Genomic DNA, 144,179 nt, shown 5'->3' on the forward strand with positions numbered 1-144,179 from the left:
TTTTGAGTTATGCTTTGGAAATAGTCATCATTTGTTAAAAAAAAAAAATAACAGTGAAAAAGGAGAGCTGAGGGCTTCCCTGGTGGTGCAGTGGTTGGGAATCCGCCTGCCAATGCAGGGAACACGGGTTCGAGCCCTGGTCCGGGAAGATCCCACATGCCGTGGAGCAACAAAGCCCGTGCGCCACAACTGAGCCTGCGCTCTAGGGGCTGCGAGCCACAACTACTGAGCCCGCGCGCCACAACTACTGAAGCCTGCACACCTAGAGCCCGTGCTCCGCAACAAGCCACCGCAATAAGCTGCCCTCAGACCACAAGGAAGAGTAGCCCCCGCTCGCCGCAACTAGAGAAAGCCCGCGTGCAGCAACAAAGACCCAATGCAACCAAAAATAAATAATAATAAGGAAAAATATTAAACCTCACTAATAAGCAAAAACACAACTTATTTTGGGAAAGGTCGCAGTCCATAAAAATGCTCATTGAAAAAGAAAAAAAAAAGGGAGCTGAAAGCTGCCACCATCTAATATAGAAAGCACACTTTTAAGTGTTGCACACTTCACTCTCTTGCACATTTCTTACAGAAGCATATTTTGTGATGCATAATTATTCTTTCAGTGGGGAATTATTTTTTCTCCCCAAATTCATGGATTTCTTTTTCCCACTGAGACTAGATTGAAAGAAGGGAAGGGATGAAGAATGGTAGATTTGTCTACCAAAAATCTAAACAATGGCTTTGAGTTAATTGCTGGCCTCTGTATTGTTTTTTTAAAAAATTTTTTACTGTGAAATATACCACCATATAACAAAGTGCATAAAGAGTAGAGTTTATTATGTAACAACTGCCCAGGTCAAGTAGACCTTGGTAGTCCCCCCTCCTTCCCAGGCGTTTGTCCCATCTCAGTCACAGCCTCCTCCCTCCCCCATATCAGTGACCACTATCCTGATTTTGAAGGCAGTCACTCCCTTTAAAGGTTTTTTGGTTTTATCACTCTTCCTCGCACCTTATTCCCCCAAGCAAAGTCAGTTCTGTGCTCCCACTATACTTTATTTCAGCCATTACTCCCACATGTGATGTTAGTTTACATCTGTGAGCTCAACACCCCAAGTCAAGCAGACTTTGGCGTCTACCGATCCTAGGTCTGAATCCTAGGTCTGAATCCTGGCTCTATCACTAAGTAGCTGTGTAACTAGGTAACTCAGTTAAAGCTTTATGCATCTCAATTTTCTCATCAGTAGAACAAAGATAATTACTAGAATTAGTTTTATAGATAAAATAAGGTAAATATGTCTGACAGAATGCCTATCACATAGTACAAGCTTAATATGCTACTATTGTACCATTCTTTTAGAAAACTGTGGTATGATTAAACCCGGTAAGATGTGAAGAATCCAAGAATTCCTGACACACAGTAGGTGTGCACTGATAAAATGAATGTTAAGACCCTAAAAACAAGAGCAACCTTACATGCTGTCACAATATCAAAGTTGGAACTAAGAGTAAACTATAAGCTCAGACACTGTGGAGGAACTATAAATTAGGATTTGTAACCTTGTACACAAAAAGATTGGCAGAGGTAAGTCACACAGGGTGTTAGTCAAAACATTGTTTCTAGTAACCAAAACCTGTACATAACTTAAAATGTCCATCAACAGAGGAACACGATATAGCCCCTATAAAATAGAACATGGACATGACTATATCTTCAAGTTATTAAGGGAACTAGAAATGCACAAGTTTACAGGATATAATTCACGTGCTGGGGAAAAAGATCTGTGAAAACTATTTTCCGGGAGCCTTAAAAAGCATCTTATAAATGCATTGAAGCATTTGGGAAAAATAACTTTCTGATGGTTCTTTTGCAGAGACAAATCAGCTTAGGAAAACAATGGAGTTTTAAACTAAATATATTGTTTTAAACTGAATTTAAAAAATTACACTTCAAGTGTATGTATATAATTACATCTTAAAAAATTTTAGGGGGAAATAAAAACTGATCAAGATATTCTACTTACAGCAATCAAATCCCAGAAAATAATCTGAAATGGGTACAATTTATGTATAAAGATGTTTACATCAGTCATTTATATTAGTACAATTTATATTTTACTAATTTTAATATTTATATTAGTAAAAATAGCTTAATATCCAACAGTGGAGGACTGTTTTAAGTAATGGTATATCCGTGTAATAGAATACTATTATAGCTATTAAAAGTCATGCTGCAGAATTATTAAAATGGAAACTTCTCAATACATTAAGTGAAAATGTTATAACACAGTTACGTGCAGTTTGATCAGTGTTAATAGTTGTTACCTTTAAGTGGTAGGATTACAGGCTATTTTTCTCCTTTTGTTTTTAGGTTTCTTCCCTCTTTTACAGATTTTTAAATTTACTAAATAAGCTGTTCTAATTTCCTACAATGATATGTAATTAGGAAAAAATGCTATTAAAATACATGCTTATAGCTAACTCCGCTTGCTTTACAACTTGGACATGTACGTTAAGTATGATGCTAAGCCTAACTACTTTGGTACAAATCCAAGAAATGCTGCAACACATGTTTGGAAAGAGTTTATGTGGTGAAAGTCACCATTTCCCAGGAATCTTAATAATAAAACGTTAAAGACACTACTTTGTTTATCAAAAGAATTTATTAGAAAATATTACATACTACATATCTGTTTAATAAGAGTATTGTTTCAGTAGACAGCACTCCATCCTCATACTACAAACAATGTCTCATGGACCGTGGAGCAAGCACTGTGCTTGTGAAGCTACATCTTTTGGATGGAACATTCAAGCAGTACACACTGTGGCCATTTAAAGGAAAATAATGGAAAAAATATAATTACCAGAGGAGAAAAATTTAAAAATTTGGAATGTTAAAATAACTAATTTTAGTCTCAAAATTCTAGGCATCACTATAGCCTGAAACATCAGTCAATGTGACTAGAAAGTTAAAGAGACCAAGGTTTCAAAGGTTAATACTCAATCTTCATAAATAACAAGAGGAATCTGTAACCCCACAAAATGTTTTTAAGTTTGTGCACATGCAAAATTAATGTAAATTTCTGATAAAAGCAAGAATGGGAAATGTTAAAAAGCAATGTATTTTTTTTAACATAAAGCATGCACTTTCTAATACATTCTTAAATATTTCAAAGTTGATTCTAGTCCAGTAATATTCTTCATTAGCTATTTCAATTGCAGGCCAACCAGTACCCCAACCAGATAGAGTACACTCTTGTTATTCAAGAAAGGTGGAATTAAATTCTTGGCACTGCTACCAAAGATGCGAGACTTTTAACTCTTGACCACACCACCTATTTTTCTTCAAAACTTTTAAACATGTTTGCACAAGCTAAACGGTATAAAGCAAATTTTAAACTGTCATCCAACTCCCAAATGTCACTGAAAGAAAATGTCGGAAAAATATGTTGTGTGATTAAATCAATTTAGGCAACTTGCTACAAAATTTTCTAAATGTGAACCAGCTTTAACCCAAAATAGATTAAAAATTCACACAATTGTTTCTAGAGTTCAAAACTGAAACAAATGAGGTGTGCATTGATATTTAAAACACTGTCTTAATATTTTATTAGAAGAAATATACTTCCAAAACTCTTTCCCCATCATAATCTAAACACAAACCTTAATTAAAAATATATATAAATCAGTAGAATACCATATTACAAATGCCCAGAAATGCAGAATAAAGATCAGAAACTGCTTGGAAATATTTCTACCACTTTTGGGATTATACTCATAATCTAATAAAGATTATGAACTAGCACAATCATTACTGGGGCCAATATTTCAAAATTCACCTATCAAAGCTAGCACCAGGAAAGTATTATACACATCAAATTGAGAAACAGATAATCTTTACTTCAGAAAAGCACAGTCCTGAAGAGTATTGCTTTCACTATTTAGCTAGTACGAGGGTCAGTCTGACTCACTGAGGCACAGATCCATCTTTGTGCCATTAACATCTTATCTGAAGTGCTTTCCAGTTATTTGGTATCTATTGAAAACTGTTACTGGAATGAAACAGTTTATCATGGAAATAATCCATTTTTTCTTCCAAGATGCCAAATAAAATAATAAGGCTAGAACATTTTAAACTTACCTTTAATAAAAACAGTACTAAAAAAAAACCAATCTCTAGTCCCTGAAAGCCTAACCAAGACTCCATTATTTAATTCCTCTCCTTTTTCCGAAACACCGGTTTTAATGTCTAGAATTTTGCAACATGGTTAATGGCCACCATATGGTCACCAAATTAACATTTTATTCACTGTAAAGCATTTGGAGATTTCTAAAATGTGAGAAGAATTTCATTAGTGATTAGTCAGATGAGCAAGAACCTGAAAGCCACTGAAGCAATGTCATGATTCTACCGTAGCCACAGGGAAGGGAGGATCACTACTTAAAAGCAATTCTCCAATTGGCTCAAACAATTTACCATCTCTGATAAGTAGAAGATATTATGGAAGAACATAATTTTTACAAAGTCAACATTTTCTCCAAACAGGTCTTCTAAATTCAACAGAGCTTAAGACTGCCAAAGTTGTAAATCTAGCAAATCAAATTGCTTCATCTCAACTGGGGGAAAAAAAGGCACAAAAGAAAAACAAGCAGCATAACCTTTATTTGGTGATACAATAGGTGAACAGTGTTCTAAAGTTTTGAACACTGAATTTTACTCGTGTGAGATAATTTGTTTTCTATCTAAGCAATTTACTCAGATGTGTGCTTTAAAAATACACAGTAGGAACCCTGCAATTGGTATGTTCTGTTACTAGAAATATTTTTCATGGTAATACATTATTTATCTTTGTATAATTAGAGAGAAAAATCATAAAGATCATACTTTATTTTTAGCCTGACAGAATAAATGTATTATATATATCTCTTCCAAAACCAGTGCACTCAGAAGTTCATCATTTATGCACTCCATTGTTCAAATCAAAAAGCTGTACATCTTCCAGTATCCACAATATAACACAGTCCTAGTAAAAATGCACATTCCTTTACCCCTTTACTTTCCCTTGAATTTGTTTTTATTTGGGGGGGGGAAGGGAGGAAAAGATATAGAAGTTGCGGTGCAGAACTATATTTATTTAGAGCAAAACATTATATCCTACATTAAAAAAAATAATTTTATCAAAACCAAATTTCAATCACAGTTATGTATGATTTTCCATTAAAGGTACATGTTGAAATTGCACTTTGCAGGTATCTTGATAGTGTCCTTTATAGTGCTCCCCACTTCAGCCTGTGTTTTTATCAGCAGACACAGGTTCTTCCAGAGTTTTCTTTTGGCTTCCCTTTCGTGAATATTTGTATTTGTCTACATAGGCTTTAACCAGATTTGCCACTTTGGTAGAATTTACTTCTCCACTCTTACTATGACAAACCTATAAAAAAAAGAAGGGGGAATATTTTTCTCATACTTAAACAGATTAAAGGAAAATGGAAAGCTTTATGAAAAACAAATATGCCAAAGATAACCAGACATTTTTTAATGTTTCATTATCTCCTGTCGGGTACGTGTTTCGTTATCTCAAAAGGTAAAAAAACAGACAAGAATTGTAGAAGCTACCTCTTACTATTTTAATTTAATTAAGCATTCCTTTATTAAAACAGGCATGTTCAAAACAATATGTACATAACTCCACTAAAGCTATAACTTACTTTATCTACCGCTTTCCGCACAATCTCTTTATATTCTTCCTTGGTGATATCTTTATTTTGATAAAATGGCTTAATGGCCAATTTTACCTCCTGTGCTGCTTTTTCTTGAATTTGCAATTTCTGGTAAGAGGAAAATGTATAATTATTATTTGCCCAATCACATACTTTCAAAAAAAATTCTTTAAAAATATAAAATTGAAAACACTGTACATTTACATTATTGCAAGGAACTATTCAAATATTAGTGTTATAAATACAAAAGTTATTTACTAACACATACCAAACATTTCTAAAAATAAATATGAAATACTACCAGTAATTCAATTGGCACCAACATATTTAGACAGAACCCTTTAAATAATATTGGAATTTAAGACTATCAACAATAAATTCCCTTCACCACTTATACAATAGAAAGCTGTTATTTTTTCATCTTTATCATATACAGAATTATGTAGGTTGCTCTCAACTTTGAACTTGCCTTGTCTGTCTTCGAGCTATCTGCGCTGGCTTCCACTGTAACACTTACTTTGCTTTCTGCCAATTTTACAGCAGCATTAGAAGCTCTGCTGTGACTTGATGACGAAGTATTACCAGAACTTGGTCCCTGAACTGTTCCCATATTTCCTGGGGCTGCTGTCGGAGCAGGCAAGACTGGTGTACTCATGTTATTACTTACATGAGAAGCACTAGGAATACCCTGTTTTAAAGAGTTATCATCAGTTAATGAATTACTTGTACTCAATAAAAGTCTTTTAGTCACCTATTAGAAATAACATAAAAAAAATCATAGCAATCCAATACTTAAGTACTTAAGGGAAATGCATATTTCAGGTCATTTATATCTAAAGGACTCTGAAGAAAAATGAGTAACATTCCTAAACAGAGCCCCATTTAAATATTTCATGATGACTTTAAAAAAATATATATGTATTGTAATGTTCTGACGGCAACACTAAAACCAACAAGAAGCAGAGCAGCATTAATAACAGTATCTTTCCTACAAGGCTCTTTAGAGTAGGTGCCCCCCCTTCGAAGACGGAGGAAAGTGAGACAGTGAAGTCAAATGACTTGCAGTGAGTTGACAGCAGAAAAAGATACAAGATCCCAAATTCCCACCCCCCTGCTCTTCCAACTCCTGCTGTCAGGATTCTAGAATTTCTGAGATGTAGACATGAAACTATAATCAACACAATGTTTACAGATTATTATTGAAATTTTTCTATATTTAAGAAGTGCCTCAGAGGCACTTTTTTCAGCATGGTAAATTCATGAAAATGAAACACAGAAGGTAATGACAATGAACAGCTTTATCTGGTGTTTGAACAAAACAGTACAAGGTTTATCACAGTACCCAATCACAACAAGTTCCCACCCCTTAAAAGTCCAATAAATCAGGGAAAGTGTCCACCACTTGATTTTAGTTTGGCTCATAATTTGGTCTTTTTAACCTGACCAAAAAACCTGTTTGGGTATCAGCAATAGCCTATATGTAGCTCAGATTTGATATTATGCATTCAGTTCATTTGCTCATTTGGGAGAGGGAGGTTTGGGGAAGGACAGTGAAAAAGGGGTTACGAAGGTTTACCATAAACCTAACCAAATAAGTCACTGTGTATGGATATCCAGCCAGGAAGCCCTTTCTTGAACATCTGTCCCTAATAGCTAAATGTTTACAATGGCTATGTTGATTAAACTTGAGTTGCTGAAAACATACCTGCAATTGCTTTCCATCTGGCTGTGAAGCAATGTAGCTGACTTGCTGGGATGGAGGGGGAGGGGGTGGTGGTGGTGGTGGTCCCTGAGATACACTGGTGGGAGCAGCTACCTGCATGAGAGGTACTCCTGTGTGCAGATGCAAGGGCAGCTGAGGATGAATGTTAAACGGATTGCGCTGGAGATTCATCAAAGGAGCATGAACACCCACTGGATATGGGAAGATATTCATAGGCTGGTGTTGTGCATTCATTTGTTGCTGCATTACATTCATTTGTGGTTGCATCATATTTATAGGTAGCTGAGAACCATCACCTTGTTGGTTTGTTTGGTCTTTTAGGTTAGAATCTATCAAAAGAAAAAAGGCTTATGAAAAAAATTCATGTTACAAATTTCTTTAGCCAGAGAAACAAAGAACCACTGGTTATAATAAAATAGCAATTAACAGAACACCTAAACCAATACCCAATTATTCAGTTTAATCCTGTCATTCCTAAATAATGTGGGCTGATTTTCTAACTGAAAGAAAACATTCAACTAAAATTATTTTAAAGCATAACTTCACACAATAACATCGGTCAACACTCACAAAGAATCAGTAGCTCAAGAAACTTCCTAGTTAAAGAAATAATCAAAGAAAATTTAATTAGATTACTAAATTAGAAGGTTAATCACTTTTTTAAAATCTGCAACAGAGTTTTTCTTGCAATGTTCCCAAGAAAAGTCAAGGAAAGATAAATCTTTTTTTAGCAGAGTGACTTATTTATAGGAAGACAATGATCAAAAAATTTCAAGTGCAGGGCTTCCCTGGTGGCGCAGTGGTTGAGAATCTGCCTGCCGATGCAGGGAACACGGGTTCGAGCCCTGGTCTGGGAAGATTCCACATGCCACGGAGCAACTAGGCCCGTGAGCCACAACTACTGAGCCTGCGCATCTGGAGCCTGTGCTCCGCAACAAGAGAGGCCACGACAGTGAGAGGCCCGCGCACCGCGATGAAGAGTGGCTCCCGCTCGTCACAACTAGAGAAAGCCCTCGCACAGAAACGAAGACCCAACACAGCCATAAATAAATAAATAAATAAATAGAATTCAAATAAAACATTAAAAAAAAAAATTTCAAGTGCACACATCTGATATAAATGAAACAGAATTTAAATCCTGCAGAGGACTATCTCAAATTCTTCTACTGTAGCAAATTATACTTAAAATATTTATGTCTTTGGCAAGGTTTGGGGCAGGCATGGGGTGAAAAAAGAAATATTGAAGTGTATATCTATTATACAATACAAAGTGACTTGTAAATAACTGGGATTCATTTTAACATAAAACTATAAATAGGGATTATTTCAATTCATATAAATAAGGTATTAAATTTATAATCTCTTTCTTCAAATAAAAGTGTTGATAAATAAACATGTTACCCTGTTCAGTTGTTTCCTCCTCTTGTCTCATCCATCCAGACTGTGGACCTGAAGAATTCCTCCCTCGTCGTGAATAATAGTTTTGTACATCTGCTGGCAGAGTCTTTCTCACAGCCCAACTAGATGCAGATGTCCACCCCGACCTATCTGCAGGTGTATCAAATGAGAACTCTTGCTCACTTTTCCGTTTATAGGGCTGCTGTTCCACAAACTTGAAAGTCTCATTCCCTGAACTATTTGAATTCCCTGAGAGGGGTTTTCGGGTTTGCCACCTGTTTTCATTTTGATCTGTGTAGGCAAAACCACCTCTGTAGGCGCCTCTGCCACGGTTACCTCTACCACGGTTCGACATCCAACCTGAACCAAAGTTTTTATTCCAAGAATTCCCTGAATTTTCATTTCTATTTTCTTCCCAATGAGAATCTTTTAACTTTTCTGGATTTCTGGTCCTCGGATCAGGCCCAGAATTTATTTTTTCTGTTACCCAACTGGGACAGTCATTTCTATGTTTGTCAGCAGAATTTGAATCATCAGCATCTGGACTGATGTCATTTTTTTCTTTTCTTGTATTTTCATTCTGTTTCTCTGAGTCATTCTTTCTGTATCGATCATTTCCTCGTGGACATCTCCAACCATCATTTGCCCAACTTTCCTTCCATCGAGGAGAATAACTGACTCTGTCATTTCTACCAAATGATGAACTCTTACTTTTTGTTCTAGATCTTGATGGTGACCTAGAACGAGATCTGGACCGAGACCACCTTCTGGTTCTCCTTTCTCTATCTCGATCTCTCTTTGGGCCATCTCTATCACTTTCTCTTTCTCTGCTCCGGGACCTGGATTTTTCTCTTGGGGAGGAATCTTTCAGTCTTGACTGAGATCTTCTGTTCTCTCTAGAAGTGTCTCTTTTTGGGGAGAGTGATTCAGATCTTTTGCCTTCCCTAGTGCTATCTCTTTTTGGAGATCGAGACTGAGATTTCCTCCTTTCTCGTGGGTCCTTTTTTGGGGAGTGAGAACGAGATTTTCTCCGTCCTCTTGAAGATTCTTTCTTGGGAGATGGTGATCGAGACTTCCTGCTTTCTTTTCCAGTTTCTCTTTTGGGAGATGGAGACTGAGACCGCTTCTTTTCTCGTGCAGTGTCTTTGTTGGGAGACCAAGTTGTAGATGGAGAATGAAATCTAGATCTTCGAGTACGAGGCTTTTTGGCTTTATCTATCGTATCTATTGGGATTTCAGATGGTTGAGATACAGTTTCAACCTTTTCATTTGAAGGACAAGAAGATGACATATTCTTTTGGGAACTGTGCTCCACAGAATTTTCATTCAATTGTTTAGCATCAGCATTTACAGATGGTTCGAGTTCAGATTCATTCTGGTCACTGCAAAATGAATCACATTCCATAGGTATCATTTCATTATTGTCCTCACTAAAATGCTTCTGAATCAGTGCAACATGTGTTTTAGGCAATTCTGTAGATCCGGGATGTTCAACCAGAGATTCAGTCTTTTCTTCGAAAGATTTGTCCAATTTGGTGTTAAGATTTTTTTTTAATAAATTGTTTTCAGAGTCTTGAATACTATTGAAATTTTCATTCCCTGAAGTATCACATGTTGCAATTATTTCTGCATCTTCATTTTCAACATGCCCAAGCAAATGAACCTCTGAGCTCTCAACAGATTTTTTGTCCACTGTTTGTATAATTCCACCCTCAGAAGATTCTAATTTGGGGCTGTCAATAAGATGTTCTGTTTTTACTGTAGAATCTTTATGATCAGTAATTTTTACTATAGGACTCTCCATAACTTTTTCTTCATTAACTGCTGACTCTGCTTTCTCAGGGATCTCACCTAGGCTTGATATAGGTTGGTATACTTCAATTTCAGATCCTGAACATGTAAGAAAATCATTTGGAAGATGATCTGTACATCCATCTGCTTTTACTTCTGATTCTGAAGGTAAAGCTATTTGGTCTTGATTTTCCAATGGGTCACCTCCTTTTTCAGAAGTATTCTTAGAAATCTCACTTTCCAGACATAAAATATTAGCCTCTATACCTGTAGTCTCAACTTTTTGAATTTCCTCCTCCTCTCCAACTAGCACAGGAGGATCTTGGGTACCAGACTCAGAATATAAAGATTCTACTCTTTCCTCTGTATCATGGGTCTCACTATGTTCCTCACTTGCTTCTATTGGCTCACTACAACTTCTCAAGCCATTAGCAGACTCATTTTCTACATTTATCTGCACAGTGTTACTACTTTCTACATCTGATTGCTGTTCTTTCTCTAACACAGGTGGTATGTCAGATTCTACTATTTCTTCATCTGCTGAATCACTGGAAGATGATTTTTCAGGGGGAGGTACAGAGCTCCGAAGTTTCTTTTTCAGTAAAGGTAGTTTTCTTCCTCTTCTTACAGACTTCCGTTTTGGAGCCTGCCTTGTTTGCTTTTCTGACTCACCTGAAGAGGAAACACTTACAGATGGATTATTACTATCTGGGGCATCACACCCAGAATTATTTGATACTGGGGACCTCTGAGACTGACTGACTGGTTCAGCTCTCGTGTTACGTGTAGATCTCCTTGTTGGAGTTGTTGCTGCTGGTTTTCGTCTTGATCCTCTGGTGTTTGAGGTACCAGAAGTTTGCTTCTTCTCTTCTCCTTCTTGAGTATGTGCTAATGCATATCCTTTGCAAGAAGTACCTAATAATACATGTTTTTTAAAAAGTAAAAAGTCAGTGTATGTTTCAAAAAATGATAATAGTTTGGCTTAAGCTTATTTTAGCATAAAATAGACATCTATAACAGAGTGAAACAAAATATACTTGTGAATCAAATTATAAATGCATAGCTACTAACACCTGAGTAATACCAATTTTTTAATGCTACTGAAATGAGTTATCCCAAGATTTGAATCCATGTGGGCAATTTTATAGGGAAAAAAACTAAAGAAAATGTTTCGTCTGATAACTGCCATTTGCTTAATGAATCACTAGGCAAAAGCAAGAGACAACAGGTATCCACAAATAGTAAAGATTCAAACTATTTGTTCATAATTAATAGGAGATATTACTTTAAAGATCTATGGTTTGAACATTGAAGCCCTAAATAGAAAGGAGACTTCTAATCAGTTCCTCAAAGACATGAAGCTGTAATTTCTTAAAAGGAATTTTCTAGTTGGGACAATTTTAAAGTCAAGTCACTACAAATATTTATAGAAATATCTAGGACTTACTATCTATACCTTATTTTACACTTTTTCTAAGTCATCAACATTCATACTTTTTATGAGACTGAAAGAGGCTAATAACTTTTTTTAAACTAGAAAGAATTTCAAAAACTTTACCAAAATTTTCTAAAGACATGGTACTTGTTGGAAAAATAGTTCTTGGCAACACAGAGGAGGTGAGAGGAAGCACTTCTGTTTCAATATTCCAGGGTATAAAACTAATTCTGAAAATTCAAAACAAAATAAAGACATTTTTGTTTAAATGGTTTAAAAATTAAACCAGCAATTTAAAGGTACTAATTTTCCAAATCAGGTTAGCAACATTAAAATACAGGGTGCTTAACTTATTTTTTGCCAAATAGCTAAAAATGTAAGCTCAAGGTTACTCATTGTTCAAAGATGGCTACCAACTGGCTGCAAAAAACAAAAACGAAACAAAAAAACTTTTAAAAGCATGTTTTTCAATAAATTAATAGCAAAGGGAGATCAAAGGCAACTTAATACATAACAGTTGTTTCTTATTTAAATAAGTTAATGCAGTACTTTGTCAAAAAAAATTTTTAGCCTTTTTTTCCCACTACTCTAAAAAATAATAAATTTGGATAATAAAATGCAGATAAATAAAATACACAAATGAAATGCACAGATTTTAAGTGCACAGTGTGATGACTTTTGACCAATGTATATACCCGTATAACCTCCACCCCAAACAAGAAATAGAACATTTCTGCCATCCCAGAAAGCTCCTTCATGCCCCTTGATCCAGCCCCCCTCCACTTTCAGGCAACCAAAGAGATAATTTAGTCAAGTTAATCAAATCAGGTTTTAAAGAAATTATCAAGGTCAAAGGGGAATCAGTCCATAAATTTAAAAAAAGTAACAAAAACAAAACTACATCACTTGAATTTTGAATGTGATAACCATCATGGATGGTTATCACATTTTTTATTAGACTTCTTTATGTTTTTACAGCATATATCAAGGCCAAAAACATCAAAATAAATACATTTTTAAAAAGGAAAAAAACACCTGATTTCTATTGTTATGTTATATTCTAAAATTCCTCAATCTGAGGATGATGGCTCTTCAAGGTTACCAGGGTCTCTATGGACCTGCTAAGACGCCAAAGTTTCTTCATTCACAACCAATCCACCCTCAGCTTCTTCCTACTCTTGACTCTTATTTTGTTCAGTCAGGTCTCCTAACAAAACACTATCTCACCCAGTCTAAGGTGAGATTCTGGAGTAGGAGGAAAGAAGCTTGAAGAACAATGTGCAACTTGCACATGTATAAAGAAAACAGCTCTAAGAAAAGGTTTCATATTATACATAACTGGACTTTCTAATTTACTTATGTTCCACTGTTATTCCTAGAGGGTGAAGGCCCTTTGCAGAACTGTATTACAATGATATATAAAAGTTACAGTATGTTACAGGAATGAATATAAAACTCTGGCAAGGAACTTGGTCTTTACATAGGAGCCTGATTTAAGTATACATCGTGTACCTACCAATGTGTTAATAGCTTCAGAATAAACTAAGAAAGAAAGAGCTAGATTATAGAAAGTCATGAATGCCAGGGCAAAGTAGGGACTTGATCAAGTAGTTATTTAGAATAACACTGTGGAAATGGGAAGTGTCATGACAAAATCAGTGCTTCAGCTAATAGCACACAGGGAAGATTGGAATGGAGGAAAAAATAGAAGAAGGATGGAAGATCTGAATGCTATTACTAATAATGAATCTTATCATTTGGGTGCTCTCCCTGTTAAAGTAATCAAATATCTACATTTATTAAACAAATAAATAAAATATTCTTTACTTTTCAAGGGGTTCTTTAAATAGGGGCTTTTCATTAGGCATCTGAAACACCGAAGTTGAATTAAACAAAACTTTCTTAGAAACATACCTATTGAATAAGATACCTCTGTGCCTTATTAATGATATCTTATGCACATGTTAGCATGTAGACACTTTAGTAAACAATTATTTTTTTACCTTCCAATTCCAGGTAATGTATCAGGAAACCATGACAATTCCAGTTCCTGTCTCTTCTGCCTAATCAATGCACTGATTTCATTGACTTCTATAAATTCTGTACTAAAAGATAAATTTTAGACCCTCATCAGAATTCCAAATATTTAAGTTCAGAATAACAACTGGGTTATACCATAAATAGCAGAAGTTTTTATACCTAGCATTATAAATCACGTTTTTTTAAAAAGAACCTTCTTCTATTTAAACACTTTCAAAATGAACTCATTCCTAAACTAAAAATTTTATATTATAAATCTAAATTGTACTAATCTGATTCATAAAAATAACGCTTGACTTTCTATCTTGAGTGACAAAATTTTTAAAAAGTCAATTCAGACTAATATCCTTATTATTGAGAGAAAAAAGCAACACTACTTCTATCCCATGAACCAAAGTTGCAGCAAGCAGTTCCAGCCAAAATTCTAGGTGCAATAGTTTGCCATCTGAAACTAAGCATAAGACAAAAGAAGAAAGTAAAGGAAGGCATGGTTATTTTTGTAATCAAAAATGGGTACAGTTCAGTTTTTCAAAAGGCTACTCGGATGTAACTGTTTTCTTTGGTACCTTGCCAACCTCTAAAATTAAATCTGTCTTGTTCATTCAACCAACTCCATGTGATTTTAAAACTCCAACTTAATCTTCAAATTCCACAAATATCTACTCAGTATCTATAATGCCAGTTACTAAGGATTCAAAGATGACTGAGTCTACTCTGAAAGTGTTCTGCTTTATTAGGTACTTCCCTCATCATTTAACAAGTAGCCTACTTCTCTATCACATAAAAACCTTGTGTAGAACAACTTAATTTATTATTAAGGAAAAGGAAGACCACTAGCATAGGCAGTCACTGAATAATAGAGGGTCACAAAGTAACAGGTTTCCCTTTGTTTATTTGCCAAAAGAAACAAAAACATAAAACAAGCTGCTTTCATAATGTTTGTTGAGTCAAGTTTAAATTTCTACCAAAAGTTAACTACAATAACTAAAATATCAAATATAAAAAGCATATATTAAAAGCAGAAAATACTAACCGGTAAGCTGTACACGTAAAAGAAGATTCTCCAGTGTGACTACCAGAAGAGAAGATATTGGAGAAAAAATTTCTGAAGCACTGATTTGTACACGGATTTGATCTTTGAGGCTAGAAAAGTAAAGAGAGGTTGGTGTTACAGCAAACAAAATCTTTCCATAATAAGTAGGTAATATTGGGTTAGCCAAAAAGTTCATTTAGGTTTTTCTGTTAAATTGTACTGAAAAACCCAAACAAACTTTTTGGCCCACCCAATAGTTATATTTAAATATTTTGATATACCTGAGGCACTAGAGTTATGTACCAAAACAATAATAAACTGTTATTATCTAAGAAAAATATTTTTCTTTATTTCAACAAACCTTATTTGTCTTTATTATTGCATTTTCTTTTCCTCCCGTTTCACTGTATTTAGAGTTTCCTGTACAAAGACACAAAAAGATCTTGCCTTAATTTTTATTTTAAAAGGTTTTAAATGAGTATTGATACTGGCATATTGACAAAAGAAGGTTAAAATGTGTAGAAAAGTTGTATTTAAAATAACAGTACTTGCATTTAAATAATTTTTTAAAATGCTAATTTTATCTTGTTAAGCCACAGACAAAAGGAAAATATAAGAGGGCACAATACAGAAAACTAGTGAAGCATGTAAAATTGCTACGCTCGGAGCTTTAAGTATTAAAATTCTAGTCCATATTTTCTGGCACCATGTGCAAACTTAAACCATCTTATAATGAAAGGCATATAAAAGAAGTCAAATTATTTAATATCAATAATGCACTTAATATATCCTTTCAAGTTATGACCTAAACAACAGGTATTGTTAACTCACCTCAAGTAGAAGCTGGCCAGCTTCTGGAACTGGGGCCATCAGCCCTTTTCAACCATAAATTACCATTTGGCCACAGTCACCAACTTCAATTAAGTACCCGCCCCCCTTCCTCCTCAAACTTTATAGAATTAGGAAAAGTAGAAGTGTTGATTAAAACAGCTTTCTGCTATACCAACGTTTTTGGTTTTATTGCTTACGACTTATTTTTTGGTTTTACCTGTCCCATCTGAAATTTCTATGGATACATACTTCCAGGTTAAGGAAGATAAAGGGCGAATAGTTTCTGCTAACCACAAAAACTGTGTTAACATCTTTATAGATTGCCGCTCCTGGTTTTTCTTTATCATCAAACCTCTGTTACGAGTCATCTCTACCTATCGATACACTTGTCTGCAATAAAGTGCTGCTGGTAATGCCACTGCTCTCTCCTCAGAACTCTGGGAAAAGTTCACAGCACAGTCAACAACTGGTCTGTCAATCTCCAGCCAAGCTTGTCTCACAAAGGCCCTACTAACTTTGTTCAAAATAAATCAACCTGGCTGACTGGGAGGCCTGTTTCCTGCCACTGTAAGATTGTAAGTATTTTGGGTTTCTTCTGTCAGTCCAGTTGGTAACAGCCTACTTTCTACTTAATAACATACTAATTTCCTTTTAAGTTACTATACAACAGCTGTATGGTTTCATGCTATTATCCATCCTTCACACATGTCCCACCCAGAACTGCTGTAACAAATGAAATTTCATGCTGGGGAGAGGGGTGCTGGCTGAGTTCCAGGAACTTATTTTCCTACCCTTTGATGTATATTTAAAAGATGATACTGATTTTTTCAAGTGGTTAAAGAAGCCAGGAATAAAAACGTGTGATAGGTACCCAGCCACATTCTTAGAAATTACAATTTCCTTCAACTATACCGAGAATTGCTGTGTTGTAGCTACACAGTATTTTTTATGCCCAAAGGGTGCTAAGCTGTTCTCATTCAGGTTTCATTCACTCAATACTGAATAAGTACGTACTGTTTACACAGCATTCCTTCACTTGGAAGCCTATGTCAAGAAGCCACCACAGATGAAATGCTCTCTGTGGGAAGAGCTGTTAGTTTTCTGGCCAATGCTAAGTATGAAAATCTCGTCCAAAAGCTATTTCACATATTTCTGGGTAATTATGAGCAGCTCCAATGGTGGATTTGTCTAAACTGTGGTTTCCTAGAGACCATTTCACAAGTTCATTCTACTAATCTATCCTTTGGGCAGCAGTAATACATCTTTTCATTTAATTTTTATCAAAGTAATGCATGTACATACTTTAAGAAGTCAAACAGCATTTCTAGACTTATTAAAAAACACAAAACTACAGCAATCCCCACTCCTGATTTCAGCTCCACCAAAGCACTCATCAAATCCTTTAGCTGTTTCCTCTCATATTTACTTCTTTATTTCTAAATAACATGCTTATACTACTCTACCTTGATTTTTTTGGTTTCAGATATTTTCCAATTTTTTTTCTATAGGAGATAAAGACTTTTGCTCCTCTAATGTTCTTTTGATATATCAACATTTGACATAAGCAATATTACATAATTATAACTATACAGACATTCTCAGCTGAACCATGTACTGAATTATGATTACTTTTCTTGCACAACTTCTTGCTTCTCCTAGGGATAATGACTGCTTTGTTTTCTTTTTTCTTTAATATATTATCTATCATTAACTTAGCTAACTCTATCACAAAAGTATAAATTTCCTCTTAATACACTCAAATACATCAATTCACCCATCAAGTTTGCTCCCCACTCTCTTGGAAATACTCTTCTTTTGTCTTGCTCCAATCTGAACTGATAACTCTCTAAAAGCTGCTGTTCTACCATCATTCTGAGACTGTCCTCTATCATCGTCACGATCTCCTTTTTTCCTGGGTCGAAACTCATTTTCTTATTTTTTTTCTCCTTTCTGTTTCTTTTAGGAACTCATTTTCTGAACCTCACATCGTTCCTTTGTTTACTTTCTCACTGTGACACGTACATATCCTCCAGTATAATTATGAGGGCAGATGTGTGAGAATGAATTTTTGAGCTCTTATGTATTTGAGAATGTCTTTATTTTGCCCTAACACTTGACTGATGGTTTGGTAGTGTACAGAATTTTCTAGGTGAGTAATTGTTTTCCCCAGAATTTTCAAGGCAGTGCTCCACTGCTCCATGTGTTGTTGCTGACAACATTCTTTTACACATGGTCTATTTTCTCTCTCTAGAAGCTCTTCAAATATGTTATATGCAGAGTTCTAGGATTTTATAAAGCAGTGTGTTTCTTTCCTCATTTACTAGGTATTAGGTTAATTATCTGGATACTCATACTCTACTATTCTGGGAAATTTTCTTTTGTTGTATTTTTCTTGATAAATTTCTCCCTTTTATTTTTCCTTTCTGGAATTTTAGTACTCAGTACTGGAACCTCATGAACTAATACCCTATCACCTCTTTGACTTTTGTCCCACTTTCTGAGGTTTCTAAGCTCATTTTCCACTTCTGTTCAATATTTTAAACTTCTACTATAATATTCTTAATTTCCAAAAGTCTTCATTTTTTAGTCTTTTCTTGTCTCACTGATGAAATATCCCTTCTCTTATCTCTGAGGATATTAATTTTCAAGTAGTTCCCTGTTTCCCAGCACTGGGTTTTTATCAGGTTCCTTTCCTTTGTCTCTTTATTGATCTCTATTATATTGGAGGTTCCCTCAAATCTCTGGTGATCCTTGATTGTTTGCGGGACACTAAAATACTGATTGAAGATGATGTGGATGGGTGGTCAGTGCCTTTCAATGGCTTTCACTGTAAGGTGATCAAGCACAGATTTGGCTATTTCATTCAGAGACACCCAAATGGCAGTATCTCCAAGTCTTTTAGGCAAGACAGTATCCTGGAAGATACCTTCTATCTCCCACTTTGGGTATAAGCAAGATAGCAAGTGCTTTGGGAAATGATCATGGGTAGGGAACTAGAGGCCTCAACATCTGACTTAATTTCCTTTTCTTTACTCTTTTGTTTCCTCTACCCCCATTTGTGCTACAGTTTAACCTGGTTCAACCACTCATTCTAGAGAGTAAGCCTCCAGTCTTTGCCTGTATAGACTCCTTCCCCTACACTGGCCAGAAATCTACAGGATAAACTGCTCCTTTAAAAAAATTTAACCAATTCTGTTTTTCAGCACAACCGCATATACCTGCTTTCATAGATAACAGAGGCCCCCAGACCCAAGACTAAGGTTCTATGGTACGTGAACTGATTTGATTCTTAACCCCACTCTCTCCATGAAAGGTTTGGGCTTCAGCTTTCTGCTAAGACAGTTTACCATTCACCTCAAACAACCATTTTCAAGCTTCTATTTTATGGACATCTCTTATCTGCTGTCCCTTCTCTCTAGTTCTCTTATCTTTTTGGTTTTAAATTTTTATTTTCTTTTCATGCCTTTATGGTCATTTCCATAGAGTTCTAGGAGGGATAAGAGAATTAAACAGGTGTTCAATCTGTTATGCTTAACTGGAAGCTTATCTTATTTTTTTGAATTCAGTATATCCCAAAAGATGTTTCATGACAACATCTTTTTCTACAATATGAACCAGTATAACAAAGGCTCTGAGCCTAGAGCCTAGTACTTGGCAGGCACTCAATTAAAGTTTGATTAATTGATTCCCAATTAATAGAGCCATAATTAAATGGATCTAGCATGTACCTAAGGAAGTACTCCATTAAGAAATGCCTTAAAAGGGGACACTTTTTTTTTTTTTTTTTTTTTTTGCGGTATGCGGGCCTCTCACTGTTGTGGCCTCTCCCGTTGCGGAGCACAGGCTCCGGACGCGCAGGCCCAGCGGCCATGGCTCACGGGCCCAGCCGCTCCGCGGCATATGGGATCCTCCCAGACCGGGGCACGAACCCGTATCCCCTGCATCGGCAGGCGGACTCCCAACCACTGCGCCACCAGGGAGGCCCAAAAGGGGACACTTTTTATAAACTACATCAATTATAAACTATTAGCCCAAACCAAAGATTATTATGTTCATTCCAAGAACAAAGTACATAAAGGAGTTTAAATTAAAAAGAAGTATGTAGGGAGGGTAGGAGGGGGACACAAGAGGGAGGAGATATGGGGATATATATATATATGTATAGCTGATTCACTGTGTTATAAAGCAGAAACTAACACACCATTGTAAACCAATTATACTCCAATAAAGATGTTAAAAAAAAAAGTATGGCAACTCAGTTATCTAGTATGACTGAAGAATGAAAGTGATATTTTCTTAACAAATTCTCCAAAAGGTATGCTGTCTAATCTTACACAATACCTCCAGTGAGGCAACACCATCTCCATTAAATGAAGACAGTAAATTAAACAGTTTATATAATTTTATTAGAGCCACAGATGATTTAACAGAAACACTAGTAAAAAACCAAAGTGGCTCAACTTCCAATAAAATTATCTATTAGGCCTGCTGAAGTTTTAACTAATGTTATACTAATAATTTCTAATCCAGATAAAAGAATTTCACAATTTCATACACTCTATACATTAGTTTGAGTTTGTATAATATAAAGATAATAACTCAAGGGAGAAAGTCACACACGAATGTTCAAAGAAGAGCCCCTTCCCACTTCGAAAAACTGGAAAAAATTAAAGACACTAAACCGCATTGCTTCTGAAATCTAGCCAAGCAATCATAAAAAGACAGATAATATTTTCTCAAGAAGTTCTTTCATAAAAATAAATTTAAATTATCCTTTGGGTACCATGGTTCCTGCTCAGTCTAACTAGGTAAATACATAAAAATGTTCTTAATTTGCACAACTTCCCACTAACTCTACCTTCACCTTAACTTTCATCTTAGTTCCTTGCTCAGTCATCAAATGCCTACATTTAAGAGTCCAAGGTTGCTTCTCTTTTGCATAATAGGTTCATTATTGCCTCTACACTTTGAGACAATTACAAGTAACTTTACAGATTCTCTTAGTCTTCTAATGAGGCAGTTTGTTAAATGATATCTAAGAAATCTCAATGTGAAAATTAAAGGTTAAAACCCTTAAAGGTTCTATTCCTATAGTTATGATTTATAAACTTTAGCCAGAAAAAAACAAAAACAAAACCTGTTCTCTATTACATTTCTAAAAGGAAACACAAAATAATCAAAGTTAATTACAAAGTTAATTGGTCTGCTAAGTAGGGAGCAGTCTGCTATTTATATTGAGCCATTAGAAAAAGATGATAATTTGAGTTATAAAAGCTTGTAGACAACCACAAAGTGAGAGGCTTAAGGTGAGTAACATTAATAATATCATACTTCAGCATTATTCTGCAGTGGGAAGAGACATTAGACATAGAGTCAGAAGACTGGATCAAATTCTGTCTGCTCCAACTGTGTGATCTCGGCCAAGATATTCAGCCTTTTAAAATTGTTTTAAAGTTTATAATTATGAACGACTTTGAACATTCCATAAAGTACAAAAAAATGACACCTACGGGGCAGATTTAACTGCTAACATTTAGTTATTTTACTTTTATATTAACCATTGTTTCAGTCTCTTTGCCTTCAAGAGAAAACTACTTGCCTAAAATTGTCTTTTATTTTCACGCATCTTTTTATTACTGAAGCTTTCTGAAGTCTGTTTGCTGTCTGTTACAGGCATAGATCAGTTACCATTTATCATCAGGTAAGCTACAGCCAAGGACAATCAAATACTAAGTACTTAATTACCATTACCACTTTGTATGATACCCTGGAAAATGCCATACAGAAAACACAACTATTCACAACTTAAAATCTTACTAGAAAAAAAAGCCGCAAAACAAGCTAATATACTTTATTACATTGAAGTTAACTATAAGAACTTGAATTATTTTATGCACCACTATCGGGGAAAATGGCCAATTAAATTCTCATGGTACATTTTTTTTAATTACAGAAAATTTCAAACAAACACAAAATAGAACAAATAGCATAATGAAACTCCATTATACCCATATCCCTGCCTCCAAAATTATTAATTCACATCCACTGTTAATTTATCTACTACCTTCTCAAGTCATTTTGAAACAAATTCTAGACATCATATCATTTTAATGCACAACTATTTCAGTAAATAACTAACTCTAAAATATAAGTGTTCTTTGGAGAAAAAAATAACATTAATACCATTATTACAAGTAAACAAACAAAAAACCTCCAATAACTCCTTAATACCAAACACCTGAAGTTCAATTTTTCCCCAACTGTCCTTAAAGTTTTATATATATATATTTTACTTTCTTTTTACAACATGTCACAATAAGGATCCAAATAATCCAACTGTGACTAGTTGAATCTTTCTTTTGTCTCTTTTAATCTACAGGTTCCCTCTCCCACTTTTAAACTCCTTGGAACTTTTTGACAGAAGAAACCAGGTCATTTGTCTATGGTCTACATTTTGTTGATTTCATCTCCTTGTCACTTAACATGCATCTCTGTCTCTTGTATGTCTTATAAATTAGTAGTTAGATTTCTTAATCAGATGCAGTTTTTTGTTTTTGGGGTTTCTTTTTTTTTTTCTTTTCTTTGGCACACTACTGCATATTTGTAGTTACGTACTTCCATAAGGAAATGTTTAATGTTTGGCTGTCCCCTGGGACACTAATAGCCATTGCTGATCACTGCCTAGAACTATTAATTCATTAAAGTTTACAAAATGCTGATATTCGAAGTCCAAAATCTTCAATTACTTGCAGAAATACTTCTATAAAAAATAACCTTTCCGGGCTTCCCTGGTGGCGCAGTAGTTGAGTGTCCGCCTGCCAATGCAGGGGACACGGGTTCGTGCCCCGGTCCGGGAAGATCCCACATGCCGCGGAGCGGCTGGGTCCGTGAGCCATGGCCGCTGAGCCTTCGTGTCCGGAGCCTGTGCTCCACAACGGGAAAGGCCACAACAGTGAGAGGCCCGCGTACCGCAAAAAAAAAATAACAAATAAAAAAAAAATTAATAAATAAATACTTTCCTTTACTACCTGTTCAATTACCCTGATGTACAAAAGGCAAGGTAGATGCTTGTATCTTTCCTTTCATATATTGGTTTTAATAATGAGTTAACTTCCTAGCATCCTCTAAAACAGACCAATTTGTGTTTGTTTACTTATAAGGTAGCATGACGAACTCATGAACTTAAACATATCTGACAGGTTTCAATAACTGTTCTTGACAGTTACTGAGGTTATTATCCTCTTCATGCTCAGACTGTTCCATTTTTGGCTAAAGGAAGCCCAATCTAGTTGATTCTTGAGACTTTTTGTTACAATCCTAGCACTGCTTTGAAAGTTTCCTTGCCTTCTGTTAAGAAAAAAATATTCTAGGCACATCTCATTTATTTACTATCTCAAACCTGGAAACAGTCATTTATTTCAAGGAGGCCTGGTTCTTTTATTAGGAAATGTTATTTGGAGAACACAATCTCTGCATCAGAGTTGGGTCACAGTGATTTCTTATCACTTAGAAATTTTATTTCGGAATTACTGAAAGAGCTGTTTTTGACCACCAAGCTGTTTTGGCCACCAAGTTTGTAATGAATTTTTTACAGCAGCCCTAGGAAACTAATATAGACCTAGGTACAGTTTTTAATTGACTAATAAAAGTGAATATATAGGCATAATAAATTGGTTAAGGCATTCATAAAACTTCTTTACAGGCAAAATCCAACTTTTTCTAATTACTTTTCAACCCAAGTTTGTTGGTGACCATTTTTCACATGGTATCCTCTATGCTATCAAGAACAGTGGTGATTTGTGGAGAATACAGTCAATAAATTATGTAATATCTTTGTATGGTGACAGATGGTAAATGGATTTATCGTGGTGATCATTTTGAGATGTATAGCAATATCATATCATTATGTGTGTACCAGGAACTAACACAGTGTTGTAGGTTAATTATACTTCAAAAACAAACAATCAAACAAACTCATAGAAAAAGAGGTCAGACCTGTGGTTACCAGAGATGAAGGGTGAGAGGAGGGGGAATTGATGAAGGTAGTCAAAAGGTGCAGACTTCCAGTTATAGGATAAATAAGTAGTAGGGATGTAACATACAACATGATAAACATAATTAACACCACTGTATGTTATACATCAAAGCTGTTGAGAGTAAATCCTAAGAGTTCTCATTATAAGGAAACAAAATTTTTCTATTTCTTTAATGTATCTATATGATGATGTTCACTAAACTTACTGTGATAATCATTTCATGATGTATGTAACTCAAAACATTATGCTGTATACCTTTAACTTACACAGTGCTGTATATATCAATTATTATCTCAGTAAAACTGGAAGAAAAAAAAAGAACAGTGGTGATTCTTCAGGAAATCCATACAAGAACTAAATCATTGGTGCTGGTCTCTTATATTGGCCTTGCAATTAAGTATGTATTTAATAGAATTAGCCAACTTATGACTTTCTCAGGAATGCTGGCACATGTGTCTGATGAATTTCCCCCAATTCTCTCTCAGTTAGAGGTCTAGGGGTTAAGAAAATTCCAGGATTATCTATGGATCTTCTCCCAAGTTTCTGCTATCTATTCTCCAGATTTCATGACAGCACTTTGTATGTTCATACAGTCACAGGCAGTGACAACTATGCAGCTGCTTGGTCAACAGTGATCATATGAGACAAATGATAAGATAGAATCCCACTTCAGAGATGTTAGAATGGGGGAAAAAAAAGGGTTCTCAGAATTGATCAAGTAAGGTGTATACTAAATGAGTCATAAAGAGAAAAAAGAAACACAACCTGAGAAAAAAGAGACAGCTCTAGAATTTTTCTAACAGGTATTTAGCTTCCTATCTTTTTGAAATAACTTTTACCAAGTTTTCCTAAAATGGTTTCACCACATTGTAATCCAGTGAAAAAAAACCCTTTAATGGTATCTTTTTGCATAACATTACTCCTTGTAAGATAATATGCAGAAATTTTAGCTTTATTGCTCAACTCTCTATGACGGCCTCAACCTTCCTTTCCAGTCTTATTTCTGATCATGGTCTTTATTAACATTTTTGCCCAAACTCGAGAGTGGGGAAAGAAATGATAACTGGAAGAAACCATCTATTTGACTTAAGCGCCAAACACTAATTCACATATCAACATGAACCAATTACCATTAAAACAATCTAAAGATGAAAAAATCTTTTGCATATGACATGCAAACATCCATATTTTTTCAGAGCATCTCTACTTGGTTGTAGAGTAAGCATCTTACATGTCCAAAAGAGAAATCTTTATTATACCATCCCAAACATTCTATTAGCCTTCCCCATCTCAGTAATTGGCAACTCCATTTTGACAGTTGTTCAGGCCAGGACTTTAGTCTCACCCGTGACTTCTTTACCTCACATCCAATCCATCAGCAAATCCTTTTAATTTCACCTCTGAAATACAACATTTACAGAATTGAGCCACTTCCACTAATATCTTCCTGGCCCAACCCACCATAATCTGTGGCCTGGAATACAGCCACCAAACTAGTCTCTCAGTCCTCCTATGAGGACCTTGCCCTCCTGTGAACTATTCTCTCCTTAACAGCCAGAGATCCTTTAATAATATGTCAGTCCATACTATCCCTGAAAATGCTTGCCATTTAAGAGGCGCTAAATGACCTCCCAGCCAATGACTTAACTCTTCCTCCTCCATCTACGTAACTCAATTGTTCTAGTCATACTGACCTCCGTGCTATTCTCTGAACATACCATGACTGCTCCTGTCTCAAGGCTTTTGCACTTGCTCGTCCCTCTCCTGCAACACTCTAGATAGATTTATGGCTTGATCCCTTACTTATTCTAGATTGCTGTTCAAATATAATCTAATCCAAGAGGCTTTCCCTGATGCCTTATATAATCACCTCCAGAATGTCATCATCCTTTGTCCCTTTACCCTACTTTATTCTTCTTTGAAGCAGGTATAACACCTGTCATATTACACATTTATCTCTTTATTGTCCACAGAAGATACTGTTAGCAAGCACTTCGTCTCTTTTGTGCATTACTACAACCCTAAGAGTCCAGAGCTGCTTCAGAGTCTGTGGAATGAATGAGTTCATCTCAATTCCCTTTTGCTCTCCTAGTACAAACTTCTCATACTGAGTATGTGGTGAGTATGGATTTAGAATTTACACCTGAATAATCTTCATTAAACATGATAATTAAATGTAAGCTACTTCATCAGGTACATAATCTATCTCAATGCTGGAAGAAAAACTGGCTAAGTAAGATGTATTAAACGCCACAAGTAAAAAGCAACATCACAGAAAGAAGTTTAAATGGGTAATCAGCAAGTACCCAATACCCTTCAACTCAATCTAGACTTGCTCAGTAAAGACATCTGCTAATAATTACACGATAGGTATTAGTACTCTTGTTCTACCCACTCATAAAGTATAAAGAATATTCTGCCTATCCTAAACCAAACAAATGACTTCAGGCATCTTAACATAAGTAGACATGGCATTAAGTTACAGGCCTTGGATAATGTTAACCTTCTGGCAGGAAATACATTTTTTAAGAACTATAATTTAAAATTACCTATTCAAAATTTTAAAACTCCTAACAAACAAAAGTCCAGGACCAGATGGCTTCCCAGGTGAATTCTACCAAACACTGAGAGAAGAGTTAACATCTACCCCTCTCAAACTATTCCAAAAAACTGCAGAGGAGGTAACGTTTCCAAGGCCAGCAACCCTAATGCCAAACCAGACAAAGATATCACAAAAAAAGAAAATTTATTAAAGGCCAATATCACTGGTGAACATACACCCAAAAATACTCAACAAAATAATGGCAAACCAAATTCAACAGTACAGTAAAATGATCATATATGCCATGATCAAGTGGGATTTATCTCAGGGATGAAAGAATGGTTCCATATCCACAAATCAATCAATGTGATACTCCTTAACAAATTAAAGAGTAAAAACCATATAATAATCTCAATAGCTGCAGAAAAGCTTTTAAAAAAAATTCAACATCCCTTTATGATAAAAACTCAATAAAGTTGGTATAGAGGGACCATACCGCAACATAATAAAGGCCATATATGACAAACCCACAGCGAACATCACACTCAACAGTGAAATGCTGAAAGCATTTTCCTCTAAGATCAGGAACAAGACAAAGATGCCCACTCTCGCTACTATTATTCAACATAATTTTGCAAGTCCTAGCCACAGCAATCAGACAAGAAAAAGAAACAAACGGCATCGAAACTGGAAAGAAAGAAGGAAAACTGTCACTGTTTGCAGATGACATGATATTATACATAGAAAATCCTAAAGGCGCCACCAAAAACCTACTGGAACTCATCAATGAATTTGGTAAAGTTGCAGGATATAAAATTAATATGCAGAAATCTGTTGCACTTCTCTACCCTAACAACAAACTATCAGAAAGACAAATTAAGAAAACAATCCCATTCAAAATCCCATCAAAAAGAATAAAATACCTAGGAATAAACCTAACTAAGGAGGTAAAAGATCTGTACTTGGAAACCTATAAGACGCTGATGAAAGAAACTGAAGACAACACAAACAGATGGAAAGATATATCATGTTCATGGATTGGAATAATTAATATTGTTAAAATGACCACACTACCCAAGGCAATCTACAGATTCAATGCAATCTCTATCAAAATACCAATGGGGGCTTCCCTGGTGGCGCAGTGGTTGAGAGTCCACCTGCCGATGCAAGGAACGCGGGTTCGTGCCCCGGTCCGGGAAGATCCCACATGCCGCAGAGTGGCTGGGCCCGTGAGCCATGGCTGCTGAGCCTGCGCGTCTGGAGCCTGTGCTCCGCAACGGGGGAGGCCACAACAGTGAGAGGCCCGCGTACCACAAAAAAAAAAAAAAAAAAACCAATGGCATTTTTCACAGAACCAGAACAAATAATTCCAAAATTTGTATGAAAACACAGAAGACACTGAATAGCCAAAACAATCTTGAGAAAGAAGATTAAAGCTAGAGGTATCATATGATCCACCAATTCCATCCCTGGGTATTTATCCGAAGAAAATGAAAACAGTCATTCAAAAAGATATATGCACCTCCATGTTTACTGCAGCATTATTTAAAATAACCAAGATATGGAAGCAACCTAAGTGCCCATCAATAGATGAATGGATAAAGAAGATGTGAGATACACACACACACACACATATTCCACACAATGGAATATTACTCAGCCATGAAAAAGAATAAAGCCCTGCCATTTGCAACAACATGCAAGGACCTACAGGGAATTATGCTAAGTGAAATAGGTCAGACAGAGAAAGACAAATACTGTATGACATCACTTATACAAACAAAATCATACAAAAAAAGGTCAGATTTGTAGTTACCAGAGGCAGGTGGTGGGGGAAGGAGGAACTGGATAAAGGAAGTAAAAAGGTACAAACTTCAAGTTATAAGAGAAATTAAGTACTAGGGACGTAATGCACAACATGATAAATACAATTAACACTGCTGTATGTTATACATGAAAGTCGTTAAGAGAGTAAATCCTAAGAGTTTTCATCACAAGGATAAAAAAATTTTTTTCTATTTCTTTAATGTTGTATCTATATGAGATGATGAATGTTCACTAAACTTACCATGGTAATCATTTTATGATGTATGTAAGTCAAATCATTATGCTGTACACTTTAAACTTAGTGTTGTATATGTCATACATAATTTATATACATAATTACATAAGTTATGCACATAATTTATATACATAGTTTATATATGTATATATATATTTATATACATAAATTGGAAGGAAAAAAATTAGCTATTCAACTGGCTTACGATGTCCCCTGAAAACTTGTTTAGTATTTCATATTCTGAATAGTAAAACAAATTCTCAAATCCAAATGAATCAGTCTTATAAATGGCCTTCACCATACTGAAGCACTATAGATTTAAGATTTGCCTATGTTTTTCTCTCTAAAAATAAGTCCAGGCAGGAGATACATATTTAAAGAAAATTACAGTAGTCTTAAAACTAAGATTATCATAGAGAGAGTGGGCCAGATTATCTAGAGAAAATCTATAACATCATTTACTCTTCCTTAGCAGTAAATTTTACATCAGATCCTAGAATTACCAAAGGCTATTCATTAAAAAGGATGCTATTCTACAGCAATGACACAGAAAAACAAAGAAGTTTTGATACCTAAAGTTCTTTAACAAAAGAAAAATGCTTATCTAACCATAAAGTCCTTTTAGTGAAATTCCACTTTAATAGTAAATTATCGAAGACAGACATTCATTAATCTATAAATATGGGGTTATCTATAACCCTGAGATCATGTTAGTTCAAATAAAAAAGCCAATAACAACAACCAAACTTCGTATTCAAACGTATAAAAAATGAAGTTGATTATCATTTAGTTTTAAGATCAATGAATTCATTAATTCTTTCTATCTATAAATAGAAATTAATTATAACCTGGCCTGGAAAATAAATGCTCACTTCTCCCTGCTTACAATTAGCCTACAGTAAGTTGTTCTTTGTAACAAGAATAAACCGCTTGAGCTCCAAAGAGGAGTCACAAAGCACTATAGTGCCATTTTTCTCAGGCCCTGCTGCAAAGCCTTCCTGTATTAAAGAACCATACACTAGACAACAACAAGAGACAGGCATATTTAACTGCTCATTTAGATAAATATGTAAGAAATACTTTATTTCCAAATAAAGTTTCAAATTAAAAGTGTGGCTCAAAGCCAAACCACAACTTCCTCTGGGAACTATGAATTAACTTCTCACTGTCACAGGCTTCTCTTGTTACTGCTTACAGTTATTGGCCCACAAGGTATTTCATCTCAGTTCCCATAAGGACTTCTGCACTAATGAGTGGAGTAGGACCACAATGTAGGTTGCTAACCAAGTAGTTGGAAAACATCCTTTTCTCCTTTTCCTTCCCAATATACATGCACGCGCGCGCACACACACACACACTCTCATTCACTCTCCCCTTCCCTCCTTACAGCTGAGCATGAAAACAAAAAAGGCTTGAAACAGTATAAATGACTCCATGAAAGCAGTTTATGTAGGACTGAATACAGTGTACAGAGCTCAGCAGAGTTCTGTGCATGACTATTTTCCAAGCCAAAATATTACTTACAAGAACTTTGGCACAAGCATTAAACAAAAAAAGGTAGAACACACAAGTAAAAAAAAGTCACTTACTGTATATCATCTTCAAGTCATAAAGTTTTGCACTTAATAGACCTTCTCTTTTGACTTTTTTTCTGTAAACACCAATAGAGATGAAATAAGAGAAAACTGTTATTTTGCTCATTTATTTTCAATCCACTGCCCACCAAATTGAAAGTATTATGCACTGAGTTTTAAATTTTAGCAAAGAAAGCATGATTAGTTGGACTCCCCACTTAGTTACCACTCCAATGACTGCAATGGAGATTCACTAACAAGAAACAAAACACTCTTGCAATCCCTTTCCCTGGAACTGGGAGAAACTATCAGAAAGAGGAGTTTTACAGCTTTAGAAGGGAGAGGCAACAATGAATGGGATATTTTGTAAGTGCAGGAAATGAGGCATATGCCTCATAAACATAAGATTGAATGAGAGGAATTCTAAAACCATCCAGAAGACTCCCAAAAAAGTGTATGGTAAAAATCTAATAGCTGACAGATTTTCCACCTTGGAAGAAATCATTAAGGGTATGACTTGGTGAGCAAAAGCAAATTATTATTTTGCATTACATCCCTATGCCATCCCTCTACCACAGTCCTTGAGAAAAAACAGTTAAGCATGTGGACCACCTCAGCTCTGTTAGACCCACTGTACGACCCCTATCACAGGTCATACAATGATGAGCGCTGCACTCTCAGCACGAGCCAAGAGAATTGGGTAATTCTGAAAAAATGCCTATCTATGACATTGTCACAGCCAAGAATAGGAGATAAATCAATAATGAAGCTAGCAAAAGGTATTTCTTCACTATGCCTGGAAAAATGTGCTATTTACTATATAACCATAAATGGAAGACTCAAAGCTGACTCAGATATAATTAAAAGAAACTGTAAATAAAATTTGCTCTACTGCAGTTATTAACTGGCTTTATGGGTGGGCTCTTGAACTGAGTGTTCCAGGAATCCCTTAAAATCTAACAACTTTTGTCTCTAAGTATGTTTTCGGATAGTAGTTGTCTATAGTTTTCTTCAGATTACCAAAGAAGTCTATAACTTCCCCAAAGTCTATAACTTCTAAAGAGCTACAGGGTTCTAAATTAGTGGCATGATTCAATAAATCTCAAGGAATATTGTTAACTGTTTTGGTAACTAATATATTTACGCTCTTAAGATATTAGTATTCTGATGAAATGTACTAATTAGAATCATAGATTTAATTATGCCTGTGACAACTTTTGGACAGCTCTAAATATACTTCAGATCAAAAAGGGCTTAATTTTAAAAGTACTGTAACAAGTTATTTTAAGTATTAATAATAAATGAATCTCTAGTACACTACTAATTCAATTTAATTCAAAAATATGTTAATACCTGTTAAACCTGCGTACTAAGTATTTCTAGGCAATTACGTTTTAACAATAGCAGTTAAAGAAACAAATCCAAACATGTTTAAAAATTTTTTTAACAATAAACATTTGTTATAGTAGTAGCAAGTGTCTGCTATAACACAGAGAAACAAAATGAGAAAGATAATAAGTAGTTTCAATTACAACTGTCTCATGAAGAATGTTGTACTGTATCTTTAGTCACCTTCTACTTTCGGTCCATAAATACTAGAGCAGTTACTCAAAATGTGTGGGCTGTGCACCAATGCTTATCCATATTGGTTTGTGATATGTACAAAAATGCGTAAGCATTCAGAAAATTTTACAGAAATTTTACACTGTTTTAACTTTTATTGTACAAAAATATAGATCTAAAACAAATTAGGAAAAAACTTAAAAAACCTAATTCATCAGATAGAGGTCAAATAAATTATATTCTCAGATTTCAGCTGGTCCTTCCTTAACTTATCAAGGGTGTGCTTTAAAATAAATAATTAAATACATTTAAACCTCACCTCAAATTAAATACAAAAAACCTCATTTTTTTAAGTACTTTTTTTCTTTTTACTAGCTATCTTCTGATTCTACACAGTTGGATTCCACTTCTGAAGTTCAGCACTAACCTCATACAGCTTTTAGAATTTTCCTGACAGGACAGCTGTTTCTTAAAAGAGCTTTCATTTTTCTTGTCATTTGTTTCTCTCAACTGTCTTTTTATGTGAACCTGTGAGAAAAAGCAAAATCACCTATTTAGACTGATAATCTGGCATCACAAATGATAACCTACACATTTCCCTTGAAAGGACAAAAAATTAAAGAAACAAAATTGTCTGAATGAACGTGCAGCCCAAATACATATGCTTATTAATTCAAGCATGCTAAACTCTAAATTTAGTATGTGTGCTAAGCTCTGGGGAAACATAACAGTAAGAGAGGGGCGTGTAAATAGATTAAGTGCTCATAACAAATATAAACACAGATCTTTGTATACATGTAGAACTGACTTTGAGGATATCAGAGAAGACTTTAATGAGTAGATGAGTTGGAATCTGCATAAGGAAAAAAATATTCTAAATGGAGGGAACACAGTTATAAGAAACAATGAGAAGCCAATGCAGATGGAGAAGAAAAAATTATCAGGATATGAAGCTGATACAATGTATTAGGACCAGATTGTAAAGGGCCCTGAATAAGAAAATAATTCTATAGGAATCAGAAGATAGAGTTTTAAAAGCATGTCAATGAGATGATCAAATTTGTTTTCTTTGGCAGTGATATGGAGAATGAACCAGTTAAGGGAAACTATAAAAGCCAGGAAACTGGCAAAAAGTTCTTATAACAGTGTAGATCTATACTGCATGAGACAACAGTCACTAGCCACATACTATTAAGCATGTGAAATGTGGCTGGTTTAAATTGAGATGTACTTGTAAGTGTAAAATATACACCGATTTCAATGAAAACAACAACAAAAGATAAAATCCTTCAATAATAATTCTTCTAAAATATTACATGTTGAAATAATACACTAGATATGTTGGATTAAATAAAATATAAAAATTCAATTTAACTGTTTCCTTTTGGTCTTTTAATGTGGCTACTAAAAATTTTATATTATAGAGTGGTTTGTAGTATATTTCTATTGGCAGAACAGGTCTAGATGACAGCATGAGGGCCTACAAAGAGGTAATGAAGTGGAAACAAATTTAAGACATTGTACAAAAGGAACAGGCAAAAATAAGACAAAGAGAAAAAATGGAAAACTCCCAGATGTTTTTGATCTGGGTGACTGGGATTATGGTACCATACAACTGGGGTTGGGTGACGGGGCAGGGAATGAGATGAGTTTGGGGTTTGTTAATATTTAGATGCCTTTGGTATTCTAGATGGAGATGTCCAACAAGTGGTTGAAAATATAAGCAACTATATATGACCCATTCGAGTTTAACTGTAAAGGGAAAAGGATAATAAAGATTCAAAAGAAGTAAAAGGGCAAAGGAAGATATTAAGAATATATGGATAATATCTCAAACAGAATTACCATATGACCCAGCAATCCCACTACTGGGCATATACCCAGACAAAACCATAATTCAAAAAGACACATGCACTCCAATGTTCACTGCAGCACTATTTACAATAGCCAGGTCATGGAAGCAACCTAAATGCCCATCGACAGACGAATGGATAAAGAAGATGTGGTACATATATACAATGGAATATTACTCAGCCATAAAAAGGAACGAAACTGGGTCACTTGTAGAGACGTGGATGCATCTAGAGACTGTCATACAGAGTGAAGTACGTCAGAAAGAGAAAAACAAATATCGTGCATTAACGCATACATGTGGAACCTAGAAAAATGGTACAGATGTACCCGTCTGCAGTACAGAAATTGAGACACAGATGCAGAGAACAAACATACGGACACCAAGGGGGAAAAGTGGCGGGGGGGAGAGGTGGGGTGTGGTGGGGTGTGGTGTGATGAATTGGGAGATTGGGATTGACAGGTATACACTGATGTGTATAAAATGGATGACTAACATGAAGCTGCTGTATAAAAAAATAAATAAAATAAAATTCAAACAAAAAGAAAGAATATATGGATAATATCACACATGATAAGAAATACCTTTTAAGTTTGACAAAATTAGATTAACACTCCCCCGAACTTTTAATTTAAGTAACACTCAAACCCTATTAAATAAAACATAAATTTTTATTCCAAGCAACAGAACAAAATTCACATGAAGCAACAGAACAAAATTTTACAGAAGAATATCTTTGGAAGCTAGTTCATGCTAAAGAATCTTCAGCAACGTAATATATATAGTCTGGAAAAACAGAACATGTCTTTCAGAGAAGTGTTGCTTTAATTTTGATTATACTATCTCACACATATATAATGTTTTATCTTTTCTCCAAGATATATAGTAATTTGCATAGATGTCCAAAGTTAACACAATTACAACATGCAGTATCTTTTACATACGTCATTTTATTTGAATTGCAATCTCATTTGTACCTTAAGTCACTGAGACTTATCTGGAAAAAATATATCAAAACAAATTATAAACACCTACACTGAGAACATCTAATGCTTAAATAGTTTTATGTTGCTTACATGCCCCTTCCTATTCACAAAGATAGCAACCAAAGTGTTGGTGCTACTTGGGAAGTTTGTTTTTCCCATCAATGGCATCATATATGTATATATTGAGTATTCTCATTTTTAACTGTATACCATTCCTGACTTACTAATGAGAACCTCAAGAAATCTTTCTTACACATTTCACTTTATGTAAATTACTACTTACTCTCTTTTCCTCTTTTCACTTTTTATTCATTAACTCAGGAATATGTTCCTATTTCTTTCTTCTTCTTTTATTTGTAAGCCAAAAATAAATGTGAATACAAATCATAATCATGGTTCTTAATCATAAGTAACATCAGCATGGAATGTGAATCTCAAGAATGTGATTAGGATTAAGCATTACAATAAAATTGTACATAACAAAAGAAGTCATCTGCCCATGACAACCCTGAAACCGTGAGAAGTCCCTCTCAAGATCTTCACAAACCCCCTTATTCTACTCCAATTAAACTCAGTTTCCTTCAAGCACCAGAATTTAAGAACAAAGACACCCTTTTATATGTAATTTTATTTGTTTAATCTTCTCAACATTATATGTTTTTCATGAAAACATAATTTTCAGGTACTCTGGACTTAAGTTTTTGTGGGGGTTTGTCTTTGAATCTAATATTCCATTCAAACATTTTTTCAATGGAAATTAAACACATTAAAGTTGAACAATTCACAAATATACTCAAACTGGAAATTTAAAGCAAAATCATCTCAATTAAGTTTAAAGAGTTTGTTTTACAAAATAAAATGTAAACCTTACCTTAACACAACCTTCCAATGCACTGAATTTAAACACCGCCTGAAAAGGTTTCCGGTCAATAGGACATGAAGCCAGTGTCTGAAAAATGAACGAATTATAACTTTATGAATGTCCCTTTAAAACAGATCAAAATTAAACTATAACAAACCCATTTACGGTAAGTTTTTCACCAGAAGAGGAAACAATAGAAAAATAATTTTTTCTTCTTTCAAAGATAAAGATGAAATACTTTCCACCTGTATCACTACACAAAGTAATAAATACCATAATTTTTAAAATTCATTCAAACATTTACTGAGCACCTACTGTATGCTAAATAAGTAGAATACAACGATGAACAGAGAGAGATAAGATCTTTTTTATCAAGATAATACCTATTAAGACTTGCTGCACAGTTGAGTACTACAGCTATAATGAAAGGAAAGCTGGGCTGAAATCACTACCTCTCTGATCCAAAGCACTTGAGTAACTCTAAATAAGCTGTAAAAGAAATGGCTTGGACAGGTCCCTTACAGATTTTAATATTTGATGACAATATTTTCCCCAAAAATAATTTTGAATAGGCAGTTGTACCAGCAATTAAAAAAAACTGTAGATATGAAGAAAAGCAAGGATTCCTCTGCTGTTCCCTCAGCCATGTAGATGCCCTCTCCGGAAGGAGTTTCTTATGTATCCTTTTGGCGATACCCAATGTTTATGCATAACATGTATCTTTTAAATATAAAATATAATTCAGATGCTGAACTGAATCTTGTTTTTCTCTTAATTACGTATTTTAAATTGGCTCATATTACTATTTCAGAGCTGTCCCATTCTTAACAGCATGGTATGTCATATAGTTTTAATTTACATTTCCTTTTATATGAGTAAGGTTGAAAATATTTCCATGTTTAAGGGCTCTTCAAAGTTCCTTTTCTTTAAACTGTCTATTCATGCCTTTTGCCTAAAATATTTTATTAGGTTGCTGGTCTTTTTCAAACTGAATTGTAGGCTTTCTTTATAAATTAAGAAAAATTGTCCTTTGTTCACTGTGTAATTCTAAATCATCTTTATCTTGACATAAGTATATTTCCTGTACTTTCAAAAATTAACATGCATCAACTATAATTGAGTTTCTCTGATAACTATTAAATGTTTGTATAGGAATAGGCTTATATTATTTAAATAATTTAAGATAAAGTATGTTGTCTACTAGGATAAAAGGGAAGATTCTGTAGCCTAAGAAGAAAATACTGAAAGGTGATATTTTAATACCTATGGTTATAAAAGTAAAACAGGATTCTAGCAATTTAATAGCAATATTCGAATAGATAAGATAATAATGAAGTTTTGATAAATTATCCTATATTCCCTAGTGGAAAAATGTGATATTTGCTTTTCTGGACTTTGGCACATATCAAGATATGCTTACACAAGCACAAGTACAACAGATTGTGTGTGGTCCTCGATCATATAATACATTTTCACAAAGCTTGTGAGTCACTTTGGAAGCAGCCAATATATAAAGAGTTACTTTTTACTACTCTGCTAAAAAGTGATTTTTCTTTTCTTAAGTAGGTAGGGCTTGATAAAATGCTCTACACCATATCTGAATTAGGAAATTTGACTTTCCTGACTATATTAAACCAACTCAGACTGGTAGAACCCAGCTCAGCTTACTTCCAAGTACTATGCATTTAGGACGCTAGTACTTTCCCTACAGAAAATTTGACCTTAAAAAGCTTTGCTACAAGTAGCAACAAAGCTGTCCACAGCTTTTTAATAATGCATTACAAATAGCAATTCTAGTTCAAAGAACTCAACATCATAGCTATGTGATTGTTGTTTATATTACCATTTACTTCATGAAATTTCTTAGACTAGAGGTTATATTAACACATTTATAATTCAAAAGAATACTTTAAAGTGGAAACTTTCAAGTATTTATTTTTACTAAAGTTTCAAAATATATTTGTATTTCTATTTTAAAGGTAAATTTAGATAAAATTCATTAAAAAGATAAAACAGGGATTTCCCTGGCAGTCCAGTGGTTAAGACTTCGCCTTCCAATACAGGGGATATGGGTTTGATCCCTGGTCAGGGAGCTAAGATCCCATATGCCTCGTGGCCATAAAACCAAAACAGGAGCAATACTGTAACAAATTCAATAAAGACTTTAAAAATGGTCCACATAAAAATAAAAAAAATCTTAAAAAAAAAGATAAAATAATAAAATTTGTTTCCTTCAATGTTTTTTAAAAAACTATTAAGACATGTGTAAGGGCTCTGGATTTACTATTTTTATATCTTGTCCTGTGTATAACCTTGAGCAAATTACATAGCCTTTCTTTGTCTCATTTGTGAAAATGGGGATAATAATAATCTGAGGTTTTCACAGTTATTAATGGCATACACTAAGTACTGTGTAAAGTCTTCTAAACATTAACTAGCTTTACAGCACTAATAATAAAAAAGCTTGGTTCACTAACAAAAAGATAACTCACAATATGATGTACATATACATGTGAGAGACTGAATTCTTAGTGATTTTTCTTGTTGGAATTTTCAAAGTTCACGACATATACGGAAATTAAACTATTCCATTTTTTAATATCTATTTCAAGTTGTAACACTTACAAAGATCCAAAGAAAGCCACTGTGTTAAAGAAATTTATTCTATATCAGATGCATTGAACCTTTCAAAAACTCTGAAATTACACAATCCCATTTTCTTCTTTATTAAATTTCCTCTGTTGACATCAGCTAAATGGCTCTCTTCCCTTTACCATGTTCAAACTGACAAGAGTTTTAACCTGAGCTGTTCCATTTTGATCTGTTACAGGTATCAGGGTTCTGAGTAAGATTTTGGTTTTGTTCTTTTTTCCTTAACTGTAATTGTCATGGATTTGTCTTAAGGTTTCATGTGGAGAAAGGGTTCCACTGCTATTTCAAAAACAAAAAGAAAGAAAACAAATAAAAAATAGTAGTCGGAAAACTACTGCTATCTATTACAATAATCTGTATATACTTACATTTCCTAAAAATAATCTAGTTAACATTGGAAAATAAGTTAATAGTTTTTCTTTGGCTCAGGTTTACCATCAGAAAAGTTTCTTAAAAGCAGGTTATCCTCCTCAGATTAAAAAAAAAAGCATAGGTCAGAAAATAAGCTACCTATATAGACAAAATATCTTTGCTATGGCTACTGAGAAATGATGATATCCATTTCTGACCTTAAAACAGTTTAGCAAAGCATTTCAAAGGGGAAACAGAAAAGAAATTCGGTTATCCTGAGTTAAGTCTTCACAGCATACCTCAATAAATTAATAGTGACTAAAGAACTTAATGAAAAAGAAATCAAAACAGATTTTTAAAAACTAAGTGGATCTTTCATTTTTTGTTAATGTATAATGTAAGAAAAATATAAGGCTACTTTACATTAGCGTATTAGCCAAAGTTCAAAGACACCATCATCAGTAGGTACTAAAGCATAAAATTATATATCACATGATGATCAAACAGCTTTAATAGGAAAGTTAAAAAAAAAAAGGTTTTAAAAAATGGTTTGCATTGGCCTAATTTTAAAGCATTCCTAAGGAATCTTCATCCTTATAATCCAGCAGATATCCATTCAGAAAATCTCAAAGATATTTTAATCTTAGTTTCCAGAGTTTGTGTCACTAAAATAACTAATTTAGTTTTTAAGTTGTGTGGTTTTAAAAATTCACATTTAAAACTAATGTTGAAAAATTTTAGCTAATATACTTAATTCTTCTTTAAAATATATTTTTAGTTTTAAATAAAATTATCCTAAATTTTATTTTCCTTGTATACAACAAAAATAAATACCCTTTCGTTATTCACCATTTTGAGTTCTTATATACAACAAAAATACCCTTCAATTATTCACCTATTTAAACTGACAATGACTTTTATTTCAATAATTTTTCAAGTATCTAATTTAATTAGTTTCATAGTCAAAGTAATCCAATATCATCATTCAACTTTGTGATACAGCTACAAAATTAACAGAATTTGATCACTACTTTACAATGTAATGTGTATTAAAAAACAGAGCATTCATTTTACTGTGAATGCTCTGTACTGAGGTTATATCAGTTAAGGAGGCAATTTCGACAGAAAAAATAATCTTCCTAATGATTTCAGTAAAACATACCCTAGTATTCTGAAGCGTTGTAAATTCCCAGCTCAGATAAACCCATATTTAAATGTAAGAACAGGAAACCTTCCTTATTTGGGAATTCAGGATTCTTGATTTCTAATATTTCTTGCTTCCTGCTGCTGCTCTATCCTCAATCACAAAGGCTGCCTACCGATAGCCCCTCCTAGAGAGAGAGAAGCAAGTGTTAAAGGTAAGTGCTTAAAGACTAAATCTCAGTACCTATGTTTTAGGTAGGTTTGTCTGTTCATGGGAATCTCTAGAACATTTATCTCTCTTACTAATAAATAGAGCACATTATATAAAACTGCAGTTCTAAATCAAATAAAGATGATTTAGGAATGCATACCATTAGAGGTTGCTGCTTATTTTAAAGCCATTCACTAGGACCTATCCTTTCTTCTTGATGGTCCCAAGATACCTAGTCTGAACCTCTAAAGAAGTGCTCACCTGTAGTCGGCCTAAATGTACACTATCACATTTAACCAGTTCTTTCCAGACAGTCCTATCACATTTAACCAGTTCTTTCAAGACAGCTTTCAGGAATGTACCCCTACAGGGCAAACGGCTGTCAGTATTAAATTAACAGCAAGAAAACTTTTTATCCAACTACTCAAAAGGAACTGTTTCATATTCTTAAAAATATATTACAACAGTTGGGTAGAATTACTTTTAACCTTTCTTTTCTTTTGACATTTACTAGTTAAGACTTTCATTTTCTAGCATAAAAACAGAAAATCCCATAAACTATCTGTGTAAATCACTTTACAAATTCTGACATTTAAAATTAGACTATACAGAAATACACATTAATTTACCCAACTGGTAAAAATAGAATATTAAATGAAAACCTATTCCATATATGCTTTAGGTAATGAGCATTCGCAATATAAAAATATTCTTTGCTCTACCAAAGGTTTTACCAAAGGATTAATACAGAGTGAAAACAACTAGAAATTTGGAATAATTAGTCACAAATTCAAGTTCTGGAGGAGTCAGAACTAGCAAACCTTTCTAATCTACTTTAAGGATGAAGATAGACAGCTCTGAATCACTTATCACACAAGTTGTAATAATTAAATGAATTAATGTATTTGACAACGCTTTACAGATTATAAAGATAAGGACTAACAGTAGTGCTCCACAGATATGCTTACATTATTGTTCACAGAGAAGTACATAACAGAGAGGTTTGGTTCAGTTCAGGAATAAAGAAAAAATTTAAATCTTAGGAAAAACTGTTGGGAAAATCCAGGCAATAAAACTTTGCTTAATTATGTTATCAAACAATAATCTAATCACTAGAATGATGTATAAGTTTCTACTCACTGCATAAGGGAACATCTGTATATAAAACATATCAGTAGTCAAGATATAAGTCAATGAGTCACATTTTGATTTTTTGGGTATGTACTATTAATCCAAAACATACTCCTCACCTGTCTGCATTGAACACTCTTGTCTGACTTCTTCAAGAACCGTACATCACCACAGTAAGACTCTCTTCATTTCTAGTCTCATGAGAGAAAACATACCTTTGCCAACTGTGCAATTTTGATTTCATTAACCTTACTTTATCAAACTGAAGCTGTCAGAATTTGATATAAAATGGAGGACTGAGAGAAATAAGTTGAGGGAGGATAATTTGCTTATAGTAGGAAAGTTAATCACATTAAAAAATTTACTTTAAAAATAAGGGAAATATTTATATTACTTAAAAGAGAAAAAAATCCCAGTGAATATCAAAAACCTCCTAATCACATATATTGCATGTTCCTTTAAACAGAGTAAAAACTCTTAACCGCTTCAAACATGAAATGTTTCCAAGTCCTCAAACTTTAACCCTTTTAAGGGTCAGAACTGTAACCACTTCTTGGCAACCTGCCAAATCATAAATCTTATTTTCTTAGTGTGTGTGTAGGTTACCCTATTGTCTATTGAGGATCATAATTATGATTGGCTATCAATGCTATGGCCATGTGTCAAACTTCCCTAGCCTTTACCTTTCTAATTATCTACTTTAAAATGTGCAAACTCAGACAATCAAGATTAAACTTATATGTAAACTAAATGCCCTCAATATGTTTAGACTGTATTTTTGCTCTCAGTATAGATAAAATAATTAACTTTCTAAGTGGCTGATAAACTTTAGTGTATTGGTTCTATACATATTTCATCAGGTTAAAGGCCTTCTTTAGTTCCAGATTCTCAGTTCTAATACTGATGCTTTAAATTAACAAGAACTTCAACTTTCCTAAGTGTCAATTACTGTGTCTTTGTTTAGATCAGTATTTTATTTCTACATCATCACTTTTATTTTATAAACCAACAGGCTTACCATCTGTGAATTTCTTGAAACTAAACACAGAATGGACATGTTTAATTTCAATTTGTTCTAGTGTCCCTAATGGGAGGCAATTAGGCTATGGGCCATGAAGACCACCAGCTTCCATTATTCTGAATCTTTCTGCCCTAGGTAAGTAGATTCTATGAAATATCTAGAGACTAAATTCAGTTACTTAATTAGTCCTTACATGGCTTTTGTTTTAAATAACCAAAGAACCAAAATTTTAGAACTTGAAGAGATTGAAACTGATTGTGACTCTGGATATAGATATTTTAAGAACATGAGAAATTTCCAGGAATGTGTCCAAACTAGACTATTATATACTTTAACTTTGTTTCTTATGGAGAATTTCTTCAATGCCTAAAATATTAAGGTGAAAGTAAATAAATGAGTCCTTCTTGGTTCTTGATACCTATTTTGAATCAAATTTTAATAAACCTTGAGAATAAATTTCAGATAGCTCAGCAGAATTTCTGAAAGACACGTAAGACTAGGAAGGTGATCCTGAATACATTTTGTACTTTTTTCTTATTATGTAGATTTCCAACCACTGTAAATTTCACTTTTGATTTCTAACTCCCTACTAAAAGTGAGCATTAGTAAAATTTAAAACTATGGATCAATTTTTAAAAATGATTTTAATTTCAGGCTCTTGAAGTATTTAGAAACAACTTAAGAGTTCAGGATCGCTGCCTTGAATTTCAAATAAACATTAACATAGTAATTTAAATGAAAGAATATAAAAGAAAGCCTTAGCACAAGGCCAGGCCAGTTAGCAGAGTCTGAATACAGCCGCTCATTCCTAATCCTGAAATCCAAAGTAAACTACATGCCCCTTTTTCAAAACAGAAGGAGGTTAAGGAAAATGAGAAGAGAGATCTTAATAACTAATGGCCATGAATAAAAACACTAGTGAATATGAAATCTGCTTCTATTTGTCAAAGCACTTATACACTTCAAAACATATCTAATTTTTATCATACCAATAAAAGATTCAAACTGAAAATTTAGTTCAAAGCCTAAGTGACTTTGTTAACCAGTAATCATTTATTATTTATAATGAACATTTTATTAGTAGATTGTGCTCTTGTTACTGTTCAACTTAATGGTTTATTTAACTGATGTCTGTTATCCCCACTAGGGACAATGAAATAATTCAGAATATTCCGTTTATTCTCTGCTTTCAAGGTTAACTAGTTTTGTTTAAACAATACCTCAACTCCCCCACTGCCCATCACAATTTATGGTAGTACAGCCCATAAGTATTTTCTTTTAGAAGCAATTTGGCTTCAACAAAATGTTTATTTTATATCCAAAGGAGTAACACAAAAGAAAAATATTACATGCAAGAAAAGTGCTGACTGCAACACTATGTATGTTATCAAGTATTTTTAACTTAAAAATATTCAACAATAGTTAAAAACATAGACCTAGGTTTAGCACTATCTAGTGGAGTCGAATATGTACCTAGTCTACAATCACTTCTAGATACTTACCCTAGAGACACCTGAACTTGTACACCATGATAAAGCTAATGGTTGTATCAAAGATGCATGTAGTGTAATGAAGGATGACGAATCAAGCCTATTTTACACATTCTAATCCTCAGAGAAAAACACATACTCAAATCATGGTTGTTGAACCTCCCAATTATGTGGTCACTGAATGCAATCTTACAAAAAGCACTGAATTGAAACCTTCTAGCCATCCAGTAATTCTCTACTGGAAGCAAAATCTCCTCTATTTTTAAGATATCTAATCACAAAGCAAACCACGGTGCACTAAATTCAACACAGATGAAATCATTAGTTGGGTGGCAGAGAAAAATATGCATTCGTATTTCATTAGTCAATGCTCCTGCAAACACACAGAGATTTACAATTATATTAAATAATTTTATCTAATTTTATCTAATTTTATCTAATTAGAACTGTTTCCAAGTATACTATTATGAACTCAATTAGTATAACAAATCTTTTTCTTCCCCCTCCCAGAACTTGGCCATAGAGTCAGTACACAGTTATGTTCTCTTTTTCATACTATTGATGAAATATAAGTAAGACACGGAACTTTGAAAACCCCAGTTATGTAATAGACAATTAATTCCAATGTGCATAAGGACAACAAAGAATTTGAATGCAGCTAATGTTAAAAACATTTTTAAGATTTATCTCCTTTACTAATTTTTACACACTGACAAATTACTAACTCAGAAAATAGCATGAGCAGTATAAATTTTTATTTCACAATTTCTAACAATGGGGTTCATAATGAATATTCAATATACAGTACCGTGATCTACTTGACCCAAATTGAATCAACATAATACATTAAAAGTACCAAATTTTCCTGTTTCTTAATCATTAACTATCTATGAAGAACCTCAATAATATCTCTAACTTTGAAATTAGTTCAAAATAAATGAAACACAGGAACTAGAAAATGCAGTTGTAAATTTATTTCTGTCTCTTAAGCTATGAGACCTTGGCCAAGTTACAGAACACAAAATCCAAGTTTCCACATCTGTAAAATGGAAAGACACTGTTATATCTGTTCTGGTTATCCCACAGGCTAATATAAGGAAGAAATTTAATAATCTATGTAAAAATTATCTGAAAAATATAAAACACAAAGCAGAGAGAAGGTGTTATTATTAGTAGTAAATAGATATAATCACAAGAGGGTCAAGTACACTGAAGATGAATCACTGCATTTCTACCAGAAAAAAAAATACTTAATCAGTTATTCCCATGTTTTTTTTAATGGTATGCATTTAAAATTTTTTAATCATAAAAGAACAAAAAGCTGAATATAAAAAATTTAGAAGGGAATATACTAACAAAATTTGAGCAACACAGAGATGTTTGTCCTAAGGGGAGGAAAACACATTACTGTGAAATAATTTATGAAAGGCAGTATCAAGTTTTTAGACTAGGTGGAATGAAATCATGCTAGGGAACTAAAATACAATAACATTTAATACTTAGACTCACCTCTGCCCATTTAAGAATACAGGTCAAGCAGAAGACATGATTACAGCTTTCTGGAAAACCAATTTCCTTCTCTAACAGGCAACTGAGACATATTGGACATCTATCAGCTTCACTGTACAACAGACCAGTGGTAGCAGTATTATCTTTGTTTTCTTCACCTATAAAGTAAAGCAACGATATATGCTTTCAATTTCTCCAGACCAAATGACTTATGTTTGTGGTAGTATGATGGACTAGATACTCTAAAAGGCCCTCCTTCTACAAAGTAATTAGATCTTAGATACACTATAAGAAACAAACTCCTTGAGCACAATAACCCCAACATTTACTGATTTATAATTTAAGGGAGGAGTGAAAAGAATTTTTCATGAATTAATTTAAAAATAGGTAATAATCACATAGTTCAAATATTTAAAAGTAAAAAAAGGTTACAGTGACAAATCTCCCAAGCAAATCTACTCCCATCCATCTAGTTCCACCCAATGCAACAATTAACAACTGGTGTTTGTTTTGTGTTCTTCCAGAGACAAGATAGAATGCACAGACAAGCAAATCCTAATATATATTCTTTCAAACCTCCTTCTTCACACAAATGCTAGAACACTATACACAGCAGTCTGTGTTTTCTGTTGTTTCAACCTATGGATGGGACATTCACCTGTTTTCAACCTTGGGCTATTACAAACAATGCTGCAATGAAAACCTTTTCATTTCCCATTTTTAATAGTGTACCTACAGGATAAATTCTTAAAAATGGAATTGTTAGACCAACGTGTACATACATTTGTATTATGAATAGATACTGCCAAATTATACCCCTTAGGGTTTGTACTAATTTAAGTACCTACCAGCAATGTAACCAACACACAAGAAGTAAGCAGAGCTGGCTCAAAAGTAAAAGAAACTCCAAGATTCAACATAAAACAAAACAAAAATAGAGAAATGGTCAGCTGAAATGTGACCACTATATGCCAAGCAAATGGAAAAGCTGACATTGCCCTGGAAACACATGTCCATACTAGTGTTCAGATCTGGAGACTAACCCTTAGGACCAATCCAGGTAGGGAAACTGATCCTAGGAGATTCCAGTCTTAAGCCAAGACCCTCAAATGGGGCTAAAGTGGTCCCAGAATGGGTTCAGAAAAAAGCAAATACATACAAATCCTCTGAAGGAAAGCATACCTAATTTAGGCCCTCAGGATTCCACAGATTAAACAGATCAAATATGAGCTCATAATCAAACTTTACCAAACAGAAGAAAATACGTTGCCTTGAGTAAGAATCAGCAGAAACATGAATGTGTTTAGATTTATTTTTATATTTATGTATTATATTTATTTATTATAAATTTATTTAGATGCCACTGGCTTCAAATATCAGAACTTTTAAATACTACATAGAATAACTGAACAGCAATTAGACCCAGAAAAAAAGAATATTTGTGAACTGGAAGAACTCAAGGAAACTACCTAGACTGTAAGAGACAGACAAGGAGATAAAAAAACAGAGGTTGGGAAATGAGGTCAGAACAAAGTCTAACATGTTAATTGAAGTTCAGAAGAAGAGACTAAAGGGCAGGCAATAGTTGAAGCAGTAATGGCTGGGAAATGATAAAACAAAAACATGATCCAACAGATAAAGGACACACAAGGTATACTAAACAGGAGTAATACAAATAATCCATGTTTAAAAACAAAGTAGCAAAACTGTACAATATCAAAGATGAAAGCAAGATCTTAAAAGCAAAAAGAGGGAAAAGACAGATCATCTACAAGGGAATGACAATTAGGTTGAAAAGAAATTCCTTGACAGCTAGTAGGAAAACCAGGGGCTTCCCTGGTGGCACAGTGGTTGAGAATCTGCCTGGTAATGCAGGGGACATGGGTTCAAGCCCTGGTCTGGGAGGATCCCACATGCCACGGAGCAACTAGGCCCGTGAGCCACAACTACTGAGTCTGCGGGTCTGGAGCCTGTGCTCCGCAACAGGAGAGGTCGCGACAGTGAGAGGCCCGCACAGCGCGATGAAGAGCGGCCCCTGCTCGCCACAACTAGAGAAAGCCCTCGCACAGAAACAAAGACCCAACACAGCCAAAAAGAAATAAATTAATTAATAAACTCCTACCCCCAACATCTTCTTTAAAAAAAAGAAAAAAGAAAAGAAAACCAGAAAACAGCTAAATAATATCTTCAAAGTGCTAAGAGACAAAAAAAAAAAAATTATCAATCCAGAATTGTATATCTTTCAACAGTTTTGAAGAGGATAAAATAAATACAAAAGCTTAAGTTTACCACCAACAGACTTTCACTAAAGGAACTTGAGACTTTTTTCAGGAAGAAGGGAATGGAGAAAAAACCAAGGACGGTAACAATAAAAACAAACAGAAAAATGTCATTCCTAAATCAGTAGGGAGCAAAACTTAAGAAGAAAAAGAGCAGAGCTCAATGAACTAAAAACTGACTGATCGAAATTAAGACATGAGAAGAGGGAAAAAAAAAGGTGTGCACTTCTTATTTAGGCAACTTATTTCAGAGTTTAAGAACAACAAAAATAAATACAAAAAACTCCTTGTTAACAAACAGTATGGAAACACTAACTTTTGCTTTCAACACACAAGCTTTATAAAAATTAAGTTACCTTCCATATCTTCATAGTCCTGATCTCCCACATTTAGGGTATATAGAGTTTTCTTCTTCATTTCTCCTTGAAAAAGGGTTTCCTATAGGATGAATTATAAGAGAATTTTTATGTTTGCCTTGTCCCAATAATATATATATTTAAAAAAAACCAAACTGTAAGAAATTATTTTACACATAAAAGAACACAGTACAAACCAAGCCGGTAAATTTTTTGGATAATCCAGTACACTTTTATACTCCTTGCCACCAAGCACTGTCTTACTGAAAGGGGAAGCCTTATATAAGTATTAAGCAAAAAAGACTAATGATAAATTTTTTGGTACAGAGATAAATACAATTGGAGCTTAGAGAAAAGAGATCCATTTGGACTGAAGTTTTCATTGAAGTTGATAGGTTATATATGTTAAGGAGCTTAACACATTTAAGGAGCAAAACAGTATGAAGGAATAAAAGGCATTTAGCTAGGCCAATGTGACAAATAAGAGTCAGTGGGTGTAACAACCGACACTACAGAAATACAAAGGATCATAAGAGATTACTACAAGAAACTATATGCCAATAAAATGGACACATTCTTAGAAATGCACAACCTTACGAGACTGAACCAGGAAAAAACACAAAATATGAACAGACCAATCACAAGCACTGAAATTGAAACTGTGATTAAAAATCTTCCAACAAACAAAAGCCCAGGACCAGATGGCTGCACAGGCAAATTCTATCAAACATTTAGAGAAGAGCTAACACCTTTCCTTCTCAAACTCTTCCAAAATATAGCAGAGGGAGGAACACTCCCAAACTCAATTCTACAAGGCCACCATCACCCTGATACCAAAACCAGACAAAGATGTCACAAAGAAAGAAAACTACAGGCCAATATCACTGATGAACACAGATGCAAAAATCCTCAACAAAATACTAGCAAACAGAATCCAACAGCACATTAAAAGGATCATACACCACGATCAAGTGGGGTTTATCCCAGGAATGCAAGGATTCTTCAAGATACGCAAATCAATGTGATACACCATATTAACAAACTGAAGGAGAAAAACCATACGATCATCTCAACAGATGCAGAGCAAGTTTTTGACAAAATTCAACACCCGTTTACGATAAAAACTCTCCAGCAAGGAGGCATGGAGGGAACTTACCTCAATATAATAAAGGCCATATATGACAAACCCACAGCCAACATCATCCTCAGTGGTGAAAAACTGAAACCATTTCCACTAAGATCAGGAACAAGACAAGGTTGCCCACTCTCACCTCTATTAATCAACATAGTTTTGGAAGTTTTAGCCACAGAAATCAAGAAGAAAAAGAAATAAAAGAAATCCAAATCGGAAAAGAAGAAGTAAAACTGTCAACTGTTTGCAGATGACATAATACTATACATAGAGAATCCTAAATATGCTACCAGAAAACTACTAGAGCTTATCAATGAATTTGGTAAAGTAGCAAGATACAAAATTAATGCACGGAAATCTGTTGCATTCCTATACACTAATGATGAAAAATCTGAAAGTGAAATTAAGAAAACACTCTCATTTACCACTACAACAAAAAGAATAAAATATCTAGGAATAAACCTACCTAAGGAGACAAAATACCTATATGCAGAAAATTATAAGAGACTGATGAAAGAAATTAAAGATGATACAAACAGATGAAGAGACATACCATGTTCTTGGATTGGAAGAATCAACATTGTAAAAATGACTATACTACCCAAAGCAATCTACAGATTCAATGCAATCCCTATCAAACTACCACTGGCATTTTTCACAGAACTAGAACAAAAATTTCACAATTTGTATGGAAACACAAAAGACCCTGAATAGCCAAAGCAATCTTGTGAAAGAAAAACAGAGCTGGAGGAATCAGGCTCCCTGACTTCAGACTACACTACAAAGCTACAGTAATCAAGACAGTATGATACTGGCACAAAAACAGAAATATAGATCAGTGGAACAGGATAGAAAGCCCAGAGATAAACCCACACACATATGGTCACCTTATCTTTGATAAAGGAGGCAAGAATATACAATGGAGAAAAAACAGCCTCTTCAATAAGTGGTGCTGTGAAAATTGGACAGCTACATGTAACAGAATGAAACTAAAACACTCCTTAATGCCATACACAAAAATAAACTCAAAATGGATTAAAGACCTAAATGTAAGGCCAGACACTATCAAACTCTTAGACGAAAACATAGGCAGAACACTCTATGACACATAAATCACAGCAAGATCTTTCTTGACCCACCTCCTAGAGAAATAGAAATAAAAACAAAAATAAACAAATGGGACCTAATGAAACTTAAAAGCTTTTGCACAGCAAAGGAAAACATAAACAAGATGAAAAGACAGCCCTCAGAATGGGAGAAGATATTTGCAAATGAAGCAACAGACAAAGGATTAATCTCCAAAATTTACAAGCAGCTCAATATCAAAAAACAAACAACCCAATCCAAAAATGGGCAGAAGACCTAAATAGACATTTCTCCAGAGAAGATATACCAATTGCCAAAAAACCCATGAAAGAATGCTCAACATCATTAATCATTAGAGAAATGCAAATCAAAACCCCAAGATATCATCTCACACCGGTCAGAATGGCCATCAAAAAATCTACAAACAATAAATGCTGGAGAGGGTGTGGAGAAAAGGGAACCCTTTTGCACTGTTGGTGGGAATGTAAGTTGATATAGCCACTATGGAGAACAGTATGGAGGTTCCTTAAAAAACTGCAAATAGAACTACCATATGACCCAGCAATCCCACTACTGGGCATATACCCTGAGAAAACCATAATTCAAAAAGAGTCACGTACCACAATGTTCACTGCAGCTACATTTACAGTAGCCAGGACATGGAAGCAACCTAAGTGTCCATAAACAAATGAATGGATAAAGAAGATGTGGCACATATACACAATGAAATATTACTCAGCCATAAAAAGAAACAAAATTGAGTTATTTGTAGTGAGGTGGATGGACCTAGAGTCTGTCATACAGAGTAAAGTAAGTCAGAAAGAGAAAAACAAATACCGTATGCTAACACATATATATGGAATCTAAAAAACAAACAAAAAAATGGTCATGAAGAACCTAGGGGCAAGATGGGAATAAAGACGCAGACCTACTAGAGAATGGACTTGAGGATACGGGGAGAGGGAAGGGTAAGCTGGGACAAAGTGAGAGAGTGGCATAGACATATATACACTACCAAATGTAAAACAGATAGCTAGTGGGAAACAGCTGCATAGCACAGGGAGATCAGCTGGGTGCTTTGTGACCACCTAGAGGGGTGGGATAGGGAGGGTGGGAGGGAGGGAGACGCAAGAGGCAAGAGATATGGGGAATATATGTATATGTATAACTGATTCACTTTGTTATAAAGCAGAAACTAACACGCCACTGTAAAGCAATTATATTCCAATAAAGATGTTAAAAAGTCAGTGGGTGAAAGAGCAACTGTGTGTATATACTGAGAAGGAATGGGCATGTAAGCCAAAAAGTTCATCTGAAAGATTACAGTGAGGGTAACGAGAGTAATAAGCAGAGCAATATAAATGAAGTAGGGCTAGATTATGGACAGATCTCTAATGATTGACTGAGAGGTTTAGAGTCAATCCTATAGATTCTTCTGAGGAAGACTGACATGATATAAGCAATGTAAATGAATCTTTTAAAAGAATGATCTGCCTGCAAAACACAGAATGGATTATAGAAGGGAGAGATTGGAAGCAGAGATGTTTGCATAGTTAGAGTAATTGGCTATGTAGTGAATAAAAAAGAAAGAAATTTTGAAGAGCTGAAGAATTTCTGACATTTGGCAACTAAATAAATACAAAGGAAGGAGTAAAAGATCATTTTGGCCTAGGGGACTAGGAAAATGGTGATTACAAGAGACAAAATGAGAAACAGAGGAAAGGAAATTAATTTGTTAGTCAAGGGGAACAAATTTATGAGGTAAAATTATTTTTTAAATCAACTCTTAGAATTCTTTCTTGAATTGATGCAAGACAAGTGATTGCAATGAAGTATTCAAATATATTTTGTAATATCTAGGCACAAGAAATCCCCAATTTCATCCGTTATGATTCTTCCATGTGTACATGAAGTAGTTTTTCTATTAGTTTGTTAAATAACGTACACATGCGAGTTTCTACATTAAAGGTATGTACTGCCTAGGAAAGTTCTGTATTAGATTAAATAAGGAGAAATGCAAAGGCCCATACTTTGATTCAAAACCCAAGCAGAAAATAAGAAACTAACACATACAAGAATAATTTAAAGGTTTTAGTAGGTTAAAAATTGGAAATTTGAGTCAGGACTAGAGTTACTTTTAAAAGGTTAATTCAATCACAGTCTACCTCAATAAAAGTAGACAGAATGTCAAGAACAAAAGGAAAACTTCCCACTCAGCCTACATTAACATTTGTTTTAGTTCTGGTGCTATTCTTCAGGTATCAGGTAACAGCTTATAGGCTAAGGTAAATACATTGGCTTCTTTGAGTGTGATAAGCCAGTAAGGGGTTTAAGGCAGAGGAGGCAGCAAAGGGAAAAGCAGAGGCCAGCAAGCAGACTACTGCAATAATCTAGAGGGGGAGATGACAGTGGTTTGTACTAAAGTAGTAGCAAGGTTACTGAAAAGTGCTCAGATTCCAGCAGTTTTCAAACACAGCCATCAGGATTTGCTCACAGACTAAATGCGGCATATGTGTTAGAGCAAAATTCCAGGATTATTCCACATTATTTTGATCTGAGTAACTAGAATGATGGAATTGCTGAGATAGAAGAATACTTTTAAAAATATTCCGATAGTCACAGGTTACTATTCCACTTGATATTTATTCAGGACAGTATCAATATCACTTGGGAACTTGCCACAAAGATACCTCAGGCACCACCCTAGACTAGTGAATAAGAATCTGCACTTTATCAAGATTTGTGCAAGATTCATATGTACAGTAAAGCCAGCTCCCAAACTTAGCTGATTTTAGAATCATAGTATGCTCCTGTATGATCTACAATTGAGTGTAATTCTTCATTTGGGGAAATTCATACCACACCATCTTACCCCATTATCCTAACTAGCTGAGAATTAAAAAAAAAAAAAAAGTTGTAATTTTTGTCATAAGCAAACCTGTGCTAATGACACTGTCTAGCAATAAAAAGCATTCAAATGTTAACCATTACTATTAATGCACATCTTCCATCCCAATCCCAGTCTTAAAACCATTAAGTGCCTGCCAATTAACTACTCAAAAATTTGATACTCCCTCTAAGAATGTTATTTTTATTTTCCCTTGAAAAAACCATAAGCAAGGCTATTTGTTAGTGATGTCGGGGCGGCAGTGGGGGTGGGGGTTGGAATTAGATCCATTATTATAGGCCAGTGGTCAAAAAACTGGCTGTTTCTGTAAATAAAGTTTTGTTGAAGAACAGCCATGCTCATTCCTTTATATATTGCCTATGGCTGCTTTTGCACTACAATGGCAAAGCTGAATAATTACTACAGAAACTGTATACTTGGCAAAGCCTAAAATAATTACGATCTGGCCCTTTTCAGAAAACGTTTGCCAACCCTATTAAAGACTATAGAAGGCTGCCTAGTTTGGAGATGTGGCTCAGTCTTTCACTGCAGAGGGCCCCTCAAGCTTTCCTAAGTATAGGCATCTATTTACATTTTTATTCAACCTGTAGTATGGCACAACAGCTTCTCATTACACGTCTGAGTCGATGGTTCTGCAATGGTGTCCTTGAGTTTCTTCAAAAATTCCCTGAAGGCTATGTGATTTTGTTGATTTATCTACATTTATTTTATCAATCTGGCTTAAACTATCATGGATATTTGCCCTAGTGCTTTCAACTTGTTCGCTTCAGAGTAAGGTTAAGGCAATTACCTCCTTCAGCTTCATAGTTATTTCCTTTCCAACTTCTTTGCTACATAATCAACTGCCTCCTGCTTCTAATATGTCACTGTTAATTTTTAAATCCCTTGCAGAATGGTCCCTCTAATTTTTTTTCCTACCTGATTTCCACCATATAACACTCTTACCACACTTTGCAAGTAGACTTGTTTGCTTCAAGTGGGCTATTTTGACAAGCTTTTGTTTACAATATCCTTCGCCTGCAAGTTTGGTGCTGCAGCTTTAATACCAGCACTCTTCAGTACAGAAAGGAATGTCCCTTTAGCACTGGTTTTAGAAAAAAACTGCCTGGGTTCAAACATTAACTAGTCTGACACTTACTAGTAGTGTGACTTCTTTAAGCCTGTTTCCTCATCTATAAAATGGAGATAAAACAGTAACCATTTCAGTCATTATGAAAATCAAATTACATAATCTCATAATCCATTTAAAGTGTTCAGACTAGCACAAAGTACTCAACAACTAGCACACATGCACAAACACGTGAATACCTCCCCACCCCAAACGGATTTTACGTATATCACAGGATTAAAACTGATAAACCTGTATGACTCTCAGATTTTCATTATTAACAAGAGAACAAATTTTAAAAACTCCTGTAACTCAAAGAATATCCACATATAGAAAGAATATGAGTAAAATGTTTACAAAATTTAAATTGTCAAATAGTTCTTCAAACGGAACTTACACAAAGATAAATAAGTTCTTTATTCTACATTGATAATATTTATCAAGATTCCTGTTTATCTGGAAATAAAAATGTTGAAGCAAGACACAACATCTAGGACTCACAAAGTAAATAGCCCTAGAATTTTTGTATCCTATTTTCTGCTTTATACAGATATAGGAAATACAACACTAAATGCCGTAACATATGGCAACTCCAGCAAAAAAGAAGAGGTCATGTTTAAGTGAAGCTCCAACCACAATTATCTAGGTGGTACCTAAGAGTGTCATTTAGTTTTTAATAAGTATACAAATATTTACAAGGCTTCTTACCCTTAAGATTCTTCAGGTCGAGCAGTCAGGTAATTGGTTTTCCATCAAACTTTTCTGGAGAGGGAATTATGAAAATTAGTCCTATTTCATTTCATTTTCACCTAGCTGCTCCCTTATTTAACTTGGGTACAGAAAAAAGGAGACTAGGAAAGTATAAAGAAGTACTTATTACAGAGGGCCCCAGATGTGAGTATAATTTATCTAGAACATAAAACATTTCGACAGAGTGACTATATGCCTGCAGATAAGAAGACACACATATGTACTGGAAGCAAACAATAATGAAAACATTTTGTTCAGGGAGGGAGAAGCACAAGAAAACACATTTCAGCATATAGGAGAAAACTGACTGAAAACAGAGAAATGGAGAATTAGAAGAAAATCTACCCCAACAAATACACTTAGGCTTACCACCTAAGAAAGCAATTTAGAAAAAGATATACAAAAAGATATTTAAAGAGCCCAGAAATTCAACTACTAGTATTTAAATTACTTCCTGAACTCCAGATTTTAGTATCCTTAGCCAGTAATCACTTTTCTCTTTTTTTCCTCTTCTTTTTCAACCGGTCCCACACCGGACTCCCCACATTTCTACAGCCTGCCTCTTTCCCTCCTTCTCTTTTTCTCTCTTTTTCTCTCTCTCCCTCCCTCCCTCTCTATTTATTTATTAAATATTTAGTCAGTGCTCCATATTTTCTAGGTACCACTAGGCCTTAAGCACTGACACACCTGATAAAAACAAAAATCAATAACAAGAGTATAGCAGATGCTGTAATGGTGGTAAGCACAGGATATTAGAGAAGCACACAATGAGCACCAATGTATCCTTGCAACATATGCCTTTGTAAAAAAAGGCTTCCCAATGAAGACCAAATAGATTTAAAATGTATTTTTCTACCCCCACCCAACTATTCTGTACCATTATAGCATTTCCATCTTTAAAGGACTCAAAAATGGAACTGTCAATTTAAACATGATAGTGAGGATTTTAATTTTTAAAACAAATGAAGGATATATGCAAACAGGTAAGGTGATTCTCTGACTATTTTACACTTCCTCTATGGGAGTGACCATTAGGCAAACATGAAACACACATTGTACCTGATCCCACACAATAAAGTTTTATCCCCAGAAAAAGCTTTTCAGACTAATGTTTAGACATATAGATAGAGAAAAGTATCTTTTCTCTTTCTTCAAATTTTATAACGTAGTACATTTTCATACAATGATCTGAATATGTTAATATCTAACTGAATGTAATGAATTAAAGAAAGTAATTTACAGGTCTTTAATAAAGTGTTTGCCCTTCAACACACCAATTTCTCTCTATTCATGATCACAAGTTACATATTTTTTCAACATCAAATTTTTTTAGTTAAAAATAAAATTCCTGGGCTTCCTTGGTGGCGCAGTGGTTGAGAGTCAGCCTGCCGATGCAGGGGACACGGGTTCGTGCCCTGGTCCGGGAAGATCCCACATGCCGCGGAGTGGCTGGGCCCGTGAGCCATGGCCGCTGAGCCTGCGCATCCGGAGCCTGTGCTCCGCAACGGGAGAGGCCATAGCAGTGAGAGGCCCGCGTGCCGGAAAAATAAATAAATAAATAAATAAAATAAAATAAAATAAAATTCCTGGGCTTCCCTGGTGGCGCAGTGGTTGAGAATCTGCCTGCTAATGCAGGGGACACGGGTTTGAGCCCTGGTCTGGGAGGATCCCACATGCCACGGAGCAACTAGGCCCATGAGCCACAACTACTGAGCCTGCGTGTCTGGAACCTGTGCTCCGCAACGAGAGGCCGTGATAGTGAGAGGCCCACGCACCGCGATGAAGAGTGGCCCCCGCTTGCCACAACTAGAGAAAGCCCTCGCACAGAAACGAAGACCCAACACAGCAAAAATAAATAAATTAATTAATAAACTCCTACCTCCAACATCTTCTTAAATAAATAAAAAATAAAAAAATAAAACTCTTAATCAGAAAATAATTCAATGGAGAACCAACAAATTAGGATATCTCTTTACAAAAACAGCAACAAAATTTTCATTCCTGCCAATACTTTCAATTTCACCCCAACTTTATAAATACCAACCAACAGTGAAACTGAAGTGGATATAAAACTCAATCAATTTTTGTTTTATTGGATTCATTTACACACTGCTATGGTCTTAATGTTTATATCCCCGCAAAATTCATGGTGAAATCCTTATCCCTAAAGGTGATGGTATTATTGGTAAGGGAGGCCTTTGGGATATACTTAAGAGGGTGGAACCCTCATGAAAGGGATTAGTGCCTTATAAAAGAGGCTCCAAAAAGATCCCTAATCCCTTCCACCATGTGAGGATTCAAGGGAAAGTCTGAGACCTGGAAGAGGGCCCTCACCCAACCAAGCTAGCACCCTGATCCTGAACTTTTAGCCTCTAGAAATAATTTCATTCTTTTTTTTTTTAATTTATTCATTTTTGGCTGTGTTGGGTCTTCGTTGTTGTGTGCAGACTTTCTCTAGTTGCAGTGAGCAGGGGCTACTCTTTGTTGCAGTGCACATGCTTCTCACTGTAGTGGCTTCTCTTGTTGCGGAGCACGGGCTCTAGGCACGCAGGCTCAGTAGTTGTGGCTCGCAGGCTCTAGAGTGCAGGCTCAGTAGTTGTGGCACACAGGCTTAGTTGCTCCGTGGCATGTGGGATCTTCCCAGAACAGGGCTCGAACACGTGTCCCCTGCATTGGGAGGTGGATTCTTAACCACCGCGCCACCAGGGAAGTCCCAATTTCGTTCTTTACAAGCCATGCAGTTTTGGTATTTTGTTATAGCAACCCAAACAGACTAAGACACATGCTCTGCTTTCAGTTACTATTGCATATCAGGTCCTGGAAATACTTTCTATCTAGTTCAGTTTTTGACAGGGTTATCAGTGATTTGGTTGCTTGTCAGCAGTTGATCAACAGTAACAATTTCGAGGAATCTTTTCATACTCAACTCCTTCATTCTGGACCTATATCCAATAAAAGGCTTGTTTTCTCAGCACCATTCACTGATGAACAGATAACCCTATGTCTTGTAGTTTACCAGGTAAACTGAAAATAAAGAACCTGAAGTCACCCACATTTATAGGTCTTATAATAAAACCAGCTTCACATATCAATCCAGGAAGTAAAGACATGCCTTCAGAACGTCTCTAACATTCTTACAGTGTCTGCAACAGGAAGTGAGTGCCGAAAGACTCCACTAATAAGAAGGATGTGACCTCATACTATGCTCTATGATGAGCAATAACCTAATTATTGAAACGAATCATTTTTTAAAAAGGTTAAAATGAATAAAAACTAAAACATTTCCAAGGTGAAAGGCAAGCCAGAAATCCTCAGGCAGAGAACATAGATTAAACTGAAAATAGGAAAACAGTTTTTCAAATGTAATATAATTTTGGTAAGAGTTCATGAAAACTATGCTATTACTCTAAAAGAAAAATTAATGTTCCCATTTCCTTCTACACTTAATGTAGCATCATCTCCTTGACAAAACTTGCACTGTTATACATGGCAGGATCATATATATGTTGAAAAAATAAGGTATCATTGACAAACCATATTTAACTACAAAATAAGGAGATCCAAGTTGCCATGACATTCTAAAACAGATAATAAGTGAGACTGGGAAGCTTCCATTCTGTGTAAAATGGAATAAGCACATTCTACCTTGTTAATCTCACTGAATGAAACTATAAAACCTAGACAGAATAAATGGAGCAGCTAACTGAAAATTAAAAGGTAAGCAATAACAGGTAGATTGGGGAAGAGCTCAAAATCTGATATATTATCAAACTGGTAGTGTGTTTATAATTTCTTCCCCATCCAATTTTCCCTCCAGCCTCGGCTTCATGAAGCCTGAAACCTATAAAGTGACCACTAGTGAGAGAGCGAGAAAGCGAGAGAGAGAGAGAGCGAGAGCGCGCAGGCTAGCACTCTAAGAAAAGCCATCTAGCTCTGCCCAACGAGTAGGAAAGGGGCCTCCCAATACTCAAGAGTGAAGGAAATCTTTTTTTTTCTTTCTGTTCTTCATTCCCCATGCCCCAGTTCCCAAGCAATCCTGTGGTGGCGATGGCTGCAACAGTGACAGCAGCTGGGTCAGGAGAAGCCTAAAACTCTAAGGGAAAGGTACCATACTCGCTGACTGAAGAAACTCTGGGCTAATCTCATTGATTTTTCTCCTGTCTTCCTATTATTTGGCTCCAGATGCAACTGTGGAAAGTATACAGCACAGTGGAGTAAACAAAGACTGAGCTTTCTAGCCAGAAGACAGAAAAGTGTGTGGGGGGTGGGGGTGGGGGTGTGTTCCAGGGATCTAGAAAATACCATGGATATAACAGAGAGGAAAGAGCTTGAGACAGTAACCTGTTAAGTTGTTCAAAACGTCCAAAATTACTTGGCATACAGAGAACCAGGAAAATCTCAAAGACTCATGGGAAAAGACAACCCACAGAACCCAACACCATGAAGACACAGATATTACAGCATTGGGTGAATTGTCTGACAAAGATTTAAAGCAGGTAATAAAAATGTTCCAACAAGCAAAATCAAATACTCTTGAAACAAATGGAAAGCTAGAAAATCACAGCAAAGAAATAAAGTGCCGCCAAATGGAAATTTTAGAACTGAAAAACGCAATAACTGAAATAGAAAGTATACTGCACAGACTCAATAGCAGAATGGAAAGTCAGTGAACTTGGAAGACAGAGCAACGGAAATTACCCAATCTAAACGACAGAGAGAAAAACATAGGAAAAAAAAATCATTAGTGCCTCAGAAAACTGTGGAACAATGCCAAAACCCTAACATTCTTGTCAAGAGCTCAAGAAGGGGAGGAAAGGAGAGTAATAATAAGAAATAGGGCTTCCCTGGTGGCGCAGTGGTTGAGAGTCTGCCTGCCGATGCAGGGGACATGGGTTCGAGCCCCGGTCCGGGAGGATCCCACATGCCGCAGAGCGGCTGGGCCCGTGAGCCATGGCCGCTGAGCCTGCGCGTCCAGAGCCTGTGCTCCCCAATGGGAGAGGCCACAACAGTGACAGGCCCACACACCGCAAAAAAAAAAAAAAAAAGAAAAGAAATAATGGCTGGAAACTCCCCAAATTTGTTGAAAGACATAAACCTCTACATTCAAGGAGCTCATAAACCTCACACAGGATAGTTCCAATTTAATTCATTCCTGGACACATTCACAGACAAACTGCCGAAAATTACAAAGGAAAAAAATCTTACAAGTAGATTGAAATAAGAATACATTACTATGTGGGGAAGATAGGTTAATGATTTGAATAACTACTGATTTCTCATCAGAAATGACACAGGCCAGAAGGAAGTGAAACAACATTCTTAGTTTAAAATGGAAAAGAACTTTAAAAACCTAAAATCTTCAAGCTAGTGAAATTATCCTTAAAGAATAAATGTGAAATCAATGAAACTGAAAACAAAAACAGAAAAAAAAAATCAATAAAACCAAAAGCTCATCCTTTGAAAAGATCAATAAAACTGAAACCTCTAGCAAGACTAATTAAGTAGAATAGCACTGAATAGCCCGGTACTATTTAAAGAACCTGAATTTGTAGTTAAAAGTCTTCCAAAAAAGAAACCTCTAGCCCCAGACAATTTCCCTGGTGAATTTTACTAAACATTTCAATAACACAATCTCTTCCAGAGTTTGGAAGATAAATACTTCCCAATTCATTTTATGAATCCAGCATTACCATGATACCAAAACCAGACAAAAACAGTACAAGAAAAGAACAAACTGATATACTAGATTTCATCAAAATAAACAATCTATGATACGTTCACCCATACAGTGTAATACTACTCAGCCAGGAAAAGAAATGAACTGGTGTTTTACTCAACAACTTACATGAATCTTAAAGGCAATATACTGAGTGAAAGAAGCCAGTCTCAAAAGATTACCTACTACTGATACATAACTGCATTTATAGGACATTCTCAAAAAGTCAAAACTGTAGTAATGAAGAACCATTATCAGTGGCTGCCTGGGTCAGGGGAAGGTTAGACTACAAAGATAGCACAAGGGAGTTTTCTGGGAACCATTCTGAATCCTGACTCTGGTGGTAGTAATAAAAATCTAGGGCTTCCCTGGTGGCGCAGTGGTTGAGAATCTGCCTGCTAATGCAGGGGACACGGGTTCGAGCCCTGGTCTGGGAAGATCCCACATGCTGCGGGGCAACTAGGCCCGTGAGCCACAACTACTGAGCCTGCGCGTCTGGAGCCTGTGCTCTGCAACAAGAGAGGCCGCGATAGTGAGAGGCCCGCGTACCGCAATGAAGAGTGGCCCCCGCTTGCCACAACTAGAGAAAGCCCTCATACAGAAATTAAGACCCAACACAGACATAAATAAATAAATAAATAAATAAAAAAGCCAAGCATTTGTAGCCCTTTAAAAAAAAAAAAATCTATATATGTATTAAAGTTCACAGAACTACATACTCCAAAAAGGTCAATTTTACTATACGTTAATAAATGTTAAAATGTTTTTAAAAATAAAGACTAACATGAGAGAGCAATCACGGGCTAGAATATAAATCAACTTTCTCAACAAAGGTACTTTTTCACTGACGACTTCACTCATACTCTCAGTCTTTATCACCAACACAGAGACCACCCAAAATACATCACCACATTTGAGCTTGAGAGGAGGTATCTGAGGGTTCCTGTATTTCTGTAGCACTGAAAGGTCTCACAGACAACACATACCTATTGCTTGGGGAGACACAGAGATTAAAAGCAACAGACACAACTTCACAACCCCACTAAATTCTAAGACAGAACTATAAAAAGAGATCCGTTCTAAGACCCTACTGATGGTATAGATCTAGCAGGTTTTTCATTGTATGGGGGAAGACAGGCACTATAGATGGCTCCCAGTTGGGTTACTCTTATGTGATAGTTGTCCACTCTATAAGAAGATTATTCCTACAATACAGTACTTTAATTAAAAAAGAAAAATGAGTGTCTTCTACATGCTTGGATAGTTTAACCATAAAGAGTTTGATAAAGATACCATAATAGGGGGCTTCCCTGGTGGTGCAGTGGTTGAGAGTCCGCCTGCCAATGCAGGGCACACGGGTTCGAGCCCTGGTCTGGGAAGATCCCACATGCCACGGAGCAGCTGGCTCCGTGAGCCACAATTACTGAGCCTGCGCGTCTGGAGCCTGTGCTCCGCAACGAGAGGCCGCGATAGTGAGAGACCCGCACACCGCGATGAGGAGTGGCCCCCACTTGCCACAATTAGAGAAAGCCCTCGCACAGAAACGAAGACCCAACACAACCCTAAATAAATAAATAAATTTAAAAAAAAAAGATACCATAATAATATGACAGGCTTCCACTATTTCTCCAAATGAGAAACAATTATAGAACAGCAGCATGTTATATGTACTCTAATAATTTCAATATATATTTATGCAATTCTTCTCTAATAAATCCCACCCCTGCCTAAGGTATGGAGGGAATAGAAGAAGGAAGTGATTATGTAATCTTCATTTGTCCTTGAGATTCTCACCTCCATTTTCTCAACCCCATTTACTAAAGCACTAATTTAAATGATAAAGGCAAACCTAAAGCTCTTACATTTTTGTTTCTTTCCATCACCCATTCCTCAACATTTATTACAGGTCTGCTGAAGGCAAGAGTTACAAGTCTGGAAAAGTAGAGTTTACATTTAGAAGATTAAACCTTATGCCTACTAGAGACAAAAAAGCAAAAAGAACAATGAGGTGTTAAAAGACTCACCTCACAACAAACCTCCCCAGAGGACTACAGGAGCCCTTAGGATCAAGAGCAATGTACCCTCATATGTGGGCAGAATAACCAAGAGGAAAGGGGATCCTGGAAGGAAACAAGGAAGTAGAGAAAGAACTGGAGTCTTTTTATACTTTTCTTCTAACCCCAAACAGGAAAATTATAGACCATTTCTTTAATTTAACCTTTAATCTACCTTAGACAGATTCCTGAATTTAAATGGTAATCCCCGTCTACCTACCTCCCAAAAAAGGAGATGGGAAAATTATGTAAGGCACAGGAAACATTCGCAAATAAACAAATCCTAAGAATTAAAGGAGAGAAAAAACACAATAAAATACCGTACACAAATGCTTGTTACAGAGGAATGGAAATGAATTTCATCTATAGCAGTGGGGGGGAAAGGACAAGGTTCAAAACACTGCTTCTGAAATATTGCTCTGTTCTGTTTAAACAAGATTTTAAAAACTTACATTATAGAATTTCAACTCTAGAAATCAGTCTCTTTTTTGCACAGATGTTAAATGTCATTCTTTGACTGGATCCTCAAGAAATGTCACTTCCTTTGTACTAAGCCCTTCCAAATTGGTACAAGTTGCTACAGTGAAACTAATACGGGGGGAGGGGGGAGCAACTGTTTTGTATAGTACACAGCACATCCACTCTCTCTTTACTCTAGCTATGCCTATTATCAGAATTTCTTAAACTCAACCTAGGTAGCTATCTCAGATATAAACACAATTTTATTATGTTATGTAAGTATATGAAGAATGTGTTCTCAAATGAATTTTTCACACATAATTTAAAGAGGCATTTCACAATCCTACTCCTATGATACACTACTATTCTAACCTAGAAATGTTATTACATACCATGAAAACTTACTTTTAAAAAAAGCAAAAAAAAAAAAAAAAAACCCAACACTTTTTCATGCTAGCATCAGGCATGGGCAGATACTGGGATTCTCTCTGAAATTTAACATTATTATTGGGGTTTCAAATGCCCCAAGAACTGGACTTTTGGCTGTGATTTTCACACTGTTTCTAGCTATTACTTTCTCTTCTTTTTTTAACACCTTTATTGGAGTATTAATTGCTTTACAATGTGTGTTAGTTTCTGCTGTATAACAAAGCAAATCAGCTATATGTATATATATATGTCCCCATATCCCCTCCCTCTTGCGTCTCCGTCCCATCCTCCCTACCCCTCCCCTCTAGGTGGTCACAAAGCACCCAGCTGATCTCCCTGTGCTATGCAGCTGCTTCCCACTAGCTATCTATTTTACATTTGGTAGTGTATATAGGTCCATGCCACTCTCACTTTGTCCCAGCTTACCCTTCCCCTCCCTGTGTCCTCAAGTCCATTCTCTACGTGTGCGTCTTTATTCCTGTACTGCCCCTAGGTTCATCAGAACCACTTTTTTTTTTTAGATTCCATATGTATGTGTTAGCATACAGTATTTGTTTTTCTCTTTCTGACTTACTTCACTCTGTATGACAGACTCTAGGTCCAGCCACCTCACTACAAATATTTCAATTTTGTTTCATTTTATGGCTAATATTCAATTTATATATGTGCCACATGTTCTTTATCCATTCACCTGTCAATGGACACTTAGGTTGCTTCCATGTCCTAGCTATTGTAAATATTGGTACATGACTCTTTTTGAATTATGGTTTACTCAGGGTATATGCCCAGTAGTGGGATTGCTGGGTCATATGCTAGTTCTTTTAGTTTTTTAAGGAACCTCCATACTGTTCTCCACAGTGTCTGCATCAATTTACATTCCCACCAACAGTGCAAGAGGATTCCCTTTCTCCACACCTTCTCCAGCATTTATTGTTTGTAGATTTTTTGATGATTGGCATTCTGACCCGTGTCAGGTGATACCTCATTGTAGTTTTGATTTGCATTTCTCTAACGATTAGTGATGTTGAGCATCCTTTCATGTGTTTGTTGGCAATCTGTATACCTTCTTTGGAGAAATGTCTATTTAGGTCTTCTGCCCATTTTTGGATTGGGTTGTTTGTTTTTTTGATATTGAGCTGCATGAGCTGCTTCGTATATTTTGGAGATTAATCTTTTGTCAGTTGCTTCATTTGCAAATATCTTCTCCCATTCTGAGGGCTGTCTTTTCATAGTTCATGGTTTCCTATGCTGTGCAAAAGTTTTTAAGTTTCATTAGGTCCCACTTGCTTATTTTTGTTTTTATTTCCCTTACTCAAGGAGGTGGGTCAAAAAGGATCTTGCTGTGATTTATGTCATGGAGTGTTCTGCCTATGTTTTCCTCTAAGAGTTTTACAGTGTCTGGCCTTACATTTAGGTTTTTAATCCATTTTGAGTTTATTTTTGTGTATGGTGTTAGGGAGTGTTCTAATTTCATTCTTTTACATGTAGCTGTCCAGTTTTCCCAGCACCACTTATTGAAGAGACTGTCTTTTCTCCATTGTATATTCTTGCCTCCTTTATCAAAGATAAGGTGACCATATGTACATGGATATATCACTGGACTTTCTATCCTGTTCCACTGATCTATATTTCTATTTTTGTGCCAGTACCATACTGTCTTGATTACTGTAGCTTTGTAGTATAGTCTGAAGTCAGGGAGCCTGATTCCTCCAGCTGTTTTCCTTTCTTAAGACTGCATTGGCTATTCAGGATCTTTAGTGTTTCCATACAAATTGTGAAATGTTTTATTCTATTTCTGTGAAAAATGCCATTGGTAATTTGATAGGGATTGCACTGAATCTGTAGATTGCTTTAGGTAGTAGTCATTTTCACAATGTTGATTCTTCCAATCCCAGAACATGGTATATCTCTCCATCTGTTTGTATCACCTTTAATTTCTTTCATCAGTATCTTAGTTTTCTGCATTATAGGTCTTTTGTCTCCTTAGGTAGGTTTATTCCTAGGTATGTGATACTTTTTGTTCCAACGGTAAATAGGAGTGTTTCCTTAATTTTTCTTTCAGATTTTTCATCGTTAGTGTATAGGAATGCAAGAGATTTCTATGCATTAATTTTGTATATTGCTAATTTACCAAATTCATTGATTAGCTCTAGTAGTTTTCTGGTAGCATCTTTAGGATTCTCTATGTATAGCATCATATCATCTGCAAACAGTTGACAAGTTTTACTTCTTCTTTTCCAATATGGATTCCTTTTATTTCTTTTTCTCTGATTGCTGTGGCTAAAACTTCCAAAACTATGTTGAATAATAGCAGTAACAGTGAGCAACATTGTCTTGTTCCTGATCTTAGAGGAAATGGTTTCAGTTTTTCACCATTGAGAAAGATGTTGGCTGTGGGTTTGTCATATATAGCCTTTATTATGTTGAGGTAGGTTCCCTCTATGCCTACTTTTTGGAGGGTTTTTTTCATAAAAGGGTGTTGAATTTTGTCAAAAACTTTTTCTGCATCTACTGAGATTATCATATGGTTTTTATCCTTCAATTTGTAAAAAAGGTATATCACACTGAATGATTTGCATATACTGAAGAATCCTTGCATTCCTGGGCTAAACCCCACTTGATCATGGTGTATGATCCTTTTAATGTACTGTTGGATTCTGTTTGTTAGTATTTTATTGAGGATTTTTGCCTCTATGTTCATTAGTGACATTGGCCTGTAGGGTTTTTTTTGTGACATCTTTGTCTGGTTTTGGTATCAAGGTGATGGTGGCCTTGTAGAATGAGTTTGGGAGTGTTCCTCCCTCTGCTGTATTTTGAAAGAGTTTGAGAAGGAAAAGTGTTAGCTCTTCTCTAAATTTTTGATAGAATTCACCTGTGAAGCCATCTGGTCCTGGTCTAGCCATTACTTTCTGATATATCATAAGTTATCTCATTTAACTGTTAGAGTATTTTTTGAAGAAGCTATCTCCATTTTACATACAGTGAAATTAAGTAGCTTGTCCAAGGTCGCAAAGCCAGTGGTAAGTAGTAGGACTGGAACTCACTAGCCTTTTGCCAGAAAATAAAACAAATATTAATCCAAGTCACTAAATATTAAAAATATTCAAACAATGAGAAGCAGTAACACCCTTAATGACTCAAATGACTACAAAATTGTTAAGCTGTTATCTGCCTTTTTCACTATATAACCCAGGATCCAGTACCATGCCTTCAAATGAGGGCCCAATAAACAGCTTTGAATGAATGATTTATTAATATGTATAATAACCTTAGATAATATTTACTCAACACATTTGTCAGGCATGATTTTAAACTAAATATACAAATAAGTTATGCTCCATGGGGGAAAAAGTAACACTTTAGAAATGAATAGGAAGACAGAAGTTCTCAGCAGGTAAATAGTAACTATATTAAAAAAAAGGGGGGGGGGATTTCAGAAGTGAAAAATACAATGTCTGAAATAATATCTCAATAACAGGATGGAAATGCAAAGGAATGAGTCAGTGAATGTGAAGATACAATAGAAGTGATCTAATTTGAAGAACACAGATATAAAAGACTGAAAGAAAATGAAGAGTCTCAGGGTCCTATGGACAACATCCAAAGTTCTAATCATGTCCAGAAAAAGGAGAAAGAGATTGGAACAGGAAAAAATATTTGAAGAAATAATGTCCAAAAAACCTCCCTAACTTGGTGAAAGGCACAAATTTAAAAAACTGACAGAGTTTTGTGTACATCAAATAAGACTAACTCAAAAGAAAAATGAAACGAAAATGGAAAAGATATTTCAGTGAAAAAAACTAAGAAAATTTATCACCGGCAGGGCTACTTTAAAAGAGAGGCTAAAGGAAGTGCTTCAGGCTTAAGAGAAATGACACGAGAGAAAACTGAAATTTCATTTACAAAGAACAACAACAAAATAGTAACTATTTAGGAACATTTAAGAAACTACTTTTTCCTCCTCTAAAGTCCTTTTAAAAAGTATATGATCATTGAAAACAAAAATTGCATAATTGTCTAATAGGATTTTCATTGCATGTATACGTGTAATACATATAACAACATAAGATAAATGTCACTGGGGAATTACAGGGCTTCTACATTTACTTCACCCGGTAAATATGAATTCTAAGTAAATCCTCTGGCATATATATTATGATCCCTAGAGCAGTATTGTGCAACAGAAATATAATGTGAGCTGCATATGTAATTTAAAATTTTCTAGTAGCCATATTTCAAAAGTTAAAACAGATAAAATCAATTTAGTAAATTTTACTAACCCTATTATGTCCAAATATTAATACTGCAACATATAATCAATAAAAACGTATTAAATGAGACATTTTATATTATTTTTGTGGTAGTAATTCTTTTAAATCTAGTGTGTATTTTATATTTACTGCACACTTCAATTCAAACTAGGCACATTTCAAGTTGTCATGAGAAGATCTCAAGCAACCACTAAAAAATAATGCAAAGAGATGCAGCCCAAAAAAAGGGCCAAAGATAAATTTAAAGTAGAATACTAAAATATATTCACCTAGTCCAAAAAAGGCAGTGAATGGGGAACAAAGGAACACATCATATCAGTAATTACATTAAATGTAAATAATCTAAATATACCAATTAAGAGATTGTCAGCTTGGATTGTTAAAAAGACTGACTTACTTGGATCCACCTTTTAGAGTAACAAACATAAAAACAAAAATAAACAAATGGGACCCAATTAAACTTAAAAGCTTTTGCACAGCAAAGGAAACCATAAACAAAACAAAAAGACAACACACAGAATGGGAGAAAATATTTTCAAAAGATGCAACCAGCAAGGGATTAATCTACAAAATATAGAAACAGCTCTTGCAACTCAATATCAAGAAAACAACCCAATCTGGGCTTCCCTGGTGGCGCAGTGGTTGAGAGTCCACCTGCCGATGCAGGGGACGTGGGTTCGTACCCCGGTAAGGGAAGATCCCACATGCCGTGAAGCGGCTGGGCCCGTGAGCCATGGCCGCTGGGCCTGCGCGTCCGGAGCCTGTGCTCCGCAACGGGAGAGGCCATAACAGTGAGAGGCCCAATTAGCTAAAAAAAAAAAGAAAACAACCCAATCAAAAAATGGGCAGAAGATCTAAACAGACATTTCTCCAAAGACATACAGATGGCCAACTGGCACATGAAAAGATGCTCAACATCGCTAGGCATTAGAAAAATGCAAATTAAAACTACAATGACCTCACACTGGTCAGAATGCCCATCATCAAAAAGTCTACAAACAGGAGAGGATGTGGAGAAAAGGGAACCCTCCTACACTGTTGGTAGGAATGTAAATTGGTATAGCCACTATGGAGAACAGTATAAGATTCCTTAAGAAACTAAAAAGAGAGCTGCCATATAATCCAGCAATCACACCCCTGGGCATATATCCAGAGAAAACCGTAATTCAAAAAGATACATAGACCCCAATGTTCACTGCAGCACTATTTACAATAGCCAAAACATAGAAGCACCTAATGTCCATTGACAGAGGAATGGATAAAGAAGATGTGGTACATGTATACAATGGAATATTACTCAGCCATTAAAAAAGAATGAAATAATGCCATTTGCAGCAACATGGATGGACCTAGAGATTATCATACTAAGTGAAGTAAGTCAGACAGAGAAACACATGTATGATATCACTTATATGTGGAATCTTAAAAAATGATACAAATGAACTCATTTACAAAGCAGAAACAGACTCACAGACTCAGAAAACAAACTTATGGTTACCAAAGGGGAAAGGTTGGGGGTGGGGAAAGGATAAATTAGGAAGTTGGGGTTAACATATACATACTACTGTATATAAAACAGATAATCAACAAAGGCCTACTGTATAGCACAAGGAACTCTACTCAATACTCTCTAAATAACCTATATGGGAAAAGACTCTGAAAAAGAATAGATATATGTATATGTTAAAAAAATAAAATAAAATAAAGCCCTAGGATGAGAATGAAAAAAAAGGCAGTAAATGGGGAACAAAGGAGCATACCATATCAATAATTACATTAAATGCAAATAATCTAAATATATCAATTAAGAGATAGATTGGATTGTTAAAAAAACTGACATGTTGTCTGCAAGAAATTCACTTTATTTTCTTTTTCCAGGAAAGTAAATTTTATTGAGCTCCATGGCTGCCTTTAGGAACAGCCAGGAGGGAATCGTGATATCATGGCGGCGGGCGGGGTGGGGGGGGGACGACGACACTCACTTTAAACATAAGGACATAGTAAATAAAAGTACGGAAATAAAAGCATGGGAAAAATTACATCATGCAAGCAATAATCACAGAAAGTTGGAATGGCTGTATTAATATGAAACATACTATAAACTTCTTTTAAGGGCTTGATTGAATTTGTTTCTACTTCATGTTCTGTTTCAGTTTTATCTAATTCTGTAGCAGTTTTGAAACAATAAAGATATTTTGTTTCATGCATCTTCCTCATATTACTCATGTTTATGTCCAAGTAACTGGACATGTACAACAGTTCCTAAAGAAATATGGCCTAAATCATTAAATCTGTCCTATCTGTAGCCTTTTTTCCCCCCTAATAAATTAATTCATTTATTTATTTTTGGCTGCATTGGGTCTTTGTTGCTGCATGCGGGCTTTCTCTAGTTGTGGTGAGCGGGGGCTACTCTTCGTTGCAGCGTGCGGGCTTCTCACTGCGGTGGCTTCTCTTGCGGAGCACAGGCTCTAGGCGTGCGGGCTTCAGTAGTTGTGGCTCGAGGGCTCTAGAGCACAGGCTCAGGAGTCATGGTGCATGGGCTTAGGTGCTCCGCTGCATGTGGGATCTTCCCAGACCAGGGCTCAAATCTGTGTCCCCTGCATTGGCAGGCAGATTCTTAACCACTGCACCACCAGGGAAGCCCCTGAAGAAGCCTTTTCTATGATAAGATTTTCAGGTGAATGATAGCTTACAAAATTTTAAGTTATTAATATTTTATTCCCAGTTAGAACAGTAGTTTAAAGAAACAATTTTCTTGACAGGCCATCCAGGCATACAAAATATTTATGTTAACAAATCATGTATCATTTGTAAGCTGTTTCACTGATCCCAGAGAATATTCAAAGCAATGTTGCTGTGGCTGCTCTTTTTGCTGTTTATATTTGTTTTTGTTTACTTTAAGCTGCTGAACTACTACTATGGTTAGGGTATTGGGCCTGGCATTGGACTACAAAGACAGATTAAGATACTATGTCCTTTCAAAAAGTGGAAGTGCAAAAATAGGATACAAAAGATGTACAACAAAATAGCATATGCTAAGTGCCAAATGTGAGGTACAGGTCACTTTACAGGACTAATTTAGTCAGAAAGAATTCATTTAGGACACTAATAGAAGATAAGGGCAAAGACATAATTATGGGCCAGAATGTAAAGGGACTTAAAGTTTAAGTCCAAGGTAGGACTTAAATTGTGTTTTGTAAAAAGTAGAGAATCACTAAGGAAAAGTCCACCTCTCTCTCAGAGAACTTATCTATTTTGAGAGTAGTTTCTAAGATGTTTAAACTGGGAGTTTTGAAAATAAGCCAGCAGCAGAAAGGGGGGAAAGCGAGGAAGCTATGGAAAACTAGTTAGGAAAAAATACAAACAACACTGGGGAGCAATAAAGAAGGCCTGATTAGGACTAAGCTCCCCAACAGCAAAGGCCATGTTTCATCCCCAGACCTAACAGACACATAGCTATCAACAAACCTGGAGCACAGAACTAAAGGTAGAGAGAATGCCTACTTTATATCAGGAAATGAACTGAATACTCTGGCACACCTTTGCACATTTAACCCTCAAAACACATACCACAGTACATTCTAAAAATTAAAACACCACCGAGATTCAATACTAGAACACTGCTAAAAAGGCTTGAAAATCACTCACTAAATAGAGCTAACTTAAGGCGATGAAAGATAGAGATGGAGTTAGCTGCTATTACCACTGGACTCAGGTAAATGTTACTTAAAATTAAAATAGGTGAGGAAACTGGGACATTGATTAAGTCACCTAGGAAAGGTGAAAATCAGTACTATATGGGACAATCAGCATTCAAAGCCAGGTCTGATTGACTCCAAAACCTATATACAAAAGAACTCAACTAATTTTTACCTTACTACTAAAATTACATTAAGAAGACTCTCTCAAAAGTACAACTAGGGCTTCCCTGGTGGCGCAGTGGTTGAGAGTCCGCCTGCCGATGCAGGGGACACGGGTTCGTGCCCCGGTCCGGGAAGATCCCACATGCCACGGAGCAGCTGGGCCCGTGAGCCATGGCCGCAAAAAAAAAAAAAAAAAAAAAAAAAAAAAGTATATCTGAGAACTCTAAGGTAAAAGGAAAAATAAGGAGGAAGATCAGTCTTATCACTAAGAGATGTGAGAATCTCAAGGGGGGTTAAATTAAAAGTTGAGAACATATCTGGTCATTAATTTTCACTATAACTTTTGGTATAATAATCTTTTGTAAAAACAAGTAACTATAATCCTTAAAAGAACATGTCTGTATGCTGCTATTCTTCCTGGATGTGTTGGAACCCAACTCTGTGACCAAGGTGTCCTCATGAGGGATGGTGAAAGAACCCAGAGTGAGGTACTAGAACTCAAGCAGAATGGCAAGATGCTCTGCATGAGGTATAAGAGAAGCCTGGAATGAGGAATGCATCCTGGCACAAGGTGTCAGAGCCAAAGTAGAGTGAAAATGTTATGCAAGACGGGGGAGAAAGCAGCAGTGGCAATGGGAAACTGTTTACATACCAGGGATTGATCATGTAAGTAAATACACTAAGGATGATAATGTGAGCTAGGCTATTCCTTTTAAGAGAAAAGAGTTACAAATTTTGAGAAGGAGAAAACTAAAGCAAACACTGTGTATTGAAATTGGAGAAACTGGTACCAAATCATGGTTTTTTACATATAGATGGAGACATAAAAACAGCTCTCAAATCTTGGTTTCTAAATTCCTTTCTCCACTAAAAGAAACCACTCCTTGGAGAAATGGTTGATTCCAGGGCTGTGGCAAGGAAAGTTTAAGGTGAGCCTGGAACATTTTCTTGTGTCAAAAAGTAAGGAAGTGCTCAAAGCAAGTCAAAAGAACACAGAAACTAGCTTGAAGGGGCTTTTGGTCCCTGGCCAAAGCTGGGACAATTTGAGAATGAACAAATAGCAAGTTTGATAAGGAATGGGCTTAATATAGTCTCAAAATACTTCCCCACAAAGTACTTATTAATTACTAAGACAGGAAAAAAACTTGCCAGTGAAGAAGCTTGGGAGACTTCGCCTTAATTAAGTGATCAAAGTGCACATCATCAGTAAGGGAACAAACAGAAACTGTTATTATGCCATCTGATAGGATGCCATGAGAAAACAGTATCATCACTGTGATACTCCTACCAAAAAATGCACAATCTGAATCCAATCATGAAGAAGTATCAGGCAAATCCAAATCGAGAGAAATTTTACAACAAAACTGACCTGTAATCTTTCCAAGTGTCAAGGTCATGAAAATCAATAAAAGGCTAAGGAATTGTTCTAGGTTGAATGACATTACAATTAAATGAATATAACACAAAATTCTGAACTGGATCATTTTGTTATAGAGGAAATTACTGTGAAAACTGGCAAAACTTGGATGAGGTTTGAGAGTTATATGGTAGTAATACAACAAGGTTAATTTCCTAATTTTAATATTGTTTATGTAACAGAAAGAAAGTCCTTGTCTTTGTTTGGGGTGATAAGACTGCATCTGCAACTTACTCTCAAATAGCTTTGGGGGAAAAGTTCTTTGCATTGCACTTGGAACTTTTCTGAAAGTTTTAGATTGTTTATAAAAAAAAAAGGAAAAGAAGATTATTTATAAATATTCATTTACAGCATCTAAAACTAGAATATAAGCAAAACAGTACTCCTTTCAAATGAGGAATATGTGTTTCCATCTCTAATAAGAAAAGACTCTGCTTTATTATTCATGGGATTCTTTTGATCTATATCTGCACTGTCCAACACAGTACCACTATTCTGTTCCCTGACTGCACTGGCTACATTTCAAGTGTTCAACAGCCACTATCTACTACAGTTACTATCAGCTACTATACTGGGCAGCAGAGATACAGAACACTTCCATCATCACAGCAAGTTCTACTACTAGACAACACTGATGCAGAGTTTGGGAGGTCAACTGACGTAACGACTAACTAAAGGCCAAAGAGTCAGATGGACTTGGGTATAAATTCTTAGCAAGTGCTCTGACACTTAGCAAGTCATCTGACTTCTTAACTTCTCCAGAGCCTCAGACTCCTTTCTGTAAAATGGATTAAATACAACCAATACTGCAAGGGGGCTGAAAAGATCAAATGAAAATTCATCCAAAATGTCTAGAACAGAGTGTTTGGCACACAGTAAATATCTGATAAACGTTAGGTCTCTTCTGTAATGTGAGTAGATAATTTCTTCATCTTTGATCCCAGTACTCTTAGATCTAGTCACGCAATTACTGGAGCATCGGTTTAAAAATAAGCTTACTATCCTGCTTGTTCAAAAACCCAATGAGCTCCATGTTGTTAAACGTAAACAAAAATCTTTTTTTTTTTGGCCGCGCCACGCAGCTTGTGGGACTTTAGCTCCCGGACCAGGGATCGAACCCGGGCCCTCAGCAGTGAGAGCATAGAGGGCTAACCACTGGACCGGCAGGGGATTTCCCCAAAGAAAAATCTTTCAGCTCTCACCTTATTCAACTCTCATCATCACTTGACTACTGACTACTCTCCCCTTGAAATACTCTCTTCCTTTGGTTTCTGTAACACCACACTCACCTCCTCTCTGACCTTCACAGCATTCTCTGGGAGCTCACATTCCTCCAACAAACTTTTTTTTTTTTTTTAATGTTAGAGGCCACTGTGATTCCATTTTAGCATCTCTTTTTTCCAAGTTATATTAGCAGTTTATGCAAAAGAATGAGACTTGCACAGTCTCAAGTTTCAAACCACAATTACTATTTTTAATGTTTTCTAGCTGAAAGCATGTTAATTCATTATGTATTTGTTAAGTATCTACTGTGCGTCAGACATTGTTCAGTGTTTGGGGACAAAACAGTGACCCAAACTGACAAACCCCATTCTCATAGAACTTGCATTTGAGTAAAGAAAAAAATATAATAAACTTAAATTAGTAAATTCTACAGTATCTTGGAAAGTGTTAAGTGCTATGGAGAAAAATCTGGCTTAAAAAGGGCTAAGAAATGTGGGAGGAGGGCCTGTGTTTTATGGAGTAGTCAAAGAACACCTCAGTAGTAGAGTAGAAGTGTGGCTACAGAAAGAGTGAAGTAATGAAGTCAGAGAGGATGAAGAGACTCAAAAGGCTCAGAGCCTGGGAGACCATAATAAGGATTATGGATTTTACTACTACTGAGAAGGGAAGCCATTTGAGAAGAGAAGTGACATGATCTGATATATTTTATCAGGATCACTCTGGCTGTTGAGTGTTAAAGATTCTAGGTGAAGAAAGATCATGGTGAAACCTTTTAGGACATTATTTTGTGAGATATGACAATGCTGTTTTTACATTTTATATTGAACTTTTATGTGCTTAAGTACTAGGAATTACAAAGCCACGGCTTTAAATAAGAAAAGCGAGGACCACAACAATGCAAAGATGAGTCTTGGGAACAGCAATAAAATGACAAAGGGTATTTTAACTCTAGGCTCTAGTCAGTGCTACTAAAAGTTAGCACTCGGGTGCAAGATAAGATACAAAGCTATTAACTTACTCTTCAGGACAGAGGATACAATTAAGATTATTTCACTGGGGCTTCCCTGGTGGCGCAGTGGTTAAGAATCCGCCTGCCAATGCAGGGGATGTGGGCTTGAGCCCTGGTCTGGGAAGATCCCACATGCCGCGGAGCAACCAAGCCCGTGGGCCACAACTACTGCGCCTGCGCTCTAGAGCCCGCAAGCCACAACTACTGAGCCCGCGTGCCACAACTACTGAAGCCCGCGCGCCTAGAGCCTGTGCCCCGCAACAAGAGAAGCCACCGCATTGAGAAGCCCACACAACCGCAATTAAGAGTAGCTCCTGCTCACCACAACTAGAGAAAGCCTGTGAGCAGCAATGAAAAGCCAACGCAGCCAAAAATAAAATAAATTAATTTTTTAAAAAAAGATTATTTCACTGGGCAAGGTAAGATCCAATTTACATCACTAAAAGACAAGGGTAAGTGATGGCAGAGCTTACTAAAAGGAAGTTACAATGAAAATTATTCTAGGGCTGACTCTTTATTACTTTTCTGCCTGCCACTCTCCTTACTAAGGTTTTACAACTATTTCTCACTGATGAAACTAAAAAAAAGTTCAGTATTAGGTAGATGAGTAGGATAATTCTGCACTCTCTTATTACTAAAAGATGCTACTGATGAATCAACATCATGTAACAGCACTGATTCATCCTATCTCTGATTAACAGCACAGCTTTTAAAGAAAATTGCTCAAAGTACTGGTTAGTGCCCAAAGAATTATGGGGAAGCTGAATGATCTCTGAAAAGTTTCCATCTTAACCCAAGGACCCCATTACCACTGCCTAAAGGCATACAAAAAAATTTCCCTTAAAAATTTCTCCATGACATATGTTTCAGGCAGCATATTTAGGAACAATTTTCCATTTTCTTCCACAGTTCTTTTCCCCCTTAACATAGTGAAGAGTGTCTTTACAGCATGCATACACTTAGAGTAAGCAGACATCCAAATCTTACCCAGCCAAACACTTAAGATGTACTCAAATTCTTAGGCAAAAAGGTCACTATCTGAATGTAAAATGGAATGATTATTACTATACTTGCAAGCACCAAAAAATAATACAGCGAAAAAATGCAGTTACAATAAGAATTGCTAATTAAAAAAAAAACCTTCATAATGTATAAACAAAATACAAAGTAAATTCAGATTATCTTTGATAGGATAGTATAAGACAAAAGAAATCCAAAGACAGTTTCATCTCTTCTGCCCAGTAAATTAAACAACAAAAACAAAAGTCCCACAAACTTTTTACTGAAGCTCTTAGCCAAGAGCAAAAAAAGTGAAATGATTAAGCCAACTGCCAAAGAAACAGGAAAGAGAAAGCAACAGTCTGGAAAAAGACTTGATTACATATCAAAATTTTAATACCAATAAAACACAAAAACCACCAGTTATTTAAGAATGTACTTCAATACCTTGCTACTGAGATAAGTGGTCATATGTATGAATTAGCTTCTCTTTTAAAATAAAAGAAATGCATCTATTAAACATGCTCTTTCCAATATTCAGTGAATTTCCCAAATTGGGAAAATTTTAGAACAGTATCTACTAGCCAAAGCATTACATTAAAAACTTTTTGGTCAGTTTTGCCTAAAAATCTTAGTTCACTAGTAGTATGACAAAAATGTTAAAATGCAATCCAAAATGAATGAAAAACGCTCACCTCGTAGACACTTTATGTAATGCTGTACAGAAATACTTTGAGGATATTTTAAAATTCCGCATTCGAGTCTGAATGTTTTAATCAACTACTCTAAATCAGGCGCTTACTTTTGAACAATTTTCCAAAATGGGGAGCAAGACGGCCAGCCATCTCTAAGATTTGACTTCAACGGTTCAAAATTCCTAGTATCTGAGGAGGGGCGACTGGTGCAACTAAGTTTAGATCTCCCGGCCCTTTTGTTGTCAGTCCAGGAAATTGGTTTAAAAATCGGCGGTGGGAGAAGAGTTTGAAATTCAGGGCATGGGGTAAACGCGGATGCTCAGAAGCGCCGGCACTTCCCTAGTCGCGCACTCCGAGAGGTCACGGCGCAGTAAAGTTTGGTTTCACAAGCGGGCTTGGACGCTATTGACAAAAGCAAAGTCTCCCAAGTCAAGCGGGCGCGGGAGTCAGGGAGCGCCCGGAAGCCCAGAAGGACACGTTTCCCCGGAGGGAGGGGGTGGACGTGTGGCGACCCCTGTAGCTGAGCCTCTAGCCTCAACCCACTCCTCCAGGACCCCCGGGCGGGTACGGGCTGCGCCGGCGGAGGCGGCGGGAGGCGGGTAGGCCACAAGGAGGAAATGGGACGGGGTACCGACAGCGAGGCGGCGGCGGCCGAAACGGGGCCGCCCTCGTGGGATGGCGAGAGGGAAGGGGGGGCCCTCCCCGCCGCAGCTTTCCCCGCTTCGAGAAGCGGCTTCAACTTTCCTCCGTGCGCACAACGCCGCCTGGGCCGCGCGGATTCCGAAACTTTGTCCCCCCTCCCTTCGCCCCGGGCCCGCTCACCGGCTCTGCGCCGGCCCGTAACCCCCACCCCGCCCCGACAGCTGCCCGCGCCCGTTCACCCCCGGGGTCGGCCCGTGTTTACCTTAGACTAAGGTCGAGGCGCTGGATCCGGCGGCGGCGGCCCCACTGCAGGTCCCTAGGTCCCCGTCACGCCGCCGCCAAGTTCCCCAACATGGACTCCTTCGTCCGCTTTGAGGTGTTCCGGGGGCCGCTGGGGCGCCGGCTCTGCTGCCTGGGGCGGGTGGCGGCGGCGGAGCAGGGAGCGGACCCGAGCTGCGCGGCTCCGCGCGGCTTGCGCCACCGCTGCTCCCCCTCCCCCCGCCTCGTCTGGCCTCCTCCCTCCCCGCTCCGCGCGTCCTCTTCCCCCTCACCCCCCGCTCCGCTCCTATCCACTCTGCCGCGCCACCACAGGTCGGCGCGCTACGGCGGCGGCGGCGGCGGCGGCGGCGGCGGCGGCGGCGGCGGCGAGACCCTCCGCGCTTTCCCTACTAGCTCGCTCTGGCCCTGCATGCACGGCCGCAGCGCTCAACCGGACCGCAAGGGGGCGCTGGCAAACCACCGTTTGCGACAGAGGAACGTGACGGGCGGAGTCACGTCACGCGGCCTGCGAGCGAGAGGGAGGACGGTAGCGAGTGGCCCGGGCTTCTGGGAAACATCCTCAGAGCCTCAGCTCTCCTCCCAAATCTCGGGTCGTGCGCATGCGCCGTGCGTGGCACGCTGGAGTCCGCCCTGCTTTGGCGGCTGTACGGGCTAAACTGCTGAAGACAATGAAGAAGGGTCTTGGGGACCGGGACGTGAGGGGGGTTTGCGCGGCATTTGCTATCCTATCTTTATGGTAATCTGATATTGAAAAGAGTGTTGATATGTTGTTTGGCTGTGTATTGAATTTTCACCCAGCAGCGTTGCCCGCCTGAATTACGTCTTGAGAGGAGGCTGAAGTGGCCATAACTTGTAAGCCCACCTCTTTCTTCCCTCCGGGTGGGCACTTGTAAAAGGCCTTGGAGAGGTTTCCCACGTGACTCATCAAGCCTAGGCATATCCCCGTGTCTTAATTCCCACATCAAAAAAATTAAACTTGATCCGGATCCACTTGATGGTTAGATAGTGACATGTGATGATTCATTCAAGAATATGTTGGAGCGTGCGTTACTGAACGTGCGTGCCATTGTCAGTTCCTTCTCCGTTGGGTCGTCAAATCTTTTATTTTACCTCTAAAACACCTTTCACGCTGTTTTTTAAAGTCAGTGACTCTTTAACCTTATAGTTTCTCTTCCGGACAATTTCTTCACGCTCCTGACTACTCTTCCTGCCGTCGGTGTCTACTCCTCTTCTACCAGCGGGTCCTTGCGGCCCCTTCCCCCCCACCCCGCCCACGCCGTTGTCCAGCCAACAGACCCGAGTGATGAAGCTCTGCCCCCGGGCCACCCCGCAGACTTGGTTCTTCCAAGTCTCAGTCACATCTAACCTTACCGCTCGCACCTTTTCGGGTCGTCTGCCCCTTCCTCCCTTTCCGTGCGCGTTGCGCTCTTCTAGCCACCCTGAACCCTGCCTGGGATGACTTTCCTCCCCACTTTCTCGGGACCCCCCACCGACTGGGTACCTCCCTGCGGCATTCACCCAGACTAGGCTGGCTGCCGTGCCCCCTCCTCCTTTCTCTGACAGCCCCATACTGTTCAGCGTGTTTGGTCAGCTCAGTGCCTGTCTCACACAGTGAGCCCTGGGAACAGTGCCGTAACACTTTCCGAACAACAGCTCCTGGCACAGTGCCTGTCCCTCAGTAAGGACTTGGTAAATAATTGCGAAAGGAGCATATAGGAATATATGCACGGCAGCCTTGTCTGTTTTCAAAGTCTTGGGAGTTTTACAATGTATAGTTTTGGATATGAGCTTTGGGAATTTAGATGGGCTCTACTGTGTTTGGGATATTTGAAGAAATAATGATATAGAGGAGTTTATAACAGTACATTATAAAGAATGTGATAAAGGATGACTAAGACAATCACTGAAAACTTTGTTTAAAGAATTATGTGATGTAACCAGATCAACAAGCACTGTTATGAGCCATCTGACTGAATGAGAATGTAGCTTTGTTAGGTATATATGCACGTCCTCACCCAGGAGAATCCAACCTCTAGGAGTAAAGCTCCAGATAGTGACTTCTGGTACAACATTCTTCTTTTATGTAAAAACTTATGTAAAAATCTCTTTACATATTTGTTTTGGGGGAAATGTTCTCTCATAAAAATTAATCAAAGATCAAATGATAGCATTTGCAAAAGAGAAAACTATAATTGTTATTTTTTTATTAAAAAAAACGTTTCCACATCTTTATTGGAGTATACATGCTTTACAAAGTTGTGTTAGTTTCTGCTGTATAACAAAGTGAATCAGCTGTATGTATACATATATCCCCATATCCAGTCCCTCTCCCTCCCACCCTCCCTATCCCGTCCCTCTAGGTTGCCACAAAATATCGAGTTGATCTCCTTGTGCTATGCAGCAGCTTCCCACTAGCTATCTATTTTACATTTGGTAGTGTATATGTGTCAATGTTACTCTCTCACTTCATCCCAGCTTCCCCTTCCCTCTCCCCTCGCCCCCAGCCCTCAAGTCTGTTCTCTGTGTCTGCGTCTTTATTCCTGCCCTGCCACTAGGTTCATCAGAACTGCTTTTCTAAATTCCTTATATATGTGTTAGCATATGGTATTTGTTTTTCTCTTTCTGACTTACTTCACTCTGTATGACAGATTCTAGGTCCATCCACCTCACTACAAATAACTCAATTTCATTCCTTTTTATGGCTGAGTAATATTCCACTGTATATATGTGCCACATCTTCTTTATCCATTCATCTGTTGATGGACACTTAGGTTGTTTCCATGTCCTGGCTATAGTAAATAGAGCTGCAATGAACATTTTGGTACATGTATCTTTTTGAATTATGGTTTTCTCAGGGTATATGCCCAGTAGTAGGATAGCTGAGTCATATGGTAGTTCTGTTTTTAGTTTTTTAAGGAACATCCATACTGTTCTCCATAGTGGCTGTGTCACTTTACGTTCCCACCAACAGTGCAAGAGGGTTCCCTTTTCTCCACACCCTCTCCAGCATTTACTGTTTCTAGATTTTCTCATGATTGCCATTCTGACCAGTGTGAGGTGATACCTCATTGTGGTTTTGATTTGCATTTCTCTAATGATTAGTGATGTTGAACATCCTTTCATGTGTTCATTGGCAATCTGTATATGTTCTTTGGAGAAATGTCTATTTAGGTCTTCTGCCTATTTTTGGATTGGGTTGTTTGTTTTTTTGATATTGAGCTGCATGAGCTGCTTTGTATATTTTGGAGATTTTTTTTTTTTGTCAGTTGCTTTGTCAGTTGCTTCATTTGCAAATATTTTCTCCCATTCTGAGGGTTGTCTTTTCATCTTGTTTATGGTTTCCTTTGCTGTGCAAAAGCTTTGAAGTTTCATTAGGTCCCTTTTGTTTATTTTTGTTTTTATTTCCCTTACTCTAGGAGGTGGGTCAAAAAGAATCTTGCTGTGATTTATGTTATAGAGTGTTCTGCCTATGTTTTCCTCTAAGAGTTTGATAGTGTCTGGTCTTACATTTAGGTCTTTAATCCATTTTGAGTTTATTTTTGTGTATGGTGTTAGGATATGTTCTAATTTCATTCTTTTACATGTATCGGTCCACTTTTCCTAGCACCACTTATTGAAGAGGCTGTCTTTTCTCCATTGTATATTCTTGCCGCCTTTGTCAAAGATAAGGTGACCATATGTACATGGGTTTATCTCTGGGCTTTCTATCCTGTTCCATTGATCTGTATTTCTGTTTTTGTGCCGTACCATACTGTCTTGACTACTGTAGTTTTGTAGTGTAGTCCGAAGTCAGGGCGCTTGATTCCTCCAGCTCCATTTTTCTTTCTTCAGATTGCTTTGGCTATTCAGGGTCTTTTGTATTTCCATACAGATTGTAAAATTTCTTGTTCTAGTTCTGTGAAAAATGCCATTGGTAATTGATAGGGATTGCGCTGAACCTGTAGATTGCTTTGGGTAGTATAGCTATTTTCACAATATTGACTCTTCCAATCCAAGAACATGGTATATCTCTCCATCTGTTTGTGTCATCTTTGATTTCTTTCATCAGTGTCTTATAGTCTTCTGAGTACAGGTCTTTTACCTCCTTAGGTAGGTTTATTCCTAGGTATTTGATTCTTTTTGTTGCAATGGTGAATGGGATTGTTTCCTTAGTTACTCTTTCTGATATTTCATTGTTAGTGTATAGGAATGCAAGAGATTTCGGTGCATTAATTTTGTATCCTGAAACCTTACCAAATTCATTGATTAGTTCTAGCAGTCTTCTGGTGGCACCTTTAGGATTTTCTATGTATAGTATCATGTCGTCTGCAAACAGTGACAGTTTTACTTCTTCTTTTCCAATTTGGATTCCTTTGATTTCTTTTTCTTCTCTGATTGCTGTGGCTAGGACTTCCAAAACTATGTTGAATAATAGTGGTGAGAGTGGGCAGCCTTGTCTTGTTCCTGATCTTAGAAGAAATGATTTCAATTTTTCACCATTGAGAATGATGTTTGCTGTGGGTTTGTCATATATGGCTTTTATTATGTTGGGGTAGGTTCCCTCTATGCCCACTTTCTGGAGAGTTTTTATCATAAATGGGTGGTGAATTTTGTCAAAAGCTTTTTCTGCATCTATTGAGATGATCACATAGTTTTTATTCTTTAATTTGTTAATATGGTGTATCACATTGATTGTTTGGCATATATTGAAGAATCCTTGCATCCCTGGAATAAATCCCACTTGATCAAGGTGTATGATTTTTTTAATGTGTTGTTGGATTCTGTTTGCTAGTATTTTGTTGGGGGTTTTTGCATATATGTTCATCATTGATATTGGGCTATAATTTTCTTTTTTTGTGATATCTTTGTATGGTTTTGGTATCAGGATGATGGTGGCCTCGTAGAACAAGTTTGGGAGTGTCCGTCCCTCAGCAATTTTTTTTTTTTTTTTTTTTTTTTGCTGTACGTGGGCCTCTCACTGTTGTGGCCTCTCCCGTTGCGGAGCACAGGCTCCGGACGCGCAGGCTCAGCGGCCATGGGCCCAGCCGCTCCGCGGCATGTGGGATCTTCCCGGACCGGGGCACGAACCCGTGTCCCCTGCATCAGCAGGCAGACTCTCAACCACTGTGCCACCAGGGAAGCCCCCTCCACAATTTTTAAATTGACAATAACAGTATACCATTTCAACAAAACTAAACAACACAAATCTTTTGATATATTTATTCACTGGCAGATAGTAAAATTTTCACTTTTTTACAGTTGGCCGCCTAGGTATTATGAGAGCATGTTTTAAGAGAAAAACACTCTTGTGCTAATGTGCTAGTGGTTTTTACTTTCATGTGCAAATAGAAAAGAGGATGATGGTTTATGATAGGCCATCTCTTGCATCCCCAAGGAAAAGACCATGTGTATTTCTGTACCTGCAGTATTCTCCTAATAATGTTTGCATGATGAAGATATATTATTCTCTCTATTGTCTCAGTATTTTTTATTTACAATATAATAAAGAGACACTGAGTTTTAAATAAATAAAAGATGAACTATAAAATGTAGGAGTAAAGATTAATATATCAACCACCACTGTCAAAATTTTAGATTTTATTATAACCATAAAATACACAAATGATATGCATCATAAAACAAACTTCAGGGCCTCCCTGGTGGCGCAGTGGTTGAGAGTCTGCCTGCCGATGCAGGGGATACGGGTTCGTGCCCCGGTCTGGGAGGATCCCATATGCCGCGGAGCGGCTGGGCCCGTGAGCCATGGCCGCTGGGCCTGCGCATCCGGAGCCTGTGCTCCGCAACGGGGGAGGCCACAACAGTGAGAGGCCCGCATACCGCAAAAAAAATAAATAAATAAAATAAAACAAACTTCAACTGATTGTCCAATTGGAATGTTGCACTTTACCCAGGACTTAACGTATCAAACGTGTCGTGCAGCAACAGAAGCCTATATTAGCATCTTTAGAAATGAAAGGTAATCAGTGTATCATTTTTGACAGAGCTTTATCAGAAATAACAACTTTCATTAATTTAACTCTTCTGAATTCAATACAAAATAAAAATCAAATCAAGAGGGGTAATTAATCATAGTATAAAAGGCACTTGGTTACTTGGGGAACGTGGTTCTAATATAGACTGTCACTTAAGACCTTTGCAGTTATGAACAAATTGTCTAATTTTTCTGGTCCTCAGTTTCCATATCTATTCCAATGGAAGTTTTTAGTGTAATGATCTCTGTGGCATTTTTATAGCAGAAGTGTATGAATTCAAATGATGTATAGTTTAAGACTCTTACAAGCAAACCATAACCAAATATACAGTATCTTTGTAAAAAATGAAAAATGCATGCTAAGTTAGTTTACAGGAATATTTTTTTAAAAACCAGTGGTTTATTCTTGCTTTCACAACTGTGAAGAATTTTAATCAGGATGATACTGATTATTGTCCAATTGTCTTCTGTGTGGAATTAAATTTACTTCAACAACAATCAGTTGGGTCTCTACTATCTGGAGGGTGCTATGAGGTGGTTATAGATAAATGAACAGTGTGTCTAAGACAGTTTAGTGGGTACAGATAAGTACAAAAACTAAGGAAGAATATAAATGACCTAATAGGAATAAAAAGAAAGTGCTGGGTCGGGGCAGGGATTGTCAAATAAGGGAGAGAATACAACAAGGACCAAGGACAATTTCATGAAAGAGCAAATCTACACAAAATATAGTCAGACATTATTCCAAATTTGAAGTCTCCAGTTTCTGTCAGGTTAGTCTCCAATTCCCCACAGCACCTCCTCCACTCTTTTACCACTCCTTTCAGGTCTCACCCTACAATCACTCCCACTGGGCCCCTCAACCTTGAACCCAGCAGAAGATCTTATCACCGTCTTTATAGGAAATAACTTCCTCAACTTCTTTCCCTGTACCTACAAAGTCTGTCTATAACTCTCTGTATACACACACACACTTGTTTTCCTCCATCACAGAGGAAGAACTATCTCTTCTCTCGATTAAGGCTTAGGTTTCTACTGGTGCTGTAGATCCATTTATTCCAGACTTTAGGATTTACAGGCCATTACCATTTCTAACAGTTTGGGAACTGACATAGGACTGCTAACTTTAATCCTGGCAAATAACAGTCCCCCCATCTCTTTAACATCATGATTTCCTAAAAGAAATGTATTTGCTGGGGCTTCCCTGGTGGCGCAGTGGTTGAGAGTCCGCCTGCCGATGCAGGGGACATGGGTTCGTGCCCCGGTCCGGGAGGATCCCACGTGCCGTGGAGCGGCTGGGCCTGTGAGCCATGGCTGCTGAGCCTGTGCGTCCGGAGCCTGTGCCCCGCAACGGGAGAGGCCACAGCAGTGAGAGGCCCACGTACCGCAAAAAAAAAAAGAAGAAGAAGAAAAAAAGAAATGTATTTGCAACACAAAAAAACTAAATTTTTATGAACTACACTTTTTTTGCATTTCCTTGTGGAACAGTGAAGTCATCAGCCTTGGTACACTTGGGACTCTGCCTTGAAACAGATCCCCTGAGGGCCTACTGCACGGGTTACTCTGTTTTCTCATTTTGAATCTCTTCTCTACTATAGATTAATTTATCTCTTCTCTCTAAATCTAAAAATAGTGTACATTTTTTTAAATTTAATTTTTATTTATTTATTTACTTGGTTGCGTTGGGTCTTCGTTGCTGCACGCGGGCTTTCTCTAGTTGCATCGGGTGGGGGCTACTCTTTGTTGCAGTGCGTGGGCTTCTCTTTGCAGTGGTTTCTCTTGTTGCGGAGCTTGGGCTTTAGGTGCGTGGGCTTCAGTAGTTGTGGCTCGTGGGCTCTAGAGCACAGGCTCAGTACTTGTGGCACATGGGCTTAGTTGCTCCACGGCATGTGGGATCTTCCCGGACCAGGGGTCGAACCCGTGTCCCCTGCATTGGCAGGCAGATTCTTAACCACTGCACCACCAGAGAAGTCCCTGGTGTACATTTTAAGACACTTCCTCATTTTACTTTCCATTCACTTTTTAAAAGGTAATAAATATTCATTTCAATAATTCAAACAACACAGAAGTATATAAAGAAAAAGATGGTATAAAAAGAAAAAGATAGTCCTAGATAAAACCAATGTTAAAAGATTGATGTTTCTCTCTGTACTTTTTCCAAGAAACACATACATATAAATAGAGGTTTTGATTTTTATTTTTACAAATAACGCATCACATCATATATATTTTTCTGCAACTTCCTTTTTTTACTCAACAGTTTACAATGGGTACTCTTATCTAGCTCATTTTTTTAACTAGCTGCACAATATTATGTAGTATTCATTTACTGTTTTTGAAGCCATTACTTTATTGATAGATAATGCAGATTTGTCTGGATTTTGTGCCATTATAAACAATGCTGGAGTAAGTATCCTTTGCATGTATCTTTTTTTTTTAATGTTTATTATTTATTTATTTATTTTATTTATTTTTGGTTGCGTCGGGGCTTAGTTGCGGCACACAGGATCTTCGTTGCAGTGTGCGGGCTTCTCTCTAGTAGTGGCATAAGGGTTTTCTCTTCTCTAGTTATGGCGTGCGGGTTCCAGAGCACATGGGCTCTGTAGTTTGTGGCACACAGGCTCTAGTGAGGTGCCTGAGCTCAGTAGTTGTGGCGCACAGGCTTAGTTGGCGCACAGGCTTAGTTGCCCCGCGGCCTATGGGATCTTAGTTCCCTGACCAGGGATCGAACCCACGTCCCCTGCATTGGAAGGCAGATTCTTAACCACTGTGAACCACCGGTGAAGTCCCAGCAGGATCCACTTCTAGGTTCACTCAGGTTGTTGGCACAATTCAGCTCCTTGAAGCTGCAGGGCTGAGGGCTCTCATTTCTTCCTGGCTGTTGAAGGGCCACTGTTTTCAGCTCCTAGAGCTGCCCAGTTCCTGGTGCTGTGGGACTCACCAACATGGCTGTTTTCAAGACTCACCTGTGGAAAGAGTAAAGGAAGCAGGATTGGGCAGAGGAAGAAGTTGAATTGTGATGCAGTCTAACAAAGGCCTCAGCCATTCCTACATGGAGCTCTGAAGACTATATTCTACCTCAGTGACCAATCATTTTGACTAAAACCTGAAAGGCAAGGTGGCTCTCTTGAGCCAGGGATAAGTTCTGGAGAAGGATTCAGTTGAAAGCTATCAGCCTTCAACAATTCCAACAGCTGGTAGAATGACTTCTTTAGTCCTGGATTGGGAGATCTCTGCACCAGGATATTCATGACTGTCCACCCATGTACATATAATAAGATCTAGGAACAACTCTTCAAAAATTCTGTTGGGTCTTTACTCCTGGAGAAACTTACTAGAAAAGAGTTGGTGCGATTAACAACAGCCCTTGAAGCTGCTCTTGGGGCCATAATTGAAGCTGATCATCTTCCGCTACCACTCTTTGTAGATTCCTCTCACTCTCTGCTGGTCTAGGTAGGTTACTTAGTGCAGTGACCCAGACCCTCTTCACTAAGGGGCCTGACACCTTCATCACCAGGTCTTTTTCTAGTTGTGGCTGCTGTACCTGTCCATGTACCATGTAAATTATGCAAGTGAAAACCAAGACACAGATGGATAACCTAAGTATCAAACATATTCTTTCTTATCCCTATTGCCTACCAGCTGCCTAATGAAGATCGAGGTCAGTTATCCTTGCCTGCTGGTTTCTTGGGATGATGAGCCAGAAGTGACCAGGAAACAGCTGGGGTTTAGTAGGACTTTCCCTGTGTCCCCTAGTGGAAGCATTTCCCCTCTAGAGGCCAAAACCTCTCGCCTCTGGGAAAAGGTTAAAAATTCCCCAAATGTATCACTGGGAACCAGTATACAGAGGTACTCCCATTTCCACCCTTTAGCCAATGGATTCACGTACTCTCCCTACTGGGGACCCTGTACCATATGATGAATATCAATTTAGAGTGTACCTTGAGTCCTGGAGGGTGGTGCCTCTCCTCACAAGGTATTCTTTGCAAGCTAACACCTCATCTGAATCTTCGACAGGTCATTCCAGTGCTCTATCAGTCAGCAGTTTGTCTAGGTGGTGGTGTATGTGAAAGGATCAGTGGAGCCCATGGTTATGTGCCCACTGCTGCACCAACACCTAGGTCAGTAGATAAGACACTTTAAACCCTCAGTGGTACTTGCTAAGACCCTTCAGGCAGGAGGTCTAAGTCGGAATATGTTTAAATTCCAGTCAAAATAGATTGATACTACTTGTAGGAATGAATAGGTCCAGTGTAGGGAATGGGTCCAACTTGCCACCAAGTAGCTGGTAGGTTTTCTAAAGGGATGGTACCATATTGGGAGCCAAGCATTGGTCTCTGTTGCTGACAGGTTGGGTATTTGACAGTGGCAGTAGGTAGATAAGCCTTGGTAAATGGGAGCCCATGCCATTGGGCCCATATATAACCTCCATTCCTGCCCCTATTCTTATCACATGCCTGTTGGACCAACACTAGTGTAGCTAACAGCAGAGCCTGACTGATGTCATCTGGACAAGTCATTGTTTCTAGTGGTTGTTTAGTGCCTCTTCTATGATGGATGCTCTCTGTTGGGCATTAACAAGTGAAACAAAGATCTTCACATTTCATACCCACTTTTATAGCCTCATCCACCTGTCTCTTTTCCCAGACCTCTTTATCCCCCTTCCCCATCCTTCTCCCTTATCTGTTTTTTTTTTTTTTCTCATGAGTTAGGGGGCAAGGGCTGGATCCCATCAAGTACCTTTAGGTAGTCCAGGGCTGGGCCTCACACTTGGTCTTGAGTTGGCAAAGTGCTTCACACAGTTCTTCCAACAGAGAAGCAGGGAGGGGCCTGGAAGTGTTAAGGGCCCATACATTGTAGGAACCTCAGGACAAGTTGGTGTTTATACATTTGTGGAAGAAGACCAGGTACTGCAACTTGCTTCTGTAGAAATTACCAGAAGTGTGGATGCCCTCACAGCATATGACCACCACTTTCCTGCCTGGGAGTAACTACTTAGCTACGATGATTGCCTGGACACCAGGAGATGGCCTCAGCTATTCAAGTACCGGGACCTGCTCCTCCACTTCCTTTGGCAGCTGTCTGGGGAAAGGCAGAAACTATTCTACAAAAGGTATATAAATCTCCACTGCAGGGCTTCCCTGGTGGCGCAGTGGTTGAGAGTCCGCCTGCCGATGCAGGGGACACTGGTTCGTGCCCCAGTCCGGGAAGATCCCACATGCCGCGGAGCGGCTGGGCCCGTGAGCCATGGCCGCTGAGCCTGCACGTCCGGAGCCTGTGCTCCGCAGCGGGAGAGGCCACAACAGTGAGAGGCCCGCGTACCGCAAAAAAAAAAAAAAAATCTCCATTGCAAATGACGTGCTGTCACTTGAGAACCCTAGGGATCTGTGTTGTTTTTTTCCCATTGGGGCTTACCATAAACTTAAATGTTTACACAGACAGGAAACTTTAAATATACAAATTTATAAGAAAAAAAATCCTTACAAATCTCATTGTTAGGGACAATTCCTGTCAAATCATCAACATCCTGATGAGCCTCTTTTTAGACCTTTCTATACGTATTCACATAACTAAAACATCCTATGTAATTGCTGTTTTACAACCTGCTTTTTGATTCAACAATTTGTCAATGAATCTAGATCTAATCATTCCTGTGTTTGGCTATATCATAAATTATTTAACCAGTTAAATAATAGAGTTAACTAGGTGGTACTGCCCTCTAGAGTATATTTTGTGTCTAGAGTGTTTACATATTGAAATACGTATTATTTTGTTACAAATTACTTTCCTTTTATTGTTTTTAATATAATAATTGGGTATATTTTGTTGTAGGTATCTATGACTTTCATTTCAGGACTGTAAAGGGAGTATTATAAAATATTTATTCTAAGAAGGGGACTGAGTTGGCTAGGGTTGAGAAGCTTTGCTTGCATATGGACATTGAGCATTTCCAATTTTCAATATTACAAAAGCTCTGATGAACATCTTTATGCATTCATCCTTTGGAGTGGGTTTGCTGTATTAAAGGGTATGAATGTTTAAAATTTTGACACACTGCACCAATTTACCCACATACCAACAGGGCATGAGAGTGCCAGTTTCTTCATATACTCACCAACAGCAATGTAATCTTAATGTCTGTGGAGGTAGCTCTTCCCATAAGAGGTAGATAAATTTTTCTTAAAACTTGTATTTTATGTCCTGGGGTAAATCTAGAGTCCCCCAACCCCTTTTCTGAAAGTTCCAGGAATGTACTTTATTCCTAGTCACTTCTGGGTTTACTTCTGACTTCAACTGATTTCTCTTTCTTTTCTGTTTTTTTTTGTTTTGTTTATTTGTTTGTTTATTAATTAAATCTATAGGGCTTCCCTGGTGGCACAGTGGTTAAGAATCCACCTGCCAATGCAGGGGACATGGGTTAGAGCCCTGGTCCAGGAAGATCCCACATGCCACGGAGCAACTAAGCCTGTGTGCCACAACTACTGAGCCCGTGCTCTAGAGCCCGTGAGCCACAAATACTGAGCCTGCATGCTACAACTACTGAAGCCTGCGTGCCCAGAGCCTGTGCCCTGAAACAAGAGAAGCCACCGCAGTGAGAAGCCCACGCACAGCAACGAAGAGCAGCCCCCGCTCGCTGCAACTAGAGAAAGCCTGCGCGCAGCAACGAAGATCAAACGCAGCCAAAAACAAATAAATAAATAACTTTATGAAAAAACATAACATCTATATTGAGATATACTTCACATACCATACAATTCACCCATTTAAAGAATATGCAATACAGTGGTTTGTGGGTATATTCACAGAGTTATGCAACCATCACCACAGTCAATTTTAGAACATTGTATTCAACACCCTCCTTCCCCAAATCCCATACCCGTTGGCAGTCATTCCCCATCTCCCACCCCAATCCTCCAGCCTTAGCAGCTACTAATCTACTTTCTGACTCTATGAATTTGACTATTCTGGACATTTCATATAAATGGAATCATAAAATATGTGGGTTTTCGTGATTGGCTTCTTTCACTTAGTATAATGTTTTCAGAATTCATTCATGTTGTAGCATGGAGGAGTACTTCATTTTTTTTAAAAAAGTATTATTTGTTTATGTATTTTTATTGTTGAATAATATTTTGTTGTATGGATATACCATGTTTTATATATCTGTTCATCAGTTGATAGCCCTTTTGGTTGTATCCACTTTTTGGCTATAATGAATGATGTTATGAATATTCATGTACAGGTTTTAGTGTGGCAAATGTTTTTATTTCCCTTGGATTTATACCTAGGAGTAAAATTGGTGGGTCATGTGGTAAGTATGTTTAACCTTTTGAGGAGCTGCCAAACTCTTTTCCAAAGCAGCTGCACCACTTTGCATTCCCATCAGCAGTGTACGAGGGTTCCGATTTCTCCACACTCAACAACACTTGTAATTTTCTGTGTTTTTGATTATAGCCATTCTATTGAGTGTGAATTTGTATCTCATTGTGATTTTAATTTGCCATTCCGTGATAGCTAATGATGTTGAACATCTTTTCATGTGTTTGTTGGCCATCTGTGTATCTACTTTGGAGAAGTGTATATTCAGATCATTTGCCCATTTTTAGTTGGGCTATTTGTCTTTTAACTATTGAGTTCTAATAATTCTTTATATATTCTAGATGCAAGTCCCATGTCAAATATATGCTTTTCAAATCTATTCTCCCATTCTGTGGATTACCTTCACTTTCTTGACAGTGTCCTTTGAAGCGCAAATGTTTTTAATTTTGATAGCGTCCAAATTTATTTCTTTTTTCTGTTTTCCTTTTTTTTTTTTTTTTTTTGGCCATGCCACACAGCTTGCAGGATCTTGGTTCCCCGACCAGGGATTGAATCCAGACCCTGGCAGTGAAAGTACCAAGTCCTAACCACTGGACCGTCAGGGAATTCCCTCCATTGTTTCCTTTTGTTGTCTGTGCTTTGATGTCTTATCTAAGAAACCATTGCCTAATTCAAGGTCACAAAGATTTATGCATATGTTTTCCTCCAAGAGTTTAATAGTTTTAGCTCATACATTTAGGTCTTTGATCTGTTAATTTTTGTATGTATATATGTATAAATTTTGAGTTTATGCAGCTTCAGTCTTTTGCATGTGGATATCCATTTGTTCTAACATCACTTATTGAAAAGACTTCCTTTCCCCATTAGAGTGTCAAGCATCTTTATTAAAAATCAATTGACTATAAACGTGAAGGTTTATTTTTAGACTCTCAGTTCTATTCTATTGATTTATATGTCTCCTCTTGTGCCAGCTGATCTTATGTCTTGATTACTATACCTTTGTAGTAAGTTTTGAAATTCGGAAGTATGGGTTCTTCAACTTTGTTCTTCTTTTTCAAGATTGTTTCAGCTAATCTGGGTCCCTTGAATTTTCTTATGAATTTTAGGATCAGCTTATAAATTTATGCAAAAAAAGGCAGCTGGAATCTTGATAATGATCAGGTTGAATCTATAGATCAATTTGGGAAGTATTGCCATCTTAACAACATTAAGACTTAACATTAAGTCTTCCAATCTAACACATGGGATGCCTTTCCATTTATTTAGGTCTCCTTTCATTTCTTTCAACAGTGTTTTATAGTTTCCAGTGAATAGGTTTTGTGGGGTTTTGGTTAAGTTTATATTTTATTTTTTTTGATGCTATTGCAAATGGAATTGTTTTCTTACTTTCATTTCAGATTGTTCATTACAAGTGTATATAAATACAGTTGACTTTTGTTATTGATCTTACATCCTGCAGCCTTGCTTAACACATTTATTAGTTCTCATAGTTTTTTAGCGGATTCCTTTGGATTTTCTATATGCAAGATTATGTCATCTGCAAATAGAAAGTTTTACTTCTCCCTTTACAATCTGGATGCCTTTTATTTCTTCTTCTTGCCTAGTTGCCCTTGTACAATATGAATGAAAGCAGTGAGAACAGACATCCTTTCTTGTTCTTAATCTCAGGGGTAAAGCGTTCAGTCTTTCAACATTAAGTATGATGTTAACTGTGGGTTTTCACTGAAGTCTTTCATCAGGTTGATGAAGTTCCTTTATATTCTTAGTTTGTTTAATGTTTTTATCATGAAGGGGTGTTGGATTTTGTCAAATGCTCTTTCTGCATCTGTTGAAACAATCATGCCGTTTTTGTCCTTTGTTCTAGTGATTCTGGTGCATTACATTGATTGATTTTTCTCATATTAACCACTTTGCATTTCTGGGATAAATTCCACTTGGTTATGGTATACAATTCTTTTTATATGTAGCTGCATTCGATTTGTTAGTTCACCTCTGTCTTTTGTAATTGATTCTTCATCAATGTCCAGCTCTTAGCCCAAATATGGGGCATGGCTACTTCTCCTTGATTTTCCTCCAAATACTGCTGTAGTGATCATTTCTCATTTAACTGGTACCTGAAGTCTGAACTTCTTGTGAGTCTTGGTAAGGAGAAAAATCCATTTCTCACTGCAGGAATTAAAGCAGTTCACTTCTGCAACCTCCTTTTGTTCTAGGACAGGGGCTTACGATCAATCAGACACACGTTAGTTTGTATATAATTTGAGATCTAATGCCACTAAAAGTAAGGTAAAACTCTCTCTCCCTCTCCCTCTCTCTCTCTCTCTCTCCACACCGATAAGTGTTTCCCTACCAGAACCAGGCTTCAGGCATGATTTGGGTGTTTTTTCCAGGCCTAGTTCTCTAACCCTTCTAGTGCTTCGGTAAGCTGCCCAATATTTTTTAAAATAAATCCCTTTTTGCTTAACTCAGCCAGAGTCCACTTTTATTAATGGCAACTAGTAGCCTTGTCAGATAAAGGCAAGACATTAATGTTACTTAACTTATACTGCTAATTCAGGAGATGATGTCAGAGACTCATCAAAGAACCATAGAGCAAATAATTTAGAATTTAATATTTGGCTTCCCTTTTTAAAAAAAAAGAACCTTGGCCATTTCTCCCAAAACAAGCTTCAGCCTTCTGTAAGGAGCTTTACCCCATTCTCTTTATTTTTTCTTCTCCCTGCCCCATCCCCAAATCCCTGTTTATTTCTTAAGTAGAATGACTTATCTAATTCTCTTTACTTTGCCAATCCCAAATAAGTTACCAAGATCTTTTCACAGTAAGTCCCCTACATACGAACTTTAAAGTTGCGAACTTTCATAGACACGAACATGTGTTCGTATGTCCAATCACGTGTTCACGTGTCTGGCGTACACTGTCACGTGCATGCATCCTCTACGAGTGGTTGTGCTTTTGTGTACTTTACAGCATTGTATAGAGTACAGTAGTACAGTATCTTTATTTCAAGCCCAGGAGGTCTGGAAGCAAATGTAAAAACAGCAGTGATGTAGCTGGTACTGCTAAGAAGCACCAGCTATTATACTATACTACTGTACTTTTCAAGGTACTGTACTGTAAGATTAAAAATGTTTTCTTTATTTTTTGTGTTTACTTTTTAATGTATTATTTGTGTGAAAAATATTTTAAGCCCATTACAGTACAATACTATATAGTCGATTATGTTAGTTGGGTACCTATGCTAACTTTGTTGGACTTGCAAATGTGCTCTCGGAATGGAACTCGTTCATATGTAGGAGACTTACTGCAAAGGCAGCTCTTTCCCTAAAACAAACTAGTCACATATATTTTTTTCATTCCACCATGCTAGATATTCCCTGTTGTTTTGTCATAACCAATCTGACAAGTAACAAAGATATCACACTTATAAAAGCTTGCATTTGTTGAGTCACTTCATTTTTTTAAAAATTGGAGACTAACATTTCCTCTTTTGGAAATTACCTGTGATTTTACTCATTTTTCTTATTTGAATATTTTTTTCTTGTTATTTTGTAAATTCTTTCAAGCTCTTTATATGTAGGGAATATTAGTATATGGTCATATATATTGCAAATAATTTCCCCAGGTGGTTGTTTGCCATTTGGCTTTGTTTTTTCTTTTTGGTCACACTGCACGGCAAGTGGGATCCTAGTTCCCCAACCAGGGATCTAACCCATGCCTCCTGCAGTGGTAGCACAGAGTCCTAACCACTGGACCACCAGGGAATTCCTCATTTGGCATTGTTTATAATGAAGTTTTGTTTGTTTTACCAAGCAGAAATTTTGGTTTTGGTTTTTAGAAAATAAAACCTTTCAAACTTTTCCTTTATGATGTCCAGATTTGTGCCATGCTTAGAAAAGCTTCTCCCGCTGACTCTGGCCCCAAGATCATATACATGTTTACCTGTCTTTTTTCCTTCTCCATCTGTAATTCATTAAAAATTAAGAAACTGATGTCCAGATTGATAAAATGACTTGCCCATGTTTATACAACTAATTAAAGATAGAAATAGACTACAGAAAAGATGGCAGTTCTACTCAAAGCAGTCCTAAATAGTGGTACTTTGTTTAATTTAAAATTTTTATTTAATGTTAAGTGAGATTTTTTACTCTTTAAAGATTCTGGCTATTTTCTAGAAGCTCTCTTAGGAAATAGGAAGAAAATACTCTCTCAAACACTGACAACCCAAAAGACACAAAGGGATTTATTAGACAAATATATGCTCACCCTTGAGAAATTCCTTTATTAAAACGTATGGGAAATTTTGCATCAGTTTAATAAACCAGCCACTTAAGTCCCATTACCCTAGAGCTACCCTATAATAGAGCCAACAGAAAACAGGGTATTCAAAAAAGCTACCATATTCTTTCTTAAAATGATATTTGGCATATAAAATTTTATATACTCATATTCAGCTAACAATACTTTGCCAGCTACATAAATTATTATTAATTTTTTACTATTTATCAGAATATGTAAGGAATTCTTATGTCTTATTATTATTTTTTTTATTTTTTTTTGCGTTACGTGGGCCTCTCACTGTTGTGGCCTCTCCCGTTGTGGAGCACAGGCTCCTGACGCGCAGGCTCGGTGGCCATGGCTCACGGGCCTAGCCGCTCCGCGGCATGTGGGATCTTCCCAGACCAGGGTACGAACCCGTGTCCCCTGCGTCGGCAGGCGGACTCTCAACCACTGCGCCACCAGGGAAGCCCATGTCTTATTATTTTTAACAAACATATTTGCACACCTCTCAAACCAGCAGAATATTAACATTCAATATATATATAGGTCTGTATTTCTTCTGAATTCACAAATGAGTTTCACCGATTTCTGCTTTCTATTATAGATTGATTTTTAAATAATATAACAAATATCTTTGAGATGAAGTTATTCTCAGAAAGATCTATTTTAGTATGCAGACAAGCAATAATTGGTTATTTTCCAAATTGAATTTTTTCTTAGTTGGATTTGGTTTGAAACTAATTTAGTCTCAGTGTTTTCTATAACAACAAAAAACTTTTAAACACAGTCTTTACTTTGCTTAAGCTCTAACATCCAGGAAATATCTTCAGAACCTGCCTCTTTACACCTGCTTTTTACAATAAATAAAAGTGAATTTGTTCTTAATTTTTCCCTTCCAATAATTATGATGAACATTGAAAAACAGTAAAACAACTCTAGAATACAGAGCAGGAGAAATTAGCAATCATCATCCCACTCATAAAATATTTTTTTCATTTATGCATGTTTTCTTTCAATATTTCTTCATAGAGTACACATAGCACATAGTTACAATTCAAGTGTTTATACATTTTATGTTTTTATTTTTCTGTTATTATGGCATAAAACTTTTGCTAATGTCATTTGATTGACATGAATTGAGTTACTACAATATTCCTATGAGGATGTTTCACAATTTAATTGTTTTTCTTTCTAGCTACTAGAATATTTCAGTTATGTCTTTGTTTATATTTCACATACTTGAAAAATGGTTTGAGGCTGTATAAAAACAAAACAAAGATTACTGAAATAGAAATAAAGCTTTGTAAAGTGTTTAATAAATAAAGAAGCTAAGAAACAGTGTTAATTTAATTAAATAGCTCTAAGTTTCCACAATATTCCTTCATACAGCTGTGTCTCATAATAAGACAATCTAGGTCTTACTAGAAAAGTGTGAGCCTGCAAGTTCATAGATGTGAGTTTACATATATTTGGGGATGAATATTTGTTTACAGAAGTATTTATTTCCAGCCCCTTTAACATGAAAGCTTCATCTATTTTATTTAATACTGTCTGTCAGATTTTGTGTTAGGGAATGCTGGCCTCATGAAATGAGTTAAGAACTGTTCCCTTATTCTCTAATTTCTGGAAGGTTTGTGTAATATTAGTAGTATTTCTTCCTTATATATTGTACAGAATTCACCAGTGAATCCACATGAACCTGACATTTTCTTTCCTTTGTTTTCTTTGAAAATTGAGTACATTTTCAACCATTAGTTTTCCAAAAAATTTTTTCTGACTCATTCTCTTTTTATTTTCCTTCTGTGACTTCAATTTCAAATATCTTGGGACTTTGGTATTTTCACACAGGTTTGTTAATGTCTCTTCATTTTCTTTCAATCACTCTCTGTTCTTCAGATTGGATAATTTCTATTGATATATCTTCAAGTTTACTGATTGTTTCCTTTGTTATCACTATTCTGCTGTTAAAACCAGTGAATTTTTGTTTCAGATATTGTGTTTTTCAGTTCTAGGGTTTCCATTTGATCCTTTTTCATAATTTTTATTCCTCTTGTGAGTTTCAATTTATTACAGTACATTTTTCTTTACCTCATTAAGTCTGGTCGTAATAGCTAGATTAAGTTGTTGTCTGCTGACTTAAGTCTGCTAATACCAACATCTGAGTCATCTTTAGATTGGCCTCCATTCATTGTCTTTTCTCTGCAGAGTAAATCACATTTTCATGATCCTTCATATGCCATGCCACATAATTTTGGATTGTATCTTGAATATTATGAATTTTACATTGTGGAGATTTTGGATTCTGTTATAAAGACTGCTGATCTCTTTGGATGAGCTTGCAGTTCACTAAGGTATTAAACAGCAGACTCTTTTAGTGACAGGACAAATCTCAGTTTAGTTCTTTTATACCTGAGCTATTTGCGGTGTGTTCATACTTCAGGGATCAGCTAGAAACTTGGTTATATTTTAGATACAGAATTTAGGCATCCCTCTTTGGTTCTCTCTTTTCTAGGATTCCACTCACACCTTCTAAGGACTCAGGTTGCCCTGAACTCTGTATTTGCATTCTGTAGGCCAGATAGACTACAGATTATTTGAGTCCTGAACATTGTCACAACTGTGGCCTGACCTCAGGCTAAACCACCTTATACCCCAAAATGTGAAATGCCTTGTGCCACCCCATCTCTCAATTTTTAAATTTTCCTCCAAGAACTGCCTGTTGTTTCTTACTGTACTTACTCTCCAGAATCTTCAAGTAATTGTTGTATTTTGTCCGAAGTTTATACTTGTTATCTGTAGAAGCATCAGTGATTTAGGAACTAACTCAGTCACCTAAATAATTTCCTGTTCAATTTTTTTTTCTTTTGACGATCTGTTTAATAAATTCTCACAAGTGCCCTCTGCAAATTGCAAAGGAATATGGACATATTCAAAGAAAACAATTACTCCTTTTCTCCTCTCTTTGTCAACTCCCACCCACTGGAGTTATCTACTATTAACAATGTAGACTGTCTCCCTCCTTACCAGATCTCCAGACTTACATGCTGTTATGTTAAAATAGACAGGATTTTTCTTTAAAAAAAATGGAATCGGGCTTCTCTGGTGGCGCAGTGGTTGAGAGTCTGCCAGCTGATGCAGGGGACACGGGTTCGTGCCCCAGTCCAGGAAGATCCCACGTCCTGCGGAGTGGCTGGGCCCGTGAGCCATGGCTGCTGAGCCTGCGCGTTCGGAGCCTGTGCTCCGCAATGGGAGAGGCCACAGCAGTGAGAGGCCCGCGTACCACAAAAAAAAAAAAAAAAAAAAATGGAATCAAACTATACCCATTGCTCTGTAGCTTTCTTTTCTGAATGTGTCTTGGACAAATTTCTAGGTTAACATATACACATCTACCAAATTTTTAGTGATTTCAAAATCTTGATTTCAAAATTTCAAAATTTTGACTAACCATATAGCATATGGGAAGATAATGTCTTGAAGATAGAAGTGACATTTCCCATCAGTTCTTGCCACCTCAGACCCCAGCCCTAGTCTGGATTAACAAAGAGAAAGAAACAACAGCCTCAGTACTGGTTTTAGGATCCTCCTAGATTAAAAGAAGACTAGAATCTTTTGCTACAGAAGATTAGAGCCACTACTATTGGAAATTGTTTAGTGTCTTCCTCATACAAAGAGAGTTTCCTAGGAGCATTATAAGTAATCAGAGAAGAACACAGAAGAGAATTTTCCATTATTAAAACAACTAATGAAACATTTTTTATGACAACACTCTAAAGCTTTGTGTAACTGATCTCTTTTCCTTGTATGGTGGGTCATTAGAGTCAACTGGGAGTAGTTCCATGATAAAATAGAAAACAGAATAACAGGACTGGATTTTTTAAAATGCAGCTGACTTTATAACCATTTTTGGAATATTTAGCTGGAAATTATAAGTTTATTTTACCCAATGCCTATTTAATCATGTCACTTGCATAGCTGGAAGAATAAATTTTCCTAAATCTAACATCAGTTGAGATATTTATAACTAATTTAATCTATCTTTTCCTTTTTTTTTTTTTTAAGATGTTGGGGGTAGGAGTTTATTTATTTATTTATTTTTGCTGTGTTGGGTCTTCGTTTCTTTGTGAGGGTGTTCTCTAGTTGTGGCAAGCAGGGGCCACTCTTCATCTCTGTGCATGGGCCTCTCACTATCGCGGCCTCCCCCGTTGCGGAGCACAGGCTCCAAACGCGCAGGCTCAGTAGTTGTGGCTCACGGGCCCAGCCGCTCCACGGCATGCGGGATCCTCCCAGACCAGGGCTCGAACCCGTGTCCCCTGCATTAGCAGGCAGATTCTCAACCACTGCGCCACCAGGGATCCCCTATCTTTTCCCTTTTGATCATATAAAACTTTAGCCCTTTTCCAGAGATATGAGACTTTTGCCTGACAGATCTGTATGTGTCTGGCTGTTTAAACACAATGCCAGAACATTCATTATATATGTGTGTGCATAACGACAGAGATATCCAGATTGACATTTAGATAGAGTTGATTGAATTTATTGTGGTGTTAATATAATTTAAACCTTAGTAGTGTTTCATCAAGATTGCTTTATACTCTGGCATGGGCTAATACAAAGGATCAAGGATTTTGATTGCAGACATCAGAATCTACTCTAGCAAGTTTAAGCAAGAAGGATTTATTAGAAGTTAACAGGTAGTTTGTAAACACTGTGAGAGGACCGGAGAACTAGATGTGGGTTGCTGCACAGCCAACAGCAATAGCAGCCAGAAGAAGCATCCAACCACACCACAGGACTGTCCTAGCAAAATACCCACTGCCACTACCTCACCCTGATTGTCACCTGTTATTCTAGGACCAGACATTAGCACCTCCTCCAGAACTTCTCCAGAAAAACCAGTAACTTTGCCATCATGTTTGCAAGAAGGATCAATTTCCTCATGTGTGACTTATCTCACATTGCTCACTTCTTCCTATTAAGTCTTGTGCAGCTCTGTCTGCCTGGAAGGACCCAGGCCACTTCTGGAGCCCTAGGTGTAAGGGACACCAGGAAATGTAGTTTTAGTTCCCCAGTCTCTACAGTTCAAGTATGCACACGCGAGAGGGGTTGTGATGGGTGCTTACCACTACTCCACTATAGTGTGTTTGGTGGAGATGATATGTTGTGAGAGTACTGAGATATACTCTGTTTTTATGAAAAAGAAATATTTTCCAATACATGGGAGGCTTAAATGCTTTGGTTTTATTTGAGTTAAATGTCACAAAAAGGAAGCCAAACAAGACAGGCACTGGATTGAGTTGACTCAGGCTCGGTAGTTTGTGCTTATTCTCCCAAAATGCGTTTTGGCTACAAAATATTATGCCCAAAGGAGCAGCCCTGTGCAAAGAAGCCTCTTCACCATACTCAACTGTAGCTGAAAGTGGACTTGGACGGTAGTTAAGGTGTCCTCTGCATCATTAGGATGTGATTACTGAGTAGAGGAGAGTCATCCAAAAAGTGGGTATGAACACCTGTAATCAGAAACTTAGACTACAAAATATAACTTTATTTTTATATAATTGAATTTACTTTCTGTCTCAAGGCCCCTTTCTAACTGATTCAGAAAACTTAATCTCGTCACTTCCAGATCAACTCAGTCAAAGCAGTGCTTTGCTGCCATTTCATGTTTGAATTTAATTTAAACCTGGTTAATTCAGTTTTTGCCTCCCTCTTCTAGGGAAGTTTCTGAGTTTTGGGAGAACTTAGGAGTCAAACCATGGTAGACAAAAGGGTATCTCATTCGTGATCTCTGATCTCCACAGATTCATCATAGGAAGGTGTACCTTGTTCCTAGTAGGTCCTTGGGCATGAGCCTCTGTTTATGATGCATCTGCTCATATCTGTGGCCCTTCTTACTTGTCAGAGGAACACATGGCATCCACTCAGCATGATCTGGAGCCTCTCACCACCCACTGGTCTCTCTAAGCCACTTTGTGCCCTCCTCAGGGTCTTGGAAAATTTTCATATGCTCTCCCTTGATCATTTGGGGGTCCTCATAGAGTTTGGGGGAGGGATTTCTGGCCCTCCTAGCTTAGACATGCTAGGACTAACCTCACTAATCTGTATGGAGGATTTCTCTATCAGGCTTGCTGTCTCAAGACCCATTTACCCCCCGCAAAGCCTCAAAGCTTCTTTGGGGTTTCTCTGGCTACCAATCCAGAATTTTTCCCAGGGTGAGTATGCAGGTTCCCTTCTCAAAGACTCACATCTGTGCCTATTTCTCTCTTCTTTTTCTCTTTTCTCCTTCTCCTGTTAAGGCTGGTAAACCTTAATCTAGTTTTGGATTGTAGAAAGTTAACATCGCCCAATTTGCCCAATTGTGTTTTTTATGGCATAAAGGCTCACAGCTTTTGAGAACTTAAAACAATCCTTCCCTCCTTTTTGAGCAAAGTTTAGCTCTTGCCATTACTGAAATCCTTGAATCTTATCAATAAAAACCTTAACATCCAAGAATTTTGACCCTCTTAAGAATTTCAAAAGCCCACTTGGGGATATTTGACTCTTTAAGCAATACGCCTGTCTTTTTGTTTGCGGTACGCGGGCCTCTCACTGTTGTGGCCTCTCCCGTTGCGGAGCACAGGCTCCAGACGCGCAGGCCCAGCGGCCATGGCTCACGGGCCCAGCCGCTCCCCGGACTGGGGCATGAACCAGTGTCCCCTGCATCAGCAGGCGGACTCTCAACCACTGCGCCACCAGGGAAGCCCACGCCTCAGTCTTATCGTCTCTCTAGATCTATATCTAGATAGATAGATATAAAATTTGTAAAATTTATTTTTTAGAGAAGTTCTAGGTTCACAGCAAAATTGAGTGGAAGGTACAGAAATTTCCCGTATACCTCCTACCCCTACATGTGCATAGCCTCCCCTATTATCAGCATCCCTCGCTAGAGTGGTGTCTGTGTTACAGTTGATGTATCTACAATGACACATCATTTTCACTAGAAGTGTATCATTTGGTGCTGTACATTCATTCTATGGGTTTTGACAAATGTATAATGACGTATATCTACCAATATAGAATCATACAGAATAGTTTCATTGCTGTAAAAATCCTCTGTGCTCTGCCTATTCATCCTTCCCTCCCCCATAAACCCGTGGCAACCACTAATCTTTTTACTGTGTGCCTAGTTGTGTCTTTCCCACAATGTCTTATAGTTGGACTCATAGTTTGTAGCCTTTTCAGATTGGCTTCTTTCACTTAGTAATATGCCTTTAAAGTTACTCCATATCTTTTCATGGCTTAATAGCTCATTTCTTTTTAGCACTGAATAATATTCCATTGTCTGGATATGCCACAGTTTATTTATCCATTCACCTATTAAAGGACACCTTGGTAGCTTCAAAGTTTTGGCAATTATGAATAAAGCTGGTGTAAGCATCCACATTCAGTTTTTGTATGGACATAAACTTTCAGCTCCTTTGGGTAAATAGGAAGGAGTGTGATTGCTGAATTGTATGGTAAGCATATGTTTAGTTTTTAAGAAATCACTAAACTGTCTTCCAAAGTGACTGCACTATTTTGCATTTCACCAGCAATAATGAGAATTCCTATTACTCTACATCCTTGCCAGCATTTGGTATTGTTACTGTTCTGGGCTTTGGCCATTCTAATAAGTATATAATGGTATCTTATTGTTTTCATTAGCATTTCTCTAACGACATATAATGTCATTATACTTAATATGCATAGACTTATTTGCCATTTGCATATCTCTTTGGTAAAGTGTTAAGATCTTTTAGTTTTCCCACTTTTTATTTGGGTTGTTTGTTTTCTTACTCTTGACTTTTAAGAGCTCTTTCTATATTTTTTTATAACAGTACTTTATCACATGTGTCTTTTGAAAATATTTTCCTTCAGTCTGTGGCTTGTCTTTTTTTTCTTCCAGTTTTATTGAGATATAATTGGCATACAGCACTGTATAAGTTTAAGGTGTACAACCTAATGATGTGACTTACATACATCCTGAAATGATTATCACAATAAGTTTTGTGAATTTCATTATCTCATATAGATACAACATTAAAAAAATAGGAATTGTTTTTTGTGTGTGATAACTCTTATGATTTACTCTCTTAACAACTTTCATACATAATACACAGCAGTGTTAATTATATTTATTATGTTGTACATGATAGTACTTATTTATTTTATATTTTATTTATTTATTTATTTGGTTGCGCCAGGCCTTAGTTTTGGCAGGTGGGCTCCTTAGTTGCGGCTCACAGGCTCCTTAGTTGCGGCTCGCCAGCTCCTTAGTTGTGGCATGTGAACTCTTAGTTGCAGCATGCATGTGGGATCTAGTTCCCTGACCAGGGACTGAACCTGGGACCCCTGCATTGGGAGCATGGAGTCTTAACCACTCCACCACCAGGGAAGTCCCTACTTATTTATTTTATAACTACGTCCTGGTACGTATTAATCTTATAACTACAAGTTTCTGGTACATTTTGACTGCCCTTATCCAATTCCCCCTCCCCCAAATCTAGCAATTGGGGTGGAATTGTTAGATCATATGGTAGTTCCATTTTAAATTTTTTGAGGAATCTCCATACTGTTTTCCACAGTAGCTGCACCAATGTACATTCCCACCAACAGTGCATGAGGGTTCCATTTTCTCCACATCCTCGCCAACACCTGTTATTTGTTGTCTTTTTGATAATAGCCATTCTGACATGTGTGAGGTGGTTATCTCATTGTGGTTTTGATTTGCATTTCCCTGATGATTAGTGATATTAATTATCTTTTCATGTGCCTGTTGGCCATCTATATGTTGTTTTCAGACCCTCTGCCCATGTTTTAATTGGGTGGTTTGTTTTTCTGATGTTGAGTTCTATGAGCTGTTGACTGTATGAGCTGTTTGAATATTAACCCGTTATCAGATATAACACTTGCAAATATCTGCTCCCACTTAGTAGGTGGCTCTTGTTTTGTGCAAAAGCTTTTTAGTTTGATATAGTCCAATTTGATTATTTTTACTTTTGTTTCCCTTGCCTGAGGAGACATATCCAATAAAACATTACTCCAACCAATGTCAAAGAGAGAATGATTTTCTTTTAGAAGCTTTATGGTTTCAGATCTTATATTTAAGTATGTAATCCATTTTGAATTTATTTTTGTGTGTGGTGTGAGAGAGTAGTCCAATTTGATTCTTTTGCATGTAGCTTTCCAGTTTTCCCAACACCATTTATTGAACAAACTGTATTTTCCCCATTGTATATCCTTGCATCCTTTGGTGTAGATTAACTGCCCATATAAGTGTGGGTTCATTTCTGGGATCTCTATCCTGTTCCATTGATCTATGTGTCTGTTTTTGTGCCAGTCCCATGCCGTTTTGATGACAGTAGCTTTGCAGTATAGTTTGAAATCAGGGAGCATGATACCTCCAGCTTTGTTCTTCTTTATGTGTCTTGTCGTTTCATTCTTGTGGCAATGGGTTTTGCAGACCACAAATTTTCAATTTTAACTGAACTCAGCTTACCAATTATTTCCTTAATGGATAGTGCTTTCAGTGTTGTATCTAAAAAGTCATCATCATACTCAAAGTCATCTACCTTTTTCTCTTTTTATATTATCTTCTAGGAGTTTTAGAGTTTTGCATTTTATACTTAGGTCTGTGACCCATTTTGAGTCAATCTTTGTAAAGGGTGTAAGGTCTATGTCTATAGTTTTTCTTTTTCTTCTTCTTTATTTTTTTGCATCAGTTGTTCTAGCACCATTTATTAAAGAGACTCATCTATGCTTCACTGTATTGACTTTGCTCCTTTGTCAGAGATCAGTTGGCTATATTTATGTGGGTCTATTTCTGCACTCTCTATTCTGTTCAATTGATCAATTTGTATATTCTTTCACCAATACTACATTGTCCTGGTTACTGTAGCTTTATAGTAATTTTTAAAGTCAAGTAATGTTGATTCTCTAACTTTGTTCTCCTCTTTCCATATTGAGTTGGCTCTTCTAGGTCTTTTGCCTCTCCATATAAACTTTAGAATCAGTCTTTTGATATCTGCAAAAGAACTTGCTGATATTTTGATTGGAGTTGCATTGATTATATAGATCAAGTTGTGAGGAACTGACATCTTGACAATACTGAGTTTTCATGGAATATCTCTCCTTTTATTTAGTTCTTCAGTTTTGTTCATCAGGGTTTTGTAGTTTTCCACACATACATCTTGTACGTACTTTGTTAGATTTATATGCAACTATTTCATTCTGGGGAAAGCTAATGTAAATCGAATTGTGTTTTTAATTTAAAATTTCAGGGACCTCCCTTGTGGTCTAGTGGTTAAGAATCCACCTTCCAATGCAGGGGAGGTGGGTTCAATCCCTGGTCAGGGAACTAAGATCCCACATGCTGCGGGGCAACTAAGCCCACGTGCCGCAAATACTGAGCCTGTACACTGCAACGAAGAGCCCGTACACCACAACAAAAGATCCTGAATGCTGCAACTAAGACCTGACGCAGCCATAAATAAATAAATAAATAAATATTTTAAAAAATAAAATAACATAAAATTTCACTTATTCGTTGCTGGTATTTGGAAAGCTGCATTCAATGCTATAATGAATTCAGTTCCCTCTGACCACTGCTTTTGGTGCATCTCACAAACTTTGATAAGTTGTGTTTTTATTTTCATTTAGTTCAAGATAGTTTTTAATTTCTCTTCAGATTTCTTCTTTGACTCATGTTGACTTCTTTGACAGAAGCATATTTTGGGATTTTCCAGTTATCTTTCTGTTATTTATTTCTACTTTAATTCCACTGTGGTCTGAGAGCAGGCATTGTATGATTTCTAGTCTTTTAAATTTGTTAAAGTGTGTAATGGCCCAGAATGTAGTATCTTGGTGAATATTCCATGTGAGTTTGAGAAGACTGTATCCGATTGTAGTTGGATGAAATAACCAATAGATGTTAGTTAGATCCAGTTGATTGATGGTGCTATTGTATTCAACTATCTTCTTACTGATTTTCCATCTGCTGTATCTGTCCATTTCTGATAGAGAGTGGTTGAAGCCTGCAACAACTGGATTTAAGTGGATTCATCTGTTTCTCCTTGCAGTTCTATAAGTTTTTGCCTCACATGTTTTGGTGTTTTGTCACTAGGCACATACACATTAAAGATTGCAATGTCTTCTTGGAGAATTGAATGTTTTATCATTATGTATGCCCATCTTTATCCCTTATAACTTTCCTTGAAGTCTGCTGTGTCTAAAATAAATATAGCTATTCCTGCTTACTTTTGATTAGTTTTAGCATGGTATATTTTTCTCTACCCCTTTACTTTTACTCTATATATGTCTTTACATTTAAAGTGGGTTTTGGTGGAGGAGGATCAAGATGGAGGAGTAGGAGGATGTGGAGCTCAGCTCCCCCCACAAACACATCAAAATACATGGACATGTGGAACAGCTGTCATGGAAACTGACAGAAGAACTTCTGTACAAACAAAGCTGCAAGAAAGATCTGCACACAACTGAGTAGGAAGGAAAAAATGGCATCTGGTTGGGACCTGAGCTCCTTGGAGCCCTCTTAAAGGAAAAGAAGGTTGGGTGGGGCAGCAATAGCCATTGTCAACACAAGCATGGAACAGTGCCACAAGAATGTGCAGCAGCTTAGCGCTGAAACTTGGGCAGACCGGCCCTGGGAGAGGACTCGATCTAGCTATGTAGAGACAGCCTGGGGGGCTTGGGGTGTGGTCTGGGTGGGGCAGCAGTGGCAATTTATACATGGGGCACCACAGGAACACACAGTGGTTCTTCTCCCAGCAAGAGTGGCCTGATCCCACTCTACACCTGAGCTTAGTGTTGGATATGAGGCAGACAGGCCCTGGGAGAAGACTGCCACAGAGGCAGCCCAGGTCTCTGACAGCAGTGCAGCTTCCTCAGTTTCTGCAGCCACAATGCCCTGACCCCCAACCCCAGGCTAGGCTTGCACTAGATCTGGGGTGAAAACAAAACCTCAAGGGAAGGAATAAGGCCTTGGGCTGCTTTTGGGCAGAGCCACAGATACCTACACAGTCAGTGCATACATCCTCTGTGACCACACCTCATTTGCTTCAGCATTCACCTTTTTTGAGGGAGGGCATGCACTCAAGGGCAGTGGAGCCTGGTTGAACCTGACCCTCAGAGCTTCTACTCCAACAACTGGGAAGGAGGTCCCCATGCCTGACAGGGCAGCGACAGCCATGCAACAGAAAAGAACTCCCGCCTCACACCCTGCACAGGTTTTAGATCTTCCAGTCACCAACCACACCCCTTATCAAGGGGATAACAGTCAGCACACCCTGAGGAAAGACTTGACTGGCATCATTCATATCAAAACCAGCTGTTGCACTAAAGATACTGGACACACAATCTACACAAGGATACTCTCACATAAAAACACCCCTTCAAGACCACAGTAAATAACTTTTTCTCCTAAATTCATACAGAAAGAAAAGTAAAATGAATGGGCAGAGGAACTACTCCCAGTTAAAAAGCAAGAGAAATCACCTGAAAGAACAAATGATAAAACAGAGCTCACCCATCTACCAGATCCCAAGTTCAAAAAGGTGGTAATAAATATGTTAACTGAATTAAGAAAGAATATCAACAGAAATGCAGATCACTGTAACAATGGGCTAGAAACTATAAAGATGAACCAATCAAAAATAGGTAACTCATCACCAAGATAAAAAGCAATCTAGAAGCAATAAATACCTGACTAAATGACACAGAAGAATGAATAAGTGAACTGGAAGATAGAATAATGGAAACCACCCAATCAGAACAACAGATCAAAAGACAAATGAAAAAACAAAAACAAAAACAAAAGCAACATACAAGACCTATGGGATAATATAAAACATGCCAACCTACCCATAATAGGGATCTCAGAAGGAGAAGAGAGCAAGGGATCGAAAACGTATCTGAAGAAATTGTGGCTGAAAACTTTCCAAACCTAAAGAAGGAAACAGATATCCAGATACAGAAAGCACAGAGGGTCCCAAACAAGATGAAACCAAACAGACACTCACCAAGACATATGATAATTAAAGTGGCAAAAGATAAAGATAAAGAGAGGTTTCTACACAAAAAATAAGAAGAGAAAGAGAGAGAGAGTAGAGGTTTCTAAAGGCAGTAAAAGAAAAACTAAGAGTCAGTTACAAGGGAACCCCCATAAGGCTATCAGCTGATTTCTCTACAAAAACTTTGCAGGCCAGAACGGAGTGCCATGATATATTCAAAGTCCTGAAAGGGAAAAACCTGCAAACTAGGACACTCTACCCAGTAAGATTATCATTTAGAATATAGAAGGAGAAGTAAAGAATTTTTCAGACAAACAAAAACTAAAAGAATTCAGCAATACTAAACCTACCCTAAAAGAAATATTGAAGGGTCTTCACTAAATAGAAAAGAGGCAAGAATCTATAGGAAAGGGAAAATCACAATAGGAAAGGAAAATATATAGTAAGAATTGAAGACCACTTAAATTAGCCAGTACATAGATTTAAAAACAATCACAAAAATTGTAAAAGCAATAATAAGGACAATAAATAGTAAAAGAATAAACATGGAGATGTAAAATAGGACATCAAAATCACAAAATGTGGGGAAGGAGAGTATAAAAATGTAGGTCATTTAGAAAGTGTTTGAATTTGAATAACTATCAGTTTGAAGCAAGTAGATATAGTTATGCATCCACATACTTGAACTACATGGTAACCAAAAATCAAAAATATACAATAGATTCACAAAAACCAAAAAGAAAGGCATTCAAGCATACTCTAAAAGAAAATTATCAAGCCACAAAAAGAGGAAGAAATGAATAAAGTAGAACTATAAAAACAACTGGCAAACAAGGATTAAAATGGCAATTAGTACAAATCTGTCAATAATTATTTTAAATGTCAATGAACTAAATGATAAGAAGACATAGAGTGGCAGATTGGACAAAAAAACAAGAACCTGCAATATGCTGCCTACAAGAGACTCACTTCAGGGCAAAAGACACACAGTCTGAAAAGGAGGGGATGGAAAAAATAAGTGGGGGTAAAAATGACAAAATAGACTTTAAAACAAAGGTCATAAAGAAAGACAAAGAAGGACATTATATGATTTACAAGAGATCAATACAAGATGAGTATATTACACACATTAACATATACACATCCAATACAGGAGCACCTAAATATATAAAACAAATAGAAACAGAAATAAAGGGCATAATAGACAATAATAAAATAATAGTAGGAGACTTTAACACCCCACTGACATCAATGAACAGATCACCCAGACAGAAAAATCAATAAGCAACATAAGTCCTAAATGACACAATAGACCAGTTGGACTTAACTGGTATCTACAGGACACTTCATCCAAAAAAACAAAAAACAACAGAATACATATTCTTTTCAACTGTGCATAGAACATTCTCTAGGGTAAACCACATACTAGGTCACAAAGCAAGCCTCAACAAATTTAAGAGGATAGAAATCATTTCAAGCATCTTTTCTAACCATAATGATTTGAAATTAAAGATCAACTAGAGAAAAAAAAACAGAAAAGAACAAACATGTGGAGACTAAACAACATGCTATTAAAAAACCAATGGGTCAATGATGAAATTAAAGAGGAAATCAGAAAATATCTCGAGACAAATAAAAATGAAAACAGAACTTTACAAATCTATGGGATGCAGCAAAATCACTTCTAAGAAGGAAGTTCATAGTGATACAGGCCTTCCTCAAGATACAAGAAAAATCTCAAATAAACAATTTAGCCCACCAAAAAGGAACAAACAAAACCCAAAGTCAGCAGAAAAAGGAAGTAATAAAGGTCAAAGAGGAAATAAATAAAATAGAGATCATACCAACAATAGAAAAGATCAACAAAACTAAGAGATAGTTTTTTGAAAAGATAAACAAAATCAACAAACCTCTAGCCAGGCTCACCAAGAGAGGACCCAGATAAACAAAGTAAGTGAAAGAGGAGAAATAACAGCTGATACTACAGAAATACAAAAAAATCATAAGAAAATACTATGAACAGTTATGTGACAACAAATTTGACAATTTAGAAGAAATGGATGAGTTTCTAGAAACACACAGCCTGCCAAGACTGAGTCAAGAAGAAACAGATAATTTGAACAGACCAGTCACTAGAAGTGAAATAAAATCTGTAATAATAAAAAAAAAATTCCCAGCAAACAAAAGTCCAGGACTGGATAGCTTCCCTGGGGAATCCTACCAAACATACCAAGAAGAACTTATACCTATCCTTCTTAAATGATTCCAAAAACTTGAAGTGGAGGGAGCACTCCCAAATTTATACTATAAGGCCACTATGACCCTGATACCAAAAGCAGACAAAGACCTTAGGAAAAAAAGAAATTAGAGGTCAATATCTTTTTTTTTTTTTTTTTTTTTTTTTTTTTGCGGTACGCAGGCCTCTCACTGTTGTGGCCTCTCCCGTTGTGAAGCACAGGATCTGGATGCACAGGCTCAGTAGCCATGGCTCACGGGCCCAGCCGCTCCGCGGCATGTGGGATCCTCCCGGACCGGGGCACAAACCCATGTCCCCTGCATTGGCAGGCAGACTCTCAACCACTGCACCACCAGGGAAGCCCGAGGCCAATATCTTTGATGAGTATAGATGCAAAAATTCTCAACAAAATAGCAATCCCAATCCAACAATACATAAAAAGAATCATACACCATGACCAAGCTGGATTCATTCCAGGGACACAAGGATGCTTCAACACACCCAGATCAATAAGTGTGATACACCACATTAACAAAAGGTAAGACAAAATCCACATGATCTTCTCAATAGACACAGAAAAAGCATTTGACAAAATTTAACATCTGTTCATGATAAAAAGTCTTATCAAAGTGGGCATAGAGGGAACATATTTCAACATATTAAAGGCCTTTTATGACAAACCACAGCCAACGTAATAATCAATGGTGAAAAGTGAAAGCCTTCCTGCTAAATTCAGGAACAAGACAAGGATGCCTACTCTCACCACTTCTATTCAACATGGTATTAGAAGTCCCAGCCACAGCAATCAGACAAGCAAAAGAAACAAGAGGTATTCAAATTGGAAGGAAAGAAGTGAAATTATCACTATTTGCAGATGACAAGATACTCTATATAGAGAACCCTAAAATCTCCACACAAAAATTATTAGAACCAATAAATGAATTCAGAAAGGTAGCAGGATACAAGATTAATATACAGAAATCTGTTGTGTTTCTTTATGCTAACAATGAAATATCAGGAAAAGGAGGTAAAAAACAATCTCATTCAAAATCGTGTCCAAAAAGTTACCTAGGAATAAACTTAACCAAGGAGGTAAAAGACCTATATACTGAAAACTATAAAATATTGATAAAGGAAATTGAAGCTAATTCAAAGAAATGAAAAGGTATCTAGCATTCTTGGATGGAAAAATCAGTATTGTTAAAATGGCCACACTACCCAATGCAATCTACAGATTTAATGCAATCCCTAGCAAAATACCCAGGATGGTTTTCACAGAACTAGAACAAAAAATCCTAAACTTTATATGGAACCACAAAAGGCCCAGAACTGCCAAAGCAATCCTGAGGAAAAAGAACAAAGCTAGAGGCATAACCCTTCCAGACTTCATACTATCCTACAAAGCTACAGTAATTGAAACAGCATGGTTTGGGCACAAAAACAGACATATAGATTGGGACAGAATAGTGGGTCCAGAAATAAATCCATGCACCTAAGTTCAATTAATCTATGACAAAGAAGGCAAGAATATACAATGGAGAAAAGAGAGTCTCTTCAACAAGTGGTGTAGGGAAAGCTGGACAGCTATATGTAAATCATTGAAATTAGAACATTCTCTCACACCAAAAACAAAAATAAACTCAAAATGGATTAACGACCTAGATGACATCATAAAACTCCTAGATGAGAACATAGGTAAAACATTCTCTGATGTAAATCATAGCAATGTTTTCTTATTTTCCTAAGGCAAAAGAAATAAAAGCAAAAATAAACAAATGGGACTTAATCAAACTTAAAAGCTTTTGTAAAACAAAGGAAACTATCAACAAAATGAAAAGGTAACCTATGGAATGGGAAAAATATATTTGCAAACAATGAGACCAACAAGGAGTTGATACCCCAAATATACAAACAGTTCATACAACTCAGTATTGAAAAAATAACCCAATCAAAAAATGGGCAGCAGACCTAACCAGACATTTTTCCAAAGAAGTCATACAAGTGGCCAACAGGCCTGTGAAAAGATGCTCAACATCACTAATTATCAGAGAAATGCAAATCAAAACCACAGTGAGATATCACTTCACACCAGTCAGAATGGCTATCAACATAATGTCTACAAATGACAAATGCTGGAGAGGGTATGGAGAAAGAGAACCCTCCTACACTGATGGTGGGAATGTAAATTGGTGCAAGCACTATGGAAAACTGTATGGAATTTCCTTAAAAAAAACTAGAATAGAGCTATCATATGATCCAGCATTCCCACTGCTGGGTATACAGCTGGAAAACATGAAAACTCTAATTTGAAAAGCTATATATGCACCCCAATGTTCATAGCAGTACTATTTACAATAGCCAAGACATGGAAAGAACCCAAGTGCCCATCAACAGACACTTGGCTTAAGAGGATGTGGCATGTATATTACTCAGCCATAAAAAGGAATAAAATATCGCCATTTTCAGCAACATGGATGTACCTGGAGATGGACGTTATGCTTAGTGGAATAAGTCAGAGAAACACAGATACTATATGATATCACTTATATGTGGATAAGTGATATACTATTTCCTGTAATCTAAAAAATAATACAAATGAATCTATATACAAAACAGACTCACAGGCATAGAAAATAATCTTATAGTTACTGAAGGGTAGAGGGAAAGGGGAGGGACAAATTAGGAGTATGGGATTAACAGATACAAACTACTATATATAAAATAGATAATCAACAAGGATTTTACTGGGAATTATACCAAATATCTTGTAATAACCTATAACGAAATATAATCTGCAAAAAAACCCACAACTGAATCACTATGCTGTACACCTGAAACTAATGCAATATTGTAAATCAACTATACTTAAATTTTTTAAAAAGTGAGTTTCATGTAGATGACAGGTTTTTATCCACTCTGTCAATCTGTCTTTTGATTGATTATTTAGATCATTGATGTTTAAAGTGATTATTGATGTAGTTGGATTAATATCTACCACATTTGTTACTGTTTCTTATTTGCTGCTCTTGTTCTTTGTTTCTATTTTTACCTTCTACTCTTTTTCTACCTTTTATGGTTTTGATTGAGCATTTAACATGATTTCATTTTCTCTCCTTTATTAGCATGTTAGTTTCACTTTTTTTGTTAATTTACTGGTAGCCCTAGAATTTGCAATATATTTTACAACTAATCCTAGTCCACCCTCACCACTATATTGCTTCATATGTAGTATGGGTACCTTATATGAAAAAATAATTCTAATTCCTCCATCCCATCCCTTGTATCATATATTATTGCTGTCACTCATTTCACGTATATAGATAAATGTATATGATTACATTGTTGCCATTTTTCTTGTGCATTAAAATTTTTTTAATATATTTTCCAACTTTATTTAGATACAATTGACATATAACATTGTGTAAGGTTAAGGTGTGCAAAGTAGTGATCTTATGTATGTATATCTTGTAATATGATTACCACAATAAGTCTAGTTAACACATCCATCACCTCCCACTGTTACAGTTAGGGGTGGGAGGTGAGAACTTTAAAAATCTCCTCTCTAAGCAACTTTCAAATATACAATACAGTACTGTTAACTATATTCCCCATGCTGTACATTATATCCCCAAAACTTATTCATCCTATTGCCAGAAGTTTGTACTTTTTGACCATCTTCACTCATTTCTCCCACCCCATTCCTCATGATCACCAATCTGTTGTTTCTATTGTTTTTGTGTGTGTGTGTGTGTGTTTAGATTCCACATATAAGTGAGATCATACACTATGTGTGTTTCTCTGACTTAATTTACTTAGCATAATGCTCTCAAGGTTCATCCATGATGTCTTAAATGGCAGAATTTCCTTTTTAATGACTGAATAATATTCCATTGTGTGTGTGGTGTGTATCACATTTTCGTTGTTCATCCATCAATGAACACTTAGGGTGTTTTCATGTTTTAGCTACTGTAAATAATGCTGCAATGAATATAGAGGTGCAGAAATCTCTTTGAAATAGTGATTTCATTTCCTTCAGAGACATACTCTGGAGTGGAATTGATGAATCCTATGGTAGTTCTATTTTTAATTTTTGAGGAATTTCCATACTGTTTTCCATGGTGGCTAAGCCAATTTACATTCCCAAAAGCAGTGTACAAGGATTCCCTTTTCTCCACGTCCTTACCAGCACTTTTCTTTGATTTCTGACAGTTTTATTATAATATATTTTGGAGAATGTCTCTTTGAGTTTGTTTTGGGACCTATGGGCTTCATGAACTTGGATGTCCAAATCTCTTCCTGGCATTATTTCTTTAAATAAGTGTTCTACCCCTTTCCCCTTTTCTTCTTTTTCTAGGACTCAATAATTTGCAGATTTATTTTTCTGGTGGTATCCCAGTCTCCAGGCCCTCTCCCTTTCCCAGAAGATAGGGCTGGGGTAGAAAGTTCCAACTTCTAATCATGACTTGGTGTTTCTGGTGAACAGCTCCCATCCTGAAATTTTCCAGGAGTCCACCAAGAGTTGCTTCATTAGAACAAAAGACATTCTTATCACTCAGGAATTCCAAGGGATTTAGGAGCTTAGTGTCAGTGACAGGGGTCAAAGACCAAATATTAGAAGAAAAAATGCTTTTAATATTCTTATCACTTAGGAAATTACAAAGGTTTTGGGAGCTTGGTGCCAGGAACTAAGGCAGAGACATATATATATATATATATATATATTTCTATTATTTCACATCACAGTTGGCCCTTGAACAACACAGGTTTGAATATTGAATCTACTCATATGACTTTTTTTTTTCAATAAATGCATGCTACAATACTACACCATTCACAGTAGGTTGAATCCATGGATAAGGAGAGCCAGCTGTAAAGTTATATGCAGATTTTTGACTGCACAAGGGATCAGCACCCCTAATTCCTGTGTTGTTCAAAAATCAGCTGTAGTTGTCCCACAGTTCTTGGTATTCTATTCTGTTTTTTACTGTTCCCTTTTTCTCTTTGCTTTTCAGTTTTTGAAGTTTCTATTGCAATATACTCAAGCTCAGCTTTTCTTTCCTCAGTTGTGTCTTCATTTCTATTACCGTGTTTTTGACCTCTAGCATTTCTTTTTGATTCTTTCCTGGAATTTCCATCTGTCTGTTTACATTGCCCATCTGTTCTTGCATGCTGTCTACTTTGTAATAGAGCCTTTGTCATATTAATCATAGTTGTTTTAAATTCCTGGACAGATAATAGTAATATCCTTGCTACATCTGAGTCTGGTTCTCTGATGCTTGCTCTGTCTTTTCAAACTGTCTTTTGCCCTTTAGAATGACTTATAATTTTTTTTCTTGATTCAGTCTGTGCTATATGTTTGTGTCCCTCCAAATTCAAAATTTTCCCACAAAATGTTGAAACCAATGTGACGGTATTTGGAGGTAGAGCACTGATTAGATCATAAGGGTAGAGCCCTTATAAATGGGACTAGTGCCCTTATAAAAGAGGCCCCAGAGAGCTCCCTTGCTCATTTTGCCATGTGAGGACACAGCCAGAAGTTGGTTGCCTGTGAACCAGGAAGTGGGCTCTCGCCAGATACTGAATCTGCTGGCACCTTGATCTTGGACTTTCCAGCCTCCAGAACTCTGAGAAATATATTTCTGTTTTTTATAAGCCAGCCAGTCCATGGTATTTTTGTAATAGTAGCCCAAATGGACTAAGACATACTGGGTTAAAGTAACTGCTTTAAATAGGACTTTAATATTATAAAATGGTGATAAGTTTTGGGGAGAAGGGAAGCCTTCTGTAGTCCTAATGATTAGGTCTCAATCTTTAGTGCGCATATGCCTCTGAACTGTGAACCTCACAAGTTCTTCTTAGCCCTCTCACTTCTTCCTAAATGAGACATTATGATTGAGTGTGCTGGAGGTGGATATTTCCCTTCCCCAGGTGAGTTAGACTCTCAACTCCAATAGTTTATGCTCTTCCAAACTAATTTCTTTTGAGGGTAGGCTCTGTTAAGAACAGGATGCTCTGGTATATTTCAGAATTGTTCCTTTCCTTCTCCCCCTGCCGGAAGCATAAATGTATTTTCCCTCCATAGTCCTTATAAGAAACTGGTAGGGCTCCAAGTTAATACTCATCAAAGTATCAGGACCCTTTCTGTGACCAGGTCTCTCTGGAGTTTTTAACAATCAGAATTGTCCATGCTGAGCTTCTGGAAATCCACCAGTGACAGTTTTGGTTTTCCTACCCTGGCCGTGGTTCCCACTGAGATTTCTGCTTGTGGGTTTCTGCTTCCGTAAGTTGTGATTCTTTGTATTTGTCTGTATGTCTCTCTAATTTGGGGTAGAGTGGTTTGCCCTGTGACCTCACTTCTCTGACAGATCTATAAAGAGTTTTTGATTTTTCCTTTTGTTCAGCTTTTTACTTGTTGCTGGGATGGAGTAGCAACTTCCGACCTCCTTATATGTTGGATTGGAAACCAGAAGTTCTGTGATGTCATTTTAATGATGAAAGACTGAGGAGTAACAAGGAATTGTTGAATAAAAGATACAATGGTTTAAAATTTAAATCTTATCCTTCTGTACACTTCAAATATTATCAGTATTCAATTTAAATATTATTCCTCTGTATATTTAGTAAGAAAAAAACATTTAATCAATGCTTTCCTCTAATTGAACATAGAGACTCTCAGCTTGAGATATGGCCATATTTTCTGCTGGTGGAATAGGGTTCTGAGTATAGCTCAGTGAATATTACTCAGTCTACCTTGGGTCTAGCTCCCTGGACAAATTTCTGGGTCCCAGGAAGAGAAAACTAAATGACTTTAAGTAAAAACAGAAAGAACTCTTTTTTTTTTTTTTTTTTTTTTTGCGTTACGCGGGCCTCTCACTGTTGTGGCCTCTCCCCTTGCGGAGCGCAGGTTCTGGACGCACAGGCTCAGCGGCCATGGCTCACGGGCCTAGCCGCTCCGCGGATAGGATCCTCCCGGACCGGGGCACGAACCCGTGTCCCCTGCATCGGTAGGCGGACTCTCAACCACTGCACCACCAGGGAAGCCCCCAGAAAGAACTCTTTTACTAAAATCTTTAACCCACTGGGTCCCAGACGTCTTTGGCACTGCACTCAGAGTAGTTTAGAAATCTGAGGGAGCCATCTTCCCATTCCTGCTCTGGACAACAATGCAGCTTGGGCACCATGAGAGCTAAGTGTGGTTGTCTCTGGAAAACTGCTGTGCCTGGCAAAGCTGTAGGAGGGACAATGAAATGCAGAGGAACAGCATGTGATGGTATTAAGTTCCCACCAGTGCTCAATAGGGCAGCAGTAGTCATCAGCAAAGAATGACTTTGTTAGATAGAACAGTGGGAGAGTGTTTTTGTTTTTCTGTACTCTAATAGAATAAATATGGTGGGAGTTAAGGACAAGCAAGACATCTGAGGACTACTTAGGGGGTACTTTGCAAGGGATCAGAGACTCTACATCATCACTATGCAGTAACTAGGCAGTAAAATTTGGGCCTTAGTAAAAATGTGACATAATTTGTGACGTCAAGTGAAATTTGGCTACATTATATTAATATCTACTCAATATCTTGACATGTAAGCCCTTTTTACCCTTGTTACTATTAGTAAAAAGCAGCAAATTTTTTTTCTTAGCCTAAAGTTGTTATCAATGAGTGAATGAGACAAATAAGTAAAAAGAACCCCTGCTAAAATGACATATACTCAGTTGATAAAGGGATAAAGTAAAACTCGTGTTGGCTTACCCCTGTCAAAAGGGGTAAAGCAAGCCAGTATTAATTACCCATAAGTCACAATATGCCACTTTCAAAATGAGTTTTTTATTAGCCATATTAAAAAAAGGACTCATCCTGGGCCTCCCTGGTGGCGCAGTGGTTGAGAGTCCGCCTGCCGATGCAGGGGATGCGGGTTCGTGCCCCGGTCTGGGAGGATCCCATGTGCCGCGGAGCGGCTGGGCCCGTGAGCCATGGCCGCTGGGCCTGCGCATCCGGAGCCTGTGCTCCGCAACGGGGGAGGCCACAACAGTGAGAGGCCCGCATACCGCAAAAAAAAAAAAAAAAAAAAAAAAAGGACTCATCCTAATTTCTTTTAAGGAAATTGAAAAATGACTCACGCCACTCCCAAACACAGCTGAAAATAAAGGCAATGCCAATGTAGAGACCACCAACATTAACACCATTCCTTCCAAATTACAACACACAAAGGAAATTTTAATAGTATCCAACAGAAAAAGTTCTCATTATCGAACCTATAAGAAAGAGTTCCTGTGTTTTGGAGGAACAAGGAAATGAGATGTTAGATAATTGAATATAAAATGCTACCTTGCCATATTGTCTCCTAAGGAAGATATTAAATAGATGCTTTCCCTTAAGTAGAGATCAAGTTATTTCAAGTGGAACCACCACTGGTTATTTTAATATCATTTTATTTTAGTTCTAACTCTTAACATTTTCTGAAGATTCTGAAACACTTAGTACTAAGGAGAAGACACTAAAATTTATATTACTCAAAGGAAGAAATGAGCATTGTTTCTTTCTAGACGGTGATAAAAATAAAATTCCCTGAGCTTTCTTGCTTGTTTGAAAAATCCATCATTCTGAGTACTTTGACCAATTTGGAAGGAGGAACATTAATTATGTGACAACTTTGCATTGCCCCTTAAGCTGAAGAAGCTCTTATAGTCCTTTGGAAGAATCTTCTGTCATAATGATTCTTTTTCTCAGATTTACTAAATTTTTCTGGAGACGTCAGGAATAAGTATAGGCACTTGTTCATCTTAGCAACAAATTCATTTAAAAATTTTATCATTGGAAAAACTAGTATAGAATGTGACACACTATCTCTTAGGTGATTTTTGTCATAGACATTGTTTTTTATCAAAATTCCAACATTTTTAGTTATTCTGTTTTTAAAGGATAGGCTTACTTGTGTATATTGATTCTAGTAAAATTGTATCTTTGTCAATCATAATGTTATAAGAGGTTTTGGTTATAGTGATTAGGTTCACAATTTCAAACACTGACCTAAAAAAATCTTTTGCCTGGTAATCACATATGAAATGTAGGGATCTAGGATGGCAGTGTTAATAACTCCACATTTTCCACAGTGGTTTAGAGTAGTAAACCTTGTAAATTTTCTGCCCTTCCTTATGTTTTTTCAACAAATTTTTCTGTGGTTTTTATGATTGCCTAGCAAGGGACCCTTGGAACACCTTTATTCCTCTTTCTCAAACACATTTACCTAATATTACATACTTTAAAGTTCACCATGCTTGGCAATTGTTCTGGTATGATGTGTTTGAAAAAGATAATTAAAGTAAAAAATACAGATCTGAACACAGGATAGCCAAGACAAAACTGAAAAAGAAGAGTAAAATTGGAAGACTCACGCTACCCTATTTCAAAGCTATAAGCTATAAAGCTACTGTAAAAGCTACTGTAATCAAGTAGCATAGTACTGGAAAAATAATAGACACATAGATTAATGAAACAGGATAGAGAACGCAGAAATAGAGTGACACAGATATAGTCAACTGATTTTTACAAAGGTATAAAGGCAGTTCAATGGAGAAAGAACAGTCTTTTCAACAAATATTGCTTGAACAATTGGACATCCATATGCAAAAAAAAAAAAAATGAATGCAGACACAGTCCTTACACCTGCCCAAAAATTAACTCAAATTGGATCATAAACCTAAGTATAAAATGCAAAACTGTAAAGTTTATAGAAGTAAACATATGAGAACATATACATGATTTTGAGTTTGGTGATGAGGTTTTCGATATAACAACAAAAGCATGATCTATGAAAGAAAAAAATGGATTTTAGACTTTATTTAAATTCAAATATTTTGCTCTGCAAATGATACTGTTAAAAGGATGAAAAGACGAGCATTTTCCGGGAGAAAATATTTTCAAATCACATATCAAATAGAGGACTCATATTCAAAATATACAAAGAACTCATAAAACTCAACAATGAGAAAAAAAATTTTTTTATTGGGCGAAAGAGAGCTATTAGTGAAATGGTAGAGTAGAGAACCCCAAAAGTCTATCCCTCAACAAAAGCAATGAATAAGCTGGCAAAAACTGTCAGAATAAACTTCTGGAGGAATATGGAATCTAAACAAAAGCTCACAACAAGCAGAGTAACCATTAATATAGAAAAAAAAAATCCTTAAGTTTAGTGAAAAGATAAATAAAGTCATAAGGGTGGGGCCCTGATCTGATAGAGATGCCACAGATTGCTCTTACGGCATGCATGCACAGAATAAAGGCCATTCAAGGGCATAGCAAGAAGGTGCCATCTGCAAGTTGAAGAGGGAGGCCTCACCAGAAACAAACCCTGACTGACACTTCAACCTTGGACTTCCAGCCCCCAGAACTGTGAGAAAAATTAATTTATGTTGTTCAAGCCACTTAGTCTGTGTATTTTGTTATGGTAGCCCTAGCAATCTAAAATGACCAATAATTCTATATCCAGCAAAACTATCATTCAGGGCTGGAGAAATTAAGACACTCCCAGATAAACATAGATAGCTAGTAGACCTGCTTTATAAGAATGTTAAAGGGAGTTCTTCTGGCTGAAATGAAAGGACACTAAACAGTACTTCAAGTTCACTTGAAGAAATAGAGAACATTTGTAAAGATAACCACATAAATATGAAGTTAGTATTAATATATTTTGAGTATGTAACACCTCTTTTTTATACATGATCTAAAAGACAAATGCATAAAACAATAATTATAAGTATATATTAATGGGCACACAATGTATAAAGATGTAATTTGTGACAATAACATTATAAAGGGGATGGAGCCATATAGAAGTTATATTTTTGTAGACTACTGAAACTAAGCGGATTTGAACTAAGTTCTTATAAATTAAGATGTTAATTGTAGTCACCAGGTAATCATTAAGAAAACAACTAAAAAATATATAATTAAAGAAATGAGAAAGAAATCAAGGTGGTATACCAGAAAATATCTATGAAATACAAAAATGTAATAGAGGAATTGAGGGGAAAAAAGATATGATGTATAGAAAAATGATATAAGTAATTCCTTTCTCATCAGTAATTACATTAAATGTTAATGGATTAAACTCTCCAATTAAAAGACAGAGATGGTAGAGTGAAGTTTAAAAAAGATGCAACCATATGCTGTCTACAAAAGACTCACTTTAGATCTAAAAACACAAATACGCTGAAAATGAAAGGACAGAGAAGATTATGCCATACAAATAATAAACAAAAGAGAGTTGGGATGGCTATACTAATATCAGACCAAATAAACTTTAACCCAAAAATTGCTTCTAAAGACAAAAGACATTATATACTGATAAAAGGGTGACTCTACTGTCATACTGAGTGAAGTAAATCAGAAAGGGAAAAACAAATACAGTATGCTAACACATATATATGGAATCTTAAAAAAAAAAAAGATTATGAAAAACCTAGGGGCAGGACAGGAATAAAGATGCAGATGTAGAGAATGGACTTGAGGACATGGGGAGGGGAAAGAGTAAGCTGGGACGAAGTGAGAGAGTGGCATGGACTAATATATACTACCAAATATAAAATAGATAGCTAGTGGGAAGCACCCGCATAGCACAGGGAGATCAGCTCGGTGCTTTGTGACCACCTAGAGGGGTGGGATAGGGAGGGTGGGAGGGAGGGAGACGCAAGAGGGAGGGGATATGGGGATATATGTATATGTATAGCTGATTCACTTTGTTATAAAGCAGAAACTAACACACCATTGTAAAGCAATTATACTCCAATTAAGATGTTAAAAAAAAGGGTGACTCTATCAAGAAGATGTAATAATTATTAACATATATGCACCTAACAACAGAGCCCCCAAATATATGAAGCAAAATGGACAGAACTGAAGGGAGAAATAGGCAATTCAATTAGAGTAGTTGGAGACTTCACCACCTCACTTTCAATAATGTATAGAACAACTAGACAGAATATCGAGAAGTAAATAGAAGACATGAAGAACACTATAAAATAACTAGACCTAACAGACATACAGAACACTGTTCAACAACAGAAGAATACATGTTCCTATCAAGTGCACATGGGACATTCTACAGGTTAGATCACATGTTATGCCACAAAACAAGTCTCAATAAATTGAAAGTAATAGAAATCAGAGTATCTTCTCCAATCATGATGGAATGAAAGTAGATATAAATAACAGAAGGAAGTCTGGATAATTCACATATATGTGGAAAATAAATAACACAATCTTAACCAATGGTCTAAGAAGAAATCACATGGGGAATTAGAAAACATTTTGTATATTCAGCTTTTTTTTTTTTTTCTTTTTTTTTTCTTTTTTTTTTTTTGCGGTATGCGGGCCTCTCACTGTTGTGGCCTCTCCCGTTGCGGAGCACAGGCTCCGGATGCGCAGGCCCAGCGGCCATGGCTCACGGGCCCAGCCGCTCCGCGGCATATGGGATCCTCCCAGACCGGGGCACGAACCCGTATCCCCTGCATCGGCAGGCGGACTCTCAACCACTGCGCCACCAGGGAGGCCTAGAAAACATTTTGAAACTAATTAAAATAAAAACAAAATGAAGCAAATTAAAATTAAATGTCTTGAAACAAACAAAAATGAAAACACAACACTTACCAGAGGCTGGAGGTGGGAGAAATGGGGACATGTCAGTCCAAGTGTACAAACTTCCAGTTGTAAAATGAATAAGTTCTGGGAATCTGGTATACAACATGGTGATTATAGTTAATAATACTGTATTATATACTTGAACATTACTAAGAGAGTAAATCCTAAATGTTTTCACCACAAAAAATAAATAGTAATTATATGATGTGATGGACGTGTTAGCTAACAGTATGGCGGTAATGATTTTTCAATATATAAGTGTATCAAATCTTAAACTTGTCTTAAACTTACACAATGTTATACCTCAATTATACCTCAATAAATTTGGGGGAAAAAAGAAATCACAACATACCCAAATTTATGGGATGCAACAAAGACAGTGCTAAGGGGAACATTTATAGCTGCAAACAACTATATTTAAAAAGAAAGGGGGCCTCCCTGGTGGCGCAGTGGTTGAGAGTCCGCCTGCCGATGCAGGGGATACGGGTTCGTGTCCCGGTCTGGGAGGATCCCATATGCCGCGGAGCGGCTGGGCCCGTGAGCCATGGCCGCTGGGCCTGCGCATCCGGAGCCTGTGCTCCGCAACGGGAGAGGCCACAACAGTGAGAGGCCCGCATACCGCAAAAAGAAAAAAAAAAAAAAAAAAAAGAAAGAAGATCTCAAATTAATAACCTAGCCTTCCCCTGAAGGAACTAGAATAAGTTCCTTATATTAGGAGAGAAAACTAAACCGAAAGCAAGCAGAAGAAGGAAATAACATTAGAGTTAACAAGGCTAAACATAGCCTTACCATATGATTCTGCAATCATGTCCCTAAGTATTTATCAAATTAATTTAAAAATTGTGTCCACAAAAACTTACATGCAAATGTCAATAGCAGGTTTATTCATAATTGTCACAAAACTGGGAGCAATCAATGTCCTTCAATAGTTGAATGCATAAACAAACTATGGTACTTCTATACAATGGAATACTCTTCAGCCATAAAAAAGAATGAGCTATCAACCATGCAAAAGCATGGGTGACTCTTGAATGTATGTTGCTAAGAAAAAGAAGCTAGTCTGAAAAGGCTATATCTTGTATGATTCAATTTATATGGCATTCAGGAAAAGACAAACCTGTAGAGGTGGTAAACAGATCAGTTTTGGAGGAGGGAAGTTTGAATAGGTAAAATAGGAGATTTTTTTATGGTGGTAAATATTCTGTATGGCACTGTAATAATAAATACATGGCATTGTGTATTTGTTAAAATCCAAAGAAATTTACAACACAAAGAGGGAACCTTAATGTATTGATAGCAAATTTAAATAATTTAAAAATTATTTAGGAGGTTGGGGAATCCCAGGATGGAATGCAGACTGCGAGAAAAGAATGTAACTATTTCAGGGAGTGGGGTCAGGGGATGTGCTGACCTAACTAACTTTGGGAATGAGTGGGAACAAAGACTAAGTGCAAAAGGAACTGTACATAAGCACTGTACTCTAGTTGGTAAAGTCATTTTTCATGGACGTATGAGTTAACAATTCTGAAATCACTAAAAATGTATGCTGGAATTAAGGGAATGAATAGCAGATTGTGGGAGCTACTTTTCTGACTGTTGAAGTAGGAAGTTATAGACAAGAAAAGAGGCAAAGTTTGGAATGATTTATATATGTGGTCAAGGATTTCAGTTAGAAATGTCAATATGAACTCATGTTTAGCCTAATATAGGTACAGAGGGATACATAAATATTCAGATATGTGTGCATATGTTGGTCAGCACACAAACATGTATTTCCTTTCTCTGTCAGCTAAGAGAGCCTAGAAGCTATGACACCCCAGTAGCAATGAACACACCCAACACCCAGATCTTGGTTTCTAAAACTGTTCTCCTTGGAACCAGGGCTTTTTGGAGAAAAGGTTATCCTAGAGCGGGGACAAGGAACATACATTATGATCCTGTAGTGTTTTGTAGTTCCAGAAAGTAAGGACATGCTCAAAGAAATAAAAACCACAACAATGTGGTATGTCAAAGGGACACAAGAGCCAACTGAAAGAGCTCCCAATGGCCTAAGCTGGAACAATTTTAGCCACAAAACAAATAAGTAGTATTGGATCATAACCCAAATAATAAAATAAATATCTATGAGTCCATACTGATATAAAGAAATGATTGAATAAATAAATAAAATAATTACAAATTTTCTGTGCAGGAGCATCCCAAATGATTTATATAGATGCTTTGCTCTCAAGGAGGTAGAGCTTATCTCCCCACCCCTTAAGTGTGGGCTGTGCATAGTGACTTCCTTGTAAAGAATACAGTATGGAAAGGAGGGGAAAACAGTAAATTTACAGTGGAGAAACCTGACAAATACTACCTTAGCCAGGAGATTGAGGTCAACACCAACATGTGGGTGGTAGGTACCCTTGATATGTGTTGAGACTGGTACTTTACTCCTGCAGTCTTTCTCTCCAAAATGCATAAACCCCAGTTCAATCATAAGAAAAACATCAGACAAACCCCAAATCGAGGGACGTTCTACAAAATACCTGACCAGTACTCCTCAAAACAGTGAAGGTCATTAAAAGCAAGGAAAGTCTGAGAAACTCTCACTGTTAGAGAAGACATGATGCCTAAATGTAGTATGAAATCCTGGATAGGATCCTGGAACAAAAAAGAGACGATAGGTAAAAACTACGGAAATCAGGATAAAATATGGACTTCAGTTAATAATCGTGTATCAATATTGGTTTATTAGTTGTGACAAATGTACCATACTAATGTAAGATGTTAACAAAAGGGGAAAGTGTGTGGGAGGTATGTGGAAGTTCTTGTTCTATTTTTGCAACAGTTCTGTAAGCTTAAAGTCTTCTAAAATGAAAAGTTTATTTTTCAAAAAGACATGGAACTTACTTATCACATAAGGATGCATTAGTGGGTGATATAGGTAGATAAGGTCTTCCTAGGCATCAACAGCGCATATGAGACTGTGCCCACCAAGTCAGAGGAGACCTCAGTGGTGGGGTGCTCTGGACTTAGAGCCCTGCCCTCAGCAGTCACAGTAGACTTTTTTATTAATAACCCTTACTGAAGACAAACAGGAAACAGGTGTGACCAGAGACACTCACACAAAGGCATTCACATGACTTGCAGGTATAGCTGGTCAGCTCTCCTTTGCTTCCTCTGCAGCCACATCTCATACCACTCTTCCCTTAATTGTCACATTTAACCATACTAGATATTTTTAGTCCCTTATAGAGATAATACCCTCTCTCAGCTCTGGGTCTTTTCCTTCTGCTTGCAATTCTCTTCAAGCCCCAACCTCCATCTTTTCCCTGTTTGCCCAGGTAATTCTACTTCATCCTTCAGTGGAAATGCCAATTTTTCAGGAGGGCCTTCCCTGGCATCCTAGACAGCACACTGTGCTTCCGCTTTTGTGGCATGCATCCTACTTGCAATTATTGTTTATTCTGACTTCCCCCACTAGATTATAAGCTGCCTAAGGATAGGATTGTTGTCAAACTCAAGTTCATGTGCCCAACACACAGTGAGACCAATCAATCCAAAACATTGGAGTATGGAGCAGAGGAAGGTTTATTGCAAGGCCATGCAAGGAGAACAGGTGGCTCGTGCTCAAGACCTGAACTCCCTGATGGTACTCAGGGAAGGGTTTATAAAGGCAACGTGAGGGAGGAGAATCATGGGGTGTGTGATTAGCTCGTGCACAATTCTCTGGATGATGGTAAGGCAACAAGGTGGTGTCACAGGGGTGAACATTATCAATCTTCAGGCTCCAGTAGGTCTGGGGGTTATGTGCTCATGGTCATCAAGTAGTCAACTTCTATTTGGTAGGGGTTTTAGTATCTGTAAAACAACTCAGGAAATGTGCATCAGATACTGTTATCTAGGTACTTCAGGGAGGAACTTAAGATTATGTGACTGCCATATGGCTGATTTACCATTTGAATTATTACCAGTTCTCCTGGCCCAACTGCTATTTTTGTCACTACACATTCACACTCTTTCAATCATTAATTCTTCAGCCAGGCTTTTGTGACTCAGGGGAGGCCTGGGGAGACTACAGCTTTTCTACAAACAAGAGGCAGGCAGAGGACATGGGGAAAGGGGTCTGTCCCAAGAAGGCCCCATAGGGTCCTGCTCAGTTACAGAATTACTGTACCCTAGTGCCTAGCACAGGGCTTGCAACATCCGAGGTGTTTGGTAAGTATCTATTGAATTGAAAACAATGAAGGAAGGGTTAGAACTGAGCATGACATTTAGTAGAGCAAGGGCTCTGGAACGACTGGCCCCAGATAAGATTGAAAAAGTAGGTAGAAGAGAAACTGTGAAGGAATTCATATAGGCTGACTGTAGAGTTTGGACTTTAACCCATAGTCTTGAATGGTCTAAAGCAGGAGAATGATACAAGTCAACTGGTACTGAATTTCCTGGAATCTTACATGCTGAAAATATTTCTCATTAGTTTTATACTTACAGAACAACTTAGCTTACTATAAGCTTTTCATAGTCCACTTCCTGTCTTTCAGACCCTTACAGACTGCAGCACTACCATACGGCATCAATTTTGGTTATGGTGAATTCTGAGTCCAAACCAATTTTTTCCTTGTCTATGACCTGCTTTTTCCACTGGGATGCTCCCATCATTCTTTATACTTAAATTTTAGTCTCTATACCAAGAGATAAACTAGTGTTATTTACAATGAATCAATTTTTCCTGGGATAAGATATGCTTTCTAGATCTGCAATTTTAGAAGACTTTCTTGACTTCAGAAATGTTTTGAGTGTTTAAGAGTACAGATTGTTAAATCAGGCTGCCTCATTTTAAATCCTGGCTCTACCACTACTGTGTGACTTTAGGAAGTTACCTAACCTCTCTCTGCTTCAATTTTCTCACCCTTAAAATGGGAAGAATAACAGTACTTAGCCAGGATTGTTATGAGGGTTAAACAAGGTAATCCTCAGAATACTTAGAACAGTGCCTGGTACATAGCAAGTGCTCAGATAAATAGTAACTATTATTATAATTACTATTGTTATCAGATTCAAATTTTTTCCCTTTGTTTTGCTTTCTTATTCAGAAACACAAGTAATAGCTATTTTGTATTTACTGTGTCTACCATGTTTAACATGTTCACAAGAACTATCTCTGTAGTTTGTTCCATTTTATTTTATTTCCTCATACATACTATCCCCCAGAAATGTGTTTAAATTTTGTTTATTCTATTTTCATTGCTTCTAATGTGGTTTTTTATCTCTGTGACAGTTTTATTTTTCTTTCATTTCTCTCCTAAGCTTTCTTGGCTCACTATTTTTTAGTTTCCTTCTATTGGCTTATAAGCTCTTCTTTGAATTATTTTGTTTCTTTTCTCAGCTCTTTTTTTTTTTAACATCTTTATTGGAGTATAATTGCTTTACAATGGTGTGTTAGTTTCTGCTTTATAACAAAGTGAATCAGTTATACATATACATATGTTCCCATATCTCTTCCCTCTTGCGTCTCCCTCCCTCCCACCCTCCCTATCCCACCCCTCTAGGTGGTCACAATCTCAGCTCTTTTTAATGTAAGGTCGTGTTTGTAATTTCTTTGAAACTATTCTTTAACTTTTTAAAAATCTGTTTCCCTGGAAATTTTTTGGGTTTTTTTAGATACATGCTTCTGTCTTTCTTTGTATTTCTCCTTCTGCCTCTTATTTCTTCCCCTAGGTTTCCTTCCTTTCTTCCTGTCTTCTCTCCCCCTCATTCACTTCTTCCTGCCTGACTTTCTGACTATTACTTATGTTTGCTGAATAATATAGGAGAGCTGTTGGGAGGGGGTAGGGTAAAATGCAGAGGGATGAGCCAGAGCAGCCCTGCTGCCTCTCCTAGATAGGGCTGCTAGATGCACCAAATAAAAATATAGGATGCCCAGTTAGATGTGTATTGTAGATAAACAACAAATAATTTCTTGGTATAAGAATATCATGGGGCTTCCCTGGTGGTGCAGTGGTTGGGAGTCCGCCTGCCGATGCAGGGGATGCGGGTTCGTGTCCCGGTCCGGGAGGATCCCACGTGCCGTGGAGCGGCTGGGCCCGTGAGCCATGGCCACTGGGCCAGCGCATCCGGAGCCTGTGCTCCGCAGCGGGAGAGGCCACAACAGTGAGAGGCCCGCGTACCGCAAAAAAAAAAAAAAAAAGAATATCATGAAAGTTGTATACTATATTTTATCTGGCAACCCTAATCCTAGAGTTGTTTTTGCCAGTATCCTCTCTCTAAATCTGATCTTTCCTTTCCCCTGGAGGCCCATTTCACCTCAGTTTTTGGTTTTCCAGAGACTGATGGGCCTCAGAGCAAAGTCTCCTAGGAACTTCCTCCTTCATCCTACTGCATTTCAGTGGGGAATATAAGTCAGGTGGCTTGGACTTAGGTATTAGAAATAACATGGTCTCTCTTTCTGCTTCACTTTCATTTTTTACTGTAGGATTGGGTCTCTACAGGATAACATCTTCTGTTCTCATGGATGATTGAAATCACTAGATTTTACCATTGTCCTGATCAAGAATAACCAGCTCTTCCTTTCCTGGGAGAAGTCAGCTCTGCTGTATAACTCAGAAGTACACAGAACAGAACAGAAAAAGAAAGCCGGACAGCTGGGAGATGTAGAAAAGAAATTTTGCCCTGATGTTTAGAGGGTTTGTCTTGGCTCATCTTAGTGAATATATTGTTTGCCAAGATGGTCCAATTTGCCTACATTTCTTGAATGTTTTTCTTTGTATTTGATAATATTATCATTGTTGTATCTTATAAAACAGACCTTGTATATTTATATGTTCTGCTCTACAGTGGTTCTCTGAGTGTAGTTTGTTTTACTTAGCATGTACATATGTATTTCAAAACTTTTAAACCTGGAAAATAAATAATCATTTAATGTTAAGTATGTGTTTATCCTGCATGTGTGTCTGAGAACAAACTGGCCAGAGAGCTGTACAATAAGACTGTTAAAATATAATAAAAATACAATATGTCCTTGTAGCTTATTTTATAAAACTGTCCTTAATTTACAAAATTCTTTTTTCTGTTCAACCTGGGTAATTTCCACTGCTCTGTTTTCCAGTTCACTGATCTGTTTTTGTGTACCATCTAATTTACTGTTGATTCCTTCTAGTGTATTTTTAATTTCAGTTATTGTATTCTTCAGCTGTTTGGTTCTTCTTTATATTTTCTAACTCTTTGTTAAAATTCTCACTGTATTTATCCATTCTCCTCCGGAGTTCATTGAGAATCTTCGTGATCAAGTAACCTTGAACTCTTTATTGGGTGGATTGCTTGGTTCTACTTTATTAAATTCTTCTTGTGAAGTTTTGTGTTATTCCTTCATTTGGAATATATTCCTATGTCTTCTCATTTTGCCCACTTCTCTGTGTTTATTTTCATGTATTAATTAGGTTGGTTACTTTTCCTGATTTTGGAGAAGTGACCTTATGTAGGAGACATTCTATGGGGTTCAGCAATGCTGTATTCTCAAGGGGTGCCCCTTATGTGGGCTGCATGGGCCCGTCTACTCTGGTGGGGTCGATTACTTTGGGTGTGCTTGTAGGTGGGGCTGGTTCCCCGTGTGGCTGGCTGTTTGACCTGGGAAGTCCTGGGACTGGTGCCAGCTCACTGGTGGGCGGGTAAGCCCCCAGAACAAACAGGCTAGAGGGAGAACTCCAAATAGTGCTTACCAGTACCAGTGTCCTTGTGATAAAATGAGCTCCTCAAAATGACTGCCACCAGCGTCTGTGTCCCCAGGAGGAGTCCCCATTGCCTCTTGCCTCTCTGGGAGGCCCTCTAAGATCAGCAAGTGGGTCTGACTCAGGCTCCTTTCAAATTGCTGCCTCTGCACTGGGATTTGGAGTGTGTGAGATTTAGCATTCACCCTTTAAGATAAGTCTCTGTTTCCTACAGCCCTCTGGCTATCCTGTACACAAGCCCTGCTGACACTGAAAGCCACATGTTCTGGGGGCTCATCCTCCTGTTGAAGGACTACTGGGCTGGGAAGACCAATGTGGGTCTTGGACCCCTTGTTCTTTGGGGAGAACCTCTGCAATTGTGACTATCCTACTGTTTGTGGGTCACCTACCCAGGAGTATGGGTCTTGACTATGCTGTGTCTCCATCCCTCCTACCCATGTGATTGTGGTTTCTTCTTTACATCTTTAGATGTGCATGCTTTTTTCCTGCTAATCTTCAGGTTGTTCTCATAGATGGCTGCTCTGTAAATGTCGCAGTTGTAGTGAGTCTGTAGGAGGAGGTGAGCTCAGGGTCTGCCTGTTTCATGTTGGCCAAACACCAGGAAGATATTACATTCTAAGCCATAGCCAGCTGGAGCCAGGAGCCAGGAGCTTCACTGACAGTTTTTTGCAAGGAAGGAAAATTGATATGAGTCATCCAGCACTGGGAGAGGCCAGGACAGAAAGAACATCAAAAGTGGGCCAATGTTCTCTCTGTTTTTGCCTTTTATTTATACAGCTTTCCTGTTTTTAAATTTCTCTCCTTCTTTACCTCTTTCAATGTGGTATTTCTGTATACAGATCTAAAGTGTTTACATTTTTATGTTCAGAATTGCTTTTGAAACAATGATTTTTAAAAGTCATTTGGAGTTTTTCACATTTGTGCAGTTTAGGTGTTCTGAAAGCCTTAATCTGATTCCAGCTTCTTGTATAGCTTTGGGCATCATTGACTTTTTGTGGCTAAAAATCTCAGAAAGTCTTCCCATCTTATAGACTCTTAGATATAACATCATTTTAAAAAGTATTTTGAGCGAGTAAGTTCTGCAATAGTACATTGATGAACTAAGAGTAGTGTAAGAAATTTGATTGATGAGAGAAAAGTAAACATATACAAAAATTTTAGGGACTTACCCTTAAATTTGTGCTCTGCAACTATTTTACAACAATGAATTGTTATTTTAAAAATCCCATCTATGTCTATTACAATGATCTATGCTGCTTTTAAGTCATGCTCATAGAAGAAATTTCTCCACCCTGAAATGGAAATGTAAAAGATAAAAATCAACTGTTCTTTCCACGACAGTTCGCATCACTGAAGTCTTAAACTCAAAGTTTAATTTGGACCTTATGTTTTCTAGTACATTTAGAAACTGAGGATGAGTTCTAAAAGGTGTAAATAGTACCATATGTAAGTTCAACTAATACGATAAAGTTATTTTCATATTACAATGTGCTTCCTTTTAAAAACTATTAAATTCATGGTTTTCCCCTTTCCTGTCATAAACAGATTTGCTCATGGAAACTTTCAGGGCTGAGATAATAGCTTATCTTCTGATATAATTTTATAGGAACAATTATGTAGCTTACTTTTCTTTAGAAATTATGATGATTTCCACTCCTTAATAACTTTGATCATACCAGTTAATTTCAACCTAATGAAAATGTATTGCAAGGAACCAAGAGGTGTCTGGGCAGAAGTTGATACTTTAGGGGGATTTGAAAAAGACGTATTAGCTTTCAGAGTTCCCCAGCCATTTCTACCTATGAATGTATACAATGATGCCCATCAATCTCAAATTGCTTACCTCCTGTGTCCATCCCTTTTTTCCATGTCTATAATCTGTCAGGTTCTATGTTGTATTTTAAAGATGCTAGTGGAAAGCAAAAGTAAATCTACCTGCAGGATTATCTGGTTAGAAATGATACCAGTTGGCAAAACCAGATTACCCTCAGGGATGTCCCTAGGTCCTGTGGACACAGGCTCTTGGTGTCTCATTACTACACTCTACTGATGTCCTCAGCCTCTTTGTCTTTGCCTCTTTGATCACAGCCTGTCTTCTGCTCTCTGTCACTGTCCCCAGCATGCCACCAGTAGCCACTTCTTCGCATCTCCTTGGACTCTTCTTACATCAAGCCCTCAGTTGTTACTCCTCACCACCAGTCTCTCTACCTCGTAAGTCTCTTCTCATTCAGTACTTCCTACCCATTAATGCCATGTTAAGTCTCCAGAATGTACTTCTCTGATCCTGGCACTAACTCTAAAGACCCCCCTATGGCCCACTGGATTAAATCCAAAATCTTCAGTTAGGGCCTTCACAATGTGAATTCACCTTTATTTCCTGCAAAGCTCCACTACACATTTTTTTACCTCACCCAATCGAGTCCCTGAAGTTTGCAGTGAACTAGAAGACATTGATCTTCTAGGAGAGAAGTCCGGAAACTCTCTCTGTAAAGGACCAAATAGTAAATATTTTCAGCTTTGTGGGCCATATGGTCTTTGCTACAACTATTTAACTCTGCCATTATGACATGAAAGCAGCCATAGGCAATATATAAAGGAATGAGTATGGCCATGTTCCAATAAAACCTTATTAATGGACATGGAAGTTTTAATCTCATATAATTTTTGTGTGTTGATTTTTTCCCAGCCATTTAAAAATAGAAAAGGCATTCTTTGCTCATGGGTTGTACAAAAACAAGTGGCAGACCAGATTTGACCCATGGACATAGCTTGCCAGTCCCTGTCCTAGGTGATCACTGACCATGGCCTTGAGTCAAGCAAGGCTGAGGACCACAGGGTGGCAACAGCAGCACCTCCTCTCCCCATGATGGTGTCCTTTGTCACCCATTGTTAGTGTTCATCTGTAGTGGTATAGCCTGTGTCACATGAGGCGCCCAACATCTCTGAGTCTCTATACCAACTGAGAAGATGGCCTCCCACTAACCGCCCTGTCATGAGAAGGTGGATACCACACTACATGTGGCTGGAGGGCTGGGCGAGGGTCAGTGGTGGGTCCTTGGGAGGGAGGGCAAGCCCAAGCTACTGGCAATACGTAGTACCTCCTTTCATCCAGTCCCACTGGAGTCCTTCTAAGAATTAGACCCTCACGACTGAATTGTTCCCTTTCAGATTTTAGATGAGGCAACTCTCCTGTGGGTGGAGTTTGCTGACAGATTCCTGGCAAAGTCTGCAAATGATGTCAGTGGTCGTACCACTAGGTAGGGACATTGAACCTGCAGCTGCTAAGAAGCTGGAGGGGTTTTCTGGATGTCCACTACCAAAGAGAGGCACTGCTGACCTTCAGATACCCCCTCAAGTTTGAGAACCAGAAGACAACCCTCTTGCCTTGCTTGAAAACTGTAGACAAGCACTTCTAAAAGAGGGAGATTAAAGTGTGTCCAAGCTATCTGTGAATTTCTTCGGAAGGAGTGGTAGCAGAGAGGGGACGATGTTGGAGGTGATGGTAGGAGAGTGTGCGGAGTTCTCCTTTTCAATTCCTATCCTTGCTCCTGCAGTTGGATTTCTACTACTGAAAATGATGCCTTTGAGAACAGCTCAAAGGCGAGAGTCTGGAATTGTGCTGACGTTGCAAGCCTGTCAATGGCCACTAGGGGGCGCCAGAGCTTGAGTTTGGGGAGCTTGAAGAGTCATTTCCTCGTATGGCCTGGAGAATTATTAGCTAGATAAGAAGCAAAGGCAATAGACCCTAAGGATGCTGCTCTGCCTATGTGGAGCAAGACAAGCAAGATCACAAAAAGTTCGGAGCCCTAGAGTACAACAGACCAAGTGACTTCCTACTGTGTCTAAGGACAATGACTGAGGCTGGCATCTCATGAAACTGGGCTGGGCTGAGAATGGCTTCATGGCTACAGTGAAGTGGGCAAACTCCCCCCCTTCATGGATCCTATGTTGAAATCACTAAATAGATTTTTTCTCTTTTATGTGCTAAGAAATAAAATAAAGAATAAGAAATGGGTAGAGGTATAGGGGCTTAGATAGAGAGTGGTCAGGACCATGTTCAGATCAGAGCAGGTAAGGAGATGAGAAAAGGTAAAAAATGCTCCTTCCAAGGGTACAGTGGAGATCAAAGCCAGGAGCTGAGGCTTGGCCACAGAGGTATTACCCACTCTTATCTCTGCCTCTCCCAATAGTAACTGGCCCAATTTGTTTTTAGAAATCCTTCAAAGAAAACATGTGGAGAAAGTATGTGGAATACAGAGGAAGATGGTCATTTACTCAAAAGTCTGTTTTAGAAAATAACATTTTAAAATTGGCATAATAGCCTGGAAACTGGTATTGGTTGTAAAAAATTAATAACAATCTGTAATTAAAATCCAAAGAGATTTAAATCAACATGGGTGATGAAAGGGAGAATTGGTCATATACAGAGGGCAGTAAAATCCTGTCATGATTCTTATATTTTTTAGGGGATATAGATTCCGATTAATGCTGACAATTGTTAGAAAAAAACATTTTAATAAGTGTGTTAATAATAGAAGCCATTAAAAGAGAAATAAACTATACAATTTTCAAACCATTTGAGAAAAAATGAACAAATCAACTCATCCAAAGTCAAAAAAAAAAAAAAAAAAAAGGAGATGGGGAAAAGAAACAACTAGAAAGGCATGGGAAACAGGAAAGATAAGATAGCAGAAATAAATTCAATATCACAATGAATGAGTTAAATGTACCTAATTAAAATACAGAGATTATGTATTAGGTTAAAAAAATCAATTGACTGTCTATAATAGACACATATAAAGCAAAAAGACACAGGCAAGTTGAAAGTAAAAAGGATAGGAAAAGATATACTAGAAAATACTAACAAAGAGAAGGCAGGAGGAGCAGTGCAGATGGAAAAAGATGTTGATGTGGCTTCCGTGTCTCAGTTTTGGTTGATAGCGCCAAAGCTAAAAACAATACAGTGGGTACCAAGGACTCCACAATCTAAAGGAAGGAGCCAGATTCTCCAAACAGGACATGCTACGAAATGGTAGGAGTGATTCCCTAGCCTCCAAAGAGTAGGGGAATGAAAGATGTGCTTTGGAGAGACTTTTTGGATGCTGTGTGCTTCTTCCACTGTCATGGGGAGAGGGGAAGGTGTGATTCCCCTCACCTCATGTCAAGTGAAGAGTGCTTCATTTAGAGAGTTTGGAGTGTCTGGAGTTAGGGGAGCGTATGGGCTGTATAAGAAGCTGTGGTTATGGGCTTCCCTGGTGGCGCAGTGCTTGAGAGTCCGCCTGCCGATGCAGGGGACGCGGGTTCGTGCCGCAGTCAGGGAAGATCCCACATGCCGTGGAGCGGCTGGGCCCGTGAACCATGGCCGCTGAGCCTGCGCGTCTGGAGCCTGTGCTCCGCAACGGGAGAGGCCACAACAGTGAGGGGCCCACGGACCACAAAAAAAAAAAAAAAAAAAAAAAAAAGAAGCTGTGGCTAGATTGGCTCAAATAAAGAGAGGACGAGAGTAGGCAAGCAAGGGAACCTGTTGTTTGTTCTCACTTCCCCCTGCTGCAGCAGGGGCCCCAGTAAAGCCTTCCCTGAATTTCTTGTCTGACCTCTAGTCAATTTCTATTGACTGGGGAAGGCCAAGAACCCTGGGTGGTATCAGATTTATGGCACCCTACGTCGGGCCGTTGTCCCCTTCTGGGGAGAGGATCTGGACACCTCCGGGACCACCAAACGCAGCTTCCCCGTGGGTGACAAGTGGCCACCTGAACCTCTTATTTTAGTGTCACTGCGTTTGGTAAGTCTGTCTTCCTGGCCCCTGGGGGGCTCCGGACCGTCATTCAGCAATGCTTTCCCCTCCCCCTTGCCCTTTTCCCTCTCCTAATATCTCTCTACTTCTTCTCTTCTGTCCTCTGTTACTTCTGTCTTCTCCTTCCAAGAGAGTGGACGTCCGGCAGCTACAGCATCACTCCTCTCAGCTTGTGAGACCTGCTCCCTCTGGCCGGCAACGGCTCCTCTTGATGGGTGGCAAGCAGAGGCGGGAGAGGCTCGCCTCACACCGTGCAGATCCTGGTCCAGCGGGCTCTCCCTGACCGGAGATTTATGAGAATGATAGAGGTTTAAACCTCATATCGTGTAGCGGCTGGAAGTCTGATTGTCCCCGTATTCTCACCTGTATGTTCTTGCTGTCTCTTCTTCTTTTTCAGTCTTTTCTGTCCCCCCTCCCTTTACCTCTCCCTTGATCCTTATACCTGCACTCCCATCCCCTTTATCCTGAAAGCTTCTTGCTTGTGTCTTTACGTTTTTGTCATTGGCATCTTTGTTTTATGTAGTTTTGTCTGTCCAACTGCTCCTGCAAGGCTCTGCCAAAATTGTGGGCACGGTGGAGCATTTAAACCTTGAAATACAAACGCAACCCACATTGCCTGAGACTCCAGTCTTGGGTTACTTGGTGGGATTTTAGAGAACAAAAAGAAAAGAAAGGAGCTTGCATTTTCCCCTCCTCTGCCTTTGCAGTGTAACTATTCTTTCTGCCTGAGCTGGAGGGGCTTGCACCTGTCTCCTCTGCTTTTGCAATATGACCATCTGCCTGGGCTCTCAGGAGCTACCGGATTCTTCTGTAGTTCCCAGACTGAGGGGAAAAAAAGGGCCAATTTAAATTCAAGTGGGAAAACTATGAGACCTTTGGTTCTGTAGAAATTGGTTTGTCTGGCTTAAGCTTGTGGGTTTAATTAATACAGACCTGTGTTTAGAGTCATCAGCATTAAGTATAATATTTTTATTGTACCTAGGGTTACTGAAAGTCAGTAAGTGCATATTGTTTTTGTTATGAAATTTGTCAACAGGGAAAATAACCTGATATGATTAAATTTTAAAGTAAATGTAACTGGAATAAGAACTTTTTAGTAAACTCTATAGGAATAATTATGTTTTGGAAACATCCATCTAAAACAGTCTCTTCAAATTTTGGTAAATTTGAAACTAAATTAAGTTAAATGATAGGAATTCATTGAGTATCCAGGCCATTTCAAATAAGATTAAATATTGGGAACATTAATTGCTAAACAGGTCTAAATTGACCTACTTTTGTCTTCTTGTAAGAGAGAAACTAAAGCTGTTTAGTGCCACCTTGAGGTGTTCTCTACCAATCTATAGAATGCTAATGAAAAAGACAGTTCATGGTTGCTTAAGGAAAGTAGGATGTGTGTTTTCAGAAAAGAAGGTATGAGGAATGGACATATATTTCGTTAAAGGAAAAAGGGTGATTTTGTTCTAAGGCTGGTTATTTCTAAATGGAAAGAATATGGGACAAAATATGGCTACAGAAAGTTGCAGTAGGTTTGCAGAAGAGGAACATTGAGAAAAGAATTTTGTATGTGGTCAGAGTTTTCTAAGGTTGGATTAAATTTAATTAGGTAAATGGATTTTACCAAGAGTAGGCTGATGTAAGACTGGATTTGGTTTCTCTCTCTCATAAGAGAACAAAGTTTTCCTGGAATGTTGCTTTTGATATCAGATTGTGTGAGTTTCTGTGCATTTAAGTGATCTGTATTTATTTTTGAAATTTTTTTTTCACCTTAGCTCAAGGAATAATTGTTTCACAGTGACTTATGACTCTATCTGACTAGGTGTTTTAAAACTTTTTGAGATTTTTTGATAGACTTCCCAAATATCAAATTCTAACTAAAGTTCTTTTGACTTCCAACTAACTTTGGGGTGCTTCAAAGTGCTCCTCAAGCATCCCAAAGAGAAATCCTAAATTAATTGAATTCATTTGGTATGTTAAGTTACACAGGAAACATTGTCCAAATTCACTGTTGCCTGTTTCAGATGGAATCATCAGGCTCTCCTCAATTTTCTCGTAGCCGCCAAACAGACAGGGGAAAGGGTTTTGGGTTTTCTGCTGTCTAGTCGCTCACCTTACTCTATGTCCAAAAAAATCCCCTGTGGGAATACTCCCACATCTAGGCCCTCAGGTCCTGACCCCATGGCATTTTCCATTGGACCCAACTCCAATTCCTCCAGGAGTTCCTTTTTGCACCTCTAGGCCTGCACTCCAGGCTTTGGCAGCCCAAATCTTGTTACAGACTACCTATTGAGCTGGCTATTTCCAAGCAGCCCACATCCTAGGCTTTATAGATGCTTAGTCTCAAGGACTACACCACAACATAAGGAAAATTGTTATAGGACATAAGCTTTACAGTCAACAGATACCCCTCAAGGAGAGTCCTGACAATGCACTGGTACTGGTTTAAACGTCCCCTATCAGGAACTCGTCGCATGAGGGACCGACGACCAGAGATGTCTGGTTAGGCGAGGGACAGTAGAGGATGCTCAAAGTCCCATTAGGTAAGAAGGGAATTCAGAGGACACTCCAACCCCCTTCCAACAAAAGCCTCCTGGTAAATGTCTCCGGGATGCTGGACTTCATTTCTAGGAGCGCCCTTGCTGGCAGATTACTCAACATGGGAGGATCCTCTTCTAAGCCAGAAAAAACACCTCTGGAATGAATCCTTAAAAACTGGAAAATTTAAAAAAATAGATGGGCTGAAAAGGGAAAAACTTAAACTCTACTGTAACACTGCCTGGTCTTTATTTAAGTTGGGGGATGGAGAAAAATGGCCAGAAAAATGGGTGTCTAAATTATAATACCATCTTGCAATTGGATCTTTTCTGTCACAAGATGGGAAAATGGACTGACATTCCATATGTCCAAGCCTTCATGGTCCTTTACCAAAACCCTGCTCTATGTGGCTCCTGTAATCAAAAGCCTGGGGAATCAGAAAACATTTCTGACACTTTAGATGATCCCCTTTTAACCTTCCCCACATTTTCAGGGAGAAAACCAAGTATCCTCTGCTTCTCCAGAGCCACCTGTTTACTTCTCCAGATCCCTCTGACCAATCCCACACTCTGCCTCCCTATGTCCCTTTATACCCTCCATTACACCAGAGGGGAGAGACTAGTCCCTCTGGGGTAACTCTTAGTGGAACTTCCTGTCACCCAGGATCAGGAAAAGTGTGCCCTCTTAGGGAAGTGGCAAGTGGCAAAGGGACAATCAGAGTACGTGTGACCTTCTCTTTAACAGATTTAGCCCAATGCAAACAGAGACTGGGCCAGTTTTCTGAAGACCCTAGTAAGTTTGTTGAAGGGTTTCAGGCCCTAACTCTGGCCTTTGATTTAACTTGGAAGGATGTCCGAACAGTCCTATCTACTTGCTGCACCCCTGAGGAAAAACAGAGATCTTGGGCATCACCCCGAGGACATGCTGACCAGCTGGCCAGGGACCAGCACAAACATTTTGTTATGGCTGGAGACGCAGTCCCAAATCAGGAGCCCACTGGAATTATAATTTCCCAGGCAGGAACAGAAGCCAGGAAGCACATGGTCCAATGTGTACTAGAAGGGATGAGAAAGTGTATCAAAAAGCCAGTTAACTATGAAAATGTTAAAAGGACTGATCCAAGAAAAAAAGAAAATCCAGCCCTCTTTCAGGGATGGCTTGTGGAGTCTTTTAGACAATTTACTAACATTGATCCATCCACTCCTGAGGATCAATCCCTGGTGGGACAACATTTTTTTTTTTTTTTTTTTTTTGCAGTACACGGGCCTCTCACTGTTGTGGCCTCTCCCGTTGCGGAGCACAGGCTCCGGACGCGCAGGCTCCGCGGCCATGGCTCATGGGCCCAGCCGCTCCGCGGCATGTGGGATCTTCCCGGACCAGGGCATGAACCCGTGTCCCCCGCATCGACAGATGGACTCTCAACCACTGCGCCACCAGGGAAGCCCTGGAACAACATTTTATCAGCCAGTCTGCCCCTGATATTAGTCAGAAACTCCCAAAGTTACAATTAGGCCCACAAACCCCAGTGGCCCAACTCCTAGAGGCCTTTGGGGTATTTAATAATTGAGATCAAGCTGAGGAGGAAGAGAGAAACTGATGTGAAAACAGGCAGGCCAGGACTCAAGCTAAACTGATGGCCAAAGCTGTCAGCCATGCCTTACAACCCCAGGACTACCCAAGGGGGCCAAGGAAGTTTAACCATCCATCTGGAGGTAAAACCAGCAAGGAGGAATGCTTCAAATGTAAGTCAACTGGACACTGGGCCCAAAAGTGCCAAAAAGAACCCCCTGGTCCATGCACAGTCTGCAAACGAACAGGTCATTGGAAGTGGGACTGTCCCCGGTCCCAAAGGGGAAGGGGAGCTCCTGCTGCTGAGTTGGCCGTGCTGGATGATTGAGGTGGCCCCAGGATTCTGGTGGCTCCCCGCAATGAGATGTCTATCTCCATCGAGGAGCCCCGGGTGGTCCTTGACGTGGCAGGTAAGAAAACCAGTTTTTAACTGACACAGAAGCCACTTACTTTGTCCCACTCTCTCACTCTGGGCCTCTTACCTCCAAAAGCTGTACTGTGACTGGTGTCAACGGAAAGCCTTGCACCTGTTTCTTCACTGGGCCTCTCACTTGCCAATTTGAGCAGCGTTTATCTCACATGCCTTTTTAGTTGTGCCTGAGTGTCCTACCACACTACTGGGGAGAGACCTTTTGGGGGTCCCTTGGAGCCATATTATGATTAGGAGGTCCCAAGCAGCCCTAACTTGAGACTTAACCTTGGGGGAAGGAAAAGTTATAAATATGTACACAGACTCAAAGTGTGCCTTCTTTGTTTTACATGCCCATGCAGCTATCTGGAAAGAAAGAGGACCTTTACATGCAAAAATTCCCCTGTACTGTAAAATATGAGGCTGAGATTTTACATCTCATAGAAGCAGCTCAAAAACCAAAGCTAGTAGCAGTCATTCACTGCTGCGGGCACCAAAAGGAAAATTCTCAAATTACCCAAGGGAACATCAGGGCAGATTGGGAATCAAAGAAAGCAGCCCTGATGCCTATACCAGGTAGAAACCAACACTGAGAAAATTCGACAGCAAGCTACTTGGCTTCAGCAGACAAATAACCACCAATCCTCGCTATTCAATATGGGCGGGGAAATTGAAAACTGGTTTTCTAGTTTGATCTCTTGAATCCCACAGGGTATAAAAAATTTCTGGCAAGAGGTTTTCATTTTCTCATAACCCTTTTCTTTTCAGTCATACTGATTTATGCCATATTTCATCTAGTGCTCCGTTGTCTTCCCTACTACTGTAAACCTGTGACTAAGGCTTTTCAGTCCAAGAAGGAGACCTGGGACCAACAGGTCCAGACCTTCCATTCTAAAAATAGAGAAACATGTTAAACTTTAACCCTGAGATTAACAAAAATATATACCCAAGAAGAATGGCTTCTTGGTGGGGGCGACGTCACCTCCCGTGTCTGGTCAACAGTTAAGGAAGCCCCCCAAAGTTAACCTGATTCCTTCCCTTTCTAGGCCCTTATTGGCTATTGTTGTTCTCCTTTTAGGCCCTTGTTTGTTTAAACTTTTGGTTAAGTTTGTGTCTTCTAGGCTCCAACAGTTTGAAGTAAGGCTCATGATGGTTCAAGGAGTTCAACCCATTCAGCAGAGAGTGGCCCAGGTCCCTACAGGTCCTTGGAACAGTCAGCAAGGGACTTCTACATCTCTACGGTAGGCTAGGGTCTGCGGCCCCTGTCCAGCAGGAAGAAGTTTCAGAGGAAGAGGACTTTGGCCCCTTCCCCTTTAAGAATAAGGGTGTTGAGGGGCTTCCCTGGTGGCACAGTGGTTGAGAGTCTGCCTGCCAATGCAGGGGACACGGGTTCGTGCCCCGGTCCGGGAGGATCCCACATGCCGCGGAGCGGCTGAGCCTGTGAGCCATGGCCACTGAGCCTGCGCGTCCGGAGCCTGTGCTCCGCAATGGGAGAGCCCACAATAGTGAGGGGCCCGCGTACCGCAAAAAAAAAAAAAAAAAAAAAAAAAAGAATAAGGGTGTTGAGTCTCTCAGGCGGGAATGAGACAGGCTGGGACCTGGGCCCCTTTGCTGCAGTGCTTGCACCTGGACACACCTCTACTGGAGCAACAAAATACTAAGAAACTATATGGGACTAAAAATAACTGCGTGCATGCGCAGTTGAGGCAAATTCTAGACAAAAAGATACAAAAGACCAAAAAACCCAACTGCCACTTTTGAAGAGCCTGGAGCAAAAACAGGGTGTTGGGAGCAAAAGCAGCGTACTGAGCATGCCCCCTGCACACAACACCACCTAAGGGTTGGGCAAAACACCTAAGCCACCCCGCCGGCCTGACTCTTGGACACATCCCTCCCCTCCCCTCAGGAAGCAAGCAAGCAAGGGAACCTGATGTTTGTTCTCGCTCTCCACTGGTGCAACAGGGGCCCCAATAAAGCCTTGCCTGAAGGAAAATAAAAAAGAAGCAGAAGAGAGAGAAGCAGAGCTGCTGGGGGAGCGTGCCACCGTTGGTGGTGGTGGCATGACAGCTGCGGCAATTTGCACGTTTCCTGGGGACCAGAAATGAACCACATGGGGTTGGGGTGGGATAGATGAGCTTCCCTGAAGTCTAGAAGAGGAATCTGCCCCCACAGAACTGCTGAGAGGGATGATGGCACCCACTTCAATGGTGATCCATTGAAGCCCAGGGCGGAGGGAGGAGAAGAAAGTAGCCAGATGGTATCAAGGGATCAACAGTGGTATGTTTCCACTGGGAGAATCTCTGAGAAACCCACAAAATTGCTCCTCAAGAGAATGATTCAGCTTGGAACATGCAGATCACAATAGTATTAGTAGATGATACTCCTTCCAGCCCTGGAGGAAGGAGGTGAGCAACGGAGAGGGAAGTGGACCACTGCTCCCTCTGCTCTGTTGCAGACTTCCATGACTGCAGCAGACCCAAGTCAGCATAAGGAAGAATCTGGGTAAAAAGGAGTTTGCACTTCTTATGATCACATTGGATTTGTCCTCTATATGTAAAAGCAGAAGGACAATTTGTATATTATCTAACAGTGATCCAAAGAAATATGGGACCTGTTCAAGATTTCATCCAAGGACAGGATATGGATTGTCTGATGGAGCAAGTTTAGTAAGGAGTGATGGAGAAGAACACATTTGTTTTATAACTGTACCCTACGAATCTCAGCTCATTCAGTATAACTGTTGTATTAAAATAAGATGAATTGGAATTCAAGGTAAAAAGTATTAAATAAAACCAAGGAGGGTATTTTATATTAATGAAATGAAGACCTCTAGAACAATGTGACTCTTTCCTGTTTCCCTCCTTGCTCTCTTCCTATCAGTCCAAGTAGGAGACTTTTTTTTTTTTTCCGGTACGCGGGCCTCTCACTGTTGTGGCCTCTCCCGTTGTGGAGCACAGGCTCCGGACGCGCAGGCTCAGCGGCCATGGCTCACGGGCCCAGCTGCTCCGCGGCATGTGGGATCCTCCCGGACCGGGGCACAAACCCGTGTCCCCTGCATCGGC

General features: G+C 37.7%; 1 protein-coding gene across 6 annotated transcripts; it reads right to left on the minus strand.

Moving 5' to 3' along the window:
• Positions 1-2,632: 2,632 nt before the first annotated feature.
• On the minus strand, positions 2,633-77,826 carry SCAF11 (SR-related CTD associated factor 11). 6 transcript variants are annotated; one of them, XM_082634718.1, is made up of 16 exons: positions 77,605-77,826; positions 54,523-54,576; positions 47,581-47,662; positions 44,946-45,103; positions 35,447-35,524; positions 32,165-32,265; positions 30,190-30,251; positions 15,491-15,549; positions 15,130-15,239; positions 14,060-14,161; positions 12,180-12,286; positions 8,834-11,536; positions 7,526-7,761; positions 6,179-6,397; positions 5,698-5,817; positions 2,633-5,420 (listed from the first exon to the last, which is right to left on the minus strand). In XM_082634718.1, the coding sequence occupies exons 3-16, from the start codon at positions 47,639-47,641 to the stop codon at positions 5,274-5,276; spliced, it is 4,263 nt and encodes a 1,420-aa protein (XP_082490844.1). In that variant the 5' UTR covers positions 47,642-47,662; positions 54,523-54,576; positions 77,605-77,826; the 3' UTR covers positions 2,633-5,273. The 6 variants fall into 6 exon arrangements, with proteins under 6 accessions (XP_082490844.1, XP_082490843.1, XP_082490841.1 ...); XM_082634717.1 differs by having other exon boundaries at positions 6,227-6,397; positions 7,415-7,761; XM_082634715.1 differs by having other exon boundaries at positions 7,415-7,761.
• Between the last annotated feature and the right edge of the window lie 66,353 nt (positions 77,827-144,179).

This window comes from Mesoplodon mirus (genome assembly GCF_964341445.2).
Source record: "Mesoplodon mirus genome assembly, chromosome: 11".
Classification (NCBI taxonomy): domain Eukaryota; kingdom Metazoa; phylum Chordata; class Mammalia; order Artiodactyla; family Ziphiidae; genus Mesoplodon; species Mesoplodon mirus.

Excerpts from the sequence above, each read along its gene's own strand:
- SCAF11 (XM_082634716.1), bottom strand. The coding sequence starts at position 47,641 with ATGAAGAAGAAAACTCTATATACCCTAAATGTGGGAGATCAGGACTAT. Across the intron at positions 45,104-47,580 it reads GGACTATGAAGATATGGAAG|GTGAAGAAAACAAAGATAAT; the intron begins GTAACTTAATTT and ends TTTACTTTATAG. Across the intron at positions 6,398-7,414 it reads CAGATGGAAAGCAATTGCAG|GGTATTCCTAGTGCTTCTCA; the intron begins GTATGTTTTCAG and ends TCTTTAAAACAG.